This window comes from Pseudopipra pipra, chromosome W (genome assembly GCF_036250125.1).
Source record: "Pseudopipra pipra isolate bDixPip1 chromosome W, bDixPip1.hap1, whole genome shotgun sequence".
In the NCBI taxonomy this organism is placed as follows: Eukaryota; Metazoa; Chordata; class Aves; order Passeriformes; family Pipridae; genus Pseudopipra; species Pseudopipra pipra.
The window spans coordinates 2,180,591-2,323,996 of NC_087580.1; the positions used below are offsets into that span (position 1 = coordinate 2,180,591).

At 46.7% G+C, this 143,406-nt stretch overlaps 3 protein-coding genes and 2 long non-coding RNA genes across 6 annotated transcripts; 1 reads left to right on the forward strand and 4 right to left on the reverse strand.

The window, feature by feature from the left end:
- Positions 1-45,109: 45,109 nt before the first annotated feature.
- Positions 45,110-85,872, reverse strand: LOC135404779 (dynein axonemal heavy chain 5-like). Its single transcript, XM_064639514.1, has 26 exons — positions 85,806-85,872; positions 85,613-85,677; positions 78,712-78,962; positions 76,576-76,690; positions 76,157-76,333; positions 72,927-73,130; positions 71,400-71,579; positions 70,386-70,523; positions 69,713-69,848; positions 67,969-68,285; positions 66,096-66,251; positions 65,478-65,660; positions 60,479-60,722; positions 59,339-59,453; positions 58,712-58,902; positions 57,693-57,814; positions 57,104-57,253; positions 55,235-55,480; positions 53,706-53,925; positions 52,866-53,071; positions 52,327-52,530; positions 51,523-51,738; positions 50,479-50,691; positions 49,007-49,159; positions 46,926-47,157; positions 45,110-45,582 (listed from the first exon to the last, which is right to left on the reverse strand). Exons 1-26 carry the CDS (start codon positions 85,870-85,872, stop codon positions 45,431-45,433), a joined length of 4,653 nt encoding a protein of 1,550 aa, XP_064495584.1. The 3' UTR covers positions 45,110-45,430.
- A 20,815-nt stretch (positions 85,873-106,687) lies between these two features.
- On the reverse strand, positions 106,688-107,634 carry LOC135405236 (olfactory receptor 10A4-like). The gene is given in 3 exon segments (XM_064639904.1): positions 106,688-106,809; positions 106,812-107,309; positions 107,312-107,634. Coding segments are annotated over 3 exon segments (933 nt in total). The 5' UTR covers positions 107,625-107,634.
- A 4,073-nt stretch (positions 107,635-111,707) lies between these two features.
- Positions 111,708-115,308, forward strand: LOC135404780 (olfactory receptor 10C1-like). The gene is made up of 2 exons (XM_064639515.1): positions 111,708-112,634; positions 115,219-115,308. Exons 1-2 carry the CDS (start codon positions 111,708-111,710, stop codon positions 115,306-115,308), a joined length of 1,017 nt encoding a protein of 338 aa, XP_064495585.1.
- Positions 115,309-137,515: 22,207 nt separating this feature from the next.
- LOC135405104 (uncharacterized) lies at positions 137,516-138,864 on the reverse strand. Its single transcript, XR_010425740.1, has 3 exons — positions 138,678-138,864; positions 138,369-138,469; positions 137,516-137,609 (listed from the first exon to the last, which is right to left on the reverse strand). It is a non-coding gene; the product is annotated as an uncharacterized LOC135405104 (long non-coding RNA).
- Positions 138,865-140,669: 1,805 nt separating this feature from the next.
- Positions 140,670-142,921, reverse strand: LOC135405743 (uncharacterized). 2 transcript variants are annotated; one of them, XR_010425993.1, is made up of 5 exons: positions 142,774-142,921; positions 142,084-142,193; positions 141,301-141,501; positions 140,807-140,914; positions 140,670-140,731 (listed from the first exon to the last, which is right to left on the reverse strand). It is a non-coding gene; the product is annotated as an uncharacterized LOC135405743 (long non-coding RNA). The 2 variants fall into 2 exon arrangements; XR_010425992.1 differs by having other exon boundaries at positions 140,689-140,914; positions 142,774-142,919.
- Between the last annotated feature and the right edge of the window lie 485 nt (positions 142,922-143,406).

Here is a 143,406-nt window from a genome sequence, read left to right on the forward strand (position 1 = left end):
CTGCAGTGGGATGACTGGGGACATGGTGAGGTCACTGGGAGCAGCGGGAGCAGCCTTCTAAAGCCCCAGAGTGGGAGGACGGTGCCCAGGCTGTGCTTGGGGCTGTTTTCGGTGGTGGGGCCGTGTGCGTGAGTCCTGCACGGACCCCTCTGTCCTGGCTCCCACGCCAAAGGGCTGCTTCCCCAGAGGAAGGGGACCTTCCATGAATGCCTGCACCTCCGGCACTGACTCAGGCCTGGAGTGCCCTTTGGGTGCCCTTGGAGCCCTTTCAGCCTTGGCGGATCTGCTTGGGACCATTTCCCGCTGCCGCCCTGCACTCCCTCCCCATTCCATGCAGACACAGACAGCTTATGCAATAAAATCTTTTAATTGATAACCACAAGAAAACGGTCATCAATATCTACATCAACACCCTCCCTCCCTCAGACTGGGATAGATCCCCAAACGATCTATCCCTCCCCCTGGGACAGATCCCCAAACGATCTGTCCCTCCCCCTGGGACAGATCCCCAAACGATCTGTCCCTCCCCCTGGGACAGATCCCCAAACGATCTGTCCCTCAACAATTTTCTGCCCCAGCCCGGGCTGCGGGAGCCTTGCACTTGCTCCCAGTGCTTGGCTCAGAGCCCCTCTTCCTCTTCGTGCCCCGCCTTTTCAGAGCGATGTTGCTTGGTGACATGCTGCTCTGAGGCGGTGGCAGGTTCGTGCCCGCACCCTGCTGAGGGTCCTGAGGCTTGGTGCCGCCCGCCTTGCAGTGTCCCGTGCTCAGGACGGCTCTGGAAGGCTTGGGGACACTGCGGTGAGTGGGCGGCATCTTCTTGGGCGGGCAGAGCGAGGCGTTCTTGGGCTGGGGGCTGGTGCCACTGGTGCCAGCATGGTCCGTGGGCATGGGGACGCTGCTGCGACCATCCTGGCTGGTGCCCACGGCTCCCTGGGAGCAATCCAAGTGGCTCCGAGTCCCTTCCAGCAGGACCTTGCCACGCAGCACAGGCTCACTGGCTGGAGTCACCCCAGGGGCCCCGATGGCTTGGCCGTGGAGTGGGCCTGGGTGGCTGGCAGTGCTGTGACTGGGCAGGGAGATGTCACCCCTCGGGAAGGTGTCCTCATCCATGGGGACATCGCTGCTCAGCGAGATGTCACAGCTCGCAACGTGATCACTGCCTGGGCGGGAGCCACCATCCATGGGGTCGTCAGTGGCCAGCGAGAGGTCACGGCCTGACGGGCTGTCCTCGTCCATGGTGACATCGCTGGCCAAGGAGAGGTCACGGCCTGACGGGCTGTCCTCATCCATGCTGACGTCGCTGGCCAAGGAGAGGTCACGGCCTGACGGGCTGTCCTCGTCCATGCTGACGTCGCTGGCCAGACTGATGTCAAGACCTGGGGTGGTGTCCACATCCATGGGGACGCTGGTGTCTGGAGGGCTGCCACTGCCCAGGAGCGTCCCTGAGGGGTTGGCTGAGCCGTGCTGCGTGTCCCGCACTGGTGGGACTGGGGCCAGGGGCTTCCTGCGGCCCCGGGCCCCCCCCAGGGCATTGCCTGATGGAGGAGCAATGCCATGGCTGCTTGCCAAGGGGGCTGGTGGAGGCAGCTGAGTCCGTGTCCCTGCCGAGCAGAAGATACGGGTGGGGGTTGGAGCAGTCACTGCCCGGAGCCATTGGCACACGTGCACAGGGGAGAAGGCAGACTGGGGGGGAGGCTCGGGGCTGGGAGAGTCTCCTGGGGCACCCGCTGAACCGGCCCGGAACACAGACTGAGTGGGAGCTTGCGTGAGGGACCATCCCTGCGGGGTGAGCTGCTGTGCCACAGCCATGGGGTTGCACAGGGGACGGCAAAATGGCAGCGACGGCCCCAAGATCCTCTAAACCATCTTGCCTGAACAGAGGTGGCCCAGGCAATGCCAGGGCTGCTTGCCGTGCCGTGCTGAGCCAAGGTGCCCCAGCTGGCAGGGGGACAGGGGTGCTGTGGCTGCTGGAGGTGCCGGCAGGGCTGGAGGAGCCAGGGCAGGCCTGGAGGCTGGAGGGGCTGGGGGGCAGGGAATGCCGAGGGGCCAAGGCAGATGGGACTGCCATACCTGCTGCTGGGGCAGAGGGAGCTGGCAAGGGCTGCTGCTTCTGCCCAGGCTGTTGGCCGAGGTTGGCTGATCCTGCGAGAAAGAGCAAACGCTGGAGGTCACATGCCAGTCGGGGGGTGTCGGGCGCTCAGAGGACTGAGGAGGAGGAGAGGAAGGGGCAGGGGAGCAAGGGCTGTAACTGTCCCCGCCGTGCGTCCTGGGGCTTTCGGGCTCAGGGTCTGTCCTCACCTGTGGGGCAGGAGGTTCCGCGAGAGACCAATGGCTGCAGGAGCTGGGCTATGGCTGAGCTCCAGCTCACACAACGCTGCCACAGAGCTGACAGGGCCATGCTCAGTCAGCTTCGGCGGCCGCTCCGGTCTGTTGACGGGACCCAGGTCTGGATGCTCCTCTTGGAGCGTCTCCAGGGACGGAATGTTGGGGCTCCCATTGTCATGTCAGAGAGGCAGCAACAATGTCATAGAGGTAGCAACAATGTCATAGAGGCAGCAACAATGTCATAGAGGCAGCTTCCCTTGTTCTGCCCCACCCCCAACAGCTTTGCCAGCTCTTCATGGGGAGACAAAGGGTTAACCAAAGAGTTAGAATCACAGAATATCCTGAGCTGGAAGGGACCCACAAGGATCATCCAGTCCAACTCCCGGCCTTGCACAGGACAGCCCAGCAACCCCACCACGTGCCTGAGAGCGTTGTCCAAACGCTCCTCGAGCTCTGGCAGCCTTGGGGCCAAGACCACTGCCCTGGGGAGCCTGTTCCAGTGGCCGACCACCCTCCGGGGGAAGAAGCTTTTCCTAATATCCAACCTAACCCTCCCCCGACACAGCTCCAGCCGTTCCCTGGGGTCCTGTCCCTGGTCACACGCAGCAGAAATCGCTGCTGCCCCTTGGCAGGAAGCTGCAGCCCCCCAGGAGATCTCAGCTCAGCCTCCTCCAGGCTGAACAAAGCCAGCGACAACAGACCTCAAGCGCAAGGTCCTGCACCCGGGTCAGCCCTTGGCTGCTGGCACAGCCCTGGCACAGCATCAACTTGCAAATTTTGCAACACAACAGGGAGGACCAAGAAGGCTTGGATAGGAGAGACTGTTTACGAGGGACTGCAGTGACAGAACAAGGTGGAACGGCTTCACACTGGCAGAGGGCACGATTAGATGGGATTCTGGAAAAACATTCTTCTCTGTGAGCGTGGTGAGGACCTGGCACAGGTCGTCCAGAGAAGCCGTGGCTGCCCCGTCCCTGGAAGTGTTCGAGGCCGGCTCGGGCGGGGCTTGGAGCAACCTTGTCTAGATGAGCTTTAAGGCCCCTTCCGACACAAACTCTTCTAGGAGTCTAGGAGTCTCGAAAAACAGGGGGCACCTGCAGAAAGCAGGAGGGGAATAAAAACCTTGGCCATTCAAAGTCAAACTCTTGTTGCAGAAGGTCATAATCTCATGACTTCTCACCACTGGAAGTTAACATCGCTGGAAGCCACCTACATTGATACAAAACCACACAATGCACCCCAAACTGCCCGATGGAAGGATCCTGGAGCAGGCTCACCATCCTGGAGGCAGGGATAGGGCAGTTTCTCTGCCTCTGCCGTAAACCTGGCTGTTCTGGCCTTACACTGGAGAGTCCTTTTCTGCTCTCCATTCCATGGGAAGACAAGAGCGTGGACAACAAGAAGGGGGTTCTGTCAGGTCCCGGTCAAAGGCGCTTTAGGTGTGTGCTGCCATCTGCTGCGGTTGGAGATTTGGTCTAGGAAAGGGGGTTCTTGGGGAGTGCTCAGCATCTGGCTCCTCACGTGGAATCTTGAGGTTCAAAGCGGGCAAGGCCACATCCAAGACAGCTTCTGCCCACTTGAGCCGCTGAAGTGGTGGAGTTCTCCTGGCAGTTCTGGGCATAGTGATTGCATGTGTGTCAGTTGGCTGTTTTGGAGAAAACCTGGGCATTGAAAGAAACAGGGACAGGACCAGATTGAAAACTGTGAAACTGCTGCAGAAAGTGAGGCTGGGCAGCAAGAGCCCAACCATAAAAATGAGGGTGCTTCCCATTCCCTGGCATTCGGAGAAGGGCAAAGGGAAACAAGGAGCTCGGCCCATCAAGAAAGACTAGCTGGGCGGTGCTTTAGGAGACAGGGTGTGCAGCAAATCAGGTTGTGGGGTTAGAGCAGCGAGTGAGGGGAAAAAAGGACGTCAGACACGAAGGAAGAAGATCCCTGAAGAGGCTCAAGTCAGCTCTCCTGAGGTGCGTGTTCTGATCTTCCATGCTGCCCTGCTTCCTCCTCCCCCAGTCCTCAGCTCCACTCTTAGGAAGAAGAAAGGGTGCTTGCAAAGTTTGTAGGGTAGTCGCAGTTCGCAGTAAGAAGCAGTAAGTTACTGGTGGTTCAATTGTTGGCTACCAAGTGGTGCCCTTTGCCCAGAGACAGGGGGACCGATCAGCAGCAGAGAAGGTCTCGGGTGGCCACGTCCTCCGTTTTGAAGTGTGCTGTGGCCTCCATTTTGAAAAGCACCAGTGACCTTCCCAGCCCCCTCCGAGGGACATAATGGGGGACACAGAGCAGGCGTGTCGGGAAGCCTGTAACCCCGGCGTATGTCAGCCAGGGGAGAAACGCTGGGGAGGGAGCAGCGCTCCGGGCAAAGGGGATAAAAGGGGGCTGCGACCTCCACTGACTTGAGAGGCCTCACTGAGGTTTGTTCAGTGAACTCTCCCTTTCATTGGAATAAAAGTTTATCCTTCTTAGTTAGCTCCTCTGTCTCCTGGTATTTATGTGTTTCCCAATACCTGGAATTTCAGAAGACCACAGTCCCATGGTCTCGACAGCCAAGGCTGTCCCTTACCCTCCCATCTCCAACAAGGCCTTTCCTGTGTGTTAGTATGAGGTGGAGCAGCACGGCATTGCTTGTGAGAGGCATCACCCCCTTGGGTCGGGAAGCTGTCGCCACTGCTTTCTGGGAACCTCCGGGACTCTTTGTGCTTGGCTGTGTTGCTTTTCCAGCTGCTCTCAGGGTAGTTGAATGCCCCACGAGAGACAGGCACTGTGACTGGGAGGCAGCTTCAAGCTGCCCGTGGAGCTCTCATCCCCATCCTGCTGCTGTTCAGGAGGCCTGCGGTGTCCCCGCAGTGCCCTCCGCAGTGCCCCCATCCCCGGCCTGCCTTTTGATCCTGACCCACCAACCGCCGAGTGGCTCGCCATCCACCCCTCGACAGAGCTCCATCCATTCCAAGTGCTGCCTCCCAGAGATCTACGGATGTCGTCTCCCTGCACTTCTGTGAGGCCCTGCATTAGGGTTCCCAGCACATTCTTCCCTCTCCCTTACCGCCCCTGCCCAATGCAGCCCCGGGGCAGCCTGGGGGAGCTCTGTCTGGGGCTGCAGTGGGATGACTGGGGACATGCTGAGGTCACTGGGAGCAGCGGGAGCAGCCTTCTAAAGCCCCAGAGTGGGAGGACGGTGCCCAGGCTGTGCTTGGGGCTGTTTTCGGTGGTGGGGCCGTGTGCGTGAGTCCTGCACGGACCCCTCTGTCCTGGCTCCCACGCCAAAGGGCTGCTTCCCCAGAGGAAGGGGACCTTCCATGAATGCCTGCACCTCCGGCACTGACTCAGGCCTGGAGTGCCCTTTGGGTGCCCTTGGAGCCCTTTCAGCCTTGGCGGATCTGCTTGGGACCATTTCCCGCTGCCGCCCTGCACTCCCTCCCCATTCCATGCAGACACAGACAGCTTATGCAATAAAATCTTTTAATTGATAACCACAAGAAAACGGTCATCAATATCTACATCAACACCCTCCCTCCCTCAGACTGGGATAGATCCCCAAACGATCTATCCCTCCCCCTGGGACAGATCCCCAAACGATCTGTCCCTCCCCCTGGGACAGATCCCCAAACGATCTGTCCCTCCCCCTGGGATAGATCCCCAAACGATCTATCCCTCCCCCTGGGACAGATCCCCAAACGATCTGTCCCTCCCCCTGGGACAGATCCCCAAACGATCTGTCCCTCCCCCTGGGACAGATCCCCAAACGATCTGTCCCTCAACAATTTTCTGCCCCAGCCCGGGCTGCGGGAGCCTTGCACTTGCTCCCAGTGCTTGGCTCAGAGCCCCTCTTCCTCTTCGTGCCCCGCCTTTTCAGAGCGATGTTGCTTGGTGACATGCTGCTCTGAGGCGGTGGCAGGTTCGTGCCCGCACCCTGCTGAGGGTCCTGAGGCTTGGTGCCGCCCGCCTTGCAGTGTCCCGTGCTCAGGACGGCTCTGGAAGGCTTGGGGACACTGCGGTGAGTGGGCGGCATCTTCTTGGGTGGGCAGAGCGAGGCATTCTTGGGCTGGGGGCTGGTGCCACTGGTGCCAGCATGGTCCGTGGGCATGGGGACGCTGCTGCGACCATCCTGGCTGGTGCCCACGGCTCCCTGGGAGCAATCCAAGTGGCTCCGAGTCCCTTCCAGCAGGACCTTGCCACGCAGCACAGGCTCACTGGCTGGAGTCACCCCAGGGGCCCCGATGGCTTGGCCGTGGAGTGGGCCTGGGTGGCTGGCAGTGCTGTGACTGGGCAGGGAGATGTCACCCCTCGGGAAGGTGTCCTCATCCATGGGGACATCGCTGCTCAGCGAGATGTCACAGCTCGCAACGTGATCACTGCCTGGGCGGGAGCCACCATCCATGGGGTCGTCAGTGGCCAGCGAGAGGTCACGGCCTGACGGGCTGTCCTCGTCCATGGTGACATCGCTGGCCAAGGAGAGGTCACGGCCTGATGGGCTGTCCTCATCCATGGTGACGTCGCTGGCCAAGGAGAGGTCACGGCCTGACGGGCTGTCCTCATCCATGCTGACGTCGCTGGCCAAGGAGAGGTCACGGCCTGACGGGCTGTCCTCGTCCATGCTGACGTCGCTGGCCAGACTGATGTCAAGACCTGGGGTGGTGTCCACATCCATGGGGACGCTGGTGTCTGGAGGGCTGCCACTGCCCAGGAGCGTCCCTGAGGGGTTGGCTGAGCCGTGCTGCGTGTCCCGCACTGGTGGGACTGGGGCCAGGGGCTTCCTGCGGCCCCGGGCCCCCCCCAGGGCATTGCCTGATGGAGGAGCAATGCCATGGCTGCTTGCCAAGGGGGCTGGTGGAGGCAGCTGAGTCCGTGTCCCTGCCGAGCAGAAGATACGGGTGGGGGTTGGAGCAGTCACTGCCCGGCACACTGCCATTGGCACACGTGCACAGGGGAGAAGGCAGACTGGGGGGGAGGCTCGGGGCTGGGAGAGTCTCCTGGGGCACCCGCTGAACCAGCCCGGAACACAGACTGAGTGGGAGCTTGCGCGAGGGACCATCCCTGCGGGGTGAGCTGCTGTGCCACAGCCATGGGGTTGCACAGGGGACGGCAAAATGGCAGCGACGGCCCCAAGATCCTCTAAACCATCTTGCCTGAACAGAGGTGGCCCAGGCAATGCCAGGGCTGCTTGCCGTGCCGTGCTGAGCCAAGGTGCCCCAGCTGGCAGGGGGACAGGGGTGCTGTGGCTGCTGGAGGTGCCGGCAGGGCTGGAGGAGCCAGGGCAGGCCTGGAGGCTGGAGGGGCTGGGGGGCAGGGAATGCCGAGGGGCCAAGGCAGATGGGACTGCCATACCTGCTGCTGGGGCAGAGGGAGCTGGCAAGGGCTGCTGCTTCTGCCCAGGCTGTTGGCCGAGGTTGGCTGATCCTGCGAGAAAGAGCAAACGCTGGAGGTCACATGCCAGTCGGGGGGTGTCGGGCGCTCAGAGGACTGAGGAGGAGGAGAGGAAGGGGCAGGGGAGCAAGGGCTGTAACTGTCCCCGCCGTGCGTCATGGGGCTTTCGGGCTCAGGGTCTGTCCTCACCTGTGGGGCAGGAGGTTCCGCGAGAGACCAATGGCTGCAGGAGCTGGGCTATGGCTGAGCTCCAGCTCACACAACGCTGCCACAGAGCTGACAGGGCCATGCTCAGTCAGCTTCGGCGGCCGCTCCGGTCTGTTGACGGGACCCAGGTCTGGATGCTCCTCTTGGAGCGTCTCCAGGGACGGAATGTTGGGGCTCCCATTGTCATGTCAGAGAGGCAGCAACAATGTCATAGAGGTAGCAACAATGTCATAGAGGCAGCAACAATGTCATAGAGGCAGCTTCCCTTGTTCTGCCCCACCCCCAACAGCTTTGCCAGCTCTTCATGGGGAGACAAAGGGTTAACCAAAGAGTTAGAATCACAGAATATCCTGAGCTGGAAGGGACCCACAAGGATCATCCAGTCCAACTCCCGGCCTTGCACAGGACAGCCCAGCAACCCCACCACGTGCCTGAGAGCGTTGTCCAAACGCTCCTCGAGCTCTGGCAGCCTTGGGGCCAAGACCACTGCCCTGGGGAGCCTGTTCCAGTGGCCGACCACCCTCCGGGGGAAGAAGCTTTTCCTAATATCCAACCTAACCCTCCCCCGACACAGCTCCAGCCGTTCCCTGGGGTCCTGTCCCTGGTCACACGCAGCAGAAATCGCTGCTGCCCCTTGGCAGGAAGCTGCAGCCCCCCAGGAGATCTCAGCTCAGCCTCCTCCAGGCTGAACAAAGCCAGCGACAACAGACCTCAAGCGCAAGGTCCTGCACCCGGGTCAGCCCTTGGCTGCTGGCACAGCCCTGGCACAGCATCAACTTGCAAATTTTGCAACACAACAGGGAGGACCAAGAAGGCTTGGATAGGAGAGACTGTTTACGAGGGACTGCAGTGACAGAACAAGGTGGAACGGCTTCACACTGGCAGAGGGCACGATTAGATGGGATTCTGGAAAAACATTCTTCTCTGTGAGCGTGGTGAGGACCTGGCACAGGTCGTCCAGAGAAGCCGTGGCTGCCCCGTCCCTGGAAGTGTTCGAGGCCGGCTCGGGCGGGGCTTGGAGCAACCTTGTCTAGATGAGCTTTAAGGCCCCTTCCGACACAAACTCTTCTAGGAGTCTAGGAGTCTCGAAAAACAGGGGGCACCTGCAGAAAGCAGGAGGGGAATAAAAACCTTGGCCATTCAAAGTCAAACTCTTGTTGCAGAAGGTCATGATCTCATGACTTCTCACCACTGGAAGTTAACATCGCTGGAAGCCACCTACATTGATACAAAACCACACAATGCACCCCAAACTGCCCGATGGAAGGATCCTGGAGCAGGCTCACCATCCTGGAGGCAGGGATAGGGCAGTTTCTCTGCCTCTGCCGTAAACCTGGCTGTTCTGGCCTGTGATGGTTTCAGTCTAGGCCTTCCTGGAAACCAGCTTGTAACCAGGAAGGAACTAGGAAGGTGACCAAGGAAGTATTCCATGCTATTCCTTTACGTAACCCAGGGTATAAATAAGGCATTGATAAGAGAGTTCGCCCTCTTTCCTCTCCGGCGAGGTTCGAGAACGGTGGGTCCCTGTTTCGGTTGGGCTTATCTGGAGCCGAGGCCTACAGTGACTGCCGTTATCTGCCACGCGTGAGGGGAGAGCCAAGGACCGTGTCTGGCCATCCTGCCTGTTCGAAGGGAAGTGGTGAGATTCTTGCTAGTTTGCCTTCGACTGGCTGTTTGACTTGTTCGGTCCTTGCCCCTTTTTGTCCTTCTCCTTCCCCCCCCCCCCCCCCCCCCTTCCCCCCCGGTGTGTGGTATTCCCCTTTCGTGTATCTGTCTTATATATAAATATACATATATATATATACATATTTTTTGCTATAGCTTTGGCTGCTTGGTTTTTCTTCTTTTCCCTCTCTGGGAGGCGGGTCCTTGTTGTCAAGTTTCGGGGGACTTGGCAGGAAGCCAGCTCGAAACTTGTACAACATTTTTGGTGTCAGAAGTGGGATATTTTGGTTAAGTTTGGCTTGTTTTGATAAACATTTTCCAGGAAGACAGCTAAGCTCGGTGTTGTTTTGCAAGCCAATCTATTGTTTTGGGAACAGGTCTGGGAACACTGCCAGAGTCTGGGAAAACAGCCAAGGAAACTTTGTTTATATAAAACAAAAGTTTGTTTTGGGATCAAGAAGAAATAATAACAAAAAGCAATGGCTATTTCATTAATTTGTCTTATAATTCTAGCCGTCTTTACACCTGTGTTAGGCTACTCTATAGGGAGACGTCCAGACCTTGAGGATGGATGGAACGAATTGCTTCCATCCTTTAATTTTGACATCGAAGGTTTGGTAAAGGAGATCCCCATGGTTAAAATCGGCTCTAATTACTATATAAATCTTATTGCAACAGTACTGTCATTGATAAAGGTACTGGAAGTGCTCCTTAAACTTGGAAGAATGGGGTTCCGTTGCTCTCCCTCTTGTAGGAAAGATCACACCTCAAAGGGATTCGCTGGAACTTTGGAAAGGGCTGCCGACAGGCCAGTCCCCGGGTGGCATGGAGCTTGGGGAGATTTCGGTAGATTAGTAGGACGTGTGTCACCCCCCATTAATTGGGAGTTCACACCAGAACAAATGTTTGATTCTGGTGAGATGGCCCACTGTTTGGCAGAAGGGTGTTTTTCCTACAAAGATCCGAATATGCAATTCTCCGCTTTGTGCTGGGGCCTGGCTAATGCTTATCGAGCTGCCATAGACCACCTTCAGAGGGCTAAGGTCGACACAGAGACCCAAACCACGCCACTTGAAACCAGTGATGTCCCTATTAGGTCCACAGAAGTTGGGGTCCAAACACAACTTGAAGTCAATGACATTTCTACTAAGTCCACTAGAACCGGGACTCAAGCTAAGAACCGGAAGATCATCATTGCCCCTATAAAGAAGAAGAAGACGTGGGTAAGGGAGATCGAGGAACTTACGGACCCATCTCCGCAACCAGAACGCACAGAAGAAAGAGAAGAAGAAGAAGAAGGAATAGAGGACGTAGTGAACGAAGGAGCGGCAGCAATGGGAGAAGGAGCAACAGCAAGTGATGAAGGCGCGACTGCGAGAGAGGAAGAAGTGGTTGTGACTGAGGAAGGAGCGATTGGAAGAGAAGAAGCAGCTACCAGAGAGGAAGAAACGGCTACACGGGAAGGAGCACGTCCAAAGGAACTAGGGGCACGCCCAAAGGAATACAGAACAGCACCAAGAGAAAAGAAAGCAACAGCACAAATGGCCGGTGGTATATTGTCGCTTGATGATTTATATCCTGACTACAAATTCAGTGTTACAAAGGACGCAAAGAAGGAGCCAAAGCATCCCCCTCAATTGGAGGGGGAATTATCTCTACCCCTCCAGACCCAACCTTCTCTTGGAGGTGTGGATGATTGGAAGAAGCCCTTATCTTGGCACCCGAGAGACTACTCGCTACCTCCACCGGCTGGGTATCGTGAACGACGTAGAAGTCCATCTCCACGGCGTGAACGACGTAGAAGTCCATCTCCACGGCGTGAACGACGTAGAAGTCCATCTCCACGGCGTGAACGACGTAGAAGTCCATCTCCACGGCGTGAACGACGTAGGAGTCCGTCCCCACGGTATGAACGGCGTAGAAGTCCATCTCCACGCCATGAACAACATAGAAGCTTATCCCCATGGCATGCCCAGTCTCCATCTCCACGTGAGAGATACAGGGAGGAGGCAGGAGCGGTTCCACGTAAGAGCGGAAGAGTAAAGAGGGAGGTAGAAAAGATTCTACGTGGGAGAGATGGCCAAGAAATAATGCGAGAAAGCGAAATTATACAATCACTGACCACAAGAGAGCTTAGAGATTTACGGAGAGATTATATGCGCTTGCCTGGTGAACAAATCCTCGCCTGGCTGGTGCGATGCTGGGACAAGGGAGCTGATAGTCACATAATTGAAGGTGACGAAGCACGACAACTGGGATCCATTGCCCGAGACCCTAAGATAGAACAAGAAATGGGAAGGGAGAAAACGGCATCCAGTCTTTGGCTCCGAATTCTTCATGCTGTGAGGGCGAAATACCCGTTTAAGGAGTCCCTGAAGAGTTCTTCGAGAAGGTGGAGGACTGCGGAAGAAGGCATCCAATACCTGCGGGAATTGGCCATGCAGGAAATTGTCTACTCTGATCCAGAATATTATGACATCCAAGTTCCCGAGAATGTTCCTTGCACACAACCAATGTGGAAGAAGGTAATTCAAGGTGCCCCTAAACCATATAGGTATTGCTTGATAACCGCATATCATCCAAAGATGGATGAACCAAGTGTGGACACCATGTGTGCTTGGATGAGGAGCATAGAGGAAAATCTGGAAGACCCCTTCGACCCTCTATACCGACACCCCTATGATAGGGAAAGAATGGAGAGAGATTATGAATATTCCAGATATGAGGACGACCTTAGAGACAGAGAGGACAGAAGGTATAGAGATTACCAGGAAAGGCCAATGGGAAGATCATGGCGGGACCGACAAAGACGACCTCGGCCTAGACCTCGATCCTGGTCTCGATCTCGCTCACGGTCCCTGTCATTCACAAGTCAAAGGAAAGAGAACTCTAAACGTTGGCCACGTAACCAACTATGGGCATACCTTCGTAGTAAAGGAGAAAACATGAAGAAGTGGGATGGTGAACCCACTTTTAAGCTTGAAGCTAGAGTGAGGGAGCTGAAGCGAAAGAAGACTGACAAGAAAGTTGTCTACGTAGTAGACGGAGATTTCTTAGAAAAGAAACTGCGATCGCCGAAACACGAGAAGATGGAGGTCCACTTCGACAACGGTAAAAAGTCTAAGAAGTCAAAGTCAAACTCTGACGACGAATGCTCTGATCAAGACCAGTAGAGGGGCCCTGCCTTCTGCCAGGAGAAGGAGAGGGACCAAGAAGATAACCGAGTTTACTGGGCTGTGTGGGTTCGATGGCCTGGCACATCGGATCCTCAGAGATACCAGGCCTTGATAGATACTGGAGCCCAGTGTACTGTAATGCCTTCGGAGTATAAGAGTACCGAGACTGTTACTATTTCTGGAGTGACCGGAGGGTCTCAAGAATTGTCAGTGGTAGAGGCAGACATGAGCTTGACGGGAGACCAATGGGAAAAGCGTCCCATTGTGACGGGGCCAGAAGCCCCTAGCATCCTTGGTATGGACTACTTAAGGAGAGGATACTTCAAGGACCCGAAAGGGTACCGGTGGGCTTTTGGTATAGCCTCGGTGATTGAAGAGGAGTCCAAGCAATTGTCTGCCCTTCCTGGCCTCTCAGAAGACCCTTCCATTGTAGGATTACTGCAAGTTAAAGATCAAGAAGTGCCAATAGCCACAACAACTGTGCACAGACGACAGTATCGGACAAACCGAGATGCTGTGATCCCTATCCACAAAATGATCCGGAAGTTGGAGAGCCAAGGGGTGGTCAGCAGAACCCATTCACCCTTCAACAGCCCCATCTGGCCTGTGCGTAAATCCGATGGAGAGTGGAGACTGACTGTGGACTATCGTGGCTTAAATGAAGTTACGCCACCGTTGAGTGCTGCCGTGCCAGATATGTTGGAGCTCCAATACGAGTTGGAGTCCAAGACAGCAAAGTGGTACGCCACCATCGACATAGCCAACGCGTTTTTCTCCATTCCCTTAGCGGCAGAGTGCAGGCCACAGTTTGCTTTCACCTGGAGGGGCATTCAATACACCTGGAATCGACTGCCCCAGGGGTGGAAACACAGTCCAACCATCTGCCATGGACTGATCCAGGCCACACTAGAGAACGGTAAGGCTCCCGAACACATCCAGTACATCGATGACATCATTGTATGGGGGGATACAGCAGAAGAAGTTTTCAAAAAAGGACAGACGATCATCCAGATTCTCCTCGAGGCCGGTTTCGCTATCAAGAAGAGCAAAGTCAAGGGACCTGCCCGAGAGATCCAATTCCTAGGGGTGAAATGGCAAGATGGACGACGCCAGATACCAACAGACATAATCAACAAGATTGTAGCAATGGCTCCCCCCACAAACAAGAAAGAAACCCAAGCTTTTCTGGGAGCAATAGGTTTCTGGAGGATGCATATCCCAGAATACAGTCAGATTGTGAGCCCTCTTTACTTTGTGACCCGTAAAAAGAACAACTTCCAGTGGGGTCCTGAGCAACAACAAGCTTTCAGGCAGATCAAGCAAGAAATTGCACATGCCGTGGCTCTTGGACCAGTTAGAACGGGACCAGATGTAAAGAATGTACTCTACTCTGCAGCTGGAGATAAAGGTCCCTCCTGGAGCCTCTGGCAAAAGGTGCCTGGCGAGACACGAGGGCGACCACTGGGTTTCTGGAGCCGAAGCTACAGAGGTTCTGAGGCTAATTACACCCCTGTGGAAAAGGAAATCTTAGCGGCGTATGAAGGTATACGAGCAGCTACAGAGGTAATTGGTACTGAAGCACAGCTCTTCCTGGCACCCCGATTACCAGTCTTGAGCTGGATGTTCAAAGGGAAGGTACCCCCTACGCATCATGCCACTGATGCCACATGGAGCAAGTGGATAGCCTTGATTACGCAGCGTGTACGATTGGGAAGCTCAAATCGCCCTGGAATTCTGGAGGTTATCACAAATTGGCCTGAAGGTGGGAACTTCAGTCTGGCAGAAGAAGAAGAAGAGCCAGTGAGCCGAGCTGAAGAAGCTCCGCCATTTGATCAGCTGCCAGATGAAGAAAGGTGTTATGCCCTTTTCACTGATGGTTCTTGCCGTATTGTAGGAAGGAACCGGAAGTGGAAAGCAGCCGTTTGGAGTCCCACCCGACGAGTGGCAGAAGCTACTGAGGGTCAAGGCGGGTCGAGTCAATTTGCAGAGCTCAAAGCCGTCCAATTGGCCCTGGACATCGCCGAACGAGAAGGATGGCCGAGACTCTACCTCTACACAGACTCGTGGATGATAGCCAATGCTCTATGGGGATGGTTAGACCGATGGAAGAAGATGAACTGGAGGCGTGGAGGAAAACCCATCTGGGCTGCTGACTTGTGGCAGGACATCGCTGCCAGAGCGAAGAGTCTGAATGTGAGAGTCCACCATGTAGATGCCCATGTGTCCAAGAAGCAAGCTAATGAAGAACATAATAACAACAGAGAAGCGGACCGAGCTGCACAGATAGGGGTGTCACAAGTAGACCTAGACTGGCAGCAGAAGGGAGAGCTGTTTCTGGCTCGATGGGCCCATGATGCTTCCGGTCATCAAGGCCGAGATGCCACTCACAGATGGGCACGAGACCGAGGGGTGGATTTAACCATGGATATCATTTCTGAAGTTATCCATGATTGCGAGACCTGTGCCGCTATTAAGCAGGCGAAAAGACTGAAGCCCCTGTGGTATGGTGGACGTTGGGAGAAGTATAAGTATGGAGAGGCCTGGCAGATTGATTACATCACATTGCCACAGACCCACCAAGGTAAACGCTATGTGCTTACCATGGTGGAAGCAACCACCGGATGGTTAGAAACATATTCGGTACCGCATGCAACAGCCCGAAACACCATCCTAGGCCTTGAGAAGCAGGTCCTGTGGAGACATGGCACTCCAGAGCGAATTGAGTCAGACAACGGGACTCATTTCAAAAACAGTCTAGTGGCCACTTGGGCACAGGAGCATGGTATTGAATGGGTATATCACATTCCATATCATGCACCTGCTGCAGGAAAAGTAGAAAGGTGTAATGGACTGTTGAAGACGACTCTAAAGGCACTAGGTGGGGGAACTTACAAAAATTGGGACAAGAATTTAGCCAAGGCCACCTGGCTAGTCAACACCCGAGGCTCTGTCAACCGAGCTGGTCCTGCCCAAGCAGAGTCCCTCCACACTGTAGATGGAGACAAAGTTCCAGCGATCCATCTAAAAGGTATGTTAGGTAAGGCCGTTTGGATCACTCCTCCCTCAGGCCAAGACAAACCCATTCGTGGGATTGTCTTTGCTCAAGGGCCTGGATATACTTGGTGGGTTATGAGGAAGGATGGAGAGGTCCAATGTGTGCCTCAAGGAAACCTAAGCCTGGGAAAAAACTAATTCTGTGCCTTGAGTTGTATTTTACAGGAGACCAGACACCAGACGGAAAAAAAAAAAAAAGAGAGACCCAAACAAAGCTGATACGAGAATCTAAGGATGGCCGATGATGACACAGCCCAAACCAATGAGCCAGCCCTAAACCGGAACTGTGATTATGACGAAAGGGCCAAGAACATAAATCGAGTTGCTGGTGGTGCTGATCTTCAATGACAGACGACAACCTTCGAGAAAAAATAAACATGGAGTATATATATATATGTGTATATGTACGGGATAGAGACAAACACAATATACAGGTGTTACGTAAAGAAATAGTATGGAATAAGGGGTGGAGAATGTGATGGTTTCAGTCTAGGCCTTCCTGGAAACCAGCTTGTAACCAGGAAGGAACTAGGAAGGTGACCAAGGAAGTATTCCATGCTATTCCTTTACGTAACCCAGGGTATAAATAAGGCATTGATAAGAGAGTTCGCCCTCTTTCCTCTCCGGCGAGGTTCGAGAACGGTGGGTCCCTGTTTCGGTTGGGCTTATCTGGAGCCGAGGCCTACAGTGACTGCCGTTATCTGCCACGCGTGAGGGGAGAGCCAAGGACCGTGTCTGGCCATCCTGCCTGTTCGAAGGGAAGTGGTGAGATTCTTGCTAGTTTGCCTTCGACTGGCTGTTTGACTTGTTCGGTCCTTGCCCCTTTTTGTCCTTCTCCTTCCCCCCCCCCCCCCCCCCCTTCCCCCCCGGTGTGTGGTATTCCCCTTTCGTGTATCTGTCTTATATATAAATATACATATATATATATACATATTTTTTGCTATAGCTTTGGCTGCTTGGTTTTTCTTCTTTTCCCTCTCTGGGAGGCGGGTCCTTGTTGTCAAGTTTCGGGGGACTTGGCAGGAAGCCAGCTCGAAACTTGTACATGGCCTTACACTGGAGAGTCCTTTTCTGCTCTCCATTCCATGGGAAGACAAGAGCGTGGACAACAAGAAGGGGGTTCTGTCAGGTCCCGGTCAAAGGCGCTTTAGGTGTGTGCTGCCATCTGCTGCGGTTGGAGATTTGGTCTAGGAAAGGGGGTTCTTGGGGAGTGCTCAGCATCTGGCTCCTCACGTGGAATCTTGAGGTTCAAAGCGGGCAAGGCCACATCCAAGACAGCTTCTGCCCACTTGAGCCGCTGAAGTGGTGGAGTTCTCCTGGCAGTTCTGGGCATAGTGATTGCATGTGTGTCAGTTGGCTGTTTTGGAGAAAACCTGGGCATTGAAAGAAACAGGGACAGGACCAGATTGAAAACTGTGAAACTGTTGCAGAAAGTGAGGCTGGGCAGCAAGAGCCCAACCATAAAAATGAGGGTGCTTCCCATTCCCTGGCATTCGGAGAAGGGCAAAGGGAAACAAGGAGCTCGGCCCATCAAGAAAGACTAGCTGGGCGGTGCTTTAGGAGACAGGGTGTGCAGCAAATCAGGTTGTGGGGTTAGAGCAGCGAGTGAGGGGAAAAAAGGACGTCAGACACGAAGGAAGAAGATCCCTGAAGAGGCTCAAGTCAGCTCTCCTGAGGTGCGTGTTCTGATCTTCCATGCTGCCCTGCTTCCTCCTCCCCCAGTCCTCAGCTCCACTCTTAGGAAGAAGAAAGGGTGCTTGCAAAGTTTGTAGGGTAGTCGCAGTTCGCAGTAAGAAGCAGTAAGTTACTGGTGGTTCAATTGTTGGCTACCAAGTGGTGCCCTTTGCCCAGAGACAGGGGGACCGATCAGCAGCAGAGAAGGTCTCGGGTGGCCACGTCCTCCGTTTTGAAGTGTGCTGTGGCCTCCATTTTGAAAAGCACCAGTGACCTTCCCAGCCCCCTCCGAGGGACATAATGGGGGACACAGAGCAGGCGTGTCGGGAAGCCTGTAACCCCGGCGTATGTCAGCCAGGGGAGAAACGCTGGGGAGGGAGCAGCGCTCCGGGCAAAGGGGATAAAAGGGGGCTGCGACCTCCACTGACTTGAGAGGCCTCACTGAGGTTTGTTCAGTGAACTCTCCCTTTCATTGGAATAAAAGTTTATCCTTCTTAGTTAGCTCCTCTGTCTCCTGGTATTTATGTGTTTCCCAATACCTGGAATTTCAGAAGACCACAGTCCCATGGTCTCGACAGCCAAGGCTGTCCCTTACCCTCCCATCTCCAACAAGGCCTTTCCTGTGTGTTAGTATGAGGTGGAGCAGCACGGCATTGCTTGTGAGAGGCATCACCCCCTTGGGTCGGGAAGCTGTCGCCACTGCTTTCTGGGAACCTCCGGGACTCTTTGTGCTTGGCTGTGTTGCTTTTCCAGCTGCTCTCAGGGTAGTTGAATGCCCCACGAGAGACAGGCACTGTGACTGGGAGGCAGCTTCAAGCTGCCCGTGGAGCTCTCATCCCCATCCTGCTGCTGTTCAGGAGGCCTGCGGTGTCCCCGCAGTGCCCTCCGCAGTGCCCCCATCCCCGGCCTGCCTTTTGATCCTGACCCACCAACCGCCGAGTGGCTCGCCATCCACCCCTCGACAGAGCTCCATCCATTCCAAGTGCTGCCTCCCAGAGATCTACGGATGTCGTCTCCCTGCACTTCTGTGAGGCCCTGCATTAGGGTTCCCAGCACATTCTTCCCTCTCCCTTACCGCCCCTGCCCAATGCAGCCCCGGGGCAGCCTGGGGGAGCTCTGTCTGGGGCTGCAGTGGGATGACTGGGGACATGCTGAGGTCACTGGGAGCAGCGGGAGCAGCCTTCTAAAGCCCCAGAGTGGGAGGACGGTGCCCAGGCTGTGCTTGGGGCTGTTTTCGGTGGTGGGGCCGTGTGCGTGAGTCCTGCACGGACCCCTCTGTCCTGGCTCCCACGCCAAAGGGCTGCTTCCCCAGAGGAAGGGGACCTTCCATGAATGCCTGCACCTCCGGCACTGACTCAGGCCTGGAGTGCCCTTTGGGTGCCCTTGGAGCCCTTTCAGCCTTGGCGGATCTGCTTGGGACCATTTCCCGCTGCCGCCCTGCACTCCCTCCCCATTCCATGCAGACACAGACAGCTTATGCAATAAAATCTTTTAATTGATAACCACAAGAAAACGGTCATCAATATCTACATCAACACCCTCCCTCCCTCAGACTGGGATAGATCCCCAAACGATCTATCCCTCCCCCTGGGACAGATCCCCAAACGATCTGTCCCTCCCCCTGGGACAGATCCCCAAACGATCTGTCCCTCCCCCTGGGATAGATCCCCAAACGATCTATCCCTCCCCCCGGGACAGATCCCCAAACGATCTGTCCCTCCCCCTGGGACAGATCCCCAAACGATCTGTCCCTCCCCCTGGGACAGATCCCCAAACGATCTGTCCCTCAACAACTTTCTGCCCCAGCCCGGGCTGCGGGAGCCTTGCACTTGCTTCCAGTGCTTGGCTCAGAGCCCCTCTTCCTCTTCGTGCCCCGCCTTTTCAGAGCGATGTTGCTTGGTGACATGCTGCTCTGAGGCGGTGGCAGGTTCGTGCCCGCACCCTGCTGAGGGTCCTGAGGCTTGGTGCCGCCCGCCTTGCAGTGTCCCGTGCTCAGGACGGCTCTGGAAGGCTTGGGGACACTGCGGTGAGTGGGCGGCATCTTCTTGGGCGGGCAGAGCGAGGCGTTCTTGGGCTGGGGGCTGGTGCCACTGGTGCCAGCATGGTCCGTGGGCATGGGGACGCTGCTGCGACCATCCTGGCTGGTGCCCACGGCTCCCTGGGAGCAATCCAAGTGGCTCCGAGTCCCTTCCAGCAGGACCTTGCCACGCAGCACAGGCTCACTGGCTGGAGTCACCCCAGGGTGATGGCTTGGCCGTGGAGTGGGCCTGGGTGGCTGGCAGTGCTGTGACTGGGCAGGGAGATGTCACCCCTCGGGAAGGTGTCCTCATCCATGGGGACATCGCTGCTCAGCGAGATGTCACAGCTCGCAACGTGATCACTGCCTGGGCGGGAGCCACCATCCATGGGGTCGTCAGTGGCCAGCGAGAGGTCACGGCCTGACGGGCTGTCCTCGTCCATGGTGACATCGCTGGCCAAGGAGAGGTCACGGCCTGATGGGCTGTCCTCATCCATGGTGACGTCGCTGGCCAAGGAGAGGTCACGGCCTGACGGGCTGTCCTCATCCATGCTGACGTTGCTGGCCAAGGAGAGGTCACGGCCTGACGGGCTGTCCTCATCCATGCTGACGTTGCTGGCCAAGGAGAGGTCACGGCCTGACGGGCTGTCCTCGTCCATGCTGACGTCGCTGGCCAGACTGATGTCAAGACCTGGGGTGGTGTCCACATCCATGGGGACGCTGGTGTCTGGAGGGCTGCCACTGCCCAGGAGCGTCCCTGAGGGGTTGGCTGAGCCGTGCTGCGTGTCCCGCACTGGTGGGACTGGGGCCAGGGGCTTCCTGCGGCCCCGGGCCCCCCCCAGGGCATTGCCTGATGGAGGAGCAATGCCATGGCTGCTTGCCAAGGGGGCTGGTGGAGGCAGCTGAGTCCGTGTCCCTGCCGAGCAGAAGATACGGGTGGGGGTTGGAGCAGTCACTGCCCGGAGCCATTGGCACACGTGCACAGGGGAGAAGGCAGACTGGGGGGGAGGCTCGGGGCTGGGAGAGTCTCCTGGGGCACCCGCTGAACCGGCCCGGAACACAGACTGAGTGGGAGCTTGCGTGAGGGACCATCCCTGCGGGGTGAGCTGCTGTGCCACAGCCATGGGGTTGCACAGGGGACGGCAAAATGGCAGCGACGGCCCCAAGATCCTCTAAACCATCTTGCCTGAACAGAGGTGGCCCAGGCAATGCCAGGGCTGCTTGCCGTGCCGTGCTGAGCCAAGGTGCCCCAGCTGGCAGGGGGACAGGGGTGCTGTGGCTGCTGGAGGTGCCGGCAGGGCTGGAGGAGCCAGGGCAGGCCTGGAGGCTGGAGGGGCTGGGGGGCAGGGAATGCCGAGGGGCCAAGGCAGATGGGACTGCCATACCTGCTGCTGGGGCAGAGGGAGCTGGCAAGGGCTGCTGCTTCTGCCCAGGCTGTTGGCCGAGGTTGGCTGATCCTGCGAGAAAGAGCAAACGCTGGAGGTCACATGCCAGTCGGGGGGTGTCGGGCGCTCAGAGGACTGAGGAGGAGGAGAGGAAGGGGCAGGGGAGCAAGGGCTGTAACTGTCCCCGCCGTGCGTCCTGGGGCTTTCGGGCTCAGGGTCTGTCCTCACCTGTGGGGCAGGAGGTTCCGCGAGAGACCAATGGCTGCAGGAGCTGGGCTATGGCTGAGCTCCAGCTCACACAACGCTGCCACAGAGCTGACAGGGCCATGCTCAGTCAGCTTCGGCGGCCGCTCCGGTCTGTTGACGGGACCCAGGTCTGGATGCTCCTCTTGGAGCGTCTCCAGGGACGGAATGTTGGGGCTCCCATTGTCATGTCAGAGAGGCAGCAACAATGTCATAGAGGTAGCAACAATGTCATAGAGGCAGCAACAATGTCATAGAGGCAGCTTCCCTTGTTCTGCCCCACCCCCAACAGCTTTGCCAGCTCTTCATGGGGAGACAAAGGGTTAACCAAAGAGTTAGAATCACAGAATATCCTGAGCTGGAAGGGACCCACAAGGATCATCCAGTCCAACTCCCGGCCTTGCACAGGACAGCCCAGCAACCCCACCACGTGCCTGAGAGCGTTGTCCAAACGCTCCTCGAGCTCTGGCAGCCTTGGGGCCAAGACCACTGCCCTGGGGAGCCTGTTCCAGTGGCCGACCACCCTCCGGGGGAAGAAGCTTTTCCTAATATCCAACCTAACCCTCCCCCGACACAGCTCCAGCCGTTCCCTGGGGTCCTGTCCCTGGTCACACGCAGCAGAAATCGCTGCTGCCCCTTGGCAGGAAGCTGCAGCCCCCCAGGAGATCTCAGCTCAGCCTCCTCCAGGCTGAACAAAGCCAGCGACAACAGACCTCAAGCGCAAGGTCCTGCACCCGGGTCAGCCCTTGGCTGCTGGCACAGCCCTGGCACAGCATCAACTTGCAAATTTTGCAACACAACAGGGAGGACCAAGAAGGCTTGGATAGGAGAGACTGTTTACGAGGGACTGCAGTGACAGAACAAGGTGGAACGGCTTCACACTGGCAGAGGGCACGATTAGATGGGATTCTGGAAAAACATTCTTCTCTGTGAGCGTGGTGAGGACCTGGCACAGGTCGTCCAGAGAAGCCGTGGCTGCCCCGTCCCTGGAAGTGTTCGAGGCCGGCTCGGGCGGGGCTTGGAGCAACCTTGTCTAGATGAGCTTTAAGGCCCCTTCCGACACAAACTCTTCTAGGAGTCTAGGAGTCTCGAAAAACAGGGGGCACCTGCAGAAAGCAGGAGGGGAATAAAAACCTTGGCCATTCAAAGTCAAACTCTTGTTGCAGAAGGTCATAATCTCATGACTTCTCACCACTGGAAGTTAACATCGCTGGAAGCCACCTACATTGATACAAAACCACACAATGCACCCCAAACTGCCCGATGGAAGGATCCTGGAGCAGGCTCACCATCCTGGAGGCAGGGATAGGGCAGTTTCTCTGCCTCTGCCGTAAACCTGGCTGTTCTGGCCTTACACTGGAGAGTCCTTTTCTGCTCTCCATTCCATGGGAAGACAAGAGCGTGGACAACAAGAAGGGGGTTCTGTCAGGTCCCGGTCAAAGGCGCTTTAGGTGTGTGCTGCCATCTGCTGCGGTTGGAGATTTGGTCTAGGAAAGGGGGTTCTTGGGGAGTACTCAGCATCTGGCTCCTCACGTGGAATCTTGAGGTTCAAAGCGGGCAAGGCCACATCCAAGACAGCTTCTGCCCACTTGAGCCGCTGAAGTGGTGGAGTTCTCCTGGCAGTTCTGGGCATAGTGATTGCATGTGTGTCAGTTGGCTGTTTTGGAGAAAACCTGGGCATTGAAAGAAACAGGGACAGGACCAGATTGAAAACTGTGAAACTGCTGCAGAAAGTGAGGCTGGGCAGCAAGAGCCCAACCATAAAAATGAGGGTGCTTCCCATTCCCTGGCATTCAGAGAAGGGCAAAGGGAAACAAGGAGCTCGGCCCATCAAGAAAGACTAGCTGGGCGGTGCTTTAGGAGACAGGGTGTGCAGCAAATCAGGTTGTGGGGTTAGAGCAGCGAGTGAGGGGAAAAAAGGACGTCAGACACGAAGGAAGAAGATCCCTGAAGAGGCTCAAGTCAGCTCTCCTGAGGTGCGTGTTCTGATCTTCCATGCTGCCCTGCTTCCTCCTCCCCCAGTCCTCAGCTCCACTCTTAGGAAGAAGAAAGGGTGCTTGCAAAGTTTGTAGGGTAGTCGCAGTTCGCAGTAAGAAGCAGTAAGTTACTGGTGGTTCAATTGTTGGCTACCAAGTGGTGCCCTTTGCCCAGAGACAGGGGGACCGATCAGCAGCAGAGAAGGTCTCGGGTGGCCACGTCCTCCGTTTTGAAGTGTGCTGTGGCCTCCATTTTGAAAAGCACCAGTGACCTTCCCAGCCCCCTCCGAGGGACATAATGGGGGACACAGAGCAGGCGTGTCGGGAAGCCTGTAACCCCGGCGTATGTCAGCCAGGGGAGAAACGCTGGGGAGGGAGCAGCGCTCCGGGCAAAGGGGATAAAAGGGGGCTGCGACCTCCACTGACTTGAGAGGCCTCACTGAGGTTTGTTCAGTGAACTCTCCCTTTCATTGGAATAAAAGTTTATCCTTCTTAGTTAGCTCCTCTGTCTCCTGGTATTTATGTGTTTCCCAATACCTGGAATTTCAGAAGACCACAGTCCCATGGTCTCGACAGCCAAGGCTGTCCCTTACCCTCCCATCTCCAACAAGGCCTTTCCTGTGTGTTAGTATGAGGTGGAGCAGCACGGCATTGCTTGTGAGAGGCATCACCCCCTTGGGTCGGGAAGCTGTCGCCACGGCTTTCTGGGAACCTCCGGGACTCTTTGTGCTTGGCTGTGTTGCTTTTCCAGCTGCTCTCAGGGTAGTTGAATGCCCCACGAGAGACAGGCACTGTGACTGGGAGGCAGCTTCAAGCTGCCCGTGGAGCTCTCATCCCCATCCTGCTGCTGTTCAGGAGGCCTGCGGTGTCCCCGCAGTGCCCTCCGCAGTGCCCCCATCCCCGGCCTGCCTTTTGATCCTGACCCACCAACCGCCGAGTGGCTCGCCATCCACCCCTCGACAGAGCTCCATCCATTCCAAGTGCTGCCTCCCAGAGATCTACGGATGTCGTCTCCCTGCACTTCTGTGAGGCCCTGCATTAGGGTTCCCAGCACATTCTTCCCTCTCCCTTACCGCCCCTGCCCAATGCAGCCCCGGGGCAGCCTGGGGGAGCTCTGTCTGGGGCTGCAGTGGGATGACTGGGGACATGCTGAGGTCACTGGGAGCAGCGGGAGCAGCCTTCTAAAGCCCCAGAGTGGGAGGACGGTGCCCAGGCTGTGCTTGGGGCTGTTTTCGGTGGTGGGGCCGTGTGCGTGAGTCCTGCACGGACCCCTCTGTCCTGGCTCCCACGCCAAAGGGCTGCTTCCCCAGAGGAAGGGGACCTTCCATGAATGCCTGCACCTCCGGCACTGACTCAGGCCTGGAGTGCCCTTTGGGTGCCCTTGGAGCCCTTTCAGCCTTGGCGGATCTGCTTGGGACCATTTCCCGCTGCCGCCCTGCACTCCCTCCCCATTCCATGCAGACACAGACAGCTTATGCAATAAAATCTTTTAATTGATAACCACAAGAAAACGGTCATCAATATCTACATCAACACCCTCCCTCCCTCAGACTGGGATAGATCCCCAAACGATCTATCCCTCCCCCTGGGACAGATCCCCAAACGATCTGTCCCTCCCCCTGGGACAGATCCCCAAACGATCTGTCCCTCCCCCTGGGACAGATCCCCAAACGATCTATCCCTCCCCCTGGGACAGATCCCCAAACGATCTGTCCCTCCCCCGGGACAGATCCCCAAACGATCTGTCCCTCCCCCTGGGACAGATCCCCAAACGATCTGTCCCTCCCCCTGGGACAGATCCCCAAACGATCTGTCCCTCAACAACTTTCTGCCCCAGCCCGGGCTGCGGGAGCCTTGCACTTGCTCCCAGTGCTTGGCTCAGAGCCCCTCTTCCTCTTCGTGCCCCGCCTTTTCAGAGCGATGTTGCTTGGTGACATGCTGCTCTGAGGCGGTGGCAGGTTCGTGCCCGCACCCTGCTGAGGGTCCTGAGGCTTGGTGCCGCCCGCCTTGCAGTGTCCCGTGCTCAGGACGGCTCTGGAAGGCTTGGGGACACTGCGGTGAGTGGGCGGCATCTTCTTGGGTGGGCAGAGCGAGGCGTTCTTGGGCTGGGGGCTGGTGCCACTGGTGCCAGCATGGTCCGTGGGCATGGGGACGCTGCTGCGACCATCCTGGCTGGTGCCCACGGCTCCCTGGGAGCAATCCAAGTGGCTCCGAGTCCCTTCCAGCAGGACCTTGCCACGCAGCACAGGCTCACTGGCTGGAGTCACCCCAGGGGCCCCGATGGCTTGGCCGTGGAGTGGGCCTGGGTGGCTGGCAGTGCTGTGACTGGGCAGGGAGATGTCACCCCTCGGGAAGGTGTCCTCATCCATGGGGACATCGCTGCTCAGCGAGATGTCACAGCTCGCAACGTGATCACTGCCTGGGCGGGAGCCACCATCCATGGGGTCGTCAGTGGCCAGCGAGAGGTCACGGCCTGACGGGCTGTCCTCGTCCATGGTGACATCGCTGGCCAAGGAGAGGTCACGGCCTGATGGGCTGTCCTCATCCATGGTGACGTCGCTGGCCAAGGAGAGGTCACGGCCTGACGGGCTGTCCTCATCCATGCTGACGTCGCTGGCCAAGGAGAGGTCACGGCCTGACGGGCTGTCCTCGTCCATGCTGACGTCGCTGGCCAGACTGATGTCAAGACCTGGGGTGGTGTCCACATCCATGGGGACGCTGGTGTCTGGAGGGCTGCCACTGCCCAGGAGCGTCCCTGAGGGGTTGGTTGAGCCGTGCTGCGTGTCCCGCACTGGTGGGACTGGGGCCAGGGGCTTCCTGCGGCCCCGGGCCCCCCCCAGGGCATTGCCTGATGGAGGAGCAATGCCATGGCTGCTTGCCAAGGGGGCTGGTGGAGGCAGCTGAGTCCGTGTCCCTGCCGAGCAGAAGATACGGGTGGGGGTTGGAGCAGTCACTGCCCGGAGCCATTGGCACACGTGCACAGGGGAGAAGGCAGACTGGGGGGGAGGCTCGGGGCTGGGAGAGTCTCCTGGGGCACCCGCTGAACCGGCCCGGAACACAGACTGAGTGGGAGCTTGCGTGAGGGACCATCCCTGCGGGGTGAGCTGCTGTGCCACAGCCATGGGGTTGCACAGGGGACGGCAAAATGGCAGCGACGGCCCCAAGATCCTCTAAACCATCTTGCCTGAACAGAGGTGGCCCAGGCAATGCCAGGGCTGCTTGCCGTGCCGTGCTGAGCCAAGGTGCCCCAGCTGGCAGGGGGACAGGGGTGCTGTGGCTGCTGGAGGTGCCGGCAGGGCTGGAGGAGCCAGGGCAGGCCTGGAGGCTGGAGGGGCTGGGGGGCAGGGAATGCCGAGGGGCCAAGGCAGATGGGACTGCCATACCTGCTGCTGGGGCAGAGGGAGCTGGCAAGGGCTGCTGCTTCTGCCCAGGCTGTTGGCCGAGGTTGGCTGATCCTGCGAGAAAGAGCAAACGCTGGAGGTCACATGCCAGTCGGGGGGTGTCGGGCGCTCAGAGGACTGAGGAGGAGGAGAGGAAGGGGCAGGGGAGCAAGGGCTGTAACTGTCCCCGCCGTGCGTCCTGGGGCTTTCGGGCTCAGGGTCTGTCCTCACCTGTGGGGCAGGAGGTTCCGCGAGAGACCAATGGCTGCAGGAGCTGGGCTATGGCTGAGCTCCAGCTCACACAACGCTGCCACAGAGCTGACAGGGCCATGCTCAGTCAGCTTCGGCGGCCGCTCCGGTCTGTTGACGGGACCCAGGTCTGGATGCTCCTCTTGGAGCGTCTCCAGGGACGGAATGTTGGGGCTCCCATTGTCATGTCAGAGAGGCAGCAACAATGTCATAGAGGTAGCAACAATGTCATAGAGGCAGCAACAATGTCATAGAGGCAGCTTCCCTTGTTCTGCCCCACCCCCAACAGCTTTGCCAGCTCTTCATGGGGAGACAAAGGGTTAACCAAAGAGTTAGAATCACAGAATATCCTGAGCTGGAAGGGACCCACAAGGATCATCCAGTCCAACTCCCGGCCTTGCACAGGACAGCCCAGCAACCCCACCACGTGCCTGAGAGCGTTGTCCAAACGCTCCTCGAGCTCTGGCAGCCTTGGGGCCAAGACCACTGCCCTGGGGAGCCTGTTCCAGTGGCCGACCACCCTCCGGGGGAAGAAGCTTTTCCTAATATCCAACCTAACCCTCCCCCGACACAGCTCCAGCCGTTCCCTGGGGTCCTGTCCCTGGTCACACGCAGCAGAAATCGCTGCTGCCCCTTGGCAGGAAGCTGCAGCCCCCCAGGAGATCTCAGCTCAGCCTCCTCCAGGCTGAACAAAGCCAGCGACAACAGACCTCAAGCGCAAGGTCCTGCACCCGGGTCAGCCCTTGGCTGCTGGCACAGCCCTGGCACAGCATCAACTTGCAAATTTTGCAACACAACAGGGAGGACCAAGAAGGCTTGGATAGGAGAGACTGTTTACGAGGGACTGCAGTGACAGAACAAGGTGGAACGGCTTCACACTGGCAGAGGGCACGATTAGATGGGATTCTGGAAAAACATTCTTCTCTGTGAGCGTGGTGAGGACCTGGCACAGGTCGTCCAGAGAAGCCGTGGCTGCCCCGTCCCTGGAAGTGTTCGAGGCCGGCTCGGGCGGGGCTTGGAGCAACCTTGTCTAGATGAGCTTTAAGGCCCCTTCTGACACAAACTCTTCTAGGAGTCTAGGAGTCTCGAAAAACAGGGGGCACCTGCAGAAAGCAGGAGGGGAATAAAAACCTTGGCCATTCAAAGTCAAACTCTTGTTGCAGAAGGTCATAATCTCATGACTTCTCACCACTGGAAGTTAACATCGCTGGAAGCCATCTACATTGATACAAAACCACACAATGCACCCCAAACTGCCCGATGGAAGGATCCTGGAGCAGGCTCACCATCCTGGAGGCAGGGATAGGGCAGTTTCTCTGCCTCTGCCGTAAACCTGGCTGTTCTGGCCTTACACTGGAGAGTCCTTTTCTGCTCTCCATTCCATGGGAAGACAAGAGCGTGGACAACAAGAAGGGGGTTCTGTCAGGTCCCGGTCAAAGGCGCTTTAGGTGTGTGCTGCCATCTGCTGCGGTTGGAGATTTGGTCTAGGAAAGGGGGTTCTTGGGGAGTGCTCAGCATCTGGCTCCTCACTTGGAATCTTGAGGTTCAAAGCGGGCAAGGCCACATCCAAGACAGCTTCTGCCCACTTGAGCCGCTGAAGTGGTGGAGTTCTCCTGGCAGTTCTGGGCATAGTGATTGCATGTGTGTCAGTTGGCTGTTTTGGAGAAAACCTGGGCATTGAAAGAAACAGGGACAGGACCAGATTGAAAACTGTGAAACTGTTGCAGAAAGTGAGGCTGGGCAGCAAGAGCCCAACCATAAAAATGAGGGTGTTTCCCATTCCCTGGCATTCGGAGAAGGGCAAAGGGAAACAAGGAGCTCGGCCCATCAAGAAAGACTAGCTGGGCGGTGCTTTAGGAGACAGGGTGTGCAGCAAATCAGGTTGTGGGGTTAGAGCAGCGAGTGAGGGGAAAAAAGGACGTCAGACACGAAGGAAGAAGATCCCTGAAGAGGCTCAAGTCAGCTCTCCTGAGGTGCGTGTTCTGATCTTCCATGCTGCCCTGCTTCCTCCTCCCCCAGTCCTCAGCTCCACTCTTAGGAAGAAGAAAGGGTGCTTGCAAAGTTTGTAGGGTAGTCGCAGTTCGCAGTAAGAAGCAGTAAGTTACTGGTGGTTCAATTGTTGGCTACCAAGTGGTGCCCTTTGCCCAGAGACAGGGGGACCGATCAGCAGCAGAGAAGGTCTCGGGTGGCCACGTCCTCTGTTTTGAAGTGTGCTGTGGCCTCCATTTTGAAAAGCACCAGTGACCTTCCCAGCCCCCTCCGAGGGACATAATGGGGGACACAGAGCAGGCGTGTCGGGAAGCCTGTAACCCCGGCGTATGTCAGCCAGGGGAGAAACGCTGGGGAGGGAGCAGCGCTCCGGGCAAAGGGGATAAAAGGGGGCTGCGACCTCCACTGACTTGAGAGGCCTCACTGAGGTTTGTTCAGTGAACTCTCCCTTTCATTGGAATAAAAGTTTATCCTTCTTAGTTAGCTCCTCTGTCTCCTGGTATTTATGTGTTTCCCAATACCTGGAATTTCAGAAGACCACAGTCCCATGGTCTCGACAGCCAAGGCTGTCCCTTACCCTCCCATCTCCAACAAGGCCTTTCCTGTGTGTTAGTATGAGGTGGAGCAGCACGGCATTGCTTGTGAGAGGCATCACCCCCTTGGGTCGGGAAGCTGTCGCCACTGCTTTCTGGGAACCTCCGGGACTCTTTGTGCGTGGCTGTGTTGCTTTTCCAGCTGCTCTAAGGGTAGTTGAATGCCCCACGAGAGCCAGTGACTGTGACTGGGAGGCAGCTTCAAGCTGCCCGTGGAGCTCTCATCCCCATCCTGCTGCTGTTCAGGAGGCCTGCGGTGTCCCCGCAGTGCCCTCCGCAGTGCCCCCATCCCCGGCCTGCCTTTTGATCCTGACCCACCAACCGCCGAGTGGCTCGCCATCCACCCCTCGACAGAGCTCCATCCATTCCAAGTGCTGCCTCCCAGAGATCTACGGATGTCGTCTCCCTGCACTTCTGTGAGGCCCTGCATTAGGGTTCCCAGCACATTCTTCCCTCTCCCTTACCGCCCCTGCCCAATGCAGCCCCGGGGCAGCCTGGGGGAGCTCTGTCTGGGGCTGCAGTGGGATGACTGGGGACATGCTGAGGTCACTGGGAGCAGCGGGAGCAGCCTTCTAAAGCCCCAGAGTGGGAGGACGGTGCCCAGGCTGTGCTGAGGGCTGTTTTCGGTGGTGGGGCCGTGTGCGTGAGTCCTGCACGGACCCCTCTGTCCTGGCTCCCACGCCAAAGGGCTGCTTCCCCAGAGGAAGGGGACCTTCCATGAATGCCTGCACCTCCGGCACTGACTCAGGCCTGGAGTGCCCTTTGGGTGCCCTTGGAGCCCTTTCAGCCTTGGCGGATCTGCTTGGGACCATTTCCCGCTGCCGCCCTGCACTCCCTCCCCATTCCATGCAGACACAGACAGCTTATGCAATAAAATCTTTTAATTGATAACCACAAGAAAACGGTCATCAATATCTACATCAACACCCTCCCTCCCTCAGACTGGGATAGATCCCCAAACGATCTATCCCTCCCCCTGGGACAGATCCCCAAACGATCTGTCCCTCCCCCTGGGACAGATCCCCAAACGATCTGTCCCTCCCCCTGGGACAGATCCCCAAACGATCTATCCCTCCCCCTGGGACAGATCCCCAAACGATCTGTCCCTCCCCCGGGACAGATCCCCAAACGATCTGTCCCTCCCCCTGGGACAGATCCCCAAACGATCTGTCCCTCCCCCTGGGACAGATCCCCAAACGATCTGTCCCTCAACAACTTTCTGCCCCAGCCCGGGCTGCGGGAGCCTTGCACTTGCTCCCAGTGCTTGGCTCAGAGCCCCTCTTCCTCTTCGTGCCCCGCCTTTTCAGAGCGATGTTGCTTGGTGACATGCTGCTCTGAGGTGGTGGCAGGTTCGTGCCCGCACCCTGCTGAGGGTCCTGAGGCTTGGTGCCGTCCGCCTTGCAGTGTCCCGTGCTCAGGACAGCTCTGGAAGGCTTGGGGACACTGCGGTGAGTGGGCGGCATCTTCTTGGGTGGGCAGAGCGAGGCGTTCTTGGGCTGGGGGCTGGTGCCACTGGTGCCAGCATGGTCCGTGGGCATGGGGACGCTGCTGCGACCATCCTGGCTGGTGCCCACGGCTCCCTGGGAGCAATCCAAGTGGCTCCGAGTCCCTTCCAGCAGGACCTTGCCACGCAGCACAGGCTCACTGGCTGGAGTCACCCCAGGGGCCCCGATGGCTTGGCCGTGGAGTGGGCCTGGGTGGCTGGCAGTGCTGTGACTGGGCAGGGAGATGTCACCCCTCGGGAAGGTGTCCTCATCCATGGGGACATCGCTGCTCAGCGAGATGTCACAGCTCGCAACGTGATCACTGCCTGGGCGGGAGCCACCATCCATGGGGTCATCAGTGGCCAGCGAGAGGTCACGGCCTGACGGGCTGTCTTCATCCATGGTGACGTCGCTGGCCAAAGAGAGGTCACGGCCTGACGGGCTGTCCTCATCCATGCTGACGTCGCTGGCCAAGGAGAGGTCACGGCCTGACGGGCTGTCCTCGTCCATGCTGACGTCGCTGGCCAGACTGATGTCAAGACCTGGGGTGGTGTCCACATCCATGGGGACGCTGGTGTCTGGAGGGCTGCCACTGCCCAGGAGCGTCCCTGAGGGGTTGGCTGAGCCGTGCTGCGTGTCCCGCACTGGTGGGACTGGGGCCAGGGGCTTCCTGCGGCCCCGGGCCCCCCCCAGGGCATTGCCTGATGGAGGAGCAATGCCATGGCTGCTTGCCAAGGGGGCTGGTGGAGGCAGCTGAGTCCGTGTCCCTGCCGAGCAGAAGATACGGGTGGGGGTTGGAGCAGTCACTGCCCGGAGCCATTGGCACACGTGCACAGGGGAGAAGGCAGACTGGGGGGGAGGCTCGGGGCTGGGAGAGTCTCCTGGGGCACCCGCTGAACCGGCCCGGAACACAGACTGAGTGGGAGCTTGCGTGAGGGACCATCCCTGCGGGGTGAGCTGCTGTGCCACAGCCATGGGGTTGCACAGGGGACGGCAAAATGGCAGCGACGGCCCCAAGATCCTCTAAACCATCTTGCCTGAACAGAGGTGGCCCAGGCAATGCCAGGGCTGCTTGCCGTGCCGTGCTGAGCCAAGGTGCCCCAGCTGGCAGGGGGACAGGGGTGCTGTGGCTGCTGGAGGTGCCGGCAGGGCTGGAGGAGCCAGGGCAGGCCTGGAGGCTGGAGGGGCTGGGGGGCAGGGAATGCCGAGGGGCCAAGGCAGATGGGACTGCCATACCTGCTGCTGGGGCAGAGGGAGCTGGCAAGGGCTGCTGCTTCTGCCCAGGCTGTTGGCCGAGGTTGGCTGATCCTGCGAGAAAGAGCAAACGCTGGAGGTCACATGCCAGTCGGGGGGTGTCGGGCGCTCAGAGGACTGAGGAGGAGGAGAGGAAGGGGCAGGGGAGCAAGGGCTGTAACTGTCCCCGCCGTGCGTCCTGGGGCTTTCGGGCTCAGGGTCTGTCCTCACCTGTGGGGCAGGAGGTTCCGCGAGAGACCAATGGCTGCAGGAGCTGGGCTATGGCTGAGCTCCAGCTCACACAACGCTGCCACAGAGCTGACAGGGCCATGCTCAGTCAGCTTCGGCGGCCGCTCCGGTCTGTTGACGGGACCCAGGTCTGGATGCTCCTCTTGGAGCGTCTCCAGGGACGGAATGTTGGGGCTCCCATTGTCATGTCAGAGAGGCAGCAACAATGTCATAGAGGTAGCAACAATGTCATAGAGGCAGCAACAATGTCATAGAGGCAGCTTCCCTTGTTCTGCCCCACCCCCAACAGCTTTGCCAGCTCTTCATGGGGAGACAAAGGGTTAACCAAAGAGTTAGAATCACAGAATATCCTGAGCTGGAAGGGACCCACAAGGATCATCCAGTCCAACTCCCGGCCTTGCACAGGACAGCCCAGCAACCCCACCACGTGCCTGAGAGCGTTGTCCAAACGCTCCTCGAGCTCTGGCAGCCTTGGGGCCAAGACCACTGCCCTGGGGAGCCTGTTCCAGTGGCCGACCACCCTCCGGGGGAAGAAGCTTTTCCTAATATCCAACCTAACCCTCCCCCGACACAGCTCCAGCCGTTCCCTGGGGTCCTGTCCCTGGTCACACGCAGCAGAAATCGCTGCTGCCCCTTGGCAGGAAGCTGCAGCCCCCCAGGAGATCTCAGCTCAGCCTCCTCCAGGCTGAACAAAGCCAGCGACAACAGACCTCAAGCGCAAGGTCCTGCACCCGGGTCAGCCCTTGGCTGCTGGCACAGCCCTGGCACAGCATCAACTTGCAAATTTTGCAACACAACAGGGAGGACCAAGAAGGCTTGGATAGGAGAGACTGTTTACGAGGGACTGCAGTGACAGAACAAGGTGGAACGGCTTCACACTGGCAGAGGGCACGATTAGATGGGATTCTGGAAAAACATTCTTCTCTGTGAGCGTGGTGAGGACCTGGCACAGGTCGTCCAGAGAAGCCGTGGCTGCCCCGTCCCTGGAAGTGTTCGAGGCCGGCTCGGGCGGGGCTTGGAGCAACCTTGTCTAGATGAGCTTTAAGGCCCCTTCCGACACAAACTCTTCTAGGAGTCTAGGAGTCTCGAAAAACAGGGGGCACCTGCAGAAAGCAGGAGGGGAATAAAAACCTTGGCCATTCAAAGTCAAACTCTTGTTGCAGAAGGTCATAATCTCATGACTTCTCACCACTGGAAGTTAACATCGCTGGAAGCCACCTACATTGATACAAAACCACACAATGCACCCCAAACTGCCCGATGGAAGGATCCTGGAGCAGGCTCACCATCCTGGAGGCAGGGATAGGGCAGTTTCTCTGCCTCTGCCGTAAACCTGGCTGTTCTGGCCTTACACTGGAGAGTCCTTTTCTGCTCTCCATTCCATGGGAAGACAAGAGCGTGGACAACAAGAAGGGGGTTCTGTCAGGTCCCGGTCAAAGGCGCTTTAGGTGTGTGCTGCCATCTGCTGCGGTTGGAGATTTGGTCTAGGAAAGGGGGTTCTTGGGGAGTGCTCAGCATCTGGCTCCTCACGTGGAATCTTGAGGTTCAAAGCGGGCAAGGCCACATCCAAGACAGCTTCTGCCCACTTGAGCCGCTGAAGTGGTGGAGTTCTCCTGGCAGTTCTGGGCATAGTGATTGCATGTGTGTCAGTTGGCTGTTTTGGAGAAAACCTGGGCATTGAAAGAAACAGGGACAGGACCAGATTGAAAACTGTGAAACTGTTGCAGAAAGTGAGGCTGGGCAGCAAGAGCCCAACCATAAAAATGAGGGTGCTTCCCATTCCCTGGCATTCGGAGAAGGGCAAAGGGAAACAAGGAGCTCGGCCCATCAAGAAAGACTAGCTGGGCGGTGCTTTAGGAGACAGGGTGTGCAGCAAATCAGGTTGTGGGGTTAGAGCAGCGAGTGAGGGGAAAAAAGGACGTCAGACACGAAGGAAGAAGATCCCTGAAGAGGCTCAAGTCAGCTCTCCTGAGGTGCGTGTTCTGATCTTCCATGCTGCCCTGCTTCCTCCTCCCCCAGTCCTCAGCTCCACTCTTAGGAAGAAGAAAGGGTGCTTGCAAAGTTTGTAGGGTAGTCGCAGTTCGCAGTAAGAAGCAGTAAGTTACTGGTGGTTCAATTGTTGGCTACCAAGTGGTGCCCTTTGCCCAGAGACAGGGGGACCGATCAGCAGCAGAGAAGGTCTCGGGTGGCCACGTCCTCCGTTTTGAAGTGTGCTGTGGCCTCCATTTTGAAAAGCACCAGTGACCTTCCCAGCCCCCTCCGAGGGACATAATGGGGGACACAGAGCAGGCGTGTCGGGAAGCCTGTAACCCCGGCGTATGTCAGCCAGGGGAGAAACGCTGGGGAGGGAGCAGCGCTCCGGGCAAAGGGGATAAAAGGGGGCTGCGACCTCCACTGACTTGAGAGGCCTCACTGAGGTTTGTTCAGTGAACTCTCCCTTTCATTGGAATAAAAGTTTATCCTTCTTAGTTAGCTCCTCTGTCTCCTGGTATTTATGTGTTTCCCAATACCTGGAATTTCAGAAGACCACAGTCCCATGGTCTCGACAGCCAAGGCTGTCCCTTACCCTCCCATCTCCAACAAGGCCTTTCCTGTGTGTTAGTATGAGGTGGAGCAGCACGGCATTGCTTGTGAGAGGCATCACCCCCTTGGGTCGGGAAGCTGTCGCCACTGCTTTCTGGGAACCTCCGGGACTCTTTGTGCTTGGCTGTGTTGCTTTTCCAGCTGCTCTCAGGGTAGTTGAATGCCCCACGAGAGACAGGCACTGTGACTGGGAGGCAGCTTCAAGCTGCCCGTGGAGCTCTCATCCCCATCCTGCTGCTGTTCAGGAGGCCTGCGGTGTCCCCGCAGTGCCCTCCGCAGTGCCCCCATCCCCGGCCTGCCTTTTGATCCTGACCCACCAACCGCCGAGTGGCTCGCCATCCACCCCTCGACAGAGCTCCATCCATTCCAAGTGCTGCCTCCCAGAGATCTACGGATGTCGTCTCCCTGCACTTCTGTGAGGCCCTGCATTAGGGTTCCCAGCACATTCTTCCCTCTCCCTTACCGCCCCTGCCCAATGCAGCCCCGGGGCAGCCTGGGGGAGCTCTGTCTGGGGCTGCAGTGGGATGACTGGGGACATGCTGAGGTCACTGGGAGCAGCGGGAGCAGCCTTCTAAAGCCCCAGAGTGGGAGGACGGTGCCCAGGCTGTGCTTGGGGCTGTTTTCGGTGGTGGGGCCGTGTGCGTGAGTCCTGCACAGACCCCTCTGTCCTGGCTCCCACGCCAAAGGGCTGCTTCCCCAGAGGAAGGGGACCTTCCATGAATGCCTGCACCTCCGGCACTGACTCAGGCCTGGAGTGCCCTTTGGGTGCCCTTGGAGCCCTTTCAGCCTTGGCGGATCTGCTTGGGACCATTTCCCGCTGCCGCCCTGCACTCCCTCCCCATTCCATGCAGACACAGACAGCTTATGCAATAAAATCTTTTAATTGATAACCACAAGAAAACGGTCATCAATATCTACATCAACACCCTCCCTCCCTCAGACTGGGATAGATCCCCAAACGATCTATCCCTCCCCCTGGGACAGATCCCCAAACGATCTGTCCCTCCCCCTGGGACAGATCCCCAAACGATCTGTCCCTCCCCCTGGGATAGATCCCCAAACGATCTATCCCTCCCCCTGGGACAGATCCCCAAACGATCTGTCCCTCCCCCTGGGACAGATCCCCAAACGATCTATCCCTCCCCCTGGGACAGATCCCCAAACGATCTATCCCTCCCCCTGGGACAGATCCCCAAACGATCTGTCCCTCCCCCGGGACAGATCCCCAAACGATCTGTCCCTCCCCCTGGGACAGATCCCCAAACGATCTGTCCCTCAACAACTTTCTGCCCCAGCCCGGGCTGCGGGAGCCTTGCACTTGCTCCCAGTGCTTGGCTCAGAGCCCCTCTTCCTCTTCGTGCCCCGCCTTTTCAGAGCGATGTTGCTTGGTGACATGCTGCTCTGAGGCGGTGGCAGGTTCGTGCCCGCACCCTGCTGAGGGTCCTGAGGCTTGGTGCCGCCCGCCTTGCAGTGTCCCGTGCTCAGGACGGCTCTGGAAGGCTTGGGGACACTGCGGTGAGTGGGCGGCATCTTCTTGGGCGGGCAGAGCGAGGCGTTCTTGGGCTGGGGGCTGGTGCCACTGGTGCCAGCATGGTCCGTGGGCATGGGGACGCTGCTGCGACCATCCTGGCTGGTGCCCACGGCTCCCTGGGAGCAATCCAAGTGGCTCCGAGTCCCTTCCAGCAGGACCTTGCCACGCAACACAGGCTCACTGGCTGGAGTCACCCCAGGGGCCCCGATGGCTTGGCCGTGGAGTGGGCCTGGGTGGCTGGCAGTGCTGTGACTGGGCAGGGAGATGTCACCCCTTGGGAAGGTGTCCTCATCCATGGGGACATCGCTGCTCAGTGAGATGTCACAGCTCGAAAAGTGATCACTGCCTGAGGTCACATGCCAGCCAGGCGTTGTGGGGCGCTCAGAGGACTGAGGAGGAGGAGAGGAAGGGGCAGGGGAGCAAGGGCTGTAACTGTCCCCGCCGTGCGTCCTGGGGCTTTCGGGCTCAGGGTCTGTCCTCACCTGTGGGGCAGGAGGTTCCGCGAGAGACCAATGGCTGCAGGAGCTGGGCTATGGCTGAGCTCCAGCTCACACAACGCTGCCACAGAGCTGACAGGTCAGTCAGCTTCGGCGGCTGCTCAGCTCTGTTGAATGGACGCAGTTCTCCATTCAGGATAAATTTCAAACTCAAACTATTACACAACTCAATAAACAATCATATTATAATTCCTAAGTGATTCTTCTGTTGCTAAATTTCCAATGAAACCACTGTCATCAAAAAATAAATGAAAACTTTTTTCTTTCCAAATAAACTCTTTTTATTACAAGTATGCTTTTATTCTACACTCATTTAGTATTTTTCATAACTGATTTGGTTTGGCCCGAGATGCAAAGGATTATTGCTATTGGTTAATAAAACAAAGTGAATCATTTACTAAGATTTTAATTAATTGCAGTTAATATATTCAAAATTATTACTTCTACATTTACCATTAGAACAATAATTATTGGCTCCAAACAGTATAATCAAGGATATAATATATTCCCACTGAAAAAAACTAAAAAAAAGGAAAGAAAAGAAAAAAAAGGAAAGAAAAGAAAAAAAAGGGAAGGGAAGGGAAGGGAAGGGAAGGGAAGGGAAGGGAAGGGAAGGGAAGGGAAGGGAAGGGAAGGGAAGGGAAGGGAAGGGAAGGGAAGGGAAGGGAAGGGAAGGGAAGGGAAGGGAAAAAGAAAGAGAAAGAGAAAGAGAAAGAGAAAGAGAAAGAGAAAGAGAAAGAGAAAGAGAAAGAGAAAGAGAAAGAGAAAAAGAAAAAGAAAAAGAAAAAGAAAAAGAAAAAGAAAAAGAAAAAGAAAAAGAAAAAGAAAAAGAAAAAGAAAAAGAAAAAGAAAAAGAAAAAGAAAAAGAAAAAGAAAAAGAAAAAGAAAAAGAAAAAAGAAAGTGAGGAGAGAAACAAACCAGACAAGATTATTTTATCTAACAAGTTTGGAAGTAGAGTTGCTTTTATTTCTAAAGCTTTCCCTGCTCAGCCTTAACCTTGTTCAGATGAATGACAGAAACTGCTTTGTTCTTATTTCAATAGTCTTGATCCCTCCTCAGATCTCTCTTATCTCCACTTAATGCAGGGAATAATTCCTTCTTGAGAAAATGCATGAAGATGGTTTTATTGACTGCCCCATTGCCATAGCTTGGCTTGTAAACTCATCAGGTGCAAGATGCAGTAGCTGCAACGAAGCTCTGAACTGTCTAAAAATAAAGGCATTTGTACTCTTTTGATGCTTTTAACTGTCAGAGCCTTTTGCAAATACCAACAATTTAATTCTTGGAACATACCTGATTTCCATATTCTCAATGCACCGATACCAGAAAAAGAAAAAAAAAAAACTGATGTGCCTAAATTCACGGAGAACTTCAAAATTCCAGATGGCCCAATTCCTCAACATAAACTGTCAAATACTGCTGCTTGCAGTATAGTCATAGGCAACATCTACCACGCAATTAAGCCATTAGGACAGTTTGGAATGGTAACAGAGTTCCAGAAGCTTTAATACAGTAATTAGTACCACAATGTACTCCTGAAACTTTCCTATCTAGTGTGAGAAAAGCACAAGTACATTATACATGTCTAACATCCAGCATCTGTATAACATATTGCCAATCTCAGCAAGTGTTCTACAGTTCAATATACAGGTGGCATTACAAACAAAGTAATGTATTTTAATTTTACATCAAAGAAATACATTTTTTAAATTACAAATTTTCATCACAATGCAGGCAACCAGCAGTGCATTAAACAGACTAAAGAGGCAGGTACACCACCCCTTTATATAGAATACACTTTTTGATTCATTTGAATAAATGTTTCTGGTAAAAACACAACAGTACAAAACCTGGAATAGCAAACCAATCGCCCCGCTGTACTTTAAATACCCACTGATGTGACACAAATGTAGTTAGGAACCAAACATATGTCAGCTCTTGTAAAAGAAATCTGCCATAAAATCTACAGAGGTACTGGAGAGAGCCAAATGAAAGGCCAGTAGTCTAATAAAGGGACTGGAGCATCTCTCCCATAAGGCAAGCCTGAGAGAGCTGGGACCGTTCAACCTGGAGAAGAGAAAACTCAGGGGGAATCTTATTCACCTATGTAAACACCTGAAGGGAGGGTGCAAAGAGGACAAGAGCCATGCTCTTTTCAGTGGTACCCAGTGACAGGACCAGAGGCAATGGGCACAAACTGAAACACAGCAAATTCTGCCTGAAGATCAGAAAACATTTTTTTACTGTGAGGATGACTGAGCACTAGCACAGGTTGTCCAGAGCAATTGTGTTTCCCCCTTGTGGAGGAGCAAGAACCAGAATGGGAACGGTTTCAGGAATGGAAAAAGATATACAGCGAATGAAAGAACTGTATTATATGGACTTTACAGTTATTGTGAGAAATAGAAACCCAGTCGGGTGATTTCCAATTAGAATTTATTATATGATAAAAGCAAATTCAGCGCTGGGTGATCAGGGAGGGGGTTCAACAACTCCCAACACCTATTACACTCAAAGAAGACAGTTGTTCTACATGGATTTCCAACTAATCATGAATATTCATTATACATACGCATAAACATTACACATTGTTAAGTCAGACATTCAACAGATGTTTTTCTTAAACAAGAATGTTATCTGTAAGCATCCATAATATATTGTCAAGTCAAGCAAACAGATGTTTGCTTGCTATCTATACAAAGTTAAAAATTTTTAAGAAAGGTGCTATTATCTAGCTAACTAAACAAAATTCCTTCACTATAAATCTTACACAAGGTAAAAGGGAGGTAACTTGTTTTATCTCTTTATAGGGGCCCAATTAAGTTTTACGATTTGTTTTCCTTTTCTCTCTCCAGGTCATATTGACCTTACACTGTTTTCTCTTAATTAGCCCAAATCATTTTCTCAGTTTATCACAGTTATTATGTGTTTACAAATACATACGTTGTATGATTTCCCCTACAGTTGTAACTGCCCAGGCATGTCCAGACCCGCCTCGTGGTGCCTGCTCCCTGCTTCCCCCTCTGACTGGCTGAAGAAGCTGCAGAGAGGAGAGAGCTACCATTCGCCCTTTCCTTCCCTGGTTCCTCCCCCGTTCTTCCCTCTTCACCTGAGTCCCTATCCCTATTCGTTTCCCTGGTTGTCTGTCTCATGCTCCACCCCATTTTCTGGTGCATTCCACACGAGAACTCATAAAACTCCTGCACACTTTCAATAAAGTAGCATTGCAACCTCAGACCTCGTCGGAGCTCTTCGTGCAGTGCCGCGATCCTTCTCCACTCCCCCTCGGACCGTGGCACCCCCTCTCTGGAGAAATTCAAAAGCTACTTAGACAAAACCCTAAGCAGCCAACTCTAGGAGAGGCTGTTTGAGCAGAGGTTCAGACCAGATAACATCCAGAGGTCCCTGCCAGCCTCAACAATCCTGTGATACCACAACACTCCTAGTTACAAGAAGTAGACCTAGAAAGCGTTTTCCCTAAAATTTAACTATTTCAGCAAATAAAATATACATTAATATATTGAGGAGATTCTGATCCACCCCAGCTTTCACACATGGTCCTTCCCATTCCCTTTTTTGCCAGGTTTTCTTCTTCTTCTCAAACATAAGGACTCATTCAACACAGATTGTCCTATTCCTGAAGTGATATTCTGAGATCTCTGGCTGTACAAGACTTCATTCAGCAAATACACGGGTTCATCCAGCGAATATAACTAGCTCCTGTACTATTATTATTACTTTTTTAATTTTCAAAAGGATTTTAGGCTGAAATCTGCCTAAAAGCAAAGCTCAACTCAGTATTACATTTCTTATTTAGTATGTAGGGATCAAGCATATTTTTTCATATGCTGACATAACACAGTTTGATACTAATGCCAATTGATCAAATTTTTGTAATTCAAAGATCACAAACAGCATGTCTCTTCATAAGGATTTAATTTCCATTATGCTCTGTCATACCTCCTGGTGTTGTGAAATTTCTTCTGTTATGCATAGATCATGCATTTCTTAATTGGCTTCTCACTTCATCCAAGGAACAAACATACTGAACTTCAAATATAACTAACCTGACATATCTTGCTTTGAGAGAATAAAGAACAGCTTTATTTGCCTTCGTGAAGTAAGGATTACTGTGCTGAATTTGCAGACTAAAATGCAAAAAGGAAAACATACGTCAAGTGTTTGATGATTGCAAAAGTTGCTTATTTGCTGGCTTACTTTTTTCCAGAATGATAAAATATCTTCTAAATGCTTAAAATGAAAATTCAACATGTAACTCTTCTATGATGTACATTTTTGAGCTTTACTATTCCACAATGCAGTGCCAAGAAGAAATGCAAAACATCTTATTTTATGGGTGACATGAAGTAAACATTTTTCTTGGATAGCACAAAGACATTTGATCTTTGGTTGCAATTATTACTATTTTGTCTCATTCACACATTTTATGCAAAACATTAACAGTACTGATTTATGCAAGTTATAAAATCGTAGAATAATAGGATGGCTTGGGTTGGAAGTGACTTTTAAAGGTCATCTAGTCCAACCCCCTGCAATCTTCAAGTAGATCAGGTTGCTCAGAGCCCCATCCACAACATGGCCTTGACTGTTTCCAGGGATGGGGCATCTCCACCTCTCTAGGCAACTCACCCAGAGAGGCGTCTCGCCCCCTTCATTGTAAAAAATTTCTTCCTTATAACTAGTCTAAATCTACCCTGGTTCAGTTTAAAACCATTATCCGTTGTCCTACCACAACAAGCCCTACTAAAAAGCTTTTCCCCATCTTTCTTATAAGCCCCCTTTAAATATTGAAAGTTAACACAAAGGAACCGAGTTTTTAAAATCATGGCTCAAAGAAGGAAGTTGAATTGAGCACATCTCCCTTCATAAAGCACTTCTAGACATTCTTTGCATAGACTCTCATCACAATCTTGTACAGTGTTTATGAGCTGAATCATCAGTTGACACACTTTCCAGGTATATATTGATCAGATTAGAAAAGAAAGATAAGATGAACTCCCTACAGTGATCTTCCCAAGCTAAGCCACTATTATTTTGCTGAAATCACAGTTCACACAGAGCAAGCAGGGTAGATAGGGACTAATTCAGCTTAAATAGAGGAAAGCATAATGTGATGTATAATATAGGAAGGTAAGTTACAAACCAAAAGGATTCCAGGTTACATTTTTCTCAAAAACTTACAATTTATACTCGAGTTATACAAGTTCATGGAGGAGAGGCTTTGAGAGAGGAGCTATATATATTGGCTTTCATTCTTGTGGCAGTTTAACAGAGAAACTGAAAACTAAATTATTTGCAAGCAACTCATGTAAAAACAGTGTTACACTGCCTTCTGTTAAATCACATTAAGTTCTTTTCATGAGTGGCTCATAGAGTTTCCTAACTCTTCTTTTTTTTGTGTGCAGATTTTCTTGTTCTAATATAGCACCTTTGAAAGAAAATCATGTTTTTACATCAGCAAACATCTGTTGTTTTTCTTGCCAAAGTAGGATATCTCATACCCTCTGACAGCAAAACCTAAAATAACTACTTCAGTTCTCACAGTGATTGCAGTGCAAAAATAGCTCCATTAAAAAGCTAAAGGGCAGTATCCTTTTCAAATAATAGCTCTAACCAAAAAATACTTTAACCATGCCCTTTTTCCCCACTCTTTCTTCTGCCAGCTTTTCTAGTGTTCGTTCAGTAGTTTGTTTTAGATATTTCTTTAAAAGATTGAATATGCAAGCAAATACTAAGAAATTTCTACTTTTATGTGCAGACTTCACAGGCAAACTGAGATTGGTAACATGTGTTTGCTTTTTAGTTTTAAAAGCCCAGATTTTAATTTAATTTTTCTATATTAATATACAGAAACATATAACACATTATTACTTACATTGGATGTATTAATTTTATTATAAGAACAAAAGTTATGGAGGAGTACCATCATTGGAAAAGCCGCATATTAGCTGATTAAAAGATGCCAGAAGCTCCGGTGAGTGGTACATCTTGCAATCACAGACATATCAAGAACTATGTCTTTTTATTTCATCTGTTTAATAGACCTTTAATTTAACACAACTGATAAGCAATTTTCGCATATGAAACCACCTCTGCAGCACTGGTTTTTCAAGCCTTGTATGTGTTCTAAAAGCCTTCAGATATTTGTATACACCTACAATGCCTGTGCAATGTAAACATGATGGCTAAAAAATAAAATCACAGAATCACAGAATATGCTTATTTTAAATACTTTTAAAATTATGAGGGATTCCAAAGGATTCTGATGAAGCTCTAATATCTTCACCTTATTCAGAAGGTTATTTTAGCATTAATGTCCAATATAAATTTGTATAACATTTGTTTTTAAATATTCTCCAAAATCCATGTATTTATCATGCTCAATATCAGAAAGACATATAGAGAATACCTTCTGTAATCCTGAATTTTTCTGGACCCTAAAATTTATAATGCTGAATGATTAATAGCTGCACAATTGAAGTATGTGAATGGTATTTCTTGAGCAATCCATTCAGCACCAATAGCAAAGCCAAACAGTTCTATACATCCAGTTCTGTAATACACCAGGGTTGATTTTTTTTTTGAAATTCCTTTCTACAGAAGGACTTATTATCCATTTCAGCTATGAAGATGAACAAGAAACAGTTCATTTTCCCCCCTGTTTTAAGGCATATGTCAGGGAACAGCAAAGGCAAGCTGCTTGGAAAGGACAGTGGAGCTGGAAACCAAGAGCCACAGCAGGGTAGGTAGGGCAAGGCTCTCTCTGACAGGGACACAGTCCCATGGCACCTGAACAAAAAAGCAGAGCAAGTCCATGACAGCAACCAAGGCCAACTAACATAACAGTGACTGTTGCTTCACTAACAGTATTTGGCATAACTAGGATCACCAGTGTAGGGAACTACCCTTTTCCCCACTACCCTCATAGAAAATCACAATCTGAAAAAACGTGTATGGTTCACTCACTGAGGATTACCATCGAGTTTGACATCTCCACTGTGTCTGCAACAATGATGGTACAACAAATCCACTGTTTGAAAAGTGGGATTTGAAGTGCCTGTGGCTTGTAAATTCTCAGTGTGAATGACTTGCACAAGGATGAAGTATGTGCATCTCCTTCAGAGAGGAAGGTCTTAGTGAAAGACACAAGCCCACAGCAACTTACAATGAGCATCTGAAGGATCTCCTGGAAGGTGGAGCATGGTGCTTCAAGGTCCAGTAAAGAACATTTCAACCCTTGTATCTTTATTAATTTATTGCCATGTCTAAGTTAAAAGTATTTCCTAAAAAAGATTTCCACATATTTCATATGTTTTACTGTGAGCTATTTAAAATAAATTAAAAAAATAATAATTCCAAGATGGAAAGACCTCTACAACTAGAATTTTTTTGACAGAATCAATGTTCCACCTAAGTTTTATAACTGGTTTGACTGTAGAAATGAATGCTGAGGTCTCCCTGTATTGATTTGAGATAAAACTGAAAACAGCTTCTCGATTGCAGCATTTATGAATGACAGATGCACCAGGAATACTGGTTTTTATTGCTTCCTCTTCTGCAGTAGCCATTATCGGGAATGACTAGTGGACCACTAAGATACACAACCTACTGAACTCAGCAGCAAAAGTACACTGGCTTTTTAATGATTAAATAACTCTACTTGATGTGTGAAGCCAAGTGTCCAATAAATAGAGCTTCTAACATTTCTCTTTTAAGATATATTCCTACATGAAAATTTTTCTATTTAGCTGAGACAACAAAAAAGGCTGCAGCACATAAGTAAAAAAGTAGAAAGAAAAAAAAACAGAACCCCATCTACTAATAACCTTGATGAAGATTGACTCAAATCTGGTATAGTGGCACACAAAAAAAAATATCCAGTCATTCTTATGGAACTATTTTCTTCCTATCCATTACATATTTATAAGTCATGAAAAAGAGAGTAAGGAATTCTGGCAGCTGTCAAATGCTTGTTTTCCTATGTAACACAATGACATTGTTTTCCAAGTAGTGAAACACGTGTGACATTTTTCCAGTGTCACCTTCCTTATTTAGACAGCAAGCAAGCTAAAAACTATCAGCTAGGAAATAAGTCTTGGAACATCATCTTGAGAAATTTCAACTAATATGAATGAGCAACTGGGCTTAAGTTTCCATAGATACACACACCCAAAATAAAAAAAAAAACCTCCTGATACAAGAATATTTACTACCAAAAATTAACAACATTCAAATCAATTAATCTTTATTCAAGGTAGAATTAAGCACACAGGAGGACTGTTTATGCACATTTAGGAGACAGGAACACTAAATATTTGTCATGATTTGTCAAAGACATCAAACATAATATCACTCTAAGATTTAGCATTTATAAGCCTATTGTAGAGTTTTATTGAGAACAATTTTGTAAAACTATCATAATGGAGTCTGTGCCTTAGAAATAATACTTTTAGAAGTGTTCAATTGTATATCTAACTACAGATTGATCTTTACATTTAAAAACAGAAAAGAACTCTTGGAAACTTTTTTTTTCTTTAACGTTACTTGACATCACACAGAAGTGCTACTCCACGCAGTACCCAGTGCTCTGGAGGCTGACGAGTTTTAAGATCTATAGCAGCAATGTAATTCACATCTGTTCGACTGGTCTTTTTGTAGACTGGACATGAATACAAATGTGGATCTTTTGCAGCTGAAAAGACAGAAGAGACATAAAAAGCAATTTAAACTAAGTTGACAAAACAGGACCCTAAGGGACTGGTCATAAGGCATATGGAAAACTGAGTCAAAGTTCAATAGACACTCCTCTCTATCAGCACCAAGAAACACTTTTACTGGATTCTCACACTTTTCATTACTGTGCTAATGCCAGCTGAAGGCCATATGTGGTTTGAAATTTCTGTAGGTTTGAGATTTAAAATCAGCACATAGGAATTCTATGTGGTAAGAAATGTAAACGGACTCACTAGAGTAATTAGTGTTCTTATTAGTTCAATCTTCCCACTGAACATTACTCCTTACCAATATATTATGTCAAAATAAAAAATGCCCTATTTTGAAATGCATGTAGTATTTGAGAATACAAGTCGTCAACTACTTCACTTCAGAATTAGAACAGTGGTCTAGTCAATAGTTCAGTACTTCAGTGTTCATTATTTAGTATCTTGGCTGCTGATCATGCCTTTTATAAAAGATCAACTATTCAAAATAGCATGTAACCAAGCATTGCTTTTAGAGGTGGAATGCTTTTCAACAGACTTTTCCAATTTTACCTTCTGTGGTGGATAGTTCTATCCTATTTTACATCCCTATTCAACAGCATTTCCTATTCTATATGGAAAAACCCACCACATTAACACAAATTACACATTTTCACATAACAGTACTGTCCTTCAGCCGCACAAGTTTCTTTCCCATTCTTACATTCATTTTTTGCCTCAAGGACAAAACATTTTCCACCACTTCACTCTACCTCTTGCTTGCCTCTGTTAGCTCAAAAGCAGTCTTATCCAGGAAAAAATGCATTTTTATTATATAACATGTTCTCTATAAACACCTTATATAGACATGTACAACCCCATGTATATCTTTTATGTTGTGTATACGTGGTTATATGTTTTGTATATATATATATATGTAACATTCATTTAGCATGTGAGAAAGAGATTATTTGGGTTTAGGTTACAGAGGCTACAGAGGTTACAGAGTTTATTTATATGAATGCTGATGTTCTAAATCTGGGTCACATATTGTCAACATGTACAGTTCACCTGTAAATGGGTTAAAAAGTTATTAACGCCATTAAGACCAGAAGGTATCTATCTAATTAGGGGGGAAAGTGCCCATAATCAATTACCAAGGAAGTCTGAAAGCACACTTTAAGTGGAAGATTGGGAAGACTTCCCATTGAAAAAGATTTTATATGTATACAATGAATAGCAACAGCATCATGAAATCCCTATAGCCCAAAAGATTTCCATGTAGTTAAATAATGAATTCTATCAAAATAACATCCTTTACAATACAATTACTTACTGTTATTCTCTGCATATATCCTTATAACCGGCATCATCTCAAAAAGCACCTTCGGCTTAGATTCAGTCAGTCTCATGTTTCTTCTGTCCCAGCCAGCTCCCTCCAAATACAGCCCATACACATAGACACCTTCCAAAGGAGGGCTTGTGATATCATCCTTCATCCATTTAGTGACTTCATTGCACAGCACTACAGTGTCAAGAGCCCATCCTTTGTTAGCCCTTGTTATTTCCTGCCCAATCCAGACAAAAGTTAGAAGGTTACATTTTCGCATATGCACAGAGCCATTTTTCCCACCAATTATATTGTATGGTCATAACCTATCCTCTTCTGTACAAAAACTCCAACTTTTTATAATATTCATGTTTACAGCGATTTGACTTGTCTCTGAGGTACTGATGGTATGGCACTACAAAAAAAGCTTTCAGTACTTTATCTACTATATTTCATTTTCAATCTTTCTATTATATACAATACTTTAAGATTGTACTAAGTAATAACACAACCACTGAATGCCAAAGGTAACCACATCTTGTGAATATTAAAATTTCACAGATTTGATGAGATGAGAAAACATTAACTGCATGTGCAAAGTAAAATATATTTTCTGGGGTTACCTTTCCTTTCCTGCACCTGCACTAAGTGAATTCTTATTAATGAGCTTACTCAGCTCTAAAGCTATGCAAAAAAAAAAAAAAAAACCACAAAAAAAACAGAGAACACTTGAAGATAGAAATGCTTAAGATTTAACATATACCTCAAATTTAGTCTATTAGTTAATGCACTGGAAAAGACTCAGTTCCCAGTTGCCCAAGTCCTTACTATCCCATGTCACTAAGTTATGGCAAACCAAAGTTTCATCCCAGTCTTGTAAATGTTTTCCAAGATCTTTGTTGGAAGTAATGGGAATTAATGTTTCCCCCTTATTGCAGTTAATTAGATGCTTTAAAAGAACAGAAGATTTATAGTTAATGAGCATTCTAGCTCTTCATCTTTCTCATTTCTATTTGTTTCACCACATAGCAATGCCCAGAAGGTCACTTTGGTATTTACTTGGGATATTAGGTTGTTATGTATCCACAGTCTCTTTTTATGGAACCAGAAAGTTCTGTAGATTCCAGCTCTTTCAAATCCTTCTACTAAACCTTTTCCACAAGCTTGGGTGCAAAAAAAATTTGTGGTTTAGGACTGCTTACTCAAAAGAAATATCTTGTTACATAATTCCAAGGCTATTCCTGCAATTTTAACACAAGTCACCAATCAGAACTTCAGATTACACTACTCAGATCTCAGCCTAAGAGGGGAGATTTTTCCTTCTCCACAAATCTTCATTCTCTCCTCCAAAAGTTTGGGGGTTTTCCCTGAGATCCCATTATATTCCTGCCTGAGTATTCTTTTCCGTTCACATACTCCAGACGCTTATTGTCTCCAATATGTCCCTTTATGCTGACCAACATAGGTATTTATTGCTTCCTTTTAATGTAAAAAGTAGTCCATTTGTCAAATGCAACTAGCGTGCTGAACAACCAACACAATCACCAAGCTGACAGCCATATGTACATTATCAAATACATCAAATCTCATATCCACTAATAAAGTCTTTCCCAGTTTGTGAAAAGATTTCCCTTCTATAGTTCAGCTACTGAACTATAGAAGGGAAATGTAAGATGAATTGGGATGAGTTTTTCTGCCCAATCTCCAGCCAGGTAAGTATTGAACACAGAGCAAAAAAGAAGGGGAAAAAAAAGGGGGAGGGAAATAAATGGCTTAACACTCATTTTCAAGGATACTTCAATGGAAACATGAGACAATCATTCTCCATAATGATGTAAGGTAGCCCCTACTTATTTGGGTCTTGGTCAATGCAGAAGTATATTTTAACATGTTAGTGGTTGAAATACTGAAAAAGTACGTGCAAAGGAAGAACAGTTCACTCAGGAAATGTTAAGATAGTCACGTATCTTCCCTGTTGACATGATGGAGTCACGTGTTTTAATTCATCTTTTATCACACAATATATTTTATTTTTAAAAGTATGTAAAAAAATATATAAGCAGAATGAGACTTCAAACCCACTTTACCTGCCTCATTGCAGTTAAAAATCCCTGAGGATTAAAAAACCCTGCCATCCAGAAACAGTTTGGTCGACTTTCAAAAATCCACTTGTAAAACTGGTGATTTCTTTCTAGAAGCTCAGTAAACCAGAAACCAAGAGTACTGGAAGCCCAAGATGCCTAAAAACAGTAAACATCTTTTAAAATAGCATATTCATGTCAAGAAAAGATAACTCCTCACATGGTAGTAAACAACATAATATTAGCAAGGGATATTTGAAGATCATCTTTCATATCTTGACTTTTAACCTGATGCTTAAATATTGCATCCTACTGAAACCCGAAGCAAAGTCTTTCTTTCTTCAAATTCATGCCTACTATTCCATTTACACATGCATAATGCTCTCCATAGTAATTGTTCATTTTATTACATTTTTGGAAAATTAGATAGCTGTTTAAACTAGGAAGAAAAATAGTATACATGCCTTTTTAATCCCAAGATCAATAAATCAAGATAACATGATTTCTGCCAAAACTGTTCTGGTTTTTTATTCCTCTGAAAAAAAAGCTAGGGAAAATTGATCTCAGACAATGTGGAGATATCAGGTTTGTCTCTTTGAATAGTTGTGCTGTGAAGCATCTGCTTTAGTCCAGGTTTTGTACCACGAGAACACTTTGTGAGTAAAAACAAACAATGAAAAAACCTCCCCGTTTTTCTTTCCATCAGTTGCCATCAACAGCTCTAGCTGTCCCTGAAAATAGTTTCTGAGAGTTGGAATTGTCTAGCCTGGAGAAGAAAAGGTTCAAAGGAGATATTATAAATATTTATACCTCGTGTGCAGAGAATGGAAGAACATGAAGCCAGATCCTTGTCAGTTATAGAAGAAAAGGTAGTAGGCACAAGATGATATGTCAGAAATTCCATTTAAACCTAAGGGTTTTTTTAATTTGGTTGGCTGGTGGCTGGTTGGTTGGTTGGTTTTTACTGTGAATGTGATCAAACATTGGAATAGGTTGCCCAGAGAGATTGTGGACTCTTGATTCTGGAGACCCCTGAGAAACCTGCTTTAATTGACCCCACTTTCACAAGTGTGGTCCTTTCCAGTGTCTACTATTCTGTGATGATATGACTACAAGTCTTAAACTCAAAGAATAGCACCAGTGTAGTCCACTAATGTGGGTGCTATGTTTTAAAATCCATCATCACATTTTAAATTACTCTCTTCTCTCTAGCTTTTTATCCTGTCAACATGCAACAGGCTGTTAAAATGGGAAATACCTGCAAACCCCACATTCATTTCTACTTTTATAAATGAAAGACGGCTTGCTTTGACTGTGTTTATTTTAGCACAAAATCTATTCCAGCAGTTTCACAGTTCTGGTTAACACTGTTTTAAAATACAGATTGAAAAAAAGTATTTACTATAAGTCTAACAGTTTAACCTAGCTCTTCAGAAATAGGGTTTTTTTTCTTTTCATAACAAGTGATGTACACGTACTTTTTTCCAGTTAGCAGGAATCCTTCCATCATACATGCAGTCTAAAGCATCCCTCAAATTTTCACTCATAACGATTGTCCCATCAATGGCAAGTTTTAGATCAGTCAGAGTGCTTCTCACTAAAGAAATAACTCTCTGCATTTGTTCAATCTCCTGTCGCAAAAATATGTTCATAGGCTGAAAAGGTCCCATGTTCTTTAGTTTTTCTTTTACCTGTAGGTAGAAAATCAAAGATCCTTCAATAAAAGTGAAAAAAACAAAGTTGGCCTTATGTCAAGATTAGGCACTAGTATGATTTTTAGGATGTAACACTTTTATTTATGGACTTAAATGGTCAGTTTGGCACCTCCCTTGAATTCTCTGCAAGACAGAAATACAGGATTTGTTCAAGAGAAATCTAGGATGATGAGATTGGCTGTGGTTTTAGTCTAACTCATGATTTAGTCTGTATATCATTCTATGAGCTAATCTCATTTAAAAAGCATGTGGGCTGTTAACCCTATTTCAAGGCATTCAGATGTAATTCCAAAAGACAGTTCCAAGGTTCACTTCACACAAGCCAATCAGGAGTAATTGTCCCAGCTACTTTGCCTCAACATAGTAGCACTATTAATCAGCAATGCCTGGGAATTATCACATTACCAGGCAGTTTTGTATTCTAACCAAACTCACTGATAAATTTTTAATTAAAAGTTAGTAATGTTAACAAATTAACAACTGCATGAACATAACTAGAAATTTTATAGTGTCAATAACCTCAGTCAAAAGCTGATGATTCTACCTCCTCTATAGTACAAATGACAACATAGGCATTAAATGGTTTAATATTTCTTAAAAAGTTCTTACAAAGGCACTTCAGTCCACATTTAGTGATCTCATTATAAACATTAAGAGTCTGGTCAGACTTCTCTACAGCATATTTTGGAAGTATTGCCTGTATGAATGAATTCAAACATGTTTTAAAAAAAGTTGTTTGGTTTTTCTTTTTTTATCCATAAAAAGCAAGATGAAGCAAATGTTTTTGACAGGATTTCATTAACTCACTTCATATGGCACATAATCAGCAGGAAGCTTTTCCAGCATATCATCAGCCAGTCTGGCTACAACTGCCTCTCGAGTTTCACCTCCTCCACCAGAGCTATCTTTAGGCTGGATACTGAGGATGGTGTCCAATACATCTTTGGAAACTTTACTTTGGTAAGTGATATCTGCATTGGGGTGCAAACCAAACACCTCGGGTGTGTCATAAGCAGGAAGGCTCTATATAGTAAAATATAAGAAGAGCACAACTGGATATGGATTTATAAGTTAATCAAAAAAAATTCCCCCCCCAAAAAAAATCCCAAACAAACAAAAAAACAACATAGAGCAAAACCAAATAACAAACAGAAAAAAACCCCCTTACATTGTAAAGTAAGCTAGATTTCTTCAGTCTTAGGGAAATAACTTGCTGTGGTCTATTTGTTGTGTCACAGCCCAAATCACACCAAACAAATTCAGTTTTAACATCCATGTGCTATTTTAATAGTAAGTTTTTTCTTTCATATATCTACATCTTTTATTTCTGTGAGGTTATACGCAATGTCTGGACTCCATTTTTACCCTCTTCAATAACTGTGTGCCTCTAGATAAGTCACTCAATCAAACCACAGGAAAAAGAAAATATTCCTGTCATGACGACGATAACATTGATCAAAACAATTAGTTGTCACTAATAGATATGCAGAATGCTAGAAATCAATGCAGAATCCATGAATAAAAGACAAAATACAGGCACTCAGAAGAAAAGAAAAAATACAGGGAATCAGAAACTCATGAGAAACAAGTGATTAGCTTTGATTTACCAACCTGTATGTACTGAAGGTATTGATCCACCATAGTACATTTAGGTATGCTGTATCCTTTGTAGAAGCTGAATTCCTGATTAAATGTATTTTCATTGAACCAAACCTTTACAAAGGTGTTCATGAGTCTTTTGTCATAGTCATCTGTCACACGACCACCATACTGGATCTCACCTATCATGTAACAAACAGTATTCCAGGAGATCCCCTGAAAAGAGTATTTTAAATACAGTCACCCATTTTTAACTAATTGATGCAATTAGCATTGAAAAGGTCTGTACTTCTAAGATTTATATTTCTGAGATGGCTGGGGGGGTGGGTTTAACATACAGGTTAATATAGAAATTTAAGGTGCACTGGATTAAAAATCTAATTTAAGTCTGCTGCCCTAATACACGTACACTTGGAATACTAAATGTTTATGGGGAAAGAAAACAAGTTAAAATCATGCTTGTATTTCAGTTATTAGGAAGCATTTATATCCATTCCACTACTATAAAGATCTATCATTTTAATATACCTTCCCCACAAAAGCATTCATACCTTCTTGGTATCCATGCGATTCAAGTGGTTCTGAATGAAGCGCACAGTAGCATTGAAATCAGCTTGATTAAACTCATAGGGTATATTCCAACCTAGAGATCCAAACTTGCGCCTTTCTTGAACAGTGGAGTGTAGAAAGGCTACAGCATACAACATTGGTTTCCATTGTACCATTTTACTGGAATCTAGTAAATCCTGGCTGACACCTATTGATTGTAAATGGACTTAATAAGAATCACAGTGATAGTCCTTTTTGAAACTACTTCAAATCAGTGCTAAAATCTCACTCTAGAGATCTTAAGTTGGCTCCCTGCCTCTCCCAAGAGTCTAATTATTGTCCCACAAAGTGTTCTATGCTGGGGACAGTTTATAGCATGTTATTAAGTTGCTCAAATTAAAAGAGTAAACTTCAGGGTAAAAAACCCACAATTTACTAATAGCTGAATTCACATAAAGTTGCTTTCCACACAGACTCTTTGTCCTTTGCTTTATGTAATGTAAAGAGCACTTGATTGCCAGCAAATATTAACACATCATTTTTCTGCCAAAAGACAGAAGAAGACCAAAGATTCGAACACTTTGAACTAAGATTCTAGAAGCCAAAATTTGAGAAAAGAAAAAGCATTTCCTGTTTTGCTGTCCAATTAGCTCTGGCAACAGAACTTCAGCAGACCTTCTCTTCTTAATTTTCAGAACTTCCAGCTCAAAACAGGGACCAAGATATGTGCTGGCATAATTGTGATCAGTCCCTCATATTAGCTTATATTGGCTGTAACATGACCACACAAAAATACCAAAGTCCAAAATTTGGTTTTAAATCGCTGCCATTCTAGCACTCACCACCATATGTTCTCTTTAGCCCAGCTCTGAGCCCTTGCGGTGGTTCATTGGTAAACTTAATAGACATTTGAAGTAGGGTGATGGGGAACCGTTTGTGAATGTCAGTTGTCAGCCATAGTCGAAAGCTTTCATGGACATTCTCTGTCTCTATTAGAGTGTCCATCAGCTCATCCAAAAAGTCAAGTCCAAGGTGGCAGTTTTGCAGAAGTGCCCAACCTCCCTAGTTTAAAACAACAAAATATGAAGTTATCAACATTGTTCACAAACTGAAATCACCCTTTGTGAGCTAAGATGCAGGCTTTTCCTTCTGGAGGTGGTGTTAGCTTATTTGTTTTTTTCATGTAAAGAAGTGGTCCTTAGTTGTCCCATCTGCTCTTCTCAAGAAATCTCTACCTTTTCCATGTCAGTACATTTAAAACATACCTTCCCATGACTATACTGCTGATAAACACTGATAAATTTTGGCTTACATATGGGAGCTCAGGAGTAGCTCCATAGAGGAAGCTGCTAAACCTTGTTCTTCACAAGGGTACCAGGCTTGGAAAATAGCCACATATACATACTTAATTAATCTATTGTTATCAATCAATAGGTATCAAACTTTCTCATATGAATTCCCATACTACATATAGACATCTCATATACCTCTTCATTAAGAGGATATGTGAGACAATGAGGGAAAATAACTGCATTTCTCTTAACTAAACAAAAGGTGCTCCTCCTCCCTATTTTTGAATGAGTTTCTTTTCATCTGATCTGCTAATTAGCTCTTTATGAGGAGTCGTCAAACAAGAACCAAGTTGTCAAGAGGCAAAAGTCAAAGAAAAATAGGTTATACAGACGGGGAAGAAGCTCATAACACAAGAGTGTAAGAAACTTAATTTTTTCACATCAGCAGGCCCAGCAGTACTATCACCTGAGGGGCAAAGCATGCTAAATTGGAACATCTCACCTTTTCTTTCTCATACAGATAATTTTGTTCTTTAATTGCTCCACGTTTCACTTGTAAAATGCCTGTGCTACCAGATGGGCCCTCCCAAGTACAAATCCAGACTACAGCAATACAAAATATTTTGCTACACAACCTTGTTTTTCTCAAGTTTATGTAGCTATCAATAGTATATTTGAAATTAATTTTCTCGATTTAACAAAATGCATTTGTATTAGTAAAAATACAAAACAAAAAATGTTCTGAAGTGCTTGCTCAAGAATACTTACTAGTCATGTAACCAAAAAAAAAAATCAATTCAACTACGTTTATCAGTCAGCAATCTACAACAAAAACTCTATTTTATATGCAAAACACTCCATTTTCAATGAAAAACATCTGTAGAGTATCAAAAAACTTGTTATGGCCAACTAAATGACTGAAAAGACAGTTTTATCACTTAAGACACTTATTTATATAAATAAATATAGGTTCTTGCATTAGCATTAACTACCCACCAAACAACCTTATTTCATGACAGGATTTTTATTTCTAAGTGTTTAATACAGCTACAAAAAGCATTCAGATTTTTGTCACTTACATGAGCCATTGTCTGCTGTAGAAGTTTACGAGCATGGATTTCTTGTCCCTGGCCCATGGAAACACAGCACGTTTCTGTCTTTAGTCTTTTTCCCAGAGCAGTAATTGAGTCCGTAGGATCAGAGCCCATGGAAAGAAAGCAAATGAGGGGAGTACGTGGATCTGACTCTTCCCATGTTTTCTCCAAATCCAAGATGACTCCCTCTGCGTATTTCTCACCCATAGTTTCAGTGATGTATTTTCTTGCCTATATTAAAAAGGGCAAATTTAAACTGTGACCTAACCATTTAATAGTTTTCTTCCCAGTGTAAACCAATAAGTCAGTTGAAGAGCAAAGACTGATAAAAATTTATACCAGAAATAAAAATGTGCAACAAGTTTATTTTTACATGTCAATACATCATACTGTCTTTGATGGTGTTATTTCTTACAGCATTATAAGACCAGTTAAAATTTTAAAAATAATTATTATATTACAAATATCTGCATGTATTGTTATAGGTAATACCTATAATTACACTATAAAAAAAATAACCTCTCTAAAACTTCAGAAAAAATTAATTTTTTTACATATCATATCTCCATTAGACAGTGTGACTCCTAGCCTTCAAATCTAGGAAAAAAGGAGGAAAGCATTAAAGATGGGTTTCAAAGCTGTTAAGCCTTTTCCACCTTCATGGTTAAACAAACAACGAATTAACAGTAGTAATGATGAAAATAACTATCAGTAAGTAAAAGATCCAGAGGAACAGGTGAAGACCATCTCTTTTATTTCTTTTTGATTTATCTTTAGAAGTTTTAGATTATTGTTCTTTCTTTTCTGAGAAATAAGAAAGGCTCATTCAAACAGTTTTGAGATGATCTTTCTTGTACTCTTTCCCACTACAATGCTTTCATCTTGGATAAATCTTCCCCTTAATACCTCTGGGTTATTTCTCAGAGACAAAAGATATTCAGCATTAAGCATTTGATGAACTATCAGCTTTCATAAAATTGTAAGATGAAAGTGTATCTTGTTCCCATTAACAGTAGTGAGGAACTAATTTTGCATGATCTGTTTCAGTCATATAGCACACATCATAGAGATATTCTTTAGACAGTACTGTTTAACCTACTGACTTCTCTTCCTATGGGATTTTTGTGAATCCAATCACAATGTCTAAAGATGTGCATCCATAAAATTAATACCACGCTTTTACTGATGCATTCCAATTTCAATAATTTGTCATTAATTGCTCTGAATTGCCAGGAATTCAATTGTTTTTTTCTTTTGCACTGGAGATAAAGATTAAAAATAGGCTCCTAGAAGTTGATTTTTCTTTAAAATAGTCTGTTTAATAACCTTCAGTTTTATACTTATCTTCTTTTTAAATAGATGGCTTTAAATTAAAAATTTCAAACAGACTTTAATACAGATTTTTCCAAAATGGGTCTAATTCTTCCATGCAGGAAATGGTTCCTCAATTAAATTGTTTTCATGTTTCCTTTTCCCTCAGACAACTGAGTTCACTAAAATATTTTACTTCAGCCTAACAAGGGGACACTTCTAAAATTCCAGGGAGTAAGCAAGGACACTGAAAAGTACCTTCTGAACTGATAAAGAGATCTGGATAAACACATGTGACTCCAGCAGAAATCCTATTCCACAGTGAAATCATTGGATAATATTTGTTCAATTCATTAGAATAACTTTGCTAATGCTGCCCTTGTAATAAATGCATAAATTTTCTAAAATGAATTTCAGAAAACGCAACGTAATGGTCCATTACAGGAAGGTGCTTAGCATTACATAAAACAGCACTGAACTGCAATCTGGTAACTATTTATTCTAGTGATACCTAAATAGACCATGTTGGCTATATAAAAGTACCTGAGCTATGGTCCTGTCAGGACACCACGATCTGATAAGAAGAAGATGTCTGAAGCAGTCCAGAGATTGACCATAGCCACTGGGAACCAATTCTTCTTCGGGATTCTTACTATCAAACCAGATTTTCCACTGTTTCTCTTCACTGGAAATCTGCAGTTATGTCATCAAAGGAATAAGTCTCACTAAACAGACAAGTCATATTTGCACTGCCACTAGGTCACAAATTTTTAATGATAGTCAGAGACACATTATCCACACACAGACATTTGTTTAGCAATATTAGTACACAGGTTTAATAAGGCTATTAAAAATTATAGGATAAACTTCCAGGTTTTAAGTATGGAATTACAGAATGCAACAACACCTTTATGCATTCATGTTCTGAAAAAAAGAGCTACTACTCAGTATTTTTCATTACTTTTAACATATACCAAATGCTACTTACTTAGTTAGCTGCAATACACTCAGTGTCCGCTAAAACTGTTCATACAAGTGTTGAATTTACTGAACACCCTTTCCACCACATGGTTTGATCACTACCAGACAATCACTGTCAAACGAGAGATTAATTTTAAAAGCTCTTACATACTTGATCAAGAATATCTGAAAATTGTTCAAGTTTACTGAGCTCCACCAAGTTCAGCCAAGTCATATCCAGAATCCATTTAGCTGGCTTAGGAGGACAAGCTTTAAGGTCTAGAGAAGCACCACCTGCAAGAAATTGAACTTAGTTACAATTAGAACTGTTGGAGACACAAATACAAACAAACAAAGAAATAATAAATAAAATAAGACCTTTGGAAAATGTAAACTAGATACTACAAGACTATTTCACATGATTAAGCTTTCCCAAACTGGAGAAATATGACTTAATAACTAAGGAAGGTCATAAAGAAATTTCTGAGTTAGGTAATATGCAAAATTTACTTTCAAATCCTATGTTTCATCTAAATTTACATAATTTTTTAAAATCCAGAACAGCTTCTCATTACAAAATAAATCTATGTTTTACTGCAAAAGAATTAACTTGGCTTTGGGTTCATTTCAATGTTTTTTTCTTTGATTTTTTGTTGATGTAGATAATGCAACAACTTTGCCAATGTATACATTTGCCTTCCTTGAAATTCAACTGAAACTAAAAGAAAGCAAAAACAAAATAAAAGGAAAACACCAAACACAAGAATCCAGATTTTTAATCATGAGGTTACAAGGGTTTTCTACTTTATAAAATCACACCATATTTTATGAAGCAGAGTTTATAGTTTGGTTAATTTATAATATTTTCTTATATTATATACCTTAAATGTAGTCTTTCTTAACCAATTTACCTTTTGAGGCTTTACTGGTTTTTTTGTGCAATGTGCCTGGAAATAAATGCTTTTTGGGAAAAGATATTCCAAAGATATATTTATCAATATTCAGTGTGCTGCTATAAATTAGAACTACCATACAATGTTATCTGTCACCAGATCAGAAAGATAACCATGTATTCTTACAATTGACTGGCTTCTAATGTACAAAAGAAAGAAGCAGGTTGGCTTGGAGAAATAACCAAAGTTTTCTATAATAATATGTATGCTCTACTTAAAATTGTTCCATAGTTTCAACCTTTAATAAGTGTCAGAAATTCTTCGTGCTTCACTCTGTTTCTTTGTATATCAATCTTCAAAGTAAGCAATAATGTGAAGAGAAATTTATGCTCCTCATAGAGTCCTCGAGCAGTATATTTGAACACTTCATATGTCATATATTCAATAATATTAGTAATCCTCTTGCTGGTTATAGGGCTCTTGGTAGACCTGTCAGAAGAAAGGTCTGCAGTTGAATGTTTGCAGTTGCAAATGACAAAAAGCCATAGTTCTGTATTTTCAAAACATGAAAGATAACAGATCACAAGCATAAAATATCAGCAGCAAGCTAGCAACAACTTTCAGATTGAAGGAACAACAAAAAAAAATAATAATTTCTGATCAAGCCTTTTTGCATACCTGAAAATCAATGTAGTATAATAGTTTTTAACTGTCTAATGCCGAATTTTGAAGGACTGTAAGTACATTAGAAGATTCGTTGCCTTGGTAACTAACAGACGAAGTCTTATGGGTATTTAAACTGACAATTCATGGTCAAGACTGTAAGAAGCAAGTCTTCTTTCTGATATTAGCTTACAACAAATCTTTATTGTACTACAAGCACCTCCAGGACTGGGTAAATACAACTTATTGTTAGCTAAATTACCTGGCCAGGGAGCGGTCAAAAAGCCACAAAAACTGCCGAAGCGAAGTCTGATACATGACATTGACCATGCTCATCTCAGTAATAAGGAAGTACAAGATGCTTCCTCGAGTTGCAACTGAAAAAGAAAAGAAACAAGAATGTGTTCGAAGTAGAAATGCAGAGCAGAAAACTTTAGACCTCTACAACATGTACAGTGGGTTTAATACTAATGATAACGATAACTGAAGTTCCTTGAGTTATTGTATTCTTTACTGCATAGAAAAGCAATAAAATTATTCATTTAATCCTCATTTATACATCAGCAAAAAAAAATCTTTTCTGCAATTAATGCATACTATGTAAAGCCTAGTTTCAAATATGAGCATATCTGGAGAGCAGCTGGATGGTACACTGCAATGTTCAGATTGTCAGTAGAACATATAAAAATTATGGTTGTTTGAAGTACTGTTTGAATGTCCAAACAAATTTCTCTTTACAGACTTTTATAGGAGTCATGTAAAAGCCAAATGAACTATATTGATTTAACTTACCCAGCACTGATTTAACTTACTTTCAGTAGTCATTAGTTTTAAATACAAAGGTTTTACAAATTCTGCAAAGCTTTCTTATACACTAACTGTACCATTTCATACTTTCCCTAAAATGCAGGTAATTCCAGAGAGCTTTCCTTTTTTTCCTCCACTTTTTTCACATTTTCACCTGTCAGTTAAAATCCAAAAGACAGATGAAATGTGCTGACTGTAATAACTTATGGAGAAATGATGAAGCATTCATCAGAACAGATATAAAGAGGATTTACCAATATACTGGGCCTGTAAAAGAGTGTCAACATGTTGAACTCAAACATACAGTTACCTAAACACCCTAAAGACCAGCACACTTGTATATAGAGCAATGGGAAGTCTACAATGAGAATAGATCACTCCATTTTATAAATTCCACATGAACCTTAACATTGAATATTTTCTCCATGATCACGCAATATGACATTTCCTAGATACATTTTACTTATGGGAAAACAAAGATCCTTCCCACAAATTATGGTCTTCCTGATCTTATCCTACTGTTTCTCCTACTCTGAGTATTGATGTTTTAAATACGTGGTCAAGCCATTTGTCTTTCATCACTACCTTCACTCACCAGGTCTATACTCTTCACGGGCTGAGTTGATCTGTATTTCAGTTTCAGCAGAAGTTTGCAGTTTCTCTGTTACTTCTTCAGCAGTCTTCTTAGTGTCAGTCAATACAATTAGTAGACTCTCATCATCTGCCAGAGAACTTTTAGTGCTTGTAAGTCGGAACAAAAGGTTATCTTCTAGGTCCTTAATCCTCCTTTTGTTCATAGTCACATCTTCAATAAGATCAGTTCTTTCTTTCTCTAATTCCTATTGAAATACGTGGTAATATTTGGAAAACAGAAAATCAATCAAAAATAAAAGCAAAATAAAACAGTTTAAAAAATACTGATCCTACTAAAACAGTGTAAGTCAAGAGTAACTGCAGTAATTTGGGGGTAAGAATTCCAGTGGTATTTCTGACACAAGGTCTATTACCAGGTTTCTGAACCGGCTACATAAGTAGGCATTAACAACTCTTTTCAATAAATACTATGGAACATCCTCATATCATGCCCTAAAAGAGTAAGATGCTCAGAATAGTAATTGTTTTTCTTTCCTTTCTGTTTCAGAAAAGACAAGTGCAAAGACCTTTCCAGGTATAGGACTTTTTTTTTCCACTCCATCTGATCTCATCCTCATTTATGCCTTGTTTTTTAATCAGCATATTGAAAATTTAGTCTCAGTTACAATGGCCATCCTAAGTCATCAAATTAAGCAGCAAATATTTCAAAAAGTGCCTCTGAAAATATTCTTCCATCAAACAGGGATGATGGAAGCCTTTCACTAAAATGCTTCATTGATTAAGAAAATATGTAGAACGTAAGTGTTTATTTGATTATTTTTTATAATATAGTCTGTGTGGTTTATGTACCTAGTTTGTTTTCCAGTGCTCTTATATAAAAGATGGACACCTGTTAATCAACAGTTTCACATTAAAAAAAACACCAAACCTGTTTGAAATATCTAAAAAAAAATATTCTTCACAGATAATAGTCCTTTCAGTTCATTCTTATAATACTTTTTAAATTAACCTTTAAAAACTTATTACAAATTAATTGCTCAGAGATAAAAATCCTCTATTGAAATATTACAAAATGTTTCAATACATTACAGTGAAATAAAAAGAAAGAATAGAGACCGGATGGGTTAAGAGTCTTTATAAGATATGAATCAGCAGTAAGTGAGCCAGTTGGTAGAAATATTGGCTATGTCTACAGAAGTACTCCTTCTTTGTTTACAAAGGTCTGGTGAACAATTTGAACTAACTTGGAAGTTGTGTGTTCACCTTTGCCAAGTCCACTTCTGCACTGCTCACTGGCTGCTAATATTCCAAATAAACAGGGACAACACTAAGAAATACATAACCTCTCAAATAGCACTAGAGGCTTAATGGATCTGAGACCTCAGCAAGGCTTAAGGAAAGGGTTTATTCCCACATTTGAGTAGCCTTCATTTATACAGATTTGAAACACTGTTACAAGTTGGATATTGCTATTTTGTTTTCTCGCATTCCAAACTTGCGGTCTTCTCACCCTACATTCTCCTTACATTCCTAAGTAATTCAAGTATTCATTTCTTTCAAAGAATGTCCTTTTACCTTAAAAAGGAAATTAAGAAAAATCATTGTATTAGTATCAGATTTAGGGTTTTTTCTTGTCACTTGTACAAAAGGTACATTGAAACATCATCATCAGGTAGAAAATATTATTTTACAGTCATTATAGAATAATGTAAATGCCACATAACTTAAGAGATGTGCTTACAGATTCAAAAGATTCTGACAAAAACTGATGAAAACAGACAAGAAAACTACAGTTAACTGCATTTTAATCAACTGATGCCTTGTGAAACTAAAGAAAAACAGGTAACAATTTTAGGAAGCAAGACAAGCATCATGTAAGTTTGATGAATCAGAAACCTTTTTTTAAAAGTATAGTATTAAAAGAAAGTTAGCATCCAATTAAATATAATAATTAACATGCTGAGCCAAATTAAGTTTCACGTTTTGCTGAGTTCAGTTTAAAAGGTTAAACATACTTTGGAGTGCAATGCATTTTAAAAACTGAAAGCTGTTTTCCGCACAAGAAGAGCCTGAGAAACAAGTTGGAAACAGAATTAACAAACTAAAGTGAAGGATTCTTAGATGAGAACCTTAGTGAAAAAAATCCATCTATTAAGCTCTTAAAATACTTTTTGCAGATCAGAAAGTGGACACAGTTAAAAGTTTTCTTCGTAACTTCAAAAATTTCCAGTCAGAACAGCAAGGATGAAGAAAAACTAAGCCAAGTTGCCATGTACATAAATTTAAGGAACTTGCATCAAAGAGGCTGTTTTGAATCCGGCTTTATGGAATTCCTTTCACAAGCAGATGACATTTTACAGTCTGTAACAAAGTACGCTAGTTCTTGTTAATATCCATAAAATATAAAAGCTGCTAAATAGCTTATATCATTCTATCAAAAATGATTCACAAGTACAAGAATTTGTTCCTTACGAATCCTGAGCCTTTTTCCAGCACAGATCTTGAAATATGAATGTGAAAATTCAAAAACCCATAAACAGTTCTTGCATGTTATAACTCCACTACTAATCTGACATATCCATGACACTAAATAAAAAATTTTTTGTCAAATTTCTTAACAGCTAATGTATCAAAATAAGGATATCAATAAAATAACATGTTATACTACATTCAGACATATATCAAGTCTCTCAAATCCAATTATTCCATGAAATAGAGTATAATTAAATTTATACAGATGTGCCAGCTGCCCTTTGACCTTCTCATGCTTCACTCACATCTTGGAATTGGTTTAACATTCTGATAGAAGAGAAGAAATCAGTACCAGCATTCTTATCAGTAATCAATCAATTCTGTGAAATGTATTTGACACAGATTTTACTAATGAGCATACCAAACAACACAGTAGCAGATAGTTAGACTCTGCAGAAACTTCAAATGATGAGGTGTAAACACTCCTTTTCCTTCTTGCATGTCTAAATCTCATTCTTTCTAAGATCAGAACTGTATCAGAGACAGTGGAATGGCAAGAAGGATAGGAATGTGCATGCAAATCCTGAAGAACACTAATTTCAGAGAAATAATCTCTTTTTGGGATAGAATTTCCTCACATACATTCTAACACTGGATATCACAAAGCAGTGATACTGCTCAAATCATTTGGCAAACTGCCTCACAGCTAAACAATTCCATCACTTCCCTTCCAAAGGCTACAAAAGGTAGCAAGAATCCAGACACTTAAGAGAGGAATGCCCAAATTCCCAAAGATGCATAATTAGATACCACAGAAAAAAAGGTATTGGATCACAGGATATTTCAAATTGACTCTTCAGGAAACCTTGAACCACAGGATGTATGAACAGAGGCAAAGTAAACTGTAAAGTGGTACGTATATTCTATAGAACTCTCCCTTTCTGTCAGGCAGCCCACTTGTCATTTATCTAGCAAAAATATCCCCCAGGTGGTCTCAAACAGAACAGTAGTGAGTATACTACTCTGAGAATCTGGTTCAGAAAGCGTAGTATGTCCACTCATTAGACATTCCCTGTTAGTGGCAAAGAGACAGCCAGATAGTAGAATAATTTTAATTTGGAAGGCACCTACAGAAATTAGCTAGTTCAACCCCCTGCTCAAAGCATGTCGAATAATTCAGTTGCTCAGGGCAATGTCCAGTTGAGTCTTGAACCCTTCCAAGAATGGAAATTCCACAAAATCACACAGTAATCTGTTCTTGGATTCCTGGGTAATCTGTTCCTGGTTTTGACCGCTCTCAATGTAATTATTTTTTCCTAATATCTAATCAGAATTCCCCATGTACCAACTTGAGTCTGTTACTTCTCAGTCTATTGCTTTGCACCTCTGATAAAAGTCAAGCTCCTCTCTTTCTGTGTCTTCCAAGCAAGCATACAGAAACTGCAATGACTGGAGGAATTTGTTGATAAACTGACTTTCATCTGAAGGAATGTGCTGTATTGCAAGGCCCAAGAAGTGAAGTTTGGCATAAGGCTTTGTGAATATACACATCACAGCATGTTTCAGATAAACAGTGATAATTTCATTACATAGTGGGTTGTCAAGCTGTCAGTGGTTGAAGCAAAGCTGATGGTGCAATGAACCTGTCTGACAAAATATAGACCGTCACAGAATGAGTGTGATTTCTCTCATGAGATCCATGGACTGTTTGGGAATGAAATGCAACTACTTGACATGAACAAGATGACTGAGACCGTTAACGAGAAACATCTTACATTTGGCGAGGGGGGGAGGTGGTGCTGGAAGAACAAGAGAACCTCAACAAATGCCACACTAAGGGAACAAAGACATTCACCTCATTCCTCTCTAGTGAAGGTAGCCTGGAACTATTGCCAAAATCTTAGTAAATACACAGTCATAGTGTCTCCAACATTGCATGATTTTATAGCTACAGGGATTAGGTGTTCAGTAGTTTAAAAAATACCAATCAGCCTCTCTCCAGAACTGCTGGTGGCATGTTGATTGGGATTGTCATCCTGAAATTGGACTTCCTCAACTAATATATCTGCATAGTCAAAATCAGTAGGTTTCCCCTTGGAGCAAGAAAGTAGCTAAGTCTAAATCCTTTTCACCAAAAGGTTGGTGACACCAACTATCCATGGTTATGTTGCCCTGAGCTCCACAGTGTGTAGACAGAAGAACATCAGTTTTTATTCTAAGCCCTTTTCCTTTTCATAGGCCATTCTCATGAAGTTGTAAATCATTGAGGCAGAAAAAAATAAGGTGAACATGGTAAGGTTGCAACAATAAAGAGAAATAGAAACTTCCGCATAAATAAGTCAATTGCTTCTGTGCCAGTTTTTAAATCATCACAAATAGGTTATATTAAGAATAATCACAATAGAGAGAGTCAGAAAGTTACCCTGTAATATGGTAATAGAAAGTAACAAATTAAAATTAAAGTAAAGCATTCTACAGGTAAATGTAAAAAGTACAACCAGGAAAACAGATACAATCAATTCTTTTACCTGTTTCTCTGTGAGAATGACTCTGCCTAAGAGTTGATTTTCAAGACCTTTCATCGTCACAGTAAAGTCAATTATGGAGGTTCGAGCACTGATTTCAGGAGAGTAACACGGATTTGACAGTTTTGTAGTAATGTAAAGTCTGAAGCCATCCATAACTTCTACTTCCTTATCACCAACTTTCACCTTAAGAAAAGTATTAAAAAGAAGTCTTGAGATATCAAGAACCAGTACACACTCTTTCAGATACTTCATATAGGAAAAAGGGCTACATTTTTTTGTTTAAAGGCATAAAAATACAGTTTTAAATTATACAACTGATGCAAACAATTTGCTGAGAATACCTATGGACCACTTAAAGTAGCCCATTCACAGATTATTTCATTTTTTTTGAATTGTCATAAGGAAAAGGATAAGGAACTCTATACACTAAATATATTGAGCATTTGTAATCTTAAACTCTACTTTTTTATTTTTTTTTGTATTAGCATTAATCAAATTTAAATTACTTTACTTTTTCATAGTCCTATATTTAGTAGGCGTTATTTTGTTAAGGGCAAAGGTGGGGGGAGGGAAGGAAAGGGGCATTTCCACTTGTTTGCTCATTTGTTTTATTTTTACCTTGTTAGCTGAACCTGTTTTAATGATGTTTCTTTCCAAAACATTATCCAGTGCTGGGTCAAGCTCTTCTCCAACATCTTCTACTAAGAGAGGCCTTCCCAAAGAAAGGCTGTCTTCTAAATGATTTCTAAAATACTTGTGATTCAAAGAAGTGATCTAAAAATATAAAAAGAGATCTATATATTATGATATGACTAGTTAACGAGCTTTATGGTTTTTTAATATTTATAAATTATTTCATTTTGTTTAAATTACTGCAAAAAACAATGGTCTGATGAGTAGACTAGTATTAAGGTGAGAATTGTGACCACAAGAAAAGGTAGCATCAAATTACCATATTCTCTCTCAGATCTCATAGAACTAAACTTCTATTTTGCAACTGCAAAAGTAGAAGCAAAGCAGCACTGAACATTTGCAGTTTTTACATCCTGTGAGTGCAACTACTCAAGAATTTCACAGTAGAAATTCACAGGGACCTTTTAGCACCTTCCATTTTATCCTGGATAACATCCCCAAGTCAAACTGCAGCAGGGTCAATTCCAAGACCAGGGCTCTTCTGGTTTGTTTTTTTTTCTCCTTGAAAATTAGGTGGTTACATCGGACAAGACCTTAAACATTCTTTGCTTTAAAATGTAGTCCTCAGTATAACCATGATTAATTTTTAACACATGCACAAAGCACAAAGCACATTCAGCTTAGATTTTAAAAACGCTGTAAAACAAACTAATAATAATTTTTAACATAACTAGCTAGGCATCCATTAAAGGGTTCCACACCAAGATAAAAATCAACATTAAACTGGTAGAAATACTTTCAGAGCCACTCTATTATCACCCCTCAAGTTCCTCTTTATGGTTTTCAGGCATCTTTTTTTCAAGGTGATTTATTGGTGTAATGATAATTGTAGAAAGTAAGGACTTTCTTTCTCATACTTTCATGTTTGCATTGAATTGGTGTTTCTTGCCTTAGACTGTACATTGTGGTACTACTGTCTTCCCTGTATACTTGCAGAATACTTAGCACCTGACCTCCATACTAAGACAACAGAAATTAAAAATAATTTCTGATTAAAAGGTGATAAAAATATCATGCTATGAACCTTGATTTTAAACATTTAGATGAAATTGTAATAATGAACTAGTTGATGTTTTTTTCCTAACATTTACAGTATTCTGCAAACATATTTATTTACCAGACATTGCCCATCCAGCCAATTACCCACAGTTTATGTTTCATTAAAATAAATTCATTAAACAAATGGAGTCACTGGTGCTAACAGGCTTCAAATGTACACTTTCATATCTAGTCAAATTTCAAATGTAACAAAATATATCTGAGATGTCCTTTATATCCAGACTAGACATTTTATGTAAACGGCATTTGCTAAGCATTATGTGAATCACTGAATTGTAATATTTTGTAAGCTAAGAGTTTCTAGGGATTATGAAAGTGTGGGAGCCCAAACCCAGCTTTCAGCAAAGGAAAACAAGGGCTGACAAAAACCTCGTGATCTGAAAGAGCTGGACCCTTCTCACAAGACCTGTTAAAGTTCTACCTCATGGATCAAGCTTGGCTCCAGCAGAAATCAGAAAGGACTTTTGAGATGATTGTATCAAACCATGTCTAAACCCCTGTAATCCCTCTGTCCCCCATGTAATCCTACTAGAAGAAAAATTAACTATTTGGAAATTGCAGTAAAAATTTGTGTAACTCCCCAATTAACATAGGTTATCCCCTTCATTAACATACAGCCCCAGATGCCTTTAAAATAGTGTTCTCGTGTTCAATAAACTATTCCAGTTTCCCCATACTGGGATCGTGTCTAGTTTTTATTTTTCAGACCGCCACTTGAAAGCACCAGCATTTCTATTACCTGAAGTTCATTTCTGCCTTCCTTATTTTTAATCCAAATTTTACCCTGTGCCTGTGGATCAATTAATAAAGGATAACAAGATGCTTTAGTGACAATGATTCCATTCTGTATGGATAAGTCATCATTTGGCAATCCTTGCAGGTTCCATTCACTTATAGTTGGAACATCAGTCAACATTTCTATGAGGTTCAAGTTGTAACAAAAGGGTATTTTTCGGCTTCTCATTTCCTTTTCCCAGTCATGTAATAGCAGACTGCGGAACTCTTGGTTAAAAGGACCAGAATAGGACAGAAAAGCTGTAGCCAAGAGTACATCACCTTAAAGAGAAAAAGGAAAAAAAAAAAGGAAAGAAAAAAAAGCATTACAACTTTTCCAATTCAATTAATGAGTGAGTTGTTCCCTTCCCTAATTGTTACATGTTTTAGCTGGTAACTGAAGAACATACTTTGACCCCTAAAGAAGGCAAATCAGCCTTTTTCCCAACGTTCATTACATAACAAGAAAACACTACATTTTAGTAGATGTCATGTTTGCTTTATCCTTAGAATGCAACTTTAGGAATTAAGAGATGGGCATCTGGCAGCTTGCCAAGGTCAACTGAACACCCCCCCCCCCCCCCCCCCCCCCACTATTCCAAACACTACATCCTGCACAAGCGGGACATGGAAGAACAAACTTACTAATAAAATCCCATTGTTTCCTTGCACAATCATGAGAACAGGCTTCAATAATATTTTTGGGGGGAGAAACAACCCCTTTATTTATAAGTACTAATTCAACTAAATTAATTGTAAATCAATTACAAGTACTACTAATAAAAATTGCAACAGCGACATTATGAAGGTATTAAGTGTGACAGGTTTTAATCTTCTGTTCAGCTTCAAAATTTTCCCCCTAAAATTCATGACACACTAGGTTGGGGGGTTTTTGTACCTCTGAAGTAAGAATGCAAGATTCAAACTGGAGAAGATATGATACTTTTATACTGAGCCTTAATACTTTTTAGACATTTTCAAGTTATCTATAAAAAAACCTTGATGAGTTTGTGGGGAAGGTAACCCACATTTTTAATAAGTTAATACACATATACATATTATACCAGTAAATAAAATACAATCTAGCTACTGTAATACAACTTATATAAAAATATCTGATTTTTGCAGCCTTTCAAGGCAAAAGTCAGAGAAGAAATTTCAACCCACAGTAAAGGACAAGATAAATTTCATTTATTGACCTAACTAATAAACTAATTATTTATTACAAAGTACTTTAGTTTACAAGTGCAAATTTATAAAATAAAAATTAACTTCTAAGAAACAGAAGTTTTATGAACATTAGTAGCTGCCATTAAATATATTGATTTCTACATATAAATGTCAGTGCCTGAATATCAGTCTTCCTCTCTTCCATGTGTATTCTCAGTTATACACATTTTATTGGCACTTGTTAATATATCACTCCCTTTGGACCCACAAACATCAGTCAGGTTAAAACATTGGTGTCCCAAATATGTTTCACTGCATTCACAAAGTCCATTATCTTTTTTTTTTAAAATATGAACTTTAGCCTCATATTGTATTTTTCACCTAACAGTGCTTTAGCAAGGGAATTAAAACAATTACCCTCATTTTAGCAACGAGGATCTAAACTACAAAGGAAATCTTTAAACTTCAAATGTTTTCAGTTTCACTAACCATTTAAACTCAAGGAACTCACAAGTTCAAAGGCGTGGACGCAAACTTACCAACTAGCCTCTTGGTTTGCACAGCAAACTCTTTACTCTGTTCTGTCCACCTCTCTTTTTCACCTGCTAAGCCACTTATAAGACTTGAGGCAGTTTGCATTTTATGTCGGCAACGCTCAGCATCTTCCAGCAAAGTCTAGAGAAAACCATACACCAAGAAAAATGGTTTACAGTCATGTATCTGATAGGCCAGAAGGATCTCTATATCTAATAAAAACAGTCAATAAACGACAGCTTAAAAATATATTCTCAAACATTTATATCACCATGCAGAGAAGGAGGGAAAGTCAGATAGAAAAAATATATCAGGACAAATTATCAACATCTGTCAGAAACAAGATTCAACTTCTGAATATTTCTGTTCTTAACTTTCATTTTGGCCTAGCTGTTAAATAATATGTAAAATTCCTGATACCTATTAATTCTGGGGTATTATACCCAGAATTTCAAATTATACACAAATATACCTTTTCAGGAGGTAGGAGGGAAGAGGGGAGATGATTAGTGGCAAAAGAGAGAGGTAGGAATCAAAGAGACAGTATCCAAAAAATACCTCTCTCTTATCTGCTGTCCATCAACATCCTATTCAAGGAATAACAGTGAAATTGAAAGAATGTATTAAGTATTCCTTAAAATAAGGGTAGAAACTACTTTTCTGTGAAGAGCAATTCACCTGTTTTTCTCTCATTGCAGTCTCATACTCTGCCTGCACAATATCTAATTCTTCTTGCTTGGCTCCCAGTTCTTCTTGAGCTTTCTGCAGATCCAGCATAGCAGTGTTTAGGCGATTCTCCTGAATTGCTAAATTAGCCTATGGAGCATACAAGCATAAAAGTGTATTCACACATAGAGAATGCCAAAGCTCTTGTTATAATGTATTTCAAAAAGTTTTCCTGTACTGCATTTCCAAATAAAATTCTTCTTTAGAGATTTTATCATTCAGCAAAACTTATTATTTGAATTTTACAACATGCTAACTTCCTATTGCAGATAGCTGCAGTTAAGCAACTGGTTTAACAACAATTATAAAAAAATAATTAAAAAAATTTCTGGGAATACCAGTCATTCTTCATCTGACACAAAAGTTAGTCTGACCTAGCTTGCAGAAGAGACTGACGCCACTAGAAGCCTATTCGATATCTTCAACCAATATGCTTTGTCTAACTACAAATCTTACTTCCCTCTTGGTCTTTGCTATTGTAAATACAAGCTATTCTGTGTTAGAATCATGCTTGACCATGTTCTTCCTGACTTTCATTCTAAATATTTGGGCCTGTTTTTCTCTAAATAACACTGATGAACAGTCTCTGTACAGTCTGCTTATGAACTGAGATCTGGAACATTAAAAGAACCAGATCGAGGGGTTTTTTTCCTACTTAATCCCTAATTAAAGTAAAGCAACTGCAGTATTGAATTTAACAAGATGACAAATGTTTCAACCCCATTCAGAAGGTGTCCAGAAGCATAAAACTGCACAATCTCTTTCATAGTTTTGACGACTTAAAAGTGCAAGTACATTTAAAATAGATTTTATTGCAGAATTCCAATGTTCAAGAGAATCATTTCCTAGAGAGACAAGCACCAGCTCAAATAAAGCAGATGGCATTTCCAGCAGATTAAATTCTCAAGTGCAAACAGGTGGGAGGAGAAGGAGAAAAGAGTGTTTGTGAGTGACTAACAGACATACCTTTAAGGGTAATACTTCTCTGTTGATGGAAAAAAATACAGCCATAGCTTTGGTCCATGAGCAAAGGCCAGCAACATTCCCACATACTCTCTTAGCTGTCTCAATGTTGTAGTCTGCCATTTCAAAATAAGGGCTCAAAAGTTCTACCACTTCTTCATTAATTGTGTCCTTTGGAAATTGCTAAAGAAAAATTTAAAGAGTGTAATGCATATAATGTATGTGTGGAACACACAGAACACTATGAAGATCATAAGTGTTACTGACACAACTAATACGAAGGTCTTTGTCTCATGCATCTTTGAGAACTTTACAAAGTCATTCAACTCTGTTCTATATTCTTACAAAATGGAAAAGTTTGCCTTCATTTATGATCTTTGCTATCTTACACTCACTATTACCATTACACAGCTAATTGTTGATATAAAATATCACTAATATCCTGCTGGAAGTTTCCTTTTGCTTAAGACAGAATAAGTGCCTTAGCAATCTTCAAAAAGAAAAGGAAATGCTTAGCTCTGGTTCATAAACATACATTCCACAAAACAGCCAGCTATCTTATCCTTAAATTACTTTATCTCATTAGTGGAATGTACTTCAATTTAAAGAATTTATTTTGACTCACTCTTTTCTCCAAAAAACATATTTTCCATTTTTCCTTCTCAAAAGCTCTCAGTTTTCTCCCTCAAATTTATTTGCAAGGTATAATGAAAGTCTATTATTGACGAACTTGAAAAATAGCTATTCCCTGAAGCACAAACAGGTTTAGTTATGCACAAGCAAAATGAAAGGTTGAAGCCCTTCAGTAAATCAAAAATCCTTACAAGTAAATGCAATGTGAATATTACATAAATAACATCTATGGCACTACCAACCATACAAAGCTGGTCAAGCCTGATTTCCCACTAGATCAATGACAGATTAAGGAAACTCAAAAAGCAGAAATCAGTGATGATAACATCCAGTGGGGTAGGACAAGGTACCATTTATTCCAACTAGATGAACTGTAATATTATTAGTTTAAGTTATGAAAATGGATTTGTTTAGTAGTTTCTCTTTCCATTTTCCTAGACCCATGCTATGGACATGAAACCCCCAAAATTTAAAAAATTCTGGTTGCGTTCACCCTAATAATCAACTATTCTTTTGCAAGCCAGTGCAGAAGTTGTAATGTTGAAAATTAATGAAAAGTTAGATAAGAGAAAAAAAGATATTTTCTATCAGCTTTACTGAAACAGATAAGTAATGGCTATTCAAACTAAATGCTTAAAGCTTTGAATCATTTGTCATTGAAAGTAATTTCATTGCCTTATTTAGGAAAAACTACAATTGACTTATGACACGACTTTGCCAGAAGGATTCAAATTTATTTCATTATGACATACTTATTTTTAAGCCCTTAACATTTCAGATCTATTGTGTGTGTGATTTCCCTTGCACATTTGTTCTCCTATGAACACCAGAGAAAACACTGTCCCTTATTTTCCTATATTAGAAAAAAGTATATGAAAAAGAAGGTTGCACAAGCACCTGTAGGTTCTGCAAGAAGTTCCCTGCTGTCATAAGTTTCAGAGATTCTTGCCACGATGGGACAGTACAGCGTTTTTCCTGATCAATTTTCACACTGTTCACTTTACGCTGGAAGAGCAGTAACACACAGTCCATGATACGCATGATGAGGTGGGGAGGTCGTCCCAGTGTGCGCACAGTGGCAATATCTGTAGGTTTTATTGTCTGTGAATTTAAAACAAAAGGTAAAGCAATTACTGTTATTGTTTATTCAGTAAGACAGAGCACAAGCTCACCAACAGTATTAATCCATGGGAGAAAAATAATTACTTATACTTATATTTACTTTTACCTCTAAAAAGCATGAAGCTAGGACTCTCCAACCAGATTTTCCCTACTAACTCCTATCAACTACTAGGAAACCTCAGCACAGCAGCACCTAATAACCTAAAACTACCATGTATGGTTTGGACAAAGTGAAGAGCAAAACAGAAACATCTTGACATTTTACCAATTTTTTTTCAAATGTATACATATTGACCAGGAACTGAGTCTAGAAAGGAAAATACATTCTGTTGACATCTAGCAAATGAAGGTGAATTAAGGAAACCAGTGAGAAGGCCTGATACATGTATAGATTTTCACCTTCTGATCCATCTTACTGGGAACATTCCTGGTGTAGAAGCAGGCCTGTGAGAAAAATACATTATAATAATGTATGAAAACCTAGGCCCTACTAATTAAGGACAAGTAAGCCTAGGGTGCAAGTCTAATACTGTAACTCACAACCCTACTGTAGTCACGATTCAGAAAGGATTATGAGACAAGTCTACTGAAGGTGTCTTCTTAGAGAAGAATCAATTAGAGCAGTAGAGCTTAACTGCACCACATACAGAGCAAAAAACACTGAACAGTAGTAACTGCTGATGGGCAGACACACTCTAGAACAGGTACAACTCTGATTAGAAGCACTGCTTATCCACAGGCAGTTTAATCGGTTCAAGAACATTACAGTGGCAAACAGTAAGCAACAGGTTCTGACACCTTGCTTCTAGCCTAGCACACGCCTTACTGGGAATTCATGAAAGAAGATTTTAATTACTTGTGTCTATACTTCAGTAAAGGGATTGTAAATTATTGCAGATTATCCTCCTGATGGCCTTATGTTTCCCCTTATGTTTTGCTGCTCATTGGGTTCAGTGTGCACCAAATAATTCAGCAGAGTTTTTCCAGATATCTGCGTGGGAACTTTAACCAGTGTTTCTTAGTGACTGTTAGGAAATTCAGCCCAACCTTTTTTGCTAGCATCCAAATTGTGGCATTTAATTTCTATTTATTTATTTACTTACTTATAATTGTGCATTTATTTTTATTGCAGGGAAAAGTGCATCTAACTTTTATTGAACTTTGACAATTCTTACTCAAACTTTAAAAAAACTAATCTCATTATATGTTTAGAAATGCTTATAAGCTGTTCTGTACCTACCTGTCTCTTAGCATAGCATTTACCAATCCTAAAATATGTAAAAAATTGAGTGAAATAGCTAACCGCAATTTTTTTTTTTCCATCTGGGTAGTGACCTTTATATTTATCAAATATTTTAATAGGCTTTTGTCCAAACTACAAGCAGAATTCTACTATTGGAATCCCTAGATGGAAATTTGCAAACCTGTAATGATTATGAGATTCGTTTTTTGAAAGATGCAGACTCATACAGAGAATTTTCTTGCTTAAGGGAGTTTCTGAATGAATGAAAGAATGCATGCTGAGAACACATATATACATGCTGATAGGCTTGCTTTCACGATAGTTTGCCGTTCCCCTTTAGACACAAGTAAAGCAACTTATAGAAAATGCAAGAATTTCAAAATTAAGCCCAAATACCTTTGCCCATTGTGAAGTCTCACAATAATGCTAGTGTAGCTTTTTTTATAATTGGATTTTCATTTATTAGCACCCTACATTTCAAGAAGAGCAGTATTGTTTTGGTTCAGTAATTTTACTCAAAGTCAGAAAGTAAACTATAATAAGATGCAGGACCAAATACAGAACACTGGTGCTCTCTTTATACCTCAGACACTGACCAGTTAACATTGTTTGGGGCTTTTTCACTTGTCAGGATTCTTGGCCACCACTGGGTTAATTGTTTTGTTGTTGCTTTTTTAACCTTTTTCCTGTAGCTAAGTATCAGGATCTTAGGATCTGCTCTTATTCCACTCTTACCAGCTGTCATGTCATCAGCCAGCATTTTGACTTTTCCACTCTGCCCTTTAAGAATCAGTCAGAGATTGTTAAACATCTCTCCCTCAAAGTGGTCATACATTTAGAAGATCCATGAAAACTTTTCTATATTAGATTCTCATGGCATTCCTTCAAATCAGTCTTTAACCGTCACAACTGCTGGCAGCCTCTAAAGTGGAAAGGGAAACCTTCCAGTAAATCTACATAACAACTTTTATTTATTGTTTTGAGGTTTTTTTCTTCTGAGGTTTTTTCTTCATTCTTCTGTTTCTTGAGATACCAGGTCCCTGCTAGCCTCTGATAGGTATACTTCAAATTCCACTACTGCTGCTCACAGAAAAATGCCTTGAGGAACATTCTCATACAGTCAGCTGAACAGGCATTAAAAGAAAATATTACAAAAGATCAGCTAACATTAATCTTTGTTCATCTTAAAGATATGGACAAAGTGTTATCATTCTATTAGAAAAGCTTTACAAAAAGAGTATTTTGAAAGAAATGAAGTCCCATGGTGAATGCTAGAAATATTGGTAATGCCACAATTCGTAGGAAAAAATAATTATTTTTTTAAGACAAAAAATAGTGGACCAGCAAACCTATTCAAAATGCAATTTATTTGTGAAAACTTAAAATAGGAGGTTTAGATTTGGATGGAATTATAACTGGTTTTACATGGAAAGCACTTCTTCACTCTTTGCACACAAGCTGTTTAATAACAATATCGACATTCAGATACTGGTCTAATATCAACCTAAAACACATCATATATCAATTACAGTTTCAAATAAAAGTTAAAACTTGCCCTTGTCTGAAAATTGCTTATTTGCAGTTTGGTACTTGCGAAAAAAAGGAAAACAAAACTGAACCTAAACAGCCTCAAAATATGTATGTTTATTTGCATACATTTTCTGTCAAATGAAGAGCTATGCAATGCATCTGCAATCTTATATTTCAAAGACACCCGTCTTCTTAGTAGTAAAATAGTGTTATACATGGTCTAAATACTAACCTGTAAGGCTGCTTCTGCCTCTTCCAACGCAGGCTTAGCAGCTTCTAACTTCTCTTCAGCAATGGCTTTGTCAACTGAGATACTGTCTACAATAGCTTGAGCTTTGTCTTTCACTTTCTGAACTTCACCCTTCACGTTCTCAGCAGCCTGTGCTTTTACTGTAACTTCTTTCAATACCTAGAATGTGAGTAAACCCATATGCCAAATATTAAAAAAAAACCTAGTTAAAAGAATGTATTAATTTTTCTTGTAAAATTGTATCAGGTCAATTCCAAAACCAGAAAAATCAAACAAGATAACTTTCTCAAAGATCCCTTTTTTCCAACACTTCACTTTACTTGACGGATCTTTTCAAAATAGAAGAAATAAAAGGAGAAAAAAAAAATCAAACAGCAGTACATTTTGAAGGCTGTACATACCATGTCAGCTTTTTCATTGGCAATTTGAAGTTCCTTTTCTTTTATCTCCAGCTCTCTGCTTAGAGCAGCCACTGACTCAGAGGCCTCTTTCAGTTTTTCCAGTCCAGTATTTATTCTGGAGTTAAAAAACAAAATGAGAAGCACCTAAATCCCTATATAATTGACACTCCATTTTCCAAATTATTCCATCTATAGAATGAATCGCATCAATCTGAATGAACAGTAGCAAAAGATGTTTTACACCAAAAATAAAAGTTGGACAGGAACTTCCACAAAAGTACCTAGTGTCTTCAGAATCAATAAAGTGAACAATAAAGTACATGAATAGTCTGTAGCTTGAAATTTTACTGTATGTCTTTATCATTGCATAAAAATCCTATATGTTGGTTCCATATATGTCCCTGTCCCTGTTGAGCTCCAAGCTGACACTCAAAGGACTGAGTTCTATACAACAGAAAGCATTTTCACTAAAATTCTGAGAACTATATCAAATTGCTATTTCTTCTTTGAAGAGGATACTGAAAAGAAACCAAAACAACCAAACAAGAGTAACAGAAAAACAGTATTGCAATAAGACTTCTCTAATTGAGCACTAAAATGCCTCTTCAACAGTGCTTTTTTTCTATCAAAAAGTAAGTCTTCACTTGGGACTTTTCAGGCAAGTTTAAGTGGCCTCTACAGAGACTGCTATTGCAAAGGCTAAGCAGTACTTGGACAGCTGAACAAATACAGGTGAACAGACAAAGTTTAGCACCTGCCATACCATGCAACTAAGGTACAAAGGTTAAGTGACTCAAATTGGCATACACGAACTAACCTGGTACACGCAAAGGTAGAAAACAGGACCAGACCCCACTGTTTTACAAGTCTTCACTCATAAGGTAACTACAGATTTCTAACTCAAATTGATTTTGGAACCAAAGAATGTTTCAAAATGAAATAAATAGTCTTTCTTAAAGGTTTCCAGCTCTTTTTACAATCTTTCAAAATTGAGAAGACCATTTTTCTTAAGGGTGATACCAATTGATACAGTAAATGTTAATTTTACATTATAATTGAGTGTTTTTAACATGACGATATATCTGCAAATAGATCTCATTATTTTAATAAAGCACCTGAAAAGAGGAATGAGTGTATCAAAATCACTTTAATAATCTACAATTATTAAAAAAAACCCAAAAAACTCAGCAGTCTGAGTGAGGCCCTATGATCACAAAACCAAAACCACCAAAGGTATTTCTTATATGTTCATATCAGGAGGACACAACTGTTCAGTAAGAAAATAAAAGTTGCTCTCTGGTAAATTAAATGCTATTGTGAATATATTATAAAATTACATGTAGATCTTTGTTGACGGCTGGAGTTCAGGAACACACGCAGACGATCAATATGATCAGTGATGTCCAACTTATTATTTAACTGACTTAACTTTTATACAGTTTAGTTTCTCCCGGGTACATGCTTACAACAAGGTGATTGGATAGCTCAGTCTGCGCACGCATCTCACACCTTCAGTTCATTGGATCTGAAGCTCTGTCCATGCGGTCTGAGATCATTTTTGCCACCCAAAGTCCCTCCTATGGATCAGCCTTTAGGGTCTTTCTGAGATCCTACAGGTGTTTCTTTATATCTAGTTTTCCCACAACTTTCTACTATAAACATACTATTTTCTCATACCTTATAACTATGTGAGTTTATACTTGTTATCTGTGTGTTTATAGTTTCACACAGTCTGTAAGAATAAACATCACAAAGCTTGCAACTTCCATAGTAATGTCAAGCAAGGCCTACAGAAATGCAGGAGAAATTGCTCACACAGTCTTGCTCTCCCAACAGATGTTTTCTTTTACTCACTAAAAATACATGGGAATAATTTATATTCACCTCTTTTCCCACCACCCTAATTTTCTATACACTGCTACTCTTTTTCCCTCTCCAAATACATATAGTCTTTAACTTATATGGCAAGAGTAACTATAATACTTGATCAAGTTATACTTTTACACAATATTAGGAATTAAAAAAAACACCTTTCTGCTGTGCAAGGAGACGAGCCATGCATTGAAATGAGACATCAGAATACACCTACCTGGGGAAGGAAACTACAGAAAGGCAGTAGTAAACTGATTAGTTTACCTGTTTGCTAATGTTTGTACTTCAGCATGTTTTTCTTTGTATGTGGTTTTATATCCCTGAATAAAGGACAGGTAGGATTTGGGAGTCACATGTGTAGAACGTCTGTATCTTTGAAAGTAATCAGAACATTTTTCTGCCACTCCATCCTGGAATGAGCCCATACACTGCACAATTTCCCTCTTTATATCAGCAGTGCAGTCCATATCAAATGAGGACAGGAAATGTTCAGATACTTGAGAGAGAAAGAAAACCTAAATGTAAGTAAGTATTCAGGAAAACAGCTTACAAAAAAGGCCTCTGGCCTTTTGGTCTTAGTAGCCCTCCAAAAGAGTCTTTTGGAGGCCCCAAATTGTCCTGTCCCAGAACTTGTAGGGGTTCCCCACTGCTCTGATCCTTTCAGGAGAAAAGGGCAGGAACTCTCCACAGCTCTCTTGGCAGGGCATGAAGGACACTGGCAGGGAGCGGTCCCGGAGCAGATTCCCTCTGTGGGGCAGGGATCTCCGCAGCTGGTCTGGGGACACCACAGACTATGATGACGCTTCAGAGAGAAGAACTGGTCCTCCAAGTCATGACCGTGGTCCTAGGGATAGCACAGCTGCAAGGCCTTCCAAGAGGATCTGCCGGTGGGCTCCCGCTCCCAGGGCTGCTCAGGAGCAAACCTTGCTGAGGCAGAGGGAGCCAAGCAGATCCGTGCGGGGAACTTACAACCTTGGCAGCCGGTTTGTGCAGTACACAGACTATGACCGCTCACTGCGGAAGAGAAAGAGGGAGAGAACAAGTCCTCCACGTTGTGACCAAGTCTTAGTGAATACTGCAGTTCCAGGGCCCTCCAAAGCCAGCTCCAAGCAGGCTCTCATGCTCCGGGCTGCTCGGGAGCAAACCCGACAGAGGCAGAGAGAGCAGAGAAGATCAACATGGCGGGGCTGTGATTGCCACAGCCAGTTTGGGCAGCACACAGACTACCGCCCTTCAGAGAAGAAGAGGAGTGTTTCCACGCCCCAGAGATTCACGTCAGACAAGCATTCAGGGCACTCTGGCAATGATGGCGTTGGATTATGGCCCTGGCTCAAGCAGAACGGAAGACTAGCACTGCGTTTATTAGCCAAGGCATCCTTGTTTTCGATACGCCTTCTCAGACCTGAGTGAATGATTTATCTAAGTAGATGATAGTTACAATAATATAGAAATATCATTAGAAATATAGAAATATATATAGAAATATAGAATAAATATATAGAAATATATATAGAAATATAGAATATATATAGAAATATATATAGAAATATAGAAATATATACAGAAATATAATATAGAAATATAGAAATATATATAGAAATATAGAATATATATATAGAAATATATATAGAAATATAGAAATATATATAGAAATATAATATAGAAGTAATATTTTATAATACATTATTACATGTTATATATCTTCAGCAATAGATAGTAATAGTATAATAAACATTATTAAAATAATAAAATAGTAAATACTAAAATACTTTAAGCAGAGTTATTTATTCCACGTTGTAGATAATTTTAGCTACAAACATAGTGCAGTATTTGGAAGCAGTGTTGAAGCAATTATATTAAAGCTAAGAAAACAAATATTAAGTAGAGATTGTGCAGCACACAGACTACCGCCCTTCAGAGAAGAAGAGGAGGGTTTCCACGCCCCAGAGATTCACGTCAGACAAGCATTCAGGGCACTCTGGCAATGATGGCGTTGGATTATGGCCCTGGCTCAAGCAGAACGGAAGACTAGCACTGCGTTTATTAGCCAAGGCATCCTTGTTTTCGACACGCCTTCTCAGACATGAGTGAATGATTTAGCTAAGAAGATGAGAGTTATAATAATATAGAAATATTATTAGAAATATAGACATATATATGGAAATATAGAATATATATAGAGAGAAGTATATATAGAAATATAGAAATATATATAGAAATATAATATAGAAATATAGAGAGAAGTAATACTTTATAATACATTATTACCTGTTATATATATTCAGCAATAGATAGTAATGTTATAAGAAATATTATTAAAATAATAAAATAAGAAATACTAAAATACTGTAATCAGAATTATTTATTCCACGTTGTAGACAATTATAGCTACAAACATCTCAGCCTCGGCCATATCAATCAACAGAACTGGTCTACTCTGGCCTCAAATCGGGAGGCCTGGAGACACACCATCTCTAACGCTGCTGTTTCCTTTGAGAACGCACGCAGAATCACTCTCGAGGAGAAAAGACAAGGCAGAAAGAATCATGTCTTGCAGAATATACCACCTAGGGAGTCTTTCTGCTGTGCCTTTTGCAATCGGATATGTCTCTCTCGCATTGGCCTCCTAAGCCACCAGCGTGCTGGTAACAAATGTGGATAGAGCCTTCTGAAATCTTCGTTCGAGAAGCCCAGCCACGATGATGTGTTTAAGACGGGTGTTCCATAATTTAGTGTTCTCACTGAAACCATGCAAATCGTGCGCCACTCGCTCACTTCCCACTCCTCCTTTCCTTCCCACTCCCCCTCCATCCTGAGGCAGGCTGGACGGGACAATTGGAGGCACAAAAGGTAAAGATCGCAGGCTGAGATAAGAACAACTTACTGGAAACGCCAATGAAATAAGAAAACAGTGCAGCAACAGAACAGTAACAGAAACAATCCTAATAACAGAGTGTACAAGGGAGGCAAATGACTCACACGTGATTGCTCACCAGTTGGTGCCCAACTTTGCCACCACGCACACAACCTGGAAGAGACCCCTTCCCCCATCCTTGACAAAATGAGGAATAACCTCTATGTCCTGGCTGTGCCCCCTCCTGGATACTGCCCAAATTAACACTGTCCTGACCAGAAGCAGGACAATCACCTTCCGGATGTGCAGCACAGCTTTCGGGTCTGCACCGGAGGCACTGGATCCCTCCATGCCAGGGAGGGGAGACATCAGAGATGAGCAGACTTTGGAAATCCCTCACCTCTCACTCCGGCCCATTTTTTCTCATTTTATGGGATGGAAGAATACATACCCAACTCCTCCCAGTGTCCTTCTCACTGGAAATCCCCTGAGCTTTGATTCCTTTGCTGACATGCTGCTTCCTCTGGGAAAAGCAGCCAGAAAACCCAAGGCCATTGCTTTGAGGGAAGGTCTTTCTTAGAACACTTTTCCTGAAGTGCACCCAGGAAGGCTGGGCTGCAGCAGCACATGGCCCCCATGGCTTTGCTACATCTCCTCCAGAACACCTGGAAGCCCTTCTCTCACCATCCAGCCGCTCCCCTGCCCTGTCTTCCCCACCCCACAGGGGTGCTGCCGAGGAGTTAACAAACTTCACAGTTCAATCCTGATAGCCCACTGCTGACTGGGATGGCGTGAGACCAGGGGTACTTTTGGCCCCCATCAGCACCAGCTCTTGGGACAGCCAGGCTCTCTCCTGACATGTGGGCTCATCTCTGCAGCTTTGCTGTCCTCCACAGGGCGTTGGCTGAAAAAAATCATCTTCTAGAAAAGATATATGACACCAGCCCAGGGGTCAGCAGCACCACATGAGAGCTTGGCAAGATGCCCTGAGGACAGCCAGGCCAGGCAGAGAGAGGTGGAAGGACCACAGGGGCTCTCTGAAGCAGCCACATTGTACAACAGAGACAATGGGGCTAAATAAACACTGGGCTGAAAGATGACAGTGCTCTTACAAGGGAAATTCACAGCTGCTGTACAGGCCTGGGACTCTTGCTGGAAAGCTTCAGTCTCTGGGCTCCCGGTGCCCAAAGGCACTGCAGATAACTCCTTCTCAAGCAATGGCAGGGAGCAGGGTGGAGAAGTCAAGGATGAGGCAGATCAGAAAGACTGGGGCAGCACAAAGCAAGGGAGAGAGACAGCATCTGAAAGGCACTCCTTGCTGACCTAGGAGCTGGTGCCGTGGGCTCTACAACTGCTGCCTGCAGTCAGCTTGGAAGCTCTGGCAGATTTAACAGGAGGTTTGTCTGCAAACAAGATGGAGAGACGTTACGATGATGGATGCGGGTATATTCCTGACCTAGGCTCTCCAGAGGGAGATTCGCTGTCTCCTCATGGGCCATAGAGGCTTTTAATATGGGATGAACTTCACTTGGTCTCCCCAAGCTCATGTCCAACCTGTTCCATGGCCTCTGACTGCGATCTGCTGTCCACCTAGCTTCATCCCCCCTCACAACCCTGGGGACTCCTTGGAGATGAAGGGCTGCTGTGCCAGCACCTACTGCTCCAGGAAGGGAGTGCAAGGGGAAGATGCTACACTCGCAGGGGCAAAGAAGGTTCATTTTGCCATGGGATCCCAGGAGGTCACCATGCACATCGTCAATGGGGTCTGAAAAAAGAAAACTTACAGATGTTGAGGCAGCTGAGCTCATCAAGCACATGTAGAAAAGCTCCTGATTTCAGTATGGCTGGCTCTTTTGAAATGCCCCAGGAAGGAAGATTTGGTCTCAGGCATCATCAGCCCCATTGGCCAGTCTAGACAGAACTGCCTGGACTTGAATCAGAAGTTGGTGGATAAGAGATTTAGCTTCATTTAGCTAGAAATGGGATATCTCTCTCCAGTGAGCCAGCTGCTTGCCATTCCGTTAGTCCCTGACCACAAGCAGCACTGAATCTGTGATCTCTCCCCCTCCAGTTTCTCAGAGTCCCTGGGTAACCCTGAAAGCACTGCTTCAGTATCAGCTTCTGCAAGAGGCCTTCCAAAAAGCAGCTAGGGGATTAGGTGAGGGGAAGAACCAGAAAATCGCACACATTCTTCCCTGGATTCGTGAAAGACAATAAGAAAGAAATACAAGACCCCCAAAAGCAAGTCCACTTGATGGGAGCGGCAGGGGAGCATCTCTGGTTCAGTAGTGATACGACGCACTCAACTGCAGCTTGCAGACAAGAATCCTGAAACATTCCAGTAGCCAAGATTGCCACCTGATCCCAAGGTCCCCTGTCCTCTGCCCCATGCATTTCCACGGGACCAAAGCCCCTGTGCACAGCAAAAGGAAAGTATGTGAATGTACACACATGGTAACTTGCTCCTGGCCTTTTCAGCCTATGGAGGAAGACAACTTCCCTCATTAGAAAATGAAGCAGGTCTGAGCTGGACTTTCTCAAAACACTCTAAAGCCAGAGGCAGGTTTCTCCCACAAGTGACAGCAAAGCCCTCCTCCTGCCCATGTTGTTTGGGAAATGGCACAAGGACCAGGAGAATCACAGAGAGATTCACACCTTCAGAGACACCAGTGAGTGCAGCCCCTCCTGACATCATCTGGGCAGAAGCCTCCAGCCCTTGGGATGACTTTGCCTCCTAACAGAGGTGCCAGAGCATCTGATCTGGATTTACCAGGCCTGCCTTAGTACCATGCCACAATAATTGTCGCAGCATCCCAGCCTTTCCTTGCTCGAGCCAGTCTGTTTATAGGTTGTTTGGATCTCCACCTCCCCATTGCAGGGGGATTGAACACCACTGATCACATCCACTTCTACCTCTGACCTGAAGGGAGAGGAAGATTTCCCCGTTTGCTGTTGTGGCAAGTGGCGCCTCTCTACAAGAGATTTCATCTCCTGCTCGGGGCCCCTCTGCACTGGCCAGGCTCACTCCATGCTGCTGGACCTCTCCCAGCCCCTCTAAGCAGGGCTCCGGTCAAGCCTTCGTAACAACTCCCCATTCCTCAGAATAGCTTGGCACTCCTGTAGCACTTTGGGTGGGGAATGCCAAACTCACACCAACGAATGGCTCTGTCCAATCACCTGAGGAGTAGCAGGTACCACCCAGTGCGGAGGTCAGCGCTTGAATAAAGACCTCCCCAACTTTTCTGGGTGCAGCTGGTAAGGCGATTTTGTTATAAAAGTAGCGGGGCAACTGAACTGCTTAAAGGGAGGAACAAAAGGGCACAAAAAGCACTGCGCAAAATGGCTCCAGCCTGAAATAACGTGGGTAAGGAAGGCACTGGAACAGAAGATGGGGTTTAGGTGGAGCATGCAAATTACAACCAATCATAGGAGATAGGGGCTGAACATAACCCTATACGGTACTGCGTCAAGTATCAACCAATGAAAGGACAGAACATACGCACAGTACAATACAATACAACAACTTATATGCAAAATCTACAATTTCCTTATTAATTACACATTTTTAGACTGCCACAACCCAGCCTGCCCCATGCAGAGCCCTGGGGGTGGCTCCTGCTACACCCAATGCCAGAAGAACACCACAGGAGACCCTGGGGAGGGAAGAAGGGAAGGAAAGAAGGAAATCTCAGTGCTATGGATCTGGAGCAGCTGGGGGAACTGCAGTGCCTCCCAAGACGCCCTGTCAGACACGTGAGGAACTGCAGAGTCGAGAGCTCTCCCCACGCACCCCTACGGCCCGCTCCGAAATAAATACCGTTGACTGCCCATGGAAGGTCCCCTTCAGAGTAGCGACACGATCCCCGTAGCCCCTTGCTCTGGATTCCCCCGCCCATTCCTGGCCTCACCCCTTTGTGCCCAGAGCCCACTAGCTTTGAGCTACAGGGAGCAGAGGGGCTCTGTTGCCACCCTGTCAGGCGGCGTCAGCTGTAGAACAGCTCCAGTGGCCAAGTGCAGGGCTGAGCTCTCCATGGGACTGTGTCTGGCTTCAGGCAGTTTTCTGACAGGGAATGGGACTATTCTAACCCAAAGGGAGCAATCAGGATCCAACATCTGCTTTGTTTAAGGCTATCAGGAGCCTTCTTGGTCGCTTATCCTTTGATTTTTGTCCAAATCTTGAAGTGGTTTTGATGAGGTACAAAAAGGAGGTGCAGAAAGCATGCCTTCCTCCCCCATAGACACGGTTTCCCCTCCGATCAGGGGGATCAGACCAAACCTCTGGTGGGAGCTGTTTTATTAAGCTTGTCAGACCTTGAACATCAGGGGAGCTGTGTACAGCTCGTGGCAGCAGGTGCTGGGGCCTTGGCCAGTGTCACCTGGAAGGGGAAAGGAGGAAAGGGGACCAGCACGCAACCCTGCTGCCCTGCATATCCCCTGAGCCAAGGGACACTTATGGACAGTTGTTCTGCACCTCCCCCTGTCCCCTTTTGGTCAGGGCTATCACCTGACACTGCGGTGACAGACGGGTTCATCAGGATATCCTTGGCAGAATGATGACGGCACTGAGTCATAGTTACAATTAAAGCTTCATTTTTTTTAACATCATGGTATGATCACTATAGCCCAGAATACCATGATTTGAGTAGCACAAGATTTCTATAAGCAGCACCAGCATAGCAAGATTTTGTAAGCCCTTTAGCACCGAACTGTACAGCACAGCTCAGCTTAGGATGCCTGATCACCTGGACCTGATCACTCTGCAGGCCAGGGCACATCCTAATCCTTGGTTTGTCATGTCAATATAACAATCTTAATCTAGACTTGAAACCCGTTAACAGAACAGGAGTGGCCCTTTCAGGGGAGAAGAGTCTGTTTGGTATTAAGATGGGGCTCTGTGTGCTGCTGTGCTGCCCTGTGCTGCTGTGAGGCCATCCCAGCCTGGCAGGCAGGTGCCTGTGACCTGCAAGGCCTGTGAGGAGCAAAGGAGTCGGCCTGGGGCCTGGAAATGAGAAGGCTGATAGGGAGGGGGAGAAGGGGTCTTCCTGGCGCACTGGACCTTCAGGGACTGACGATGAGGGCAAAGGGGACTCATGTAGGACCAGCTTGGTCACAGAGCACAGCTGTTTATGTCCTAAAATGCCCCCATATGAGCAGGAGGCAGGAGCAGAGGCACTGTTCACGAGTGCCATTGTTGATTGTCTTCATCAGAGAGCTCCTGAAGTGCTGCTGGGGGGACGGTAATACAGGACCTGGACATCAGGTTAGGACAGGGGCATAAAAAGGTCACCTGAGAGGTGTAATGCAGGAGTAAATGCAGATCCTTTGTCTGGGTAAGGGATACAAGGAGCCTCCCCAAGGATGACAGGGATAAAACCAGCTGCTGCAAGACGTGATGAAAAAAGCCATCCAAGCAAAGTCATGCCCGAGCTGGATGCCCCAAGTCTAAAAGAAGAAACACCTCGGAGTGGAGCAGGAGCCATATGAACTGTGCTGAGCTGGGCAGGAGTGAAACCACCTGTCCTGAGAAGAACTGAGTAAAACTTGATGCCCCATTCCAGGCAGGGGCCAAACCAGCCAGGTCAAGTGTTGTTAAATAACAACCAGCTGCATCCTTGGCGCATGAGAAACACTATCTGCCTGCTGAGCAGAGGTTCCATCAGGTGTCCAGAGGACTGCCTGTTGCTAAACACCTCTGAAACTGTCGGGATAAATAGGACCCTCTAACAAATTGGCTTTTTACTGTTAGAAAGCAAGGGATTACTTTTATTTGCAGCCCTGCGTGTGCATGTGGCTGACAAAAATCCTGCCTCCGTACTGACAGCAAGACATCGCTTTTCACCTATTTATACAGATTTGGCAAACAAAGAAATTAATGTTCATTGCTTCCAAATTACATCACTCACTCCCTTTCATTAATTAGTATTCTATGTGGGATTGGTTATTAATTTCTCACTTTCTACTGTAATAACTTCATATCTTTAATCTTTTTTGTATATTTTCCCTCCCCGAGGGATTTTCTGACACAAATGCTGAGCCTTTGTTAGTCTTCTTCTTTAGCTGCTGGTTTCTGCAGAAGGTCCTTGTAGTCCATAAATCTTGTGTTCCAGATCTCCTCCTTCAACAGGACATCTTTCTCTGACAGGCTTTCTCCACTGAAGCATAACAGGGTTAACTTCAACAAAACTTACAGTTTTAGGACTTTTCCCAGGCTGTGTTCTCCCAAAGGAGCTTATGACAGTTTTTACTCCATGCTGGCTAAAGTTGATTTAAGGCTGAACGCACCGCCTATGATGTGTGTTAAAAACAACTAATCAAAAAGTTAATTAGGAACACTAAAAAAATTAGAAAAGTTTTATGATTTCCAACAAACCCAAAACAACATAGGCCAAGTGCAGCAGGGACAAAACTGTCTCTATCCATTGATGCCAGGAAAAGGCAACAGTAGTAAAACTCAACAGCCACAGGTGCTATTAAGCCGGTATTTGTTTATTTCGGCGCCGGACGTGCAGGGGATAGCTCCGCCTAACACGCGCGTGCCCTCACCATCCAGAGTGGGAGTCTGGCTAAAGCTGCGGCTGATCAAAACCTAACCAACCCTAGCGGCAGGAGTAAATGGGAAGCTGCTAAAAAGCCATCCAGGAACGTTTTCAGAGCTTGAGGACAAGACAGCAGCTGGGCGGGGGCCAGCAGCCAGCCAAGGTCCTCCCAGCGCAGCCTCTGAAGGGTTCCTTTGGCAGTCCCAGTTCAGGGTCAGCCCATGGTTGTACCCTGGGGGCAGATGAAATTAATTGGAAATGAACCCATAAGAGTCCAGGTGCTTTGCTAAGAGTCTCCCTGATAGAAGTGGCAGTGAAACCCTCAGCGTCTTGGGGGCCAGAAAAGCTGTGACCTGGCTCAGTTACAGCCCTGAGCAGGCTTTTACTCCTCAGGCCGTGTGGCTCAGGGAAGGTGTGGGAGCTCTGTCAGAGGATGACGAGCCCTTTGCCACCAGCACGGGGGGAGGTCCAGTGGCTTCCACCTGGTGGACGTGCCATGTGGGTTCCTGTGCCCAAGAACCATGTGGTTCCATGTGGTTCCGTGGGGTTCCATGTGACCCCATGTCACAAAGGGGTAGAGATGTGGCACCCATCCGGTATCCTGAGGAGCGCGCCAACGAAAATCAGTTGGACAGAGTTGGCCTTCGGGATAACTCAGCTCCTTCCTTTGCTACTTGTGTGCCTGCCTTTTTTGGATGGTTTATTGTTGACTGACCATTTCTCCTCAACTTTCCTCCTCTTTCAAAGGTAATGCTTTGACTTTTGGCCCAGATCATAGAGCAGGGTATATGGGATAAAAGTATAGGCTGATTTATACCTTCCTAGCTGTAGGCTGAGCTGTTACAACTTTTAGAGGCTGGCCAGGTATGACCTAGGCTAGAATTCCAGTTTGCTGATTCTTGGTTTTTTTTCCATAGCCTAGGATAGGTAAGCAGGGAGGTGACTGTAGTCTGAGGGGATGGGCTCAGCCCACCTTGATTGCTGTGGGAGGGAGGGAGGCAGAAAAAGGAGAGCAGCAAAGGCAGCAGTTAAAGTAGTGGCTGAAAGACGGTCACTCCTAGGAGGTGGGAAAGCCAGAGGGCTCTGTTGCTGAAGCAGTGTCAGGAGAGCAGCAGGGCCTCTTCAGAGAAGGTAACGTACATGGGAGCATTTCAAAAGGGCCTTTGAACCCGCTGTGAGTTGGTGCCCCGCGCCTGATCATAAGGGCGTGAGCTGCAGCTCAGCAGCAGTTACGAGCACCACTGAAAGACTTGGTGGGGGATGCCGTTCTGCGTTTATTTAGAGTTTTGATACTTTCGGTGAGCTACAGTAATTTCTTTGCAACTAGGTGACGGGATTGGTGCTGTTCTCTTTCTGGAGACAAAGACATCCTTGGTCATCTAAAGCATTGCACTCTCTTCCTGAGAGAGGCAATGGCCACAGCAGGGAACGACTCCTGTGAGTAATAGCTTCACCAGCAGGTTTGGACTTTGTGAACTGCCACAGACAACTGACATGGCTGGGGGTCAAATCCCAGAATGATGTGCTCCCAACCTAGAGTGATCTCTGGGATGTTTCCTGAGAGCAGTCAAACTGACCCCCGTGTTTACAATTAGACCCAGGAAAACACCTTTTGTCGCTCCTCTGACACTAGGTACAAGACTTTGAAAGCTGCCATTGCTCGTAGAGAGGTCTGCCATCCTTTGGGTTACCTTCTGTGCTCAGTATTTCCTTGTTTTCAACAAGTTACAATCAGGAAAAGGGATGGCTTCACTGATAACCCAGTCTAGAACTCTACTGAGAAAGGAAGGTAGCCTGCGGCCCAGAAACCAGATTGTGGGTTTGTTGGACTCTCAGCAACGTAAACAGGGGAATGGATTTTTCCAAAACAGTAAATTTAAATGGCACTGTTTAAGCTTCCCCTGATGTTGTTGGGTTGGCAGTTGAAGCAGATGGTCCTGAGTGCTCCTGTAGAGACCTCACTGTTTAAATATGCCTTTGTGCCTCATTTCATCTCTTTCCAAATGGAATTTCCCTGCAGTCATTGCCGAGGGAATGACTCCGCCACAAAGGATCCTCTTTCCCCCGGAGAAGATTTGCATGGTCTGGCAGCAAAGACAGAGTGCTGGAGCAGGACTCCGCAATGTGGGCAACACATGCTTCCTTAATGCTGTCCTGCAATGCCTGACATACACCCCGCCACTGGCCAACTATCTGCTCTCCCGGGAGCACAGCCAGGCCTGTGAGTACTCTTAGGGACATCTCCCTGTGAATCTGTTCATCAAATCCCAAGGATTCCCAGAACCTGAAATTTGATTTAGGAGAAAAGCAGCCCTTTGTCAGCCCCAGAACTTGTGTTCTTTGTACACTCAGGAGCCACCTGTCCTATCCAGCTGTCTTATTCTTCATGAAGGCACATCTTTCTAGCTCTGGGTCTCTATTCCTGCAAGTTAAAACCTCAGTTTAGCATTCCTCTGAAGAACATTTTCTATGCACTAAAACGTCCCGTGCTTGTTGAAACACTGGGAGGAGTGGCATATTGCACTGGAGTGGGAGTGGAAGAAGAGGAGTATTCCACCAGTAGGGATATTTTGCTAACCAGAGGACCTTCTCTCCCTCCCTCCTCAGGTCGCCAACAAGGCTTCTGCATGATGTGCATCATGGAAGCGCATGTTAACAAGGTCCTGCGTTCAGTCAGTGCCATCCTGCCTTTGGCTGTTCTCAGGGCTTTCAGATGTATGTGATTTCAGGTTCTTTGAGAGGTTTTCTTCCCTTCCTGTAGGAGACAACTACTAACTTCCTGTTTCTTAGTCATAGGAGAACATTTTCAGCTTGGCAGGGAGGAAGATGCCCATGACTTCTTATGCTGTACTGTCAATGCCATGCAGAGAGCTTGTCTGAGTGCAAGCAACGAGTAAGCACAAGCAAGTTACCTTTACAAAGTTCTGAGCCCTTTGGACTCCTTGATGTGGCCTCATCAAGGAAAACCTACAGCCGGGGCTTGGAGGAAGTAATGCTCTGTCTTACGACTTGTTTCCAGCTTGGACATATCATCTCAATCTACTACCATTGTCCATCAAATATTTGGAGGCTTTCTGAGATCCAGAGGTATGTTTCTACAACAGCTGCTCTCCTTGGCACTGCCTGTGCCCTTCTGTCTGCCTGTGCCCAACAGCTGGCCCTGGGACTAGCAGGACAGGTACAATGAGCACAAAGCAGTACCATCGTTCAGCTCACCATTGCTCGGCATTTTGATTTTTCCTTCCAGTCATCTGCTTCAGCTGCAAAGCCATTTCTGATTCCTATGAGGCCTTCCTGGATGTCCCCTTGGATATCAAAGTAAGAGGTTTTGCAGTTGTGCTTCAAGACATGGCAAGGCTTTTCAGAGTCCACACATTTGTCCTGAAAGCATATACTGTGAACACAAGAGGTCTTGGTCGTGGATGGGAAGGGGAACGGATGTTGTCCTCCTGCAGAGGCCATGGCACTGGTCTCTCTGTAGGTGCTGGCTTGAAGCTGGACAAGCAGCCATTCTGCGCTCTGCACCCTTGACATAGCCTCATCCTTCTTTCCTTTGCCCTCCTTCAACACCTGTCTGGCTTCCAGGCTGATGGGTTGGATTGTTTTCACTACTGATGTGTTGAGGAAAATCTTAGATGATGCAGGACATATTCTGCATCAGGCCTGCTTGCACAATCCGGCCTGCGTGCCGGACGGCAGGGACCTGTGTTCTCCAGCAGCAGATGTGTGTCCTTGAGCAGCAGATATCAGAAAGCTGCATAGAGGAAAACAAAGAAGGAGGTTGTTATCCAGGATGTGAGAAACCAGAAGATGGGGGGGCCTGAAAATGTGCCTTGACTAGTAGAGCCAATAAAGTTACAGATATAGTGTGTGAAAGTGAATGTAACCAATAGAAAGTTAGAACAGAGCGTGTGAACCCTGTAGGACCCTTGATAATGTGTGTATTTTTGGAATAAAGTTAGAGCATTGCCTGTACCTCTATGAGGATGTGTCTCTGACTCTCGAGCTCGTTTTTTGCATCTTCTCCTTTTATCTGGCGCCCGAAAAGGTGATAAAAAGCGCGAAACGGTAGAAGAATGCGGTTAGCCGGTTGATCTCCTTGCGGTGAGACGCGGTCGGAGACGCGAGAGGCTGAGCCGGTTGATCTCCTTGCGGTGAGACGCGGTGGGAGACGTGAGAGGCTGATAGAAGCTGGACAGAGGCGTTTCGGTCGTGGGCCAGTCGGCGCGAACCGAGGTAGGAAGGGTCGCTACCTTCCCCCTGTCATTTGCTGCAAGCATGGAATCGGAGTTTGCTGCAGCTAAAAAACTGCTGTTAGCTATCCTTGCTAAGCAAGGTGAAACAGTAGCTGAGAAGGTGTTTGACAAGCTTATTGCTTGGACCTGTGAAAACGGTTTCTTTAAAGTGCCCCCTCTCCTTTTCGCCTTTGAGGAATGGCGGGGTTTGGGAGATAGACTTTGGGACTTGAAAACCCTCGCTGCTACTACGAAACTTCTCGGCCGTGTAGTCATCCTGCTGAAGGGGGGAGTGCGTCGCGGCCTGGCACACACTGCCCCGACCGAACCGTGTGAATTCGAACCGTGGCCGCCGCCACCCCGTGCAGAATCGTGGTGCAGACGAACACCAGAGAGACGCTATGACCGGAAGACTCTCACGGCGTAGCAGAGTAGGGCGAGGCAGCACCGCGGGGGTAAAGCAGGAGTACCCGAGAGCCGGCAGGAGAGCAGCCCGGCCGCAGCGGTGCAAGAAAAAAAAAAAAAAAAAAAAAAAAAAAAAAAAAACACACACAAAAAAACCCCAACAACAAACCAGGAGCGGCCCCAGAGGGAAACAGGGATGGAGCAACCCCGGAAAAGTATCACTTCTTGTTGAGAAGGGGAGCAGGCTAGAAGGCTGCTTTCCCGTGTTTCTGTTAACTCTCGTGTTGACTCTGTTGTCTGTCCGGTGTGTCGTTGTGCGCTCACGGTGTCGTTAAAAGCGAAATCTCTCTCTTTAGTCCTTCTACTCACTCGTAGGTAACTTAAACCCAAAGACTTGCGTTTACCTGCAAGCTAGTCTGCAGACAGTTTTAGGGAATTTTTCCGGGAAATGAGTATTTGTACGAAAATCTTAGTGAAATGCCTTATTCTTAGCTGTATTTTACCCCTATAAAACCTTTCTGAAAAAACATCGTATTCAGAAAACAAACAAACAGAAAACAAACAAACAAAAAAAAAGCAGGGTTTTGACAAAAAGGATAAAAAGCCCTCTTGCAAAACTTTGCCTTTGCCTTAGCAGAGAAAGAGATAAGGTGTTAGTGGCTCACACAATAGAGATAGTTTGTTGCCGAGCAACTGAGTAGGAGACCTCCTCTGGCCGAACTCAAAAAAAAAAAAAAAAAAAAAAAAAAAAAAAAAAGGGGGGGTGTAGAACCCTCCTGCTTTACAGAGGCTGCAACTTTGCAATCTTCTGATTGGGGAAAATTTGAAATTCTTTTGTGAAAATTGTTTAATAGTCTAGGCTCTATTTTGCAGAAATTCCACAGATTCATTCTGTAATCCGAACCCGTGAGATTAAACACTCCTGTTCATCTATTCCAATTTGGAGATTACATCTACATTCAACAGTAGGATGCTGACCCCCTGTATGCTGACTGCAAAGAGATTATGATTACCTGCAACCACGGCATAGCATGCAAGTGACCCTGGCTGACCCAATGAAGCAGGAACAGCTAGAGCCTATTCTGATCTCTTCACTAAAGATGGATATGGTTGCAAAGATATTATTGTCTACCCTTTTACTATTAGTCCTTTATTGTAGATATTCTATGTTGTTTTCCTTGTTTTTCATCAATATGCTGCTTAACTTGTTCAACAATGGCATGGTCCAACCACAGACCATGCGGTGGGAATGTATTTGTGCTTAATTGGATGATGCAAGCGCTGATAGATGGGAACTTCATCCCTGACACAATCATCTTGGTATAACTTGAGATTAATTGGTATTTTGCTATTAGTTGACAACTCTCCAAAAACATTTGACAGAAACAGTGAAAAAGAAGATGATGTTAAGACAGACCCCTGAGATACAGCACGCCACAGGCAAATCATATAAAGACCTGTCCTTGCACGGGACACTAAGCTCAAAGTCAACAAAGCTAAGCTTTTTATTTGTGCAACAACTAACCTAACAGTTTAATTTCAGTACAAAAAAAAAAAAAAAAAAAAAAAAAGGGGGGGGAGAGTGAGGAAAGATAAGTTCATGAAATGGTCTTGCTGACTGTTACTTGAGGTTGCTTGCCTAAATAGCCAGAATTGTTTTAAACATGGTGGAGAAGAGGAGCTTTTGAAGTTTTTGTAGTGACTATTGACAAGTTCTCTTTGAAGTCCAAAAGCCCATTTGCATAGAGAAGTGTGTGTTTTGCTTTAAAAATATGAGTATATATTTATCTTTAAACTATAAGAATGTTTGTATGTATTTGGGTTTTGAATTGAACGTGAAGCAGAAATATGTTTATGTTTTCCAAGTTATACTTTCATAAAAACAAGAAATGCATAATTAGATCTTACTCAGATGAGGGCAAAACACAAGAATGATAATTTCTCAGTTCACAACCAGAAAACACAGCAAAATACAACTCAAAAGTATGTTTGTGTGAGAGCATGAAGTGATGGCCATCGCGCATGAAAGTTGTGTGAATGTATGCATATGAATGTATGAATATATGATTATTAATATATTCTGGTTTTGCTCACAAATGCGTAAACCATATTACCTTACATATGCATAAGCACCTTTGGATAAAGAGTGGGAGGCACATAACCCTGAGTTAAATGAAGTTTCATTTGCAAAATAAAAGTTCTCAAGAACCACATGGAACAAAGAGATGAACCAAGCAAAAGACCATCAGTCAGGCCTGGATTGTGCAAAAGAAAAAGGGGGAATTGTTGAGGAAAATCTTAGATGATGCAGGACATATTCTGCATCAGGCCTGCTTGCACAATCCGGCCTGCGTGCCGGACGGCAGGGACCTGTGTTCTCCAGCAGCAGATGTGTGTCCTTGAGCAGCAGATATCAGAAAGCTGCATAGAGGAAAACAAAGAAGGAGGTTGTTATCCAGGATGTGAGAAACCAGAAGATGGGGGGGCCTGAAAATGTGCCTTGACTAGTAGAGCCAATAAAGTTACAGATATAGTGTGTGAAAGTGAATGTAACCAATAGAAAGTTAGAACAGAGCGTGTGAACCCTGTAGGACCCTTGATAATGTGTGTATTTTTGGAATAAAGTTAGAGCATTGCCTGTACCTCTATGAGGATGTGTCTCTGACTCTCGAGCTCGTTTTTTGCATCTTCTCCTTTTACTGATGACCCTACATAACATCAGTAGCTCAATGGCAGGTGATAGAGAGAGGGAGCTCTTGATTGCCCCTGAGAACCTCTGGGACAGGGGAAATGTTCAGCACCACACTCTCTTTCTGGCTCCTTCTGGATACAGCTTGCAGATTCATGGTGGGTCTCCTCAGCATCAGCTACAGGGGTTTTCTTGTCAGCTCTTGGAAAATGTTTGGGCCAGGGCATTTGCTGTAGCTCAGTGCACCGATTTCTCAATTCTCCAGGCAGCCTCATCCCTCACTGCAGCTCTGGAGGACTTTGTAACACCGGAGCACCTGGATGGGGAAAACTGCTTTAAATGTAGCAAGTAAGATGATTACTAACAACATATTAACACGAGACTCTGTGTGAGGGGGCTACAAGTCATTGAGCAGAAGTCATCTTCTCCTGGAAGTTTACTGCACACTGATGAGACACAGTTTTGTTTGTCTGGTTTTTTGGGGAGGGGGGTTGGGGTTTTTTCTTTGTTTGTTTGTTTGTTTGTTTGTTTGAAATATGGCACCGAATTGCCTTAAAATAGCATAAGGATGCACGAGACAAGAAAGGTTGTCTGACTGCCTTGGTGGAAGATAGGGTGCATTTCAGCGCTGTGCTCTGTGCTTGGTTTCAAGGTGTGAGAAGAATGTTGCCGCCACTAAGAGGTTCACTGTCCACTGTGCACCCAAGGTTCTCACTGTGTGTCTGAAGAGGTTTGACTGCTTCACTGGTGGCAAGATCAGCAAGGTGTGTACACTATTGGTGTGCAGCTTTCTCTTCAAGAAGCAGATTTCCTAAAGCAGTATGCTTGTCACAAGCTGCTTGTGTTGGGTTTTTTGGGGTCCCTTCTGGGGAGTGGAAAGTTCCTGTGGGAAGACAGGCAAGCACTGTGCTCTGATAGGGCTGCTTTGACTGAGAAGGGTTTCCTGCCACCCAAACGATGTTATGTTGCTTTATGGAAAACCAAGTGCTCATGAGCCCCAGAGATGGATTGATACCCCTGGACTGGCCCCTGCACTTGGTAGGCTATTTCATGTCACAGACCAGGGTCATGTCTGAGCCCTCTTGGTCTCTCCATAGGTTGTAGGGTATCCGGAGTACTTGGATCTTCGCCCATACATGTCTCAGGCAGATGGAGAAGCACTCCTCTACTCCTTATATGCTGTCCTGGTGCACAGTGGTGTCAGCTGTCATGGAGGACACTATTTCTGCTACACAAAGGTAACAGAGCAACTTCCTTCCCAATGGGGAAAAATGTGTACTGGGGAAGATAAACTTTCCTGTCAGTGTTACTGACAGCCAAAGTTTTGGGGCAGAAGGCCTCCTTAGTGGCTGGACTGCATTTGTTTTGACATGCTCTCGGTTTGGCAGTTTCCTACCTGTGTTTTTGGAGAGAAACCATGGAGAGATCCTTGCCTTTTTTTTACAGGCCAGCAATGGATTGTGGTACCGGATGGACGATGAATCTGTGCAGCTGTGTTCCATTGACACAGTTCTCAGGCAGCAAGCCTACCTGCTGTTCTATGCCAGGTAATAACCAGGATTCAAATATGTTCAGAATACATTTCCTTTGCCTCATTTGCAGTTGTGCTTCTCACCTTCCGGAGTGTTTTTCTCATCAAATGAAATTACTACCTGCATCATTCAGTGCTGTCAAATCTGAACTACTCCGTGTCTGTCCTTTACTGGGCTTCAGGCTGCGGCCCGGATGGAATCTGCTACTTGCCTGGTCTCTGATGTTGACTCTTGTAGATAAGAGGACTTAAAGAGGACCTCCAGGAAAGATGGGGAGGCACCATTTGTCAGGGAATGTAGTGACAGGATGAAGGCTATCAGTTTTCAGCTAACAGAGGGCAGGTTTACCTTAGATATTGGGAAGGAATTCTTTGCTGTAAGGGTGCTGAGACACTGGCACAGGTTGCCACAGCATCTGTGGGGGCCCCATCCCTGGAAGTGTTCAAGGCCAGGTTGGACAGGGCTTGGAGAAACCTTGGAATAGTGGAGGGTGTTCCTGCCCACCACAGCGGGGTGGAACAAGATAAAGTTAAAGGTCCCTTGCAACCCAAACAAGTCTGTGAATTTAGGAAATGGAGGCTGTGGGAGGTATAGAGATGAGGTTTTTGTTGGGACAGAGGCAAACTTGGTGGGAAGACCCTAGCTGAGTTTCCCATTAGTGTCCTTGGTTAAGTCTTCTCTCTGTCATAGAAGCCTCTCTGAGAAAATGACTGAACCCCAGAGGAGGTTGCAACAACAGCTCTAAACTGAGATCACTCTTTTGTTTTTCTCCAGATGCTCCGATCTGAGAATTGGAGAAAGGCCTTCTTCCTCACTGGCACCATCACATGCCCCTTCCTTCCTCAGTCAGTGTGTGGCCAGCAGCAAGCAGGCGGGCTCTGTTGGACCACAGGCTCTGACTGGTAGGACTAAGGTAACGTTGGGGTCATGGGTCAGGGCATCAGAGGAAGAGTGGATTTCTTTCTGGGATCTCAGCATTTCTCTTTTGCCCCTCACACACCGCACCTTTCTTCACAGCCACAACGCTGTTCCCTCTCAAAGCATCCCACCTGGATCCATCCCTTTTGTGCGCCTCTGGCCTTTTGGTCTTAGTAGCCCTCCAAAAGAGCCTTTTGGAGGCCCCAAACTGTCCTGTCCCAGAACTTGTAGGGGTTCCCCACTGCTCTGATCCTTTCAGGAGAAAAGGGCAGGAACTCTCCACAGCTCTCTTGGCAGGGCATGAAGGACACTGGCAGGGAGCGGTCCCGGAGCAGATTCCCTCTGTGGGGCAGGGATCTCCGCAGCTGGTCTGGGGACACCACAGACTATGAGGACGCTTCAGAGAGAAGAACTGGTCCTCCAAGTCGTGACCGTGGTCCTAGGGATAGCACAGCTGCAAGGCCTTCCAAGAGGATCTGCCGGTGGGCTCCCGCTCCCAGGGCTGCTCAGGAGCAAACCTTGCTGAGGCAGAGGGAGCCAAGCAGATCCGTGCGGGGAACTTACAACCTTGGCAGCCGGTTTGTGCAGTACACAGACTGTGACCGCTCACTGCGGAAGAGAAAGAGGGAGAGAACAAGTCCTGCACGTTGTGACCAAGTCTTAGTGAATACTGCAGTTCCAGGGCCCTCCAAAGCCAGCTCCAAGCAGGCTCTCATGCTCCGGGCTGCTCGGGAGCAAACCCGACAGAGGCAGAGAGAGCAGAGAAGATCAACATGGCGGGGCTGTGATTGCCACAGCCAGTTTGGGCAGCACACAGACTACCGCCCTTCAGAGAAGAAGAGGAGGGTTTCCACGCCCCAGAGATTCACGTCAGACAAGCATTCAGGGCACTCTGGCAATGATGGCGTTGGATTATGGCCCTGGCTCAAGCAGAACGGAAGACTAGCACTGCGTTTATTAGCCAAGGCATCCTTGTTTTCGATACGCCTTCTCAGACCTGAGTGAATGATTTAGCTAAGTAGATGATAGTTACAATAATATAGAAATATTATTAGAAATATAGAAATATATATAGAAATATAGAATATATATAGAGAGAAATATATATAGAAATATAGAATATATATAGAAATATATATAGAAATATAGAAATATATACAGAAATATAATATAGAAATATAGAAATATATATAGAAATATAATATGGAAATATATAGAGAAGTAATACTTTATTATACATTGTTACATGTTATATATATTCAGCAATAGATAGTAATGTTATAATAAATGTTATTAAAATAATAAAATAATAAATACTAAAATACTGTAATCAGAATTATTTATTCCATGTTGTAGATAATTATAGCTGGAAACATAGTGCAGTATTTGGAAGCAGTGTTGAAGCAATTATATTAAAGCTAAGAAAACAAATATTAAGTAGAGATTGATGGTACCCCTGCCAAGGGCCATGGGCAAATCGCTTTCTCTCAGGCTCAAGGAGTAACCTTGATGGCTGTCCCCACTCAAGGGAGGAATCCCCACACACACTCCAAGAGGGAGCTGTTAGAAGTCCCTCCCATTAAAATCTGGGAACAGGGCTTTTCTAGGGTAAAGTGACAGAGTGCCAGTCAAGTGTTGCTCAGGGAAGCTGTGCCAGCTGGAGCTGGATGCTCTGCCTAAGCAGGGATATAGCAGCTCCAGCTGTGTCTTGTTTATGACTTGTCAGTGATGGCTTGAGCAAGGATGGTCTGCTGATCACTGATAGGAGTGAGCAAGGAGGGTCTGCTGTTTTTAGTGTTGAAGAATGCTGAGACCAGCTTGGCCAAACTACCAGACCCACTACTGGAGCCCAAAATGTCAGGCAGGATAAATCAAACTCTCAAATACTATTTTTAGTACTAGGAAGCAGGTAATACTTTATTTCGTGGGGGATCACTCCTCTAAAGATGCGCGTGCAAGTTCAAAACTTTTCACAATTTACACATTTTATCAAACAAAGAAATTAATGTTCATGGGCTATAAATGGCATCATTCAGTTCATTAATTAGTATTCTATCTTAGTTATTGATTTCTTGCTTCTCATGCTATTAGTCCATGTTTTAGGTGCTTTCATTATTTCTCCCAGATAGACAGGGTTTCAGTACAATTGCCAAATTGTCTTTGTTAGTTCCTTCTTTGTCTCAGGGTTCTGCAAAATTTATGTCCTTTTGGTACATAAATTCTGTATTTCTTGTGTCCCATTTCAGCACTATCTCTCTTCCCCAGGTCTGAGATCATTGAAGCATATCAAGGTTGATTATAGTTTTTTTAACAAAACTCAAAGTTTCAGTAATTTTCCCGAGCTGCATTCCCACTATAGAAGCTTATGATAAAACCTTACTAAATGCTGGCTATAGTGGGGTATCACAGGGTGGAAAATAAGAGTACTTAAAAAAATTAATTAGGAAAGTTAAGTAAAATTACTGAGTAAGCCTGAAAACACATAATCTAAAGATGTATATGACTGATAGTCAATCACTTTATACAATAAAAGTCCAGTCCCACTTTTGCATACCAAGGACTTCTAGCATACCTCCCTAAGGTGTTTGAAGATCCTTCCTTTGAGTGGGGAAGCCCCTCAAGGTCACTCCTCAAGGCTGAGCAAAATAGATTTGCCCACGGTTGTTGGTAGGAGTGAGTAACATCGATCTCTAATAAGATCTAATCTCTTAATAACTGTTTTGCTAGCTTTAATAGAATTGCTTCAATATAATTGTTCGCTGACAAAGCTCCCCAGGAATGGGCTATGCCTTCTACTGGCAACATTCCATCCTGGGGCTCCAGGACTCCCTGGGCAGGTTGAAGGTCCGGATGCAGCCCAGTGCTGCGCTCAGCTCGGGCACCACTCTGGTGCGTGCTGCCCTCATGGAAGGCCCCATTCACTGGAGAAACAGGATCCCCATAGTCCCTCATCCTGGGCCTCCCCATCCCTGGCCTTACACCTTTGTGTCCAGGGCAGGCCCTGCTATGGAGAGCAGAGAGGCTCTGCTGCCACTCTGGGGGTGCCCACGAGCTGTGGAACAGCTCTAGTGGCCAAGTGCAGGGCTGAGCTCTCCATGGGACTGTGGCCTCAGGCAGATCCATTTTCCTTTCCTTGTCTCTTTTCCACTCATGTCCCAAGAGTGCAATTCAGGTATTAGTCAAGATATGATTTTCAAAGATCTTTAAAATCTGCTGCCTGTCCTTACTTTATCGTTAGTAAGTTTATTATAAGGTGTAGTGGTTTGGACTTTGATTTTCCCCAGAGGCTGAAAAGTGGTAGACCCCAAGGGGTGGAAACCTCTGGAAGTTTTGAAATTCTACCCAATGGGCGCTCCTGCAGAAATGTCAACATCTCACAAACTGACCGGAAGAGATGAGTTGTAGTTTTGGTTGTTGAAGAGGTGGCCATGTTGTAGAGCCACGAGGAAGGGGCTCTAAGCCCCTTGGGGCCTCTGGCCCCCTCCCAGCCCCTGGCTGGGGGGCTGCAGGGACCTGGAACAGCATAAAGCTGGGCTAGGTGCCTGTAGTTATGCCGGGAGAATGTTTTCTCCATGGGTGCAGAACAGCAGCAGGCACTGACCAGAGAAACGGTGACAGAGAGCCAGAGATAACGACCTGAACTGAACGAGCAGCAGAAGAAACATGCAGCACTGCAGAGAAGACTCCTGGAAGACAGAGCCGGGAGAGAGCCAGGAGCTGAGAGACAGAGTTTGGGGTAAGACTGTACCAGCCCCTCAAACTCCTTTGAGACCTCCGAGAAAGGAGGAGTAGATGGACTCCTATTTAGGAGAAGAGTTTTAGACATGCGGCACCGGAGAGAGAGAGGAGCTGAGAAGCTCAAAGCGTCCCGGAGCTGGACTGGGACGGCCAGATGGAATGCGGGGGGAGTTGACCTTGGCTCCCCCCCCTTGCACTGCTGCCACGGTGGCAGCCTGAGAGACAGAGCACGGAGCTCTGCAAACGGGAATTTGAATCCCCTGAGGAAGGGACTTTCACAAAGATGCCCCGGCATTTCGTGATATGCCTGTGGTGATGCGAGTCTTGTCCCTGCTGGCAGTCCACAGGTGAGGCCTTCGCTTGGACCGAAGGAGAGCCGAGGGGCTTGGAGACCCCCTTGTGTATGTTGAACAGAGATCCCAGCCACAACAACCCAGTTACTGCTGCATGGAGGACAGAAGAGGAGCTACTGCTTAAGGACTGGAAGGGATCTGTCCTTCTTTCCCTCCTGGACTTTTATTTGGAGGGGAGAAGAGATCTGGTCCATTGTAAATACTATATGTCATGGTAGAGATAGTTTGTGATCATGTGTATAATGTGATATGGTATTTATTTGTACAGTCATTGTAATATATTCCCTTCCCCCCACTTTGTGTCTGGTGTGTTTTGTCTGGAAAAACCCATCTCACATTAGGTTGAGATGTGGGAGGGGGGATGGAACTAGGGAATTGGATTTTGGGGCTATCTCAAACCATGACATAAGGAAATTTCTACTGAAGAATCAAACCTAACTTTCTCACTACATGGGACAAGAATTAGATTTCCCATTTTATACTAATGCCCAGGACTTGGAAGAAAAAGGTTTCCTGGTTCTTATTTGCTCTGATGTTGATTTGGTTATCCACTAGTAGAAAGGAACAAACAGGCTGCCTACCTACTGTACTGCAGTAACTTATTTTACACCCCAGATATTTATGTCTATTTATTTATAAAAATCTGATGATACTCACTGCACTGGAAATATTTAGACCTGACAAAGCAAGGCAATGACATTCAATATTTATCTATAAGAAATATCTCTAATATTCTGGGCCATTGATAAGACCTATGAATCTCTCCTGTAAACTGTTCCAAAACAAAAGAATACTGTAATTCTGTGCTTTATGAATGCATTTCCTTTCTGTTTCCTTCTCTCCAGAAAGTAGTGCACCAACAAACATTTCATGGCACTGAACATCTCCCTGTTCCTCAGGGTGTAGATCATGGGGGTGATAAGGGGAAAAACCATGGTGTGGAACACAGCCACTACTTTGCCCAGAGGCAACGTGTAGAAAGGCCAGCAGTAAATATATATATAGCTAGTACAAGCATAACAAAGACAATAATGATGTGGGTAGGGCAGGTAGTTGCTGCTTTGCTCTCCCCTCTGGAGATCGAGTGTTTTCAGGCAGATTAGTAGGACATTGTAGCAAATCAGCAGAAAAATGAAACATATAAAGATGACTAGGTCATTGTTGACAAACATAATAAACTCCAATATGTAAGTGTTGGTACATTCTAACTTAATCACTTGTGTAACATCACAAAAGAAATTGTTGAGTTCATTTGGGCCACAGAAGGGAAGATGAACAACAAATACAACCTGGATGAATTTGTGAATCCAACAGCCCATGCTGTCCCCACCAAGACCCAAAAGAGTGTTTTCCTCATTAAGGTTGCGTAATGAAGATAGCCACAAATAGAATAGCAATGGAACAGGCTAAGGTCTCACTGGTTAGGGGAGAATTTTGCAGAAAAACATCTGGGGGCATCCAAGTGGACAAAGTGAATATGAATGAGCAAAATGCCTTTGCAGAAAAGGGCAGCTGTATCCTGGGCCATGCTAGCAGCAGTGATGCCACCATGACAAGTGAAGGGATTCTTTCCTTTTATTCAATACTTCTGAGATCTCATCTGAAGCATGGGGTCCTGTTTTTCTGCTCCCTAGAACAAAGAAGATACTCCTATACTTGAGTGAGTGCAGAGGAAGGCCATAAAGATGGTGAGGAGCTGGTGCACAAAATGCACAAGGGAAGACTGAGAAAGGTGTGTTTTGCGGGTTTGAAAGGAAAAGGGTCAGGGAGATTTTATCACAGAATCACAGAATATGCTGAGTTGGAAGGGACCCACAAGAACTATTGATTGAGTCCAGCTCCTGGCCATGCACAGGACCATCCTGAAGAGTTGGACCATGTGTCTGAGAGTATCATCTAAATGCTTCTTGAGCTCTCTCAGGCTTTGGGCTGTGACCACTGCCCTGAGGAGCCTATTCCAGCATCCAACCACCCTCTGGGTGAAGAACCTCTTTCTGGTATCCAATCTAAACTTTCCCTGACAAACTTCAGGCCATTCCCTAGGCTCCCGTTACTAGTCCTCACAGAGAAGAGATCAGTGTCTAGCCCTCCTCTTCCCCTCCCGAGGAAGTTGTGACTGCAATGACATCTCCCCTCAGTCTCCTCTTCTCCAGCTGAACAGACCAAGTGCCCTCAGCTGCTCCTCACATGGCTTCCCCTCAAGGCCCTTCCCCATCCTCGATGCCCTCCTTTGGATGCTGTCAAATGGCTTGATGTCTTTTTTTTATTGTGGTGCCCAAAACTGCCCCAATATTGCAGGTGAGGCCATCCCAGGTCAGAGCAGAGTGGGACAATCCCCTCCCTGGACCAGCCAGTGATACCTGGCCTGATGCCCCCCAGGACACACGGTTGGCCCTCCTGGCTGCCAGAGCACTGTTGGCTCGTATTGAACTTGCCATCAACCAGGACCCTCAGGTCCCTTTCTGCAGCACTGCTTTCTCATTCCCCAGTCTCTCTGTGCATCCTGGGTTGCCCCATCCCTGCTGCAGAATCGATCACTTGCTGTTAAACATCATAGGGTTTGTGAAGTCCTCAAGTGAAGTCCCAGCCCTCTCATTTGCCAAGATCTCTCTGCAGGGCCTTTCTGCCTTAGAGGGAGTCAACAGCTCCTTCCAATTTTGTATCATCTGCAAACTTACTTAGTATCCCTTCCAGTCCTGCATCCAAGTTTATGAAGGTGTTTGTGCTGGTTTAAAGGTAAACTGGCAAGGGAAATGAACTCAACTCAAAAGAGATTATGTCAGAATAACAATTTAATAAAAATAATACAATAAATACAATTATACAGATGAACAATTGGTTTTAACCTACAAACCCCCCAGCACCCTGGGGCACGAACGGAGCGGTGTTCGTTGGGCCCCCCTGAGTCCAAAGTAAAAGGAGAGGGAAAAACCTGTTGGTGAGAGTGCTGGTCACAGTCCGGTCAAGGGTGGTGACCGCAGTCTGGTCGATAGTGGTGATCACAGTCCGGTCGAGAGTGGTGGTTGCAGTCTGGTCGAGGTTCTGGTCCTCCTTTGGATCCAACGAATGGTACCAGAAGTCCCAAGACCCCAATATTATATGCACTCAAGTTCAGGCAGGAATGCCCAGTACTTCCCCCAGGGTGGGGAGTTCCACAATGGGTGAGATATTTTTGGACTCCTTGGTGGCCCGTTAGCAGACATGACCCCTCCGGCTGGGTGTGGAGGTGCTAATGACTCCCTGGAGGGGAGTTAACATCACCCATAACTATAGCCTGAGGAGTCAGGTGTGCTCTGGGCAGCTGCTGCAAATGGTCTATTGTTAACAGTTTCTGGGAAATTACATGGAGGGTGTAGAATACACAGTGGATGTTACACCCACACAGTGATGAACTGGTCCTAGCTGTTCTAACGAGGACAGTGTTGAACAGCACTGGGCCTAAGATGGAGCCCTGTGGAACTCCACTATGGGTAGGTCACCAGTCTGATGTCACCCCGTTCACTATTACCCTCTGTGCTTCACCCATGAGCCAATTGCTTACTTATCATATGATGTGTTTATCCAGCTGTCGGCTGGACATTTTGCCCGGAAAGATCCTGTGAGAAACCGTATCAAAAGCTTTAGTGAAATCCAAAAAGATTACATCAGCTGGCTTCCCTTGGTCAACTAGGTGGGTTACCTTGTCCTAAAAGGTCAGAAGATTTGACAAGCATGACTCCATGCTGGCTGTGACTGATGACTGCATTGTCCTTCAGGTGTTTTTCAATACCTCCTAGCGTCCCAGTGTACAGGTTCCCAGAATCTGAAGTGATGCAATTTTATCTTTATTATCCTCTTCTTTATGGTGTAAACTCTACTAAATCACTTGAAATGATCCTTGACACAAATCTGTATCCTTGACACAACCTTTGTGTCTGTCTTATTGGGATCAAAATGAACTAGCAATTCCTGGTGCAAAACACCCTTGCATGCTTCTCCCATTTGAATGACTAATTCCACATCCACTGTCTTAGCTTAGCAAAGAAAAAGGGAAGAGTGAAGAGGTAAACTAGGATCCCATGAATCCTCCAAGTGAGTACATAGTAAAACCAGAAGGAAAAAAAAGGAAAAAAAGTTAAAGTTTTAGCCTCACTTTTAAAACTTTCATGTCTCAAATCAGCTTCCCTATGACCATCCATTTCCTTGACACTCAAGTAGTTCCTGTCATTCCACAGTCAACCTTTTTTTTTACACAAAAAGAGACATTGTTTTCTGTTTTCAATTCAGAAGCCTAAGATATACATATGTTGGTATAAATTCATTGTTTTGACTTCAAAAACAAACATACAGCAATGAAGATGTCTAAGTGATAGGTTGCCTCTTTCTATGGCAGAAATCTGGTTTAGAACAGATAAACTGTGTATTTGAAGCAAAGAGAAACCTTACCCCTTCAAACTTTCAAATAAACTTTCTTCACAAAATAGAGTTGAAGAGCTCATCTGGGAAATCTCTTCATCAGAACTCACCAGAAGATTAATGTCTTAAATATTTGCGTAGTACTTCTCATTAGGTCCATTGTCCCCTTCTCTGATAATTTCTTGCACTCATCCTAGTGTGTTTTTAGAAAAGCTACACAGAAATGTTTTCACGATATTCAGAGAATATAGTGAATTTCATCTTATCACAGGTAAATACATCTGCAAAGCAAAGAACTATTTCTGTATTGATGGACAGGACATAGAGGATACAGTAGCAGGTGATTCACGCGAGCTGGATGCCAAACCTATCTTAAAATGATATAAGAAAGAATCTGAAGAGAAACAACCTTTTTTTTTAAAGGCTGAATTACCTGGAGGATTGACTCAAAGCTGGAAGGTAGAGATTAATTTTTGGGTAAGTGCTGGCAAATCATATTGTCCTTCCAGCAGTACACACAATATCAAAGCTACTACTACATTTAATATAATTCATAAACATATTACATATTTCTATTTTTGACTTTTAATAGGCTTGTTTCACCTCTTTGTTCCTCAAGCTGTAAATCAAGGGGTTCATCATTGGAGACAACAGTGTGTAAGAAAGAGAAAACAATTTGCTACTGCTGCTTGAATAAAAGCTTTGAGTCTCAAGTAGGTCACAATGCCAGGTCCGTAAAACAGAGTGACCACGACTAGGTGAGAAAAGCAGGTAGAGAATGCTTTTCCCTTGCACTTCACTGATGGTATCTTGAAGATGGTGTGGAGAATCTGGATATATGACACAACTATGAATAAGAAGAGGACCATGATGAAAAGGACAGCTATTACGTAGGTGGTGATTTCATTTTTACAGGTGGCCACGCAAGCCAACTTAAGCAGAGGCAGCAGGTCACAGAAGAAGTGATTGATCCCATTGGGACCACAGCATGGAAGGGTAAAGACGAAAGTTGTCTGCACTAAGGCCACCAAGAGCCCGGTAAGCCAAGGCACAGCTGAAAGCAAGAAGCACGTGTTCCATCTCATCGTGGCCGTGTAGTGCAGAGGCTGGCACACGGCCACATAGCAGTCACAGGCCACGGCAGCCAGCAAACAGCATTCTGTCATCCCGAGGAGGGAGAAAGCATACATCTGTGTGGCACAGCCCCAAAAGATATGTTCTTCCTCTTTGTGAGAAAGTTCACTAGCGTCTTGGGGATGGTGGATGTGGTATAGCTAACCTCCAGGAAGGAAAAGTTCTTAAGGAAAAAATACGTGGGAGAGTGAAGGGCAGCATCTACCATAGTGATTGTGATGATGACGATGTTTCCCACCAAAGTACTGAGGTACATGGACAGTAACAGACAAAAGAGAGAGCCTTGGATCTCTGGGATGCTGGAGAAGGGTAAAAATTGGAGATAGGTCACCACAATGTGATTACTGCTGTCCATGTCCCTCAGGTGTCTTTTAACTGCAGAAGTCATTACATGTCCATTTTCTAGTTAATCTAAAGAAATACAAAATATTAAATTGAATCTTTATAGATGTTACTTTCCAATAGGACAAGATCCCAGAAAAGGAAGTGTTGTGTTTAGGTATTTTTAGTGCTAAGGACTGTTTAGTGGAGAAAAGCAAGGTGGTTTCCTTCACACAGCTTTTAATAAATAAGAACAGCTTTCCCAACCGAGTGTCCTTCACTTCTAGTCAATGAAAAGGAAGATACCTCTTTGTTATGATAGTAGAATACTTCACTCTTCCTACCTTTTGGGATGAGGATTATACTGTACTGCCCCACTTTTTGAAGTGGACTTTTGTCCCATTATCCAGTAGAGATCTGCAACTATAAACCCTTTGCCAAGCAAAGAAGGTTGGTCATTAAAACCCAGAAATTATGGATTTGTTGACAGAATGGGTGCTTGGCAATGAGTCCCTCTTGCTATCATTCTGTGAGTGGGGTTCATTCCAGGAAAGAATTACCTACTGAACACAGAAAATCCTGTATACTCTGCACAGTACCACACAAAACTACTAAATAATGTGGATTGCACCCCAGAAAATTGCATTTGTTCCAGGCATTCTTCAGGAGGAACAGCTTTTTTCAAGAATTAAACATTTCTTGTAATTGATCTTCTATTCCAATAAACCATTCACTTCATAGGCAGATAAGTCTCCCTTAAAGACAAGTCCTGTGTAGGTGGCAGAGAACAATAAGATGGGGAAGAAGAGACAGAAGAATGAATGAAATAAAGTAGCTCACCTGCCAATAGGAGAAGGCTGTGGTTAATATTTTTGGAAAAGCCACACTACAAACCTTAAGTATTTCTATCTGTCTATGTCCCCACCGAAAAATAATCTTTTGGATATTGACTGTTAGCAATTGTAGGAGTCAGTTATTTTTTTCTCGTTGTTTAGGTGTGACAGAGCCCTCTCTCTGCTTTTCCTGTTAGGTCCTGGAACAAACTAAAGAAAAACCTATGGAACACTTGCATATCTATTTTAATCTGTTATTTTTTTACCATTCATGGCATTAGGCCTGATCCTGCCTAAATTAAGGGATAAAAAATTGGTATGGAAACAAACCACATAGACCAAGCACAGGAAAAAAGCTTTAAAGGTTTTGCAGGAGGAAAGAACTTATGCATTGCTCATGTCTAACTCTGGTTTTATACTCTTTAATTAATGGTATGGGAAAGGTGTCCCCTGAGAGAACACATCATGCCAACTCAGATAGATCCTTCAGATTTCTCAGAAATTTTCCTCTCTGGATATTTCTGTCCTCTATGGATATTTCTGTCTTTATTTAGGTGAATCATGCTATGCTTCTGTTTAATTAAACAAAGATATAGCACTTTCTAGTTGTCACTTACTATGTCCAGAAGACACCTGCATCACATTAGGTGGTTCTTCCCTGAAAAATCACTTTCCCTTTGTTGCTTACAGAAGATGATTATAATGCAGAGGTCACTCTATAATCAATGACTAAAGACAAGAGTGGACGAAGACAGTTCTAAGGCCAGGTGAAATAGGATCAGTTTGAATGAGATATCGACGCTGTCAGTGTGGATATCCGTCAGTAATTCCGCTTTTAATCAAATATAAACCCCAGATTTCTCTAACTGGCTGAACTTTGGTCAAAAATTTCTGAACATTACGAGTGGAACTTTTCTGTACTCATTCAAATACACAACATCTATTAAAAAAAATCTAAGTTCATCACCTGGGCCCTGTTCTGATCAGGGGGCTGGGAAGGGGCCAGGAGGAACAGGGGGAGCTGTTCTCCATCATGTGACTTATCTGAAAAGCTACAGCACGTGTCTGTCAGAGTCAGACCTGGGGATAGTCAAATCTCGATGCAGATTTACTCTGATCCAAGTTTAACTGGAGCCTGTTTCAATGATAATGGCTGATTGAAATGACATCCTGCCAGTTAACAGGCTAAGTGCACACTGCTTTACCTCTGACTATGGAAGATGGACATTGTCTCTTTGGCATTTAAAGGGACATTGTGCTGAGATAGCCAATGCAGGGTTGCTAATGGATCTAAATAAGAAACCACATCATAAGACCACAACAAATGGCTAAATAAAAAAAAAAAATTTAATAAGATATAATAAAAATCAAGATGAGTAACGAACAAATCTTGTCCCTTACAGTCCTGGAAACCCTGCTCTCATGCAGAAGGGAATGAATTTTCCCACGGTGTGCTGCATAGATCCTGCCCATAGAGGTAGCTCTCCCATTTGATCATTCAATCTATTATATAATTCCATCATAATGAAACAACTTTATTCTTAAAGGTTGTTCTCATGAGAACTTGTTTCACTTCTGGACACAGGCCAGGCCACGCAGGTAGTGGTGTCACCAGTAAGAGGGGAAGCTGCCTGCTTACCATGAGCTGCTGAGTTTAACCTGTGACCAAGAGATGAGCACAGCCCAGACCTGAGGGTCATCCTGGATGTTCAGCACAGCAAAGCTTAGGCCTTTTCAGGTGAACTGCTACATGCATCACTACTCCTAAACACATAATGGTCTCCTGCTCAGGGTCAATATAAGCTGAAGTGATTTTAAATGAAGATCATGGGTCTGTGGACAGAGAGTATGGCTGGAGACCATAGGGCAGGGTCGTTAAGGCCTTTTTGTGCACTCATGGTCTTCATATGTTGCTTTGCAATTTATCATCTCCCTGCAGATACCCACAAAGTTGTCCTAAGGTGCAGGTCCTCTAGGTTTAGATGACAAAGTTGATGATAATTCTGTGTCTGCATTCTTGGTTTGGGGGTCTGAATATCTTTTATAGTCAATGGAGAAAAACAGGCACTTCTATGGCTTGTTTCGCCTGATTCTGATATACTGTAAAGATTAAGAGGATCTCTCTCCCCAGAGGCTATAAAGGTACTCTAGATGACTGACTCTGGCCAAGACCTTTACAAAGTTGACAGTTTTATTGAAGTGATTTGTGATCACTTGTAACTTGCAGCCTTCCATTCCTATCTCAGCAGGATTTACAGTCCCATATGAATGTGGACTGTACCTCTGCTTCACCTTCAAATTTTGTTGAGAAAGCATAAATATGACAAGCTTACGTGACTACTGTCTCACTAATTTGGTGATAATTATGAAGTAATAGTAATTGTTTCAAAGTCAAAGACAACTCTTGATGTTGCATGAGAACATCTAGGTTTATATAGAAGTGTATTCCAAATTATCTAAAACTGGAGAGACCAAAAAGAGTGTCTGTGAATCAACTAATATACATACACCATAGTTAGTAACCAACCTGTGAGTAACAACTATGCTTTATTGCTGTAATCAGCATTAGCAAGTCTCAGTGGACTTCATAAATATATATATATAGGATATAGTGCTGGGGAAAAACACCTCTCCTTATTCACTGCAGAATGCTCAGAGTAGAATGTTTTTCTGGAGACCTCATGATTTAGGACTTTTTTCTTCCTCTTTTCCACCACGCTCCCCACAAGGTAACTTCAGAATACATGACTGCCGTAAGCTGTGTATGCCACAAGTAAATCCTTGTGCATGCAAAGCCTGTCTCTTGTAAGGGCCCTTTAACCCTTTTCATGCTGTATAGCCTAGCCATGAGTACAGTCACAAGATGCTTTGGACCAATGGACCTTGCATGCATCCCCAGAGTAGATCACTTAAATAACAGTAAAATTATCTTTGTTATATTCAAATGTTGCTACTGATGCTGTTGGAACTTGAACGGATTAGTCCATAAAAAATATTTGCTTTTTTTTCCCCCCTTGTTCTGCAGGGTAAAAACTGTAGCTGAGCATTGAAGACACCAGTAAATACGCAAACTTTGAAGGCAGTGCTATGAAAAGAAGCCTCAGTCAAAAATAGAGACAAAAACATTTGCATAAGACCACTTAATCTCTTCAGAAGACCTTTTCAAAATCTTGATAATTTCTAAATTCTACTCGTCCTTTTGCCTATTCAGTCAGGCAGTGGTATTTGGATTGCCAATTTGCCTGTCTGTTTACTGCGTCATCAACTACTGAGTGCAAAAACGAAGAGAGAATAGTTCTACTAGGTACCAGAGAGGAATGATTCTTGGGAACTTCAGTGAAGTGAGTGAATTCAGACTCCTGGGTTTTTCTGAAATCTCTCATTTGCATCCTTTGCTCTTTGTAGTTTTATTATCTCTTTATATTCTCACCTTGATGGCTAACACAGTGATAGCTTTGACAATGAATGGTGATAACACCCTTCATTCCCCCATGTATTTCTTCCTCACTCAGCTGTCCTGTTTGGATATCTGCTATTTGTCAGTCATAATACCAAATATTCTTGAGAATCTGATGGTGGGAACAATAGGTATCTCCAAGGCAAGATGTGCAATGCAAATGTTTTTCTTCCTTTTCTTTGGAGTTGCTGAATGTTTCCTCTTGGCTGCCATGTCACTGGACCGTTACGTGGCAATATGTTGCCCCTTGCATTACACTATTGTCATGAACAGTAGAGTCTGCAAAAGTCTGGTTGCTGGAACTTACATTTGTGGAGCTGCTGTAGGCTTGGTACACACCATCATAACATTCAACTTACCCTTCTGTGGTTTTGCCATCAATCACTTTTTCTGTGAGATTCAACCCCTCTTGGACCTGCTTTGTGGTAACACTTTCCCAAGTGAAATTCAAGTCATTGTGGTGGCTGTCTTTGCTATTTTGTGTCCCTTCTTGTTGATCATTTATTCATATAGTCGCATAATTTCCACAATTCTTCTGATGTCATCAGCTGAAAGCCAGCAGAAAGCATTTTCTACTTGCTCCTCACATCTTTTAGTTGTGATTCTTTTTTATGGTACCGCAAGCTCCATGTATTTGTGGCCAAAATACACCTATTCTGCATCTGTTGATAAATTCCTCTCACTTTCTTATTCTGTGGTGACTCCTTTACTGAATCCTACTATTTATAGTTTGAGGAATGAGGAGGTGAAAAGAGCCCTGAGAAAAAAATGGAGAAATATTAATTTAGTGTGGAAATGCAACAGAATATTTGCATTGTTTCAGATGGTTGTAGTGGTATTTTTCACTGTAAATTCTTGTTCAGTAAAAGGAATTTCCAGATAATTCCCAAGAACACTTCAGCTTATGGGGAGGAAAGAAAGAGTGGAGATGTTGAACTGTAAGAAAGAGTGTTAGATACTATGTTAGGATTTTGAAAGGAAACTTCTTCCACATACTGAAGAAATTCTTAAATAAATAAACTTTTTTTCTTTTTCTTTTCCTTGCTATCTGCAGAAAATTGTGTTTTACCTGTTTCTGACTTTTTGAACAAAAGAGTAATGTTCAGGATTCTGATTTTACTGAAAGAGCTGAGAACAATAAATTTTCATGAATTTACATTTATTTCCTAAAAATGTTTAGTAAATTTCTTTGGGAAAAGAAGATATAATTCAAGTTATAATACAGAGCCCAGGAAATTACTGAGCACTGGTTATGAGTTCTGAGACTGTTATCGGAAAAAAAAGGTGTGCAAAATTGCATATCTGCCTCAAAGACCTTTCTTTAATTTTAGAGTCATTGTTATAAATATTTTATACCAAGTCTTGGCTAAATCTTTTTATATATGAAGAGCAGACTGGTTTGTATAGAATTTGTATCAAAACCCGTTATTTCATATATGGTTTTTGCCTTTAATATTTCTATTATAGACTATTAGGATATGTTATTAGGACATATTATTATATATTACATATTAACTAGAAAGCTTTGCACTCCATGACTGAAAAGGTAGGATTTGCGTGGTCTAATTTAAGGATATAAAGGTCACTCATTGAAGTCTGGGAGAATAAATCTAATATTTCATTGGAAATGGAGGCAAATAACTTCCTCCAGAAAGAAATATTTCTACATTTCATAAGTATCTCTTTTAGAAGATGAATGATCTTCTGCAACTATGAATTTGGAGACTATAGAGGTGAGATTCACTGGCTTAAGGATGAGCTTTCCATTTCTTCTCATATACCTTAAGTAATCAAAGGCATTTTTCAGATATGACTCAGGATCTATAGGAGACCCAAACCGTTCTGCAGTGATGGTCAGAAGATAGCAAGGAAATTCTAAACTGTGTAAAATGTACCCAGGCAGTGTTTTTTATAAGCAGTGGATTCTTATCATAAATTGAACCTGGAGTCCTGTTCAAATATGCCTGGTGAAGGTAAATGAATTCCACACTGAATACAAAAATCCACAAATTAGAGAAGCCAAATGAACACAATTCATAACAGCAAGAAGAAAGGAAGCTGTCTTCCATATATTTGAAGAGAAGGCAAGTTAGTTGCCTCACCAAAACACCAAACAGCTCTCATAGTTGCTCCCATAGCTGCTGGAGGTCATTTGCAGGCACCAGATTCTTTTTTCCCCACATATTCCATTACTGTGTTGCCAAAAGTCCTGAGATGAATGGAAAGCAAAACTTACTACAGACTAAGAAATCCACCAGCTTGCTTCACCAGTGGCTTCTTTCTTTTAAAGGATACACTTCTACTATCCAGGCTTTAAATGATTTTGTGACCCTTTTTCAAGATGTGTATCTGGTGCTCCTCAGTCTTTGTTCTGTGAATGTTTTGTGAAGATTGCTTATGAAAGGCAAAATTTAAAAAAAAATAGAAGTATCTTAAAAGTGATGAAGTATTTGAAGCTGCTGAAGTTCCCCTTGAGATACTTGCAGTTCTTCATCCATACTCTTGGGTCACTTAAAAAAGATTCTTCTGTAGCTCTCCAGTTCATCCAAGGGCGTGATATTTGCAATTATAGACAGATTTCTCAGTGTCTAATTTTTTTTATAATGGAGAGGGTGGACTGTTGTTTTAATTGTATCTTTACTTTCACTATACCAAAGGTAAATAGGAGTGATTTAGTGGTAGTCATTAAAGGTTGGATAGATAGAGATTTTAAAATAAATTTAGAAATTCTGTTCTTCAGGAACAATTGATTTAATCTTGGACTTATAGTCTATGAATGATGGTTCAATATCTATCAAGTGATTGTAAGCATGGATTCCTAATAGATTAGATATGACATTTCTGGGAGTTATATCATTATAAAAGGCTCATATTGTTTTGGAATGGCATTTGTAGAGCAGATGCAATATCTGGACATGTAAAATTACACTGAACATTTTTATTTAGTCATTAGAATATCCAAATATCTACACTTCAAGTTGGTGTCTAAGCTGTCACTATGGACTATAGATGCCAGATACACTTTTGCAGTAGATTTGGTCACCAGGTTCCACTCATGGATTGATTCATTTTGACTCTGTTGGGAATTCAGACATCCAGCGGCTTGTACACACCTGCAAATAGACGTCTGCATCTGAAGTCAGGTTACATTCCAAATGATTAGTGTTTATGTGCCCAAAACATCATGAGATAAAGACAAACCACACCCTTAAAGCTTGAGATCTCCTTCTCCAGGCTTGACTTGATAGCCTGAAGGGACATTTCTATTAATATGCATCCTAGGAAGTTCTTCCTCATTTTCAGGTGGAATATTCACATTCAGGTGGATTCAATGCATCAGTTTCTGCCTGTTACTCCTTGTCCTATTGCAGGGCACCACTGAGCAGAGCCTGGTCCATCCTCTGACACCCTCCCTGAAGATACTTATATACATTGAGGAGATCCCCTCTCAGTCTTCTTGAGGCTGACCAGACCCAACTCCCTCAGCCGTAGAGAGATGCTCCGGTCCCTTCATCATCTTTGAAGCCCTCCACCGGACAATGACATGATTTGTCATCACATGTATCATGTATGTTACTCCTATGAAGAAATACGTTTGAAACTGTAGACCTCTTAGACTTCTAGGGGTTTAATTGTTAAAGAAAATCTATGGAACTCACAGTTTCCACATAGCAGTGGACCTTACACTTGGGTTTTTGGTGCTATTTTAGACTTTTTTAGACCCTATGGTAAGGTAAAGAGATAGAAGGGTATTCATGGACTTGCTTCCTAGTATCAGTACTCCAATTATTATTAAAATATGGGATTTCAGGAGAAAAAGAGTCATGTAAGTAGCTTTAGAAATGCAAGATTTAGACAACTGAAACAATCGTCCTAGACTTCTTAAACAGTCAGTGGAGAGCAATAGGCAATTTTAGAGCAATTGAATTAGAGCGATAGTTTATTGAATTGTTTCAGATGTTTAGTCTGATTAGATTTTTTAGGATGTTGAATTGCACAGTAGTTGTACTTCTTCCCCCCAGTAATTGTAAAGGCCGTCCAGCATGAGTAGTTCAGATGGCCATTTCTACATTATTCCTGTTCCTCTTCTGTTCCTCCTGCCTCACAGTGTAGTCTGTTAATCTCTTTCCACAGCTCCTTCGTCTGATTACTCAACACATCAGTTCAAACACACATCCTTCACACAAAGGGTGACCCTGGTGGTCTAGTGGTTGGGATGAGGCGTTCTCCCCGCCATGGCCCGGGTTCGATTCCCGGTCAGGGAACGCCTCCGGGCAGATGGAGCTCGTCAGCCCTGTAAGGCCATCCATCTAAGAGAAGGTCACTCTAAACAAACCTACGTCCTGGGCACCTCGCTGCCACCGTCCAAGCTTCGCTCGGCCTCGGCAGATGAACCTTAGTATTAAAGGGTGGGCTCAGTTCAGCGCACGCTGTGTCTCACCTAAAAAATCCACTGCGCAGGCTCGAAGGGTAATGACCTTTCCCTTCACACAAAGGTAACATCAGTCCCAGCCTCAGTGAGAAACACCAGGCACACCTTACAGCCAGGGACCTGGATGCTTCTTCCTCAAGAACTCTGGGTAAAGGCCTCTGATGAGGCAACCAATGACGGTTGCCAGAAAGGGTGTCACTAGTTTCTCTAATCTGTTCATTCATGTGCTCTGAATCCTGTACTTGTAGATACTTCCCCCACAGAAATCCCAGCTGATTAAATTTCTTTCTTGCACCATGCACATTTACAAAATACTGCAACTTCAGCTTAATCAAAATAAATTTTCAACCATGAATCTTCCTACAGACATATGCATTAAACAGGAGGAAAAGGGTTCCTTTCATATAAAGAAACCCCCAGCTAATAATACAAACTAAAACTCTGTTTAACTTAGAAACAACTCATAAGCATTATTCTGGGACCAATCTTTAGCTGGTAAAACTACTACAAACATTTGTAGTGTTACTGCACACAATAAGATTTTTAATGTGTCAAAGCCCCATTGACTCTTACTGGACCTGTCCTGACACGAAAGACAGTGCTATGAAGAAACTTACACATTTTTAAGGACTTTGAAATTCAAAATCTTCATAAGATACTGAAAAAATTATGGAGAAGGTTTTTCTGGGAGTTATTAAAAAACACCTGAAAGTAATCAGTCACAGTCAGCAAAGATTCATGTGGGGAAAGTCCCACTTGTCAAACTTAATGTTCCTTCACAGCAAGGTAACCCATCTAGTTGATGAAGGGAAACCGGCTGATGTAATCTTTTTGCATTTCGCCCAAGCTTTTGACACTGTCTCTCACAGGATCCTTCAGGACAAACTGTCCAGACCACAGCTGGATAAACATATCATGTGATGTGTGAGCAATTGGCTCATGAGTCAGGCACAAAGAGTAAATGGGGTTATAACAGGCTGGCGACTGGTCATAAGTGGGGTTCTGCAGGATTCCATTTTAGGTCCAGTGCTCTTCAACATCTTCATAAACAACTTGGACACAGGAGTCAAAAGGATTCTAAGTAGGTTTGCAGATGATACTAAATTGGGAGGAGCTGTTAACTCTCTCCCCAGAAGGCAGAGAGGCCCTGCAGAGAGACCTGGACAAAACAGAGAGAGGAGCAATCACCAACGATGTGGAGTTCAACAGGGCATCAATTCTACACCTGGGATGGGTTAGGGTTAGGATTAGGGTTAGAGTTAGGGTTAGGATCAGGATGTACGGACAGGCTGGGGAACGAGGTGTTGGAAAGCAGCACAGTGGAAAGGGAGGTCCCGGCTAATGGCAAGTTGAATATGAGTCAGCAGTGCCCTGGCAGCCAGGAGGCCCAACTGTGTCCAGGGGGCATCAGGCCATGCATTGCTGGATGGTCAAGGGAGGGGATTGTCCTGCTCTGCTCTGCGTTGGGGTGGTCTCACCTGGAGTATTGGAGCAGTTTTGGGTGCCACAATATAAGAAGGATCTAAAGCTATTGGAGACACGGCAAAGGAGGGACATGAGAATGGTGACACATGTAGAGGGGAATCCATATGAGGAATGACTGAGGTCACTTGGTCTTTTCAGCCTGGAAGAAACTCAGGGAAGACCTCATTGTGGTCTGCAGCTTCTTCGTGAGGGGCACTGGAGGAGCAGCACTAAATTCTTCTCTCTGGTGACCAGTGACAGAACCGAGGGAATGGCGTGAAGCTGTGTCAGGGGAGGTTTAGGTTGGATATTAAAAAAAGATTCTTCATCCAGAGGGTGGTCGAGCACTGGAACATGCTCCCCAGGGCAGTGGTCAAAGCACCAAGGCTGTCTGAGCTCAAGAGTTGTTTGAACAACACTCAGACACATGGTATGATTCTTGAGGCTATCCTGTGCAGGGTCAGGAGTTGTACTCGACGATCCTTGTGAATGACTTCAAACTCAGGATATTCTGTGATTGTATGACCTTGAAGACCCTCCTTTGCAAATGCCTTTCTGACAGCCTATTTGCTGAAGTCCTCGCAGAACTGTCTTTCTCTGTCATCAGAGAGACATGTGAGTCAGCCCTGGAAATAACAGGTCTTACAGCAAATATGCTCTGAAACAAGGCAATTATTGTTGTGCTAATAAGCAGACTATTTTGACCTCTAATTGGGGCAGATCAGTAACTAATTGTAGCATGTCAGTGTTCAGTCATTGAGATTAAAAATAGCTTGAATTTGCCTCTGTCTTTCAGTTTCTCCAGTTTTTTCCCTGTGGCCTTGCTCACATCCCTTGCTTCCCTCTTCTCAAGACAATGAAGTTTCTTTCTAAGATGCTGAATGCATATATCCCAAGGCACTAGAGTTTCAACAAGTTTTAAGTAGGCCTTTGTGTTTAGCTGAGTCCCTCCCAAGGGAGGCACTGGGCTGTAGAGGATTGAGGAGAGGACCAGTGAGCAGCTAGGAAAGTTCTTAATCTCAAGAGTGAGTCTAGTCCCAGAAGTCCTTGTTAGCTCCAGTTACTTGCTCTTAGCATTTTACCAAAGACAAACATTTCATTGTCTGAGGGAATGGCAAGATCACGTCAATACAAATCTAGATGAAACTGAGAACCCTTCTCTCTCTGGTGCTACACCCTTGTAACATCAGAGGTGGAGAGAGTTAGGATTTTTCAAAAACTTCAGAACAGCTCCAAGTGCTGTCATGACGTTGGATTGGGTTCATGGGGCCAACAGGCAGCTGCATTATTACTGGCTGGTGTAAGTTCTTTAACCAAAGCTATCACATTCCTATTGAATCAGGCTCAAAAGTTCGAAAACACATGCTCCAGTGTAAACTGGAAATACCTCTACTAGAAGAAGCAGGGGAGAATGTCTTCCTCTATGTCCCATGTAAAACAGCAATGAGTGTCCTGGAAACCCTCCAACTAAACCTCCTCTTTCTCACCATAAAGAGGTAGATTAAAAATTATTCCTCTCCTATCAATGTGCTGATTCTCTTTTTTAAACCAGAATGAGAACATAAGGAGAGTGATTTTTTTTTTTTTATTGCTGAGCAGTGCTTACACAGAGCAAAGGCCTTTTCTGCTCCTTGTACCACTCTGCTGGCAAGGGAAGCTGGAAGGAAATACAGCTGGGACAGCTGATCCCAGCTGACCCAAGGAATATTCCAAAGTATTGGAAAAGAGAGGACTTAGTCATTCCCAGACCCTAAAACTGCTGGGAAGAGGGGGGTTTGGGCACTCCCAGACATTAAAACTTTGGGAATGGGGGGGTATGAGTCATCTCAGACCCTCAAAATTCTGGGCCCCCCCGAACCCCCCAGCCCCGGGGCTGCCGCGGGGGCCCCCAACGGCCCTCAGCCAATCCCGAAGCGCCCACGCCGCCCGCGCCCAATCCCAGCGCACCGCGTTGATGACTCATCAGTCGCCGGGAAGACGCCTCGAAAAAAGGGCCCCAACTGCGCCCTCAGCCAAGCCCAGCGCGCCCCAAACCCCCCAAAACGGCGCCGCCCGGCTGGTTTTGGGCTGTCAGCAGCTGTCCGGCGCTGGGCATGGAGCGTGTGCGGGGAGCTGGGGCCGTGCTGGCGGTGCTGGTGGTGCTGGGAACCCCCCCGGCTGCGGGCGAGGAGCTGTCGGGTGAGCGGGGGGGGGGGCGGGCAGGGGTGTGGGGTGTGAAAGGGGGGAAAGAGGGGAGAAAAGAGTGTGTGGGAGCCCCAAAAGTGAGTGAGAGGGTGTTCAGAAGGCTCAGAGTGGGAGGGTAGTGGGAGCCCCAAAGTGAGGGCGGGGGAGTCTGGGGATTGTGGGGACATCAGGAAAGGGGTGGGAGAGGGGGACAAGGGGGTGTGGGAGAGCAGGCAGAGGGGTGCCATGGTGGTCCCTGGGTGTCCCTTGATCCCTGGAGCGGTTCCCTGGGGCTCTGGGGGGGTCGGATCGGCAGTGGGGGGGTCCCCAATCCCCTCTGTCCATCCCCGGGGCCATAATTACAGGACACCTGTAAAATCTGGGCTTTGGGAAAGGTTGGGGTCGGTTGGGAAAGGTGTTCAAAGGGTGGTTTTGCCTGAGGTGTTAAACATGGGAGCGGGTCTGTCTTCCCAATTCCCAAGAGAAGAGATCCCAGAAAGCTCCCCTGCAGGTTGTGTTTTAGGGAACAGGAGAAGAGACCGAGGGTAAGGGGTTTCTTTCCTGGAGGGCAGGGCTGTCGTTCACTTGCAGGAGCCCTGCACTGAAATTGCCAGTCTGACTGCCCAAACTGAACACAGCTGAAGATTCCTGCCAGACAAAAAGGGCCAGCAAAGAAAGCTCTTGCTGCCCCTGGAGTGCCCAGGGTGGCCCTCCAACTGCATGTGAAATCCGAAGGTTCCAGGCTTTCTTTCCTGGGGGAAAGGCTGTGACATCCCAAAGAGTCCCATGGCAGACAGGTGGGGCTGCACTGTGGGGGTGTGAGGTGTTGGTTCTTTGGTTTCCAGGGGCTATTCCAGAATGGAGAGGACAGGCCATGACATCACAATGGGGCCCATGGCACATGGGTGGGGCTTCACTTTGGGGTTGTAGGGCTGTAATGGTTTGAGAGGCCCAAAATCCAATTCTTGAGTTCAAGCCCCCCTCCCACATCTCAGCCCAGTGTGAGATGGGTTTTCCAGACAACACACGAGACTCAAAATGGGGGGAAAGGATTATATTACAATGACTATACAGATAAATATTATAATACATTAGAGACACAATCTCAACTATCTCTACCATGATAAAGGAGTATTTACAATGGATCAAATCTCTTCTTCCTCCAAAGAAAAGTCCAGGAGGGAAGAAGGAAGAGATCCTTTCCACTCTCAGAGCAGCAGTGTCTCTAGGGCAGCAGGCTCTCTTCTTCCATGCAGCAGCTGGAACTGGATCTCTGCCAGTACACACGAGGGGGGTCTCCAAGCCCCTCTCGGCCCTTCGACTCCAAGCGAGGGTCTTTCTCTTCTGTGGGCTGCGTAGCAGGGACAAGGCTCGCCTCACCACGTCATATCATGGGGTGTAAGACATCCCATGAAGGTCCCTTCCTCAGGGGATTCACCCCTGAGTCAGAACGTCTTGGGCAGCTTTCAGCTGAAAACCTTTGCCTCAAGAGTTCTATCAGAGCTCCTGTGCTCTGTCTCAGGCTGCCAGCCTGGCAGCAGCAATGCAGGGGCCAAGGTCACCCCTCCGCATTCCTTCTGGCTGTCCCGGTCCAGCTTCGGGATGCCTTGAGCTTCTCAGCTCCTCTCTTTTCAATGCTGTAGCACTCCAAGACTATTCTCAAGTAAGAGTCCATCTCTTCCTCCTTCCTAGGAGGTCTCAGAGGGGTTTGGGGTGTTTGTTTTAGTTCTTACCCAAACTTTCTCTCTCTTCAGACAACTCTGTGTCTCTCTGATTAGCTGCGTGCTTGGTTTGCTGCTTCTTCAGTTCTTATCTTCTTCTGGCTCTCTGCCACCGTTTCTCCTGTCAGTACTGCTCTGCCGCTGCTTCTGCTGCTCACGGTGGAGGGAAAAAACCTCCCAGCTCTCAGCTACAGATACTTAGCGCAGTCTAACACTGTTCCAAGTCCCCGTAGCCCCCCAGCCAGGGGCTGGGGGGGGGCCATAGCCCCCAACAGGGCTATTGCCCCTTCACCTTGTGGCCTCAGAATATGGCTACTTCAACAACAACTACAGCTAACCTTCTTTTCTGGTCTGGGTGATATGTTTATATTTTGCAGAAGTGCTCATTGGTTTAATCTTAAGGGTCACCACCCCCTGGGGGTTACCATTTTTTAACTTTAGAGGGAAAACTGTTTCTTCCCCCCCCACAAGGGCATTGGTTCTTTGGTTGTCAGGGCCCATTCCAGAATGGAGAGGACAGGCTGTGACACCACAAAGGAGCCCTTGACATATGGATGGGATTGAACTGTCACATGGTGGGGGCTTGGTTCTTTGGTTTCCAGAGGCTATTCTGGAATGGAGAGGATAGGCCAGAATGGATAGGACAACAAAAGGGCCCAAAGCACATGGGTTGGTCTGCACTATGGTGTGGGGTGTTGGTTCTTTGGTTGCCAGGGCCTATTCTGGAATGGAGAGGACAGGCTGTGACAAGAAGTGCCTGTCAGAACTGCAAAGACGGACGCACAAGTATCTTATGTGGGCATATTCTCTGCTCTGCCCTGCACATCTTTGTGCTGGGGTCAAAACTCAGCCTCTCTGCTTCCCTCTCCTGAGGGACTTGTTCTTAGACATCCCTTTCTCCACCCGGCAATTCCGAAGCCTGGACCCGGCTCTTATCCCCTCTCTGGCTCAGAGCCCTCAACTTCTCTTGCAGAGAGCTGGGCCTGTCAACCCACCTGCCAAAAGCACGGCCCTTGGGCTGCCTCGGAGGTTCCTGCAGTCGCCCCAGGCCCTGCCCAAGGCCCTCCCATCAGGGGCTGGGCCCTGGGGGCCAGGGGAGAACCCACCCGCGGCTTGGCCGTTCTTGCCCAGCCCTGCTCTGGCCCAGCCTCCTCCCCCTGCACACTCCCCACTGCCACAGCCTGCGCTGGGGCAGCAGTTCCTTCCTGGGCCCTTTCCAGCTGCCCCCATGGGGACACTTCCATTTTCTGGGCCAGGCCCCAGAGGCAATCCCAGCCAGTCCTGCCCCTCGTCCCCAGCCCGGCTCACTGACTCCTGGTGGACCCTGGAAGCCAAGAGCCAAAGGCCGACCCCCCCAGACTGCAGCCCCACCCATCTGCACTGGGGCCCCAGGGCTTCCCTTTCCCAAGCAGCCCCTGCAAAGCCTTGTCAGAGAGAAAACTGGGTGACCCGAGTCCTGGATGCTTTTAGGAAAGAGGTCTAAACATTTCTTGGCTAATTGAGGGGGATGACTTTTATTCTTGACCTTTCCAGTTCTCCATTTGGGGGCAGGATGTCCTCTGGGCCAATGTTTTGTTCCCTTTGCAGTGAGTGCAGCCTCAGAGGGCTGAGCCCTCTCTGGCTGGGCTTGGCCTCTCCTGCAGAGACTCAGGCCTGGCTGGGCTGCCCCAGGCAGACGCTGCAGGAAGAAGAGCTCAGGCCGCCTGGCTCTGGTGTCCCTGGGGCTCAGCCTGTGCCCCATTGCTGTGCAGGGGCTGAGCCCCACCTCTGCCTCGGGGCCTTGGCCAAAGGGCAGGCAAGGAAGAGGCCCAGCAGCCTTGGGGCCTGCCCAGCTTTCCTCCTCCCTGGGGGCTCTCAGTCCTCCCCTGACACCGTGTGGGCCCAAGGCCTTGCTGGCTTCGGGCTCACGGCCCGCCGGCACCATCCCAGCGGCCTGACCCCCCTCCTTCCCCTCTCTCCAGCCTCTCCTGCCTTTTCTGGCAAAGGGCCATCCAAGGAAAACCCCGGTTCTCAGCAATGGCACCTGTGGCACGGCTGCAAGGCTCGAGTGGGCCAGGCAAGAGCAGGAGCACCGAGAGCCTGAGGAGCCAGGAGATGCCCTGGCTGGGCATCGTGCTGCTGCGGGACGAGCTGACACCTCTGCACAGTCTCTGCCCGTCCCTGCCAGCCGACTTCTGCCCAGGCTCTGGGCACGGGGACGCAGCACTGACAGTTTTCAGCCACCGCGCTGTTCCACAGAGGCTGTGATGTCACAAGGCCCTTGCCTGGCAGCCAGGAGATGGGCAAGGCAAGGCAAGGACGGAGCCTCTGAGCCACCAGCACGCTGTCCCCAAAGGCTGGGGTGGCACAGAAGCCCAAAGTCCATGAGCTTGGCAGAGACTTGTGAGATCAACCGGTGTCCAGCCTACGCCCCATCCCCAGCACGTCAAGCAGAGCACGGCACTCAGTGCCATGGCCAGTCTTTGCTTAAACACCTCCAGGGACGCTGACTCCACCACCTCCCTGGGCAGCCCATTTCAATCCCTGTTTCTCTCCAAAAAGTCCTGCTCCTGTCCCTGACAAACAGCCCCTGACAGGCAGGTCCTCGTGTCCTCTTGTCCTATTGCCTGTTGCCTCGGAGAAGGGGCTGACCCCCACCTGGCTCCAGCCTCCTGTCAGGAAGTTGTGGACAGGGAGAAGGTCAGCCCTGAGCCTCCTCTTCTCCAGGTTGGAGAAGCCCAGCTCCCTCAGCTGCTCCTCACAGGCCATGCACTGCAGACCCTTGCCCAGCTCCATTGCCCTGCTCTCCACCCACTCCAGCCCCTCAAGGTTCTCCCTGAATTGAGGGGCCCAGAGCTGGACACAGCACTCCAGCTGTGGCCTCACCAGTGCCCAGTCCAGCAGAAGCATCACTGCCCTGCTCCTGCTGCCACACTCTTTCTGATCCAGGCCAACCTGCCCTTGGCCTTCTTGCCCACCCGGGCACCCGCTGGCTCAGGTTCAGCCTCTGTCCACCAGCACCCCCAGGGCCTCTCCCATGGGGACCCTTTGCAGCTCCTCTGCCCCCGGCCTGGAGCTGCAGGGGGTTCTTGTGGCCAGAGGCCCCGAAAGCACCAAAGGCACACTTTAACCTCATGCCCACAGTCTCTGCCCAGAGGTCCAGCCTGTCCAGGTCCCTCTGCACAGCCTTCCTGCCCTCCAGCACATCCACACTGCAAGCCAGCTTGGGGTCCTCTGCCAATTTGCTCATGGAAGACTCAATGCCCTCCTGCACATCCCCACAAAAAATAGGCAACAGGACTGGGCCTGTTACCCAACAAGTTCCAGTGCTTGACAAAGGAGCCCACCCAGCAGTGGGGAGAAACTGCTGGCAGGAGATTGAATGGGGGCAATAGACAATGGATGATGGACAAGTTCTGGGCCATGGCCATTTGTTAGAAAAACAAAGTAAAAGTTTTAAGGTCTGCCATATTTCAGTGGTCAGAGACCTGGCAGAGAAATCTATTTTTGAGACCTGGACACCAAGAAGGCAGAATTTCTAAACTACTAAGACCCTTAGAGAAACCAGAGACAAAGACAAAACTAACACAGACAGTTACTGAGGCTCTCCCTATCTAGGGAAAAGACAGTTCATTTGGATACATGTCTGGAGTAAAGACAAGTGCCAGAAATATTCAAACACAAAAAATATCTTTTATTACAGTGAGAATAATAGTAATAATCATCTTAGCAAAGAGAATCAAGAACTAAAAAAAGATACAAAATATCTTATTGTGTGGCCTTAAAAACAAATACTACAAACAGCATTTAATACAGTATTAACTAGTGAAAAAAGGGGGTTAAACGGATACCAAAAAAGGTGTCTTAACACAATATTATGGAGAACTATTAACACAATATTGGTTAGTAAAAAGGGAAATTAAAGGGAAATACTGTGAACAACTTATTTATGTAACAATATTCAAGAATAAAAGGGGAATTAAAGTGACACTAAAGGGATATTAAAAAGTTTGTTCTCTCAGTTGCTTCCTGTCAATAACCTGTGCTGACCCCCACAGACAGGCCAGGGCTGTCAGGATCTGCAGCAGCTGGTCGGTGCCCGTGCTTAGCGGGCGTCCCCGCGGAGCCACAGTCTCGGTGGCAGGATGAGGATTGCTCAGCTCAGCAGTCCCGACACCCCATTTTATCAGTTCCACATTACACCACATAGGGCCAGTACCCAGAATAAGGTGATGCCTGAATGGCAGCCAAACCCCTCCTGATCATCACCTCATGGCAACAGTCTGTGCCTGCCCTACTTGTAGGGCAAGGAGCGAGCGACCCCTGCCCGCATCATCTTCCTCCCATCATCATCTTTCTCACCCCTATGTATGACCTCTACCATTGTGTTTCAAGGGTAGATGTATCCATCTTGCAGTATGTAGCAAAACCAAGGAAGAACTCAGCTCTGATAATAGGGGATATCAAGCTGACTTGCTAAAAAGCACAGTGGACCTTCCAATTAGCTTGTGCCATGAAGTTACATTGTAAACCAACCATACTCTGGCTGGTTTCACATCCTAATATGATTCCTTTCTCACACCTCTATGCTCCATTGATCATCTAATTCAAAAGTACCCCCCTTACACTTTGATCCATTGGGGATGAGGGAGGGAAGCCCCCACACTCAGGGAAGTTATGAGTTATTATATCCATGGACAGTGTCCCGGGCCATGCCACGAACCCCCAACGTCTCCCAGGCCTGTGCAGAGTTCCCGTGAGGGGCAGGGAAAAGGCTTTTTCCCACCTTCCAAGATTGGAAGAGGGGGGATGGGCTTTGATGGGCCATGCCATGAACCCCCAACACCTCGGACAGCCCAGAGCAGAGTTCCTGTGAGGGGCCTGGTAAACTCGGCTCTTCTCTCCTTTCCAGGGCTTGACACCTTCAGCAGCACTGGAGGGGGAGATGGGCCCAGCTGCCCATCAGAGGGATAATGCCAAAGTCCTGCAAAAGCCGCAAAAAGCCTCCTGGCAACCCCAGAATGCAGAAATCATTGACTGTTTCAGTCTCTGACAGGTTCACACAGGAAAAAGCAGGAAGTTGATCCATCAGGAAGAGCCGCAGGGGGGCCGGGGTGGGTGGGAGCAGCGGGATGAGCTCTGCCAGCAGCTCCTGCCTTTCTGCAGGGAGAGGGAAGGGGCGGATCCAGCTCCGGGATCGCTCAGGCTGTGATTCCTGCTGGGATGAGAGCGGGGAAAGGAGTCACCATGTCCCTGTTCCCATCCCAGGGGATGGAGCCGGCTGTGGAGCCCAGGGAGAGTAGGAACTGCTCCGGAATCCCTCCTGATCCTGCTCCGTCCATCCCACCCCAATCCCACTCCATCCATCCCACCCCAATCCCACTCCAGAATCCAGCCCTGATCCCAGTCCACAATTCCACCTGATCCCACTCTGGAATCCTGCCCTGAGCTGGAATCCCCTTCCAATCCCGCTCCAGCCATTAGGCCCCCCTTCCCCTCTGGAATCCCGGCATCCATCCTGGGATCCCTGCCCAGAGGATCCGGATCCACACACGCTGCTGGGACTCACTGGTGGGCGCGGGGTCGTATCCATTGCCCTCCCTCTTCCCTATGGAAAGAAAGCGGGATCAGCACCCGTGGCACAGGATCCTCGGAATGCTGCCGGGCGGATCCGTGCCCCTTCCCGACCCCCATCCCGGGAGTTATTGGATCAGAGCTTCCAGACACCGACTCCCACGAGGCCGATGATGATGATGATGGCAGCGATGACGGACACAGTGTCCTAGTTAGAACAGCTGGGACCGATTCCTCACTGGATGGGTGCAGCCCAAAACTGTGGATTCTATGGCCTTCCATGCCATTTTCCCAGGAACTGTTGTCAGGAGAGGCCTGCCAGGTGGGGGGGATGTCCTGAGCACCCTCCTACCCTTTTATGGACTGGGCATCCTCATAGCCTTTTTTGGACTGAGCATCCTCATATCCTTTTATGGAATTCCCCACTCTGAGGGAAGAACTAAGCATCCTTTTATGGAATTCCCCGCTCTGAGGGGAGGACTGGGCATTCCTGCCTGAACTGGAGAATATATAAACCTGGAGATTTGGAACCTTTTTACCACTCGTGGGATCCAGAGGAGGACTGCAGTTCACCGCTCTCAACCAGCCTGAGACCACCATCCTCAACTGGACTGCAATCCCCACTTTTGACCAGACTGCAACAGCTCTCCCACCAGCAGGTTTTTTCCCCTCTCCCTTTACTTTGGACTGGGGGTCCCAAGGAACAGCACTTTGTTCATGGCCCAGGGTGCTGGGTTCTACATTTGGGTTTTGTGGATTAAAACCAAATTGCTTGTCTGTATAATCAGACTTATTGGGCAAGGGGGGGCCAAGGGAGGCCCAAGGGGGGGTCCAAGGGGGGCCCAAGAGGGCTGGGCCATGGGGGGAAGGGCTGCAGGGGTCGGATCCCGGAGGAGGAAACCCGCCAAAAGCGGCGGCCCAGCCGAGGGAGGAGCCGAGCGGGAGCACAAAGAAGAGCAGCCAAAAGGTCCTGGCGGTCGCTCGGCAATGGCGGGGGGGGCAAGAGCGGTTTGGGGGCCCCCCCGTGAGAGCCGGGGGGGAACCCCGGTAGCCACGGAGTGGGGAGAGCGGAGAGGGGCGATCCTGGAGCTGGGGGACCCCCGGAATGCTGGAGGGGGACGGAGCAGAGAGGGAGCGCTGGGCCCCTTAAGCGGGGGTCCCGGAGAGGGGGAAGGCCTTGGAGTGTGGAGAGGAGGGGGGACCTTGAGGCAGGGTGGGAGCCGAGAGCACCAAGAGGTTTGTGAGGGTGGGAGGCGAGAGAGGAGGGCCGGCCGGCCCCGGGAGGCAGAGTGGGGAGAAGTGAGCCCTGGGACCCCCCTGGCAACACTAAAGGGGACCCTGGAGAGTGGGAACCCCCCGGAGCCGTGGGACCCCCGGCAGCCTGGAGAAGGGGGACCCCCAGTGCAGGCAGAAGTGCCATCAGGCCAGACAGGGGGGACCCCCCAAACCCCAGAGAGCAGAGAGGGGGAATTCTGGGAGGGGATTTTGGGCTGAATGTTGGTGTTTTGGGGGTTTTTATGGGCACAAGTTACCCGGTGAGTCCTAGAGCTGGACTTGGGCAGGAGGAACCCCCAAGGCAACGCGCTCACACCTTGTTTTTCCCCCCCCCATCAGGATTTCTGCTTCCCAAAGCTTGGGCGGATGGAGGAGGAGGCTGCAAGGAAGAGGAAGATGCTGCGGGCCCCCCAGGCAGGTGAGGAGGAAGTCAGTGCCCCTTTGGGTCGGTCTTTTGTCTTTTGTGGCCGTCCTGCCAGGGCCGGAGTTGGGGGGATGTCCTTGGGCTTCCCTGTGGGCCGGAGGTAAATCCCCTGCATGTCCTTGTTGCTTCCTGCCCCAGGCCCCGAGGTGAGGCCGGAGAGCGCGGAGGACAAATCCCGGCGACAGAGCCTGGTGGGAGAGGCCGTTTTGAAGGGCTCCCCGGCGCAGGAAGGCAGCGGGGAGGAAAAGGGCCGGAGATGCCCCCGCAGGAGGGGCTGCAAAGCCAGCCCAGGGGGCTGTGAAGAGGAAAGAGCCAGCGTGTGCCGGGAAGGCGGCCAAAGCTTGAGGCGGAGCTGCGAGCTGGTGGTCCCTGAGCAGCCTCCCAGCAGGGAAAAACCCTTCAGGTGTTTGGAATGTGGGAAGAGCTTCAGCAAGAGATCCGACCTCCTAAGGCACCAGCACATCCACACTGGAGAACGGCCCTACACGTGTGGGGAGTGTGGAAAGAGCTTCACTCAGAGCTCCCACCTGCTCCGACACCGGATGATCCACAGTGGGGAAAGGCCCTACATGTGTGAGGAGTGTGGGAAGAGCTTCAGGAACAGGCGCACCCTCCACAATCACCGACGCATCCACAGTGGGGAAAAGCCCTACACATGTGGGGAGTGTGGGAAGAACTTCAATCAGAGCTCCACCCTGCTCCGACACCAGATGATCCACAGTGGGGAAAGGCCCTACATGTGTGAGGAATGTGGGAAGAGCTTCAATCAGAGCTCCAACCTGCTCCGACACCAGATGATCCACAGTGGGAAAGGCCCTACACGTGTGCGGAGTGTGGGAAGAGCTTCAGGGACAGCTCCAGCCTTTGCAAACACCGTTGCATCCACACCAGGGAATGGCCCTACAGGTGCTTGGAATGTGGGAAGAGCTTCAGCACAAGCCCCAAGCTGCTCAGCCACCAGCACATCCACACTGGGAAACAGCACTACACGTGTAGGGAATGTGGGACAGCTCCACCCTCTACACCCACTGTCGCCTCCACATCAGGGAGAGGCCCTTCCACTGTGGGGAGTGTGGGAAGAGCTTCACGCAGAGCTCTTCCTTGACCTCCCACCAACGGACCCACCGGTAAGAGAAGCCCCGAGTGCCCCGACTGCGGGAAGAGCTTCGGCCGCTGCTCCAACTCCATCAGCCATGGGAGGACCCGCGTTGGATGATCCACAGGGACCCCCGTTGGGCACAGACCTGGTGTGCTGGTTTAATGGTAAACCAGCAGGGGAAATGTCAGCGGTGACACCTGGAATGGGATGGAACACCTGGAAAGGGAATGAGAATGCCTGGAATGGGAATGGGGACATAAAGAATGGGATGGGGACAATAGCAATGGGATGGGAACACCAGGAATGGAAATGGGAACACCTGGAATGGGAATGGGGACATTGGGAAAAGACTGGGGACACTAGGAATGGGAATGGGGGCAGAAGAAATGGGAATGGGGACACGTGGAATGGTGAGGGAACACCTGGAATGGAAATGGGAACACCTGGAATTGAAATAGAGACACCTGGAATGGGAATGGAGACACCTGGAATGGAAATGGGGACACCAGGAATGGGAATGGGAACACCTGGAATGGAAATGGGAACACCTGGATATGAAATGGAGACACCTGGAATGGGAACACCTGGAATGGGAATGGAGACACCTGAAATTGGAATGGGGACACCAGGAATTGAAATGGAGACACCTGGAATGAGAACACCTGGAATTGGAATGGAGACACCTGGAATGGGAATGGGGACATCAGGAATGGGAATGGGGTCACCTGGGCTGGGAATGGGAACATTGGGAATGGGAACATTGGGAGCAGGTTGGGGACACCAGGAATGGGAATGGGAACATTTGGGATTGGAATGGGGGCACCTGGAATGGGAATAGGGAAAACAGAGGTTGGATGGGAACACCTGGAATGGGAATGGGGACAATAGGAATGGGAATGGAGACCCCTGGAATGGGAATGGGAAAACCAAGAACTGGGAATGGGGAATTCAGAAGTGGGATGGGAACACCAGGAATGGGAGGAGGGACAATAGGTATGGGGACACCTAGAATGGGATGGAACACCTGGAATGGAAATTGGTTCACATGGAATGGGAATGAGAACACCTGGAATGGGAATGGGAACTCCTGGAATGGGAATGGGGACACCTGGAATGGGATGGGAACACCTGGAACAGGAATGCAAACCCGTGGAATGGGAATGGGAACACCCGGGCCCGGGCTGTGTCCCTGGTGAAACAGGAGGCCAGGCCCAAAAGAGTTCACTAAGAAATTTGGGCCTGCTAACAAGCTCCCAACAGCCAAGACCATCTGTGCTCGTTCTGTTCTACTGACTGGAGCAAAGCTTCAGAGAATAGTACAGGAACATGTCCTGGGCCTAGAGGGGATAAATTAGAGAGACAGCAGGATCAGGGAGACATTGGAAGAGGAGGAATAGGCCGGGAGCCAGGGCTTTTTCCAAGCTTCAGGGAGCGGGTCAAGAACAATGGAAGAGAAGGAAGGTCAAGCTGAGGAAGATGAGTTGAAGCCCCCAGAGCCATGGAGGAAGAGTGGAAGTCCCCTCAGGATTGAGGGCCAAGAGAAGCACCGCCCCAAGCCCCGCCTGAGCTCCACCTATACTCCGCCTATTCTTAATATGCAGAGATAGATGTTGGAATCACTTGAATATGCATTTAATCACAGCTGAAGATTGTACAAAAATGCTGATTTTGTGTGAAGCCTTGGAGCAAGTTTGTCCAGCGCGAGCTGGCTTGCTCCCAACGTTGAATAAACAAATACCTTGCTGCTTAAAGATAAAAAAGTTTCTGAGCAGTTTCTCGGACCGATTTTTCGGATTCAGCGCCCAGTCAGTCCCAGGATGATCCCAGTCACTCCTGGTCTCTCCCAGTTGCTCCCAGTTTCCTCCATGTGGTCCCACTCATTCCCAGTTGCCCCCAGAAGCTTCCAGCATGATCCCAGTTGCTCACAGCCACTTCCAGTCATCCCCAATGCACTCCCAGTTGCTCCCAGGATGACCCCAATCACCTCCTGCATGATCCCACTCACTCTTGATATGATCCCAGTATGACCCCAGTCACCCTCAGTGTGGTCTCAGTTGCTCCCAGCATGGGCCAAGCTTCTCCCACTGTGATCCCAGTATGATCCCAGTTGTCCCCAGCATGGTCCCAGTTGCTCCCAGTTGCCCCTAGCACAGATCCAGTCACTCCAAGTATGATCCCGGTCTTCCCTCCTGACAGTCCCACTCAATCCCAGTTGCTTCTCTTGTAGATCCAGTCACTCACAGTTCCTTCCAGTTGCCCCCAGCCTGGTCCTAATTCCCCTTCATGTAGTCCCAGTCACTCCCAGTATGGTCCCAGTTACCCCCACCATGGTTGCAGACACTCCCAGTATATCCCAGTAGAGCCCTCAGCATGCTCATAGTCCTTCCCAGTCACTCCCAGATGCCCCAGTAACATTCCAGTTTCCACCAGTATGATCCCAGTGACTCCAAGACCCTCCCACTATATCCTATGTGGCCTCCAGTTGCTCCCAGTAGCCCTCAGTGTGGTCCCAGTTGCTCCCAGTATGATCCCTGTTGCCCCAATTCTGGTCCTGGAGGGTCCCAGTGTGCTCAGATCCTGCTCCCGGGGGAGTCCTGCTGGGTCCCGGTCTTGGTCCCGGTGTATCCTGGTGTCCCAGTCCAGTCCAGTCCATCCCAGTCCATCCCAATCCATCCCAGTCCGTCCCAGTCCCTTCCCAGCAGCCGCCGCCGTTTCCCGGGTCCTGCTCCCCCACCCCCCCAAGATGCTGACGGGGGTCGGGGCTCCGTCTTTGCCTTCGTCTCCCTGGGCCTGCCTGGAATGAAGGGGCCACTGGGACACTGCAGGGCCTCTGGGAATTAAAGGAACACTGGGACACTGGGGCAGGACATCCCCCCTGCAATGGCACCAAGACAATGCCCCATTTGCAAAGGGGTCAGTGCTGAGCTGAGAGGGGGCCGGGACAAGGCAGGAGATGTTGGAACCCAGACTGGTTTCACCCCAAATGAAGCCCCTGATGGTGAGGGAACCCCTGGAGTCCAAGGACTGTCAGTCCCTGGGTTTCTACCAGAAAGGGCCAGTCCCCTTTCCCAGGGGCAGGTTCTTCCAACAGAACCCTTCTTGTGGGGTGTGTGGAGATTCCTGCCTTGGCTGGGGACCCCCCCAAGGTCACTGTTGGAGGTTGAGAGCAGAGATCTCCCCATGAGCACTGGTCTGGCAGAGTGTCAGAGACTGGAACAGTTAATGATTTATGCATTCTAAGAGACTTCTGCAGCCATTTGACTTTCTGATGGGCAACTGGGCCCATCCCCCTCCTCCAGTGCAGAAGATGTCAAGCCCCAAAAGGCGGGAAGAGCCGAGTTTACCACGCCCTCCACATGAACTCTGCGCCAAAAAGGGGGACACCAACCTATGAAAACAACTCCCCGCGTTGGGGGAGGTGCAAAGGATATGGATATTGACTGGTGACTTTGGGGGTTTGGGGGGTATTTTTGCTTCTTTCTTCTCCCTCCGCCGCCTGCGGATCAAGATATCGCTGGATCCAGTGGGTGGTGATTATACCACACTCATCTTTTTTTTCTTACTCTCCCTTACTCTTATCCTGTCTTTGTCTCCCCTATGCATTTTTCTCCTCCCTAGAAAGGTTACAGCACCCAAAAATGTTCACTTACCTACTGATTCAAAATTGTTAAAATAAATCTTATCCATATATGTTTTCATACACCGATTATTTAGTGTCGTTTCGCTGTAATCCACCCCAAAGGAATTTTTGATGGAACCTGAGTTACCCCCCTCTCCCCTTTTCCTGGAGCGGGTCGTAACACTGGCCAATGGGGCTGATGATGCCTGAGACCAAATCTTCCTTCCTGGGGCATTTCAAAAGAGCCAGCCATACTGAAATCAGGAGCTTTTCTACATGTGCTTGATGAGCTCAGCTGCCTCAACATCTGTAAGTTTTCTTTTTTCAGACCCCATTGACGATGTGCATGGTGACCTCCTGGGATCCCATGGCAAAATGAACCTTCTTTGCCCCTGCGAGTGTAGCATCTTCCCCTTGCACTCCCTTCCTGGAGCAGTAGGTGCTGGCACAGCAGCCCTTCATCTCCAAGGAGTCCCCAGGGTTGTGAGGGGGGATGAAGCTAGGTGGACAGCAGATCGCAGTCAGAGGCCATGGAACAGGTTGGACATGAGCTTGGGGAGACCAAGTGAAGTTCATCCCATAGTAAAAGCCTCTATGGCCCATGAGGAGACAGCGAATCTCCCTCTGGAGAGCCTAGGTCAGGAATATACCCGCATCCATCATCGTAACGTCTCTGCATCTTGTTTGCAGACAAACCTCCTGTTAAAACTGCCAGAGCTTCCAAGCTGACTGCAGGCAGCAGTTGTAGAGCCCACGGCACCAGCTCCTAGGTCAGCAAGGAGTGCCTTTCAGATGCTGTCTCTCTCCCTTGTAGATCTCTTTGTGCTGCCCCAGTCTTTCTGATCTGCCTCATCCTTGACTTCTCCACCCTGCTCCCTGCCATTGCTTGAGAAGGAGTTATCTGCAATGCCTTTGGGCACCGGGAGCCCAGAGACTGAAGCTTTCCAGCAAGAGCCCCAGGCCTGTACAGCAGCTGTAAATTTCCCTTGTAAGAGCACTCTCATCTTTCAGCCCAGTGTTTATTTAGCCTCATTGTCTCTGTTGTACAATGTGGCTGCTTCAGAGAGCCCCTGTGGTCCTTCCACCTCTCTCTGCCTGGCCTGGCTGTCCTCAGGGCATCTTGCCAAGCTCTCATGTGGTGCTGCTGACCCCTGGGCTGGTGTCATATATCTTTTCTAGAAGATGATTTTTTTCAGCCAACGCCCTGTGGAGGACAGCAAAGCTGCAGAGATGAGCCCACATGTCAGGAGAGAGCCTGGCTGTCCCAAGAGCTGGTGCTGATGGGGGCCAAAACTGCCCCTGGTCTCCCCCCATCCCAGTCAGCAGTGGGCTATCAGGATTGAACTGTGAAGTTTGTTAACTCCTCGGCAGCATCCCTGTGGGGTGGGGAAGACAGGGCAGGGGAGTGGCTGGATGGTGAGAGAAGGGCTTCCAGGTGTTCTGGATGAGATGTAGCAAAGCCATGGGGGCCATGTGCTGCTGCAGCCCAGCCTTCCTGGGTGCACTTCAGGAAAAGTGTTCTAAGAAAACCCTTCCCTCAAAGCAATGGCCTTGGGTTTTCTGGCTGCTTTTCCCAGAGGAAGCAGCATGTCAGCAAAGGAATCAAAGCTCAGGGGATTTCCAGTGAGAAGGACACTGGGAGGAGTTGGGTATGTATTCTTCCATCCCATAAAATGAGAAAAAATGGGCCGGAGTGAGAGGTGAGGGATTTCCAAAGTCTGCTCATCTCTGATGTCTCCCCTCCCTGGCATGGAGGGATCCAGTGCCTCCGGTGCAGACCCGAAAGCTGTGCTGCACATCCGGAAGGTGATTGTCCTGCTTCTGGTCAGGACAGTGTTAATTTGGGCAGTATCCAGGAGGGGGCACAGCCAGGACATAGAGGTTATTCCTCATTTTGTCAAGGATGGGGGAAGGGGTCTCTTCCAGGTTGTGTGCGTGGTGGCAAAGTTGGGCACCAACTGGTGAGCAATCATGTGTGAGTCATTTGCCTCCCTTGTACACTCTGTTATTAGGATTGTTTCTGTTACTGTTCTGTTGCTGTACTGTTTTCTTATTTCATTGCCGTTTCCAGTAAGTTGTTCTTATCTCAGCCTGCGATCTTTACCTTTTGTGCCTCCAATTGTCCCGTCCAGCCTGCCTCAGGATGGAGGGGGAGTGGGAAGGAAAGGAGGAGTGGGAAGTGAGCGAGTGGCGCACGATTTGCATGGTTTCAGTGAGAACACTAAATTATGGAACACCCGTCTTAAACACATCATCGTGGCTGGGCTTCTCGAACGAAGATTTCAGAAGGCTCTATCCACATTTGTTACAAGCACGCTGGTGGCTGAGGAGGCCAATGCGAGAGAGACATATCCGATTGCAAAAGGCACAGCAGAAAGACTCCCTAGGTGGTATATTCTGCAAGACATGATTCTTTCTGCCTTGTCTTTTCTCCTCGAGAGTGATTCTGCGTGCGTTCTCAAAGGAAAAAGCAGCGTTAGAGATGGTGTGTCTCCAGGCCTCCCGATTTGAGACCAGAGTAGACCAGTTCTGTTGATTGATATGGCCGAGGCTGAGATGTTTGTAGCTATAATTGTCTACAACGTGGAATAAATAATTCTGATTACAGTATTTTAGTATTTCTTATTTTATTATTTTAATAATATTTCTTGTAACATTACTATCTATTGCTGAATATATATAACATGTAATAATGTATTATAAAGTATTACTTCTCTCTATATTTCTATATGATATTTCTATATATATTTCTATATTTCTATATATACTTCTCTCTATATATATTCTATATTCCTATATATATTTCTATATTTCTAATAATATTTCTATATTATTATAACTCTCATCTTCTTAGCTAAATCATTCACTCATGTCTGAGAAGGCGTGTCGAAAACAAGGATGCCTTGGCTAATAAACGCAGTGCTAGTCTTCCGTTCTGCTTGAGCCAGGGCCATAATCCAACGCCATCATTACCAGAGTGCCCTGAATGCTTGTCTGACGTGAATCTCTGGGGCGTGGAAACCCTCCTCTTCTTCTCTGAAGGGCGGTAGTCTGTGTGCTGCCCAAACTGGCTGTGGCAATCACAGCCCCGCCATGTTGATCTTCTCTGCTCTCTCTGCCTCTGTCGGGTTTGCTCCCGAGCAGCCCGGAGCATGAGAGCCTGCTTGGAGCTGGCTTTGGAGGGCCCTGGAACTGCAGTATTCACTAAGACTTGGTCACAACGTGCAGGACTTGTTCTCTCCCTCTTTCTCTTCCGCAGTGAGCGGTCATAGTCTGTGTACTGCACAAACCGGCTGCCAAGGTTGTAAGTTCCCCGCACAGATCTGCTTGGCTCCCTCTGCCTCAGCAAGGTTTGCTCCTGAGCAGCCCTGGGAGCGGGAGCCCACCGGCAGATCCTCTTGGAAGGCCTTGCAGCTGTGCTATCCCTAGGACCACGGTCACGACTTGGAGGACCAGTTCTTCTCTCTGAAGCGTCCTCATAGTCTGTGGTGTCCCCAGAGCAGCTGCGGAGATCCCTGCCCCACAGAGGGAATCTGCTCCGGGACCGCTCCCTGCCAGTGTCCTTCATGCCCTGCCAAGAGAGCTGTGGAGAGTTCCTGCCCTTTTCTCCGGAAAGGATCAGAGCAGTGGGGAACCCCTACAAGTTCTGGGACAGGACAGTTTGGGGCCTCCAAAAGGCTCTTTTGGAGGGCTACTAAGACCAAAAGGCCAGAGGCGCACAAAAGGGATGGATCCAGGTGGGATGCTTTGAGAGGGAGCAGCGTTGTGGCTGTGAAGAAAGGTGCGGTGTGTGAGGGGCAAAAGAGAAATGCTGAGATCCCAGAAAGAAATCCACTCTTCCTCTGATGCCCTGACCCATGACCCCAACGTTACCTTAGTCCTACCAGTCAGAGCCTGTGGTCCAACAGAGCCCGCCTGCTTGCTGCTGGCCACACCCTGACTGAGGAAGGAAGGGGCATGTGATGGTGCCAGTGAGGAAGAAGGCCTTTCTCCAATTCTCAGATCAGAGCATCTGGAGAAAAACAAAAGAGGGATCTCAGTTTAGAGCTGTTGTTGCAACCTCCTCTGGGGTTCAGTCATTTTCTCAGAGAGGCTTCTATGACAGAGAGAAGACTTAACCAAGGACACTAATGGGAAACTCAGCTAGGGTCTTCCCACCAAGTTTGCCTCTGTCCCAACAAAAACCTCATCTCTATACCTCCCACAGCCTCCATTTCCTAAATTCACAGACTTGTTTGGGTTGCAAGGGACCTTTAACTTTATCTTGTTCCACCCCGCTGTGGTGGGCAGGAACACCCTCCACTATTCCAAGGTTTCTCCAAGCCCTGTCCAACCTGGCCTTGAACACTTCCAGGGATGGGGCCCCCACAGATGCTGTGGCAACCTGTGCCAGTGTCTCAGCACCCTTACAGCAAAGAATTCCTTCCCAATATCTAATGTAAACCTGCCCTCTGTTAGCTGAAAACTGATAGCCTTCATCCTGTCACTACATTCCCTGACAAACGGTGCCTCCCCATCTTTCCTGGACGTCCTCTTTAAGTCCTCTTATCTACAAGAGTCAACATCAGAGACCAGGCAAGTAGCAGATTCCATCCGGGCCGCAGCCTGAAGCCCAGTAAAGGACAGACACGGAGTGGTTCAGATTTGACAGCACTGAATGATGCAGGTAGTAATTTCATTTGATGAGAAAAACACTCCGGAAGGTGAGAAACACAACTGCAAATGAGGCAAAGGAAATGTATTCTGAACATATTTGAATCCTGGTTATTACCTGGCATAGAACAGCAGGTAGGCTTGCTGCCTGAGAACTGTGTCAATGGAACACAGCTGCACAGATTCATCGTCCATCCGGTACCACAATCCATTGCTGGCCTGTAAAAAAAAGGCAAGGATCTCTCCATGGTTTCTCTCCAAAAACACAGGTAGGAAACTGCCAAACCGAGAGCATGTCAAAACAAATGCAGTCCAGCCACTAAGGAGGCCTTCTGCCCCAAAACTTTGGCTGTCAGTAACACTGACAGGAAAGTTTCTCTTCCCCAGCACACATTTTTCCCCATTGGGAAGGAAGTTGCTCTTTTACCTTTGTGTAGCAGAAATAGTGTCCTCCATGACAGCTGACACCACTGTGCACCAGGACAGCATATAAGGAGTAGAGGAGTGCTTCTCCATCTGCCTGAGACATGTATGGGCGAAGATCCAAGTACTCCGGATACTCTACAACCTATGGAGAGACCAAGAGGGCTCAGAAATGACCCTGGTCTGTGACATGAAATAGCCTACCAAGGGCAGGGGCCAGTCCAGGGGTATCAATCCATCTCTGGGGCTCATGAGCACTTGGTTTTCCATAAAGCAACATAACATCGTTTGGGTGGCAGGAAACCCTTCTCAGTCAAAGCAGCCCTATCAGAGCACAGTGCTTGCCTGTCTTCCCACAGGAACTTTCCACTCCCCAGAAGGGACCCCAAAAAACCCAACACAAGCAGCTTGTGACAAGCATACTGCTTTAGGAAATCTGCTTCTTGAAGAGAAAGCTGCACACCAATAGTGTACACACCTTGCTGATCTTGCCACCAGTGAAGCAGTCAAACCTCTTCAGACACACAGTGAGAACCTTGGGTGCACAGTGGACAGTGAACCTCTTAGTGGCGGCAACATTCTTCTCACACCTTGAAACCAAGCACAGAGCACAGCGCTGAAATGCACCCTATCTTCCACCAAGGCAGTCAGACAACCTTTCTTGTCTCCTGCATCCTTATGCTATTTTAAGGCAATTCGGTGCCATATTTCAAACAAACAAACAAACAAACAAACAAACAAAGAAAAAATCCCAACCCCCCTCCCCCAAAAAACCTGACAAACAAAACTGTGTCTCATCAGTGTGCAGTAAACTTCCACGAGAAGATGACTTCTGCTCAATGACTTGTAGCCCCCTCACACAGAGTCTCGTGTTAATATGTTGTTAGTAATCATCTTACTTGCTACATTTAAAGCAGTTTTCCCCATCCAGGTGCTCAGGTGTTACAAAGTCCTCCAGAGCTGCCGTGAGGGATGAGGCTGCCTGGAGAATTGAGAAATCGGTGCACTGAGCTACAGCAAATGCCCTGGCCCAAACATTTTCCAGGAGCTGACAAGAAAACCCCTGTAGCTGATGCTGAGGAGACCCGCCATGAATCTGCAAGCTGTATCCAGAAGGAGCCAGAAAGAGAGTGTGGTGCTGAACATTTCCCCTGTCCCAGAGGTTCTCAGGGGCAATCAAGAGCTCCCTCTCTGTATCACCTGCCATTGAGCTACTGATGTTATGTAGGGTCATCAGTAGTGAAAACAATCCAACCCATCAGCCTGGAAGCCAGACAGGTGTTGAAGGAGGGCAAAGGAAAGAAGGATGAGGCTATGTCAAGGGTGCAGAGCGCAGAATGGGTGCTTGTCCAGCTTCAAGCCAGCACCTACAGAGAGACCAGTGCCATGGCCTCTGCAGGAGGACAACATCTGTTCCCCTTCCCATCCACGACCAAGACCTCTTGTGTTCACAGTATATGCTTTCAGGACAAATGTGTTGACTCTGAAAAGCCTTGCCATGTCTTGAAGCACAACTGCAAAACCTCTTACTTTGATATCCAAGGGGACATCCAGGAAGGCCTCATAGGAATCAGAAATGGCTTTGCAGCTGAAGCAGATGACTGGAAGGAAAAATCAAAATGCCGAGCAATGGTGAGCTGAACGATGGTACTGCTCTGTGCTCATTGTACCTGTCCTGCTAGTCCCAGGGCCAGCTGTTGGGCACAGGCAGACAGAAGGGCACAGGCAGTGCCAAGGAGAGCAGTAGTTGTAGAAACATACCTCTGGATCTCAGAAAGCCTCCAAATATTTGATGGACAATGGTAGTAGATTGAGATGATATGTCCAAGCTGGAAACAAGTCGTAAGACAGAGCATTACTTCCTCCAAGCCCCGGCTGTAGGTTTTCCTTGATGAGGCCACATCAAGGAGTCCAAAGGGCTCAGAACTTTGTAAAGGTAACTTGCTTGTGCTTACTCGTTGCTTGCACTCAGACAAGCTCTCTGCATGGCATTGAGAGTACAGCATAAGAAGTCATGGGCATCTTCCTCCCTGCCAAGCTGAAAATGTTCTCCTATGACTAAGAAACAGGAAGTTAGTAGTTGTCTCCTACAGGAAGGGAAGAAAACCTGTCAAAGAACCTGAAATCACATACATCTGAAACCCCTGAGAACAGCCAAAGGCAGGATGGCACTGACTGAACGCAGGACCTTGTTAACATGCGCTTCCATGATGCACATCATGCAGAAGCCTTGTTGGCGACCTGAGGAGGGAGGGAGAGAAGGTCCTCTGGTTAGCAAAATATCCCTACTGGTGGAATACTCCTCTTCTTCCACTCCCACTCCAGTGCAATATGCCACTCCTCCCAGTGTTTCAACAAGCACGGGACGTTTTAGTGCATAGAAAATGTTCTTCAGAGGAATGCTAAACTGAGGTTTTAACTTGCAGGAATAGAGACCCAGAGCTAGAAAGATGTGCCTTCATGAAGAATAAGACAGCTGGATAGGACAGGTGGCTCCTGAGTGTACAAAGAACACAAGTTCTGGGGCTGACAAAGGGCTGCTTTTCTCCTAAATCAAATTTCAGGTTCTGGGAATCCTTGGGATTTGATGAACAGATTCACAGGGAGATGTCCCTAAGAGTACTCACAGGCCTGGCTGTGCTCCCGGGAGAGCAGATAGTTGGCCAGCGGCGGGGTGTATGTCAGGCATTGCAGGACAGCATTAAGGAAGCATGTGTTGCCCACATTGCGGAGTCCTGCTCCAGCACTCTGTCTTTGCTGCCAGACCATGCAAATCTTCTCGGGGGGAAAGAGGATCCTTTGTGGCGGAGTCATTCCCTCGGCAATGACTGCAGGGAAATTCCATTTGGAAAGAGATGAAATGAGGCACAAAGGCATATTTAAACAGTGAGGTCTCTACAGGAGCACTCAGGACCATCTGCTTCAACTGCCAACCCAACAACATCAGGGGAAGCTTAAACAGTGCCATTTAAATTTACTGTTTTGGAAAAATCCATTCCCCTTTTACGTTGCTGAGAGTCCAACAAACCCACAATCTGATTTCTGGGCCGCAGGCTACCTTCCTTTCTCAGTAGAGTTCTAGACTGGGTTAACAGTGAAGCCATCCCTTTTCCTGATTGTAACTTGTTGAAAACAAGTAAATACTGAGCACGGAAGGTAACCCAAAGGATGGCAGACCTCTCTACGAGCAATGGCAGCTTTCAAAGTCTTGTACCTAGTGTCAGAGGAGCGACAAAAGGTGTTTTCCTGGGTCTAATTGTAAACACGGGGGTCAGTTTGACTGCTCTCAGGAAACATCCCAGAGATCACTCTAGGTTGTGAGCACATCATTCTGGGATTTGACCACCAGCCATGTCAGTTGTCTGTGGCAGTTCACAAAGTCCAAAGCTGCTGGTGAAGCTATTACTCACAGGAGTCGTTCCCTGCTGTGGCCATTGCCTCTCTCAGGAAGAGAGTGCAATGCTTTAGATGACCAAGGATGTCTTTCTCTCCAGAAAGAGAACAGCACCAATCCCGTCACCTAGTTGCAAAGAAATTACTGTAGCTCACCGAAAGTATCAAAACTCTAAATAAACGCAGAACGGCATCCCCCACCAAGTCTTTCAGTGGTGCTCCTAACTGCTGCTGAGCTGCAGCTCACGCCCTTATGATCAGGCGCGGGGCACCAACTCACAGCGGGTTCAAAGGCCCTTTTGAAATGCTCCAATGGACGTTACCTTCTCTGAAGAGGCCCTGCTGCTCTCCTGACACTGCTTCAGCAACAGAGCCCTCTGGCTTTCCCACCTCCTAGGAGTGACCGTCTTTCAGCCACTACTTTAACTGCTGCCTTTGCTGCTCTCCTTTTTCTGCCTCCCTCCCTCCCACAGCAATCAAGGTGGGCTGAGCCCATCCCCTCAGACTACAGTCACCTCCCTGCTTACCTATCCTAGGCTATGGAAAAAAAACCAAGAATCAGCAAACTGGAATTCTAGCCTAGGTCATACCTGGCCAGCCTATAAAAGTTGTAACAGCTCAGCCTACAGCTAGGAAGGTATAAATCAGCCTATACTTTTATCCCATATACCCTGCTCTATGATCTGGGCCAAAAGTCAAAGCATTACCTTTGAAAGAGGAGGAAAGTTGAGGAGAAATGGTCAGTAAACAATAAACCATCCAAAAAAGGCAGGCACACAAGTAGCAAAGGAAGGAGCTGAGTTATCCCGAAGGCCAACTCTGTCCAACTGATTTTCGTTGGCGCGCTCCTCAGGATACCGGATGGGTGCCACATCTCTGCCCCTTTGTGACATGGGGTCACATGGAACCCCATGGAACCACATGGAACCACATGGTTCTTGGGCACAGGAACCCACATGGCACGTCCACCAGGTGGAAGCCACTGCACCTCCCCCCGTGCTGGTGGCAAAGGGCTCATCATCCTCTGACAGAGCTCCCACACCTTCCCTGAGCCACACGGCCTGAGGAGTAAAAGCCTGCTCAGGGCTGTAACTGAGCCAGGTCACAGCTTTTCTGGCCCCCAAGACGCTGAGGGTTTCACTGCCACTTCTATCAGGGAGACTCTTAGCAAAGCACCTGGACTCTTATGGGTTCATTTCCAATTAATTTCATCTGCCCCCAGGGTACAACCATGGGCTGACCCTGAACTGGGACTGCCAAAGGAACCCTTCAGAGGCTGCGCTGGGAGGACCTTGGCTGGCTGCTGGCCCCCACCCAGCTGCTGTCTTGTCCTCAAGCTC

Bases quoted from the DNA above. Each gene is read 5' to 3' on its own strand.
- LOC135404779 (XM_064639514.1), bottom strand. From the start codon at position 85,872: ATGACTCAGTGCCGTCATCATTCTGCCAAGGATATCCTGATGAACCCG. The intron at 53,926-55,234 runs GTAAGTGACAAA...GTTTTAAACTAG, and splicing joins TACAGCAGACAATGGCTCAT to GGAGGTTGGGCACTTCTGCA. The intron at 47,158-49,006 runs GTAAAGTGGGTT...TGGATTGGGCAG, and splicing joins TTTTAACTGCAATGAGGCAG to GAAATAACAAGGGCTAACAA.
- LOC135404780 (XM_064639515.1), top strand. From the start codon at position 111,708: ATGATTCTTGGGAACTTCAGTGAAGTGAGTGAATTCAGACTCCTGGGT. The intron at 112,635-115,218 runs GTGTGGAAATGC...GTCCTATTGCAG, and splicing joins AATGGAGAAATATTAATTTA to GGCACCACTGAGCAGAGCCT.